Source organism: Balaenoptera ricei, chromosome 17, assembly GCF_028023285.1.
Source record: "Balaenoptera ricei isolate mBalRic1 chromosome 17, mBalRic1.hap2, whole genome shotgun sequence".
NCBI lineage: Eukaryota > Metazoa > Chordata > Mammalia > Artiodactyla > Balaenopteridae > Balaenoptera > Balaenoptera ricei.
This window is the reverse complement of record NC_082655.1, coordinates 8138478-8276040: the sequence shown is the minus strand read 5'-3', so window position 1 is coordinate 8276040 and position 137563 is coordinate 8138478. Positions and strand designations below refer to the sequence as shown.

Sequence of the window (137563 nt, the reverse complement as noted above, 5' to 3'; positions counted from 1 at the left end):
GGTGCTTGCTTTCGGTAACCTTGGCTGACATGTAAGAGGTCCAGCTCCCCTGAGGCCACCATAGTGTAAAGAAGCCCGGACCACGTGGAGGTGCCATGATGTTGGCTGTGGTCACCAGGCCCCAGCTGAGGCTGCACCAGCCACCAAACTGGCCAGTGCAGATGCCTTTGGATGCTACCTGCTGTCGAGACACCCCATTCGGCTGAGCCTTCCCAGCCGAGCCACCTGTCTGTGCCCCACCCCAATTTCCAACCCACAGAATTCATGAGCGTAATAAAATTGTGGTTTTCCAACAGTAGGTTTGGGGGTGCTTTGTTCTCCAGTAACAGAGCAATTGAAACATCCCTTCCCAGCTCTCCCAGAGGCAAAAAAAAGACTTTCCTCATTTTCTTAAGCATCCCATTAGCCACTTCTTTTGTTGTCCTAGTCTCTGCCCTCAGGGTCTCAGATTCCATCCCAAGTAGCTTATTAAGGTGTTTTCCTGAACAGAACTTCTCTCTGGGATGTGTCCTGATGCCAGCAATTAAGATAGCAAAGTGTTTTATTTCTGCCAATTTTTTGAGTGCTTGGCATCTAGAGATGCTGAATTCATGTTAGTTTTGAATTCCGTCTTCTTCTTTGAACTCCTGGGGAGCTGGAAGATGAATAGACGGCTGGGGTAAGGGAGCAACTTTAGAATTCCAGAAATAAGCCATCGGATCCTGCTGGACTCGGCATTTATATCAAGCAGGATCCAGCAACGAAAGAGTCCTTACTAGGAATTTTAATAGAGAACATTTAATACAGAAAGTTAGGTACAGTAGTGTAGGAAGAATTGAGAGGCCTTACGTGTAGGGCCGCCAGATAAAATACAGGACGGCCAGTTAAATTCGCATTTCAGGTAAGCAAGAATTTTTTTTTCACGTATGTCCCATGGAATATTTGGGAATACTTACTTATACTAAAAAAACGATGTCCTGTTTATCTGAAATGCAAATTTCACTGGGCTTCCTGTATTTTTATTTCTTAATTCTGGTAAACTCTACTCATGGGAAACTTTGAGGCAACCTAGAGTTTAGCAATAGCAGGAAGCATCTCTTCCTGGGGCTGGGGGACAAAAAAGGAGGGGCTATTACCAGGGTCCAGGGGCTGAGGCTGCTCCCTGGAGCTGGTACCGTGGCAGGGAATGCCTCATTCGGGCTGGGGCCCAAAGCTAGGAGAAGTTCCTCAGCCTCTAGGCTATTTTCCCAAACAACTAGATTCTGTGGCCCGAGGTTGGCCTGGCTGCTTCTGGGCAGTAGCTGCCACGGCGTTATTAGTGGAAGAAGCTAACAAGCTTACCTTCGGACAGCCACCGGAAGTCCAGACCCCTCAGCAAGTACAAGGGATTCTGGAAATTAAAGGCCACCATTGCCTAACTGGAGGCCGCCTTACTAAGTGCCAGGCTTTACTCCTTGACTCCCCAGAACTAACCCTTAAAACTTGACGCACCCTCAACCCGGCTACACTAATGCCTGCTGAGGCCCAGAACTAACACACTCCTGCCCTGAAACCCTTGACCAGGTTTATACCTGTGGGCCTGATCTAACAGATCAGGCCATAGAAAACCCTGAGGAAGAATGGTTTAGTGATGGCAGTAGTTTCGTTAAAAGATGGAGTCAGGAGGGCAGGGTATGCTACTGTGAGAGCTTACAGTGTTATATAGAAGCAAAACCTTTGCCACCTAACACTTCAGCCCAGAGGGCTGAGCTAAGAGCCCTAACTGGAGCCTTAACCTTAGGGGAAGTAAATTATAAATATATATACAGACTCAAAATATGTCTTCCTTGTGTTACATGCCCACGCAGCTATCTGGAAGGAAAGGGGACTTTTAAATGCAAAAAATTCCCCTGTAAATTACGGGCCTGAGATTTTATATCTTATAGAGGCCGCTCAAAAACCAAAACTAGTAGCAGCCATTCACTGCCGCGGGTACCAAAAGGAAATTCTCAAGTTACCCGAGGGAACAACAGGGCAGATCGGGAAGCAAAGAAAGCAGCCCTGATGCCCACATCAGGTAGAAACCAACACTGAGAAAATTCAACAACAAGCCACTTGGCTTCAGCAGACAATTAACCACCAATCCTTGCTATTTGATATGGGTGAGGAAATTGAAAACTGGTTCTCTAGTTTGTTCTCTTGGATCCCACAAGGTATAAAAAAACTTTCTGGGGACTTCCCTGGTGACACAATGGTTAAGAATCCGACTGCCAATGCAGGGGAAACGAGTTCGAGCCCTGGTCCGGGAAGATCCCTCATGCCGTGGAGCAACTAAGCCCGTGTGCCACTACTACTAAGCCTGAGCTCTAGAGCCTGCGAGCCACAACTACTGAAGCCCCGTGTGCCTAGAGCCCGTGCACCACAACGAAAAGTAGCCCTTGCTCGCCACAACTAGAGAAAGCCCGCACAGCAACAAAGACCCAACGCAGCCAAAAATAAAATAAAAATAAATTTAAAAAATAAACTTTCTGGCAGGAGGCTTTTATTTTCTTATAACCCTTTTCTTTTCAGTCATACTGATTTACGCTGTGTTTCGTCTAGCGCTCCATTGTCTTCCCTACTGTTGTAAACCTGTGACTAAGACTTTTCTGTCCAAGAAGGAGACCTGGGGCCAACGGGTCCAGACCTTCCATTCTAAGAATAGAGAAACACGTTAAACTTTAATCCTGAGATTAACAAAAATATATACCCAAGCAGAATGGCTTCTTGGCAGGGGTGACATCACCTCCCCTGTCTGGGCAACGGTTAAGGAAGCCCTCCCAAAGTTACCCTGGTTCCTTCCCTTTCCAGGCCCTTTAACGGCTGTTGTTGTTCTTCTCCTTTTTGGCCCTTGTTTATTTAACCTTTTGATTGAGTTTGTGTCTTCCAGGCTCCAACAGTTTGAAGTAAGGCTCATGATGACTCAAGAATTCAACCCATTCCAGCGGAGGGTGGCCCAGGTCCCTACAGGTCCTTGGAACAGTCAGCAAGGGTCTTCTACACCTCTAGGGGAGGCTAGGGTCTGCAGCCCCTGTCCAGCAGGAAGAATTTTCAGAAGAAGAGACCTCTGGCACCTTACCCCTTAAGAATAAGAGTGTAGAGTCTCTCAGGGGGAAATGAGACCAGCTGGGACCTGGGACCCTTTGCTGCAATGCTGCAGTGCTCACACCTGGACAAACCTCTCCTCCAGCAACAAAATACAAAGAAACTATAAGGGACTACAAATAGCTGCGTGCATGCGCAGTTGGGGTAAATTCTGGACAAAAGGTACAAAAGACCAAAAAACTCAACTGCCACTTCTGAAGAGCTGGGAGCAAAAACAGGGCGTTGGGAGCAAAAGCGGGGAACCGAGCATGCCCCCTGCACTCAACACCACCTAAGGGGTGGGCAAAGCACCTAAGCCACCCCTCCAGCCCGACCCCTGGACACACCCCTCCCCTCACCCCACATAAGGAACCATCTCACCCCGCAACCCGGGAGCCAGCAAGCAAGGGAAACTGTTGTTAGTTCTCACTCCCCACTGCTGCAGCAGGGGCCCCAATAAAGCCTTGCCTGAAAAAAAAAAAAAAAAAAAAAAAATATATATATATATATATATATATATATATATAAGACTTCTTTAACCATTTCTTGAGCCCTCACAATGTTTGTGGCATCATATTCAGCAATTCATAAGCACCATGTCCTTCAATCCTTAACCAAACTACGAGGAAGACATGATTCTTTTGCACATTTTACAGAGGAAGACATTGAGGCTCAGTGAGATTAAGAAATTTGCCCCAAATCCCACGTAAAGTACATGGCAGGGTCAGGTCTTTGCTACGCCAGCAGGAGGTACTTCAGCCCTGTGGGCAGGTTGGGGAAAGGATGGGAGTCAGAGAACCACAGCAACATCAATTCATCATAGACTGTTGGGTCTGGAAGGGACGCCATCTTGATCCGTGTCCATAGGCTTTGGCTAACACGGTACCTGAAATGCCTTCTCATTCTTGGTCTTCCTAAAGGCATTCAATCCATTAGTTCTTCCATTCCAACACCCCAGACTCACCTGTTGGCAGCCCAGTGTGGTAGAAAACAGCAGAGTATAATAGTTAAGAGCTTGAACTATGGAGTCAAAGGGCCGGTTCAAATCCTGGCTCTGTCATTTACTAGCTCTGTGACTTCGGGCAAATTCCTGAAGCTCTCTGTGCCTCTCACTCTTCATTTATAAAATGGGGCTGATGATGATGGTGACGATGGTGACAATGATAATGATGGTGTCTACATTACAGGTAGGGTCACCACGCACAGTCACTGCTGCAGGCTGCATATCGGTCGCTGCTCAAGGCTGTCTCTACAAGCAACAGGCCAGGAGCAACCCTGCCCATAGTCGTGCACCTTCAATGGGTTCATCTATGGGGGGAACCAGTACAGCGCCTGGCCCATAATCTGCACCCGATAAATGTCAGCTGTTATTATAGATATACTACAGAATTGATTAAGTGCGGGGCAATATGGGAAGCACTGAGGGTACAAAGCTAAAAGCCCCCGTGAACCGTGTGATGGGGGAGGGGAGAGGGGGGCGGGGAACCACACTGTTTTAGCAAGTTGTACTGCGTGCTAGTACAACTAGCACTGTCGTTAGCCCAGGGGGACAGAGGACAGAAGGGACCAGTTCTGGCTGGAAATAAACATCAGGACTGGAAAGGAGTTGGTCTTATAGAAAAGGACATCAGAGGCGGCAGTAGACAGGGTGTAGGCATGGAGGTGGGGTGTGATGAGATGTGGGGCATAGGAGGGCAGGTGTCCGAGAGAAGGAGGGGAGAAGGGGTGTGCAAGATGCAGAAGGCTGGAGAGGTTGGCAAGAGGCAGGGCCCTCACAAGGAACTCTGGCTGTCTTCAGTGACAGGGAAGTTTTCAAGTTGAGAAGTTGAAAAATCTCAACAGGAGGGCAGGAAGGAGCATGCTTGGTGTCAAGCCTGTCACTGTTTTCCTCGCCCCGCCAGCACCAATCGGCCATCACTTTGTTGCACTGAGGCTGGCATGCCAAGTAATTTACACAAAGGGTCCCGGGCATCTGGACTTACTGAGCGCTTTCTCTTGGGTCAGTTTTGCATGTGAACAGAGACCTTCAAAGCCTAATGAAGGATGGCAGTGCTATGTGTTGTGAGGTCTTGGATGAGCCACCGCTCCTCCCTAAACGTGGATCTGGTGGCCTCTGCTCCCGGCTGTATGCACGGGTGCAAGCAGCAAATATGATTGTGGACACGAATGTATAAGGGGAAAGTCAGAATTTGGAATACTACGTGATATTCCTGGGGACCCCTGACTCTTAGCACAAAGTACCCCCCGATCTGTCCACCCTCCATCCCTACCCCAGGTGGATCCTTCCAGGTGATGTATCTTGGTCCAAAACTGCTGCCCTGAGACTTCGGCCTTGGGAAAACCCCCTCCATGCCACCTAAGGCCCCAGGCTCCGAGTCTCGTAGAGGATCAGATCAGGAGAGGCCTTCTGGGATCGGGTTGCCCAAAGCCCTTACTTTATGGCCGAGAGAACCAGGGTCAGAGAAGGGACAGGGCAATCCTATGGCTTTCCAGTGAGTCTGGAATGACTCAGGGAGGACTCTCCGATCTTCACACTTCTCGCCCCCCATCCTTCACGTTCAGCTTCATCTCTTCCATTTACCTGTTCGCCTATCCAGCCAGCATTTTTAAAGGGATGCCTTTTCCCATTCAGCCAGCACTGCCCGAGCACCTGCCAGCTGCCAGGTACTGTGAGAACACAAGGAAGACTCCCCCAACCCTGACTAAGAGCTGCCCATGGGACAAGGTAGACAGGAAGGCAAAGGAACAATTTTTTTTTTTTAAATAACCATTTTATTTATTATTTTTTAGAATTTTTTGGCTGCACCACACGGTATGTGGGACTTCCCTGACCAGGGATCGAATCCGTGCCCCCTGCAGTGGAAGCGTGGAGTCTTAACCCCTGGACCACCAGGGAAGTCCGCAAAGAAACGATTTTGGTGTGGAATAAGCATGTTCTCCTGAGGATGGATGGCTGTCCTGGGAGTTCTGGAAGCACGATGAGACATGAGATGTGGGTGTCAGGAGAGAAGGGGTGATGCATCCTCCAGACAGAGCTGAGAGGGCAGTGGATGACTTTCCCGTGGCCCAGAAGGCTGCTCCTGGCCCCATCCAGCCAGTTGGCACCAAAGCAGGAAGGGAGGTGGTCCACGGCAGGCCAGCAAGGAGACGGCTGGCAGAGCTGCAGGTCGGGGACGGGGCTGGGACAGGGCTTTGGTCACCTGGGCTGGGACCTGGTTTCCCAGGGACTCGGACCCCCCGGGGAAGAATCTGACCGGAGACATCACCTGATCAGCTCTGCTCTTTCTAACCTTCCATTCTCAGCCGTGCCTACGTGCGTCAGGACGGAGAAACTTCCACTGTTTATGCAACTATGACCTGGAGAGGCTGCGCTGTTCATTTTCTACCTTTATTCGGAAAGTTCAACTGGTAAAGGGAAGACACGTGTTTGTAACAGGAAGTCGGATTTCCAGGACGTGCCTGAAGTCACAGCTCTATTTCTGGAACAATTCTCGGGCTCCAATTTCTTTAGAAAACTTAAATGAAACCCTGCAAGGCCAGCTTTTCTCTCTCGTTGTCTCTGGTCCTGACATGCCCTCTCCGCCTTCTCCCCGTCCCTCCTCTCCCTTCGCAGAGACCCGGCTGTGGGGAATGTGTAACCTGGACACCTTCCTTCGGGGCTTCGAAAAGAATCCCCTACCCATTGGACACAAGGCTGGACAGCTGCCCAGAGACTCCGCCCAGAGTGGGCTCCTATCTCCCTAACCTCTGGCCATGGGCCCAGTGATGCAAACACTGGCCCCTAGATTCTTCCCCAAAGCTGGACAGTCAGGGAATCTGGTCCAATCTTTCTCCTGCTGCTAAGACCCTGTTAGACTCTGAGCAAGCCTTTAACACCCTGGGCCCTGGTTTCCACGTCCATAAAAAGGGATTATTCATCCATATTCTGCCCCCCTCATAAGGCTCATCAAATGGGAGAGTATAGGAAAACAATTATTGATTACTTTTCTAATCTTTTAACTTATGTGAAATCTAGATAATATTTAAGTAAGCATTTTAAAGTATACTATCTAGTGGCATGTGGTACTTTCACAATGGTGTGCAATTACCGCTTCTATCTAGTTCCATGACATTTGCATCAACCCAGAATATACCTCTGTACCTGCTGAGCAGTTACTCCCAGCCCTCCCCCTGACCCCACCTCCAGCCCTTCCTGTCTCTGGATTGACAAAGTATGGGTAGTTCACAAGAATGGAATCATATCATATGTGACCTTTTGTGTCTGGCTTCATTTGCTTAGCATAATATTTTCGGGGTTCATCCACATTGCAGCGTGTATCAGTACTTCATTCCTTTTTATGGCTGAATAATATTCCATTGTGTGTGTACATCACAATCTACCCACTCTTCTGTTGACAGACACTTGGGTTGTTTCCACCTTTGGGCTATTTGAATAGCACTGCTACAAACATTAGTATGACAATAGCTGACTGATACAATCAAGTTTGGGTTTTAGTAGATTACTCTACATGCATGTGGATAATGAATTGGAGAGTGACAAGATGAGTAGCAGAGAGAGGGCTTTATAGCTAGTAGGTCCTTGATGTTATCTAATTGGAAGGTAATAAGGAAGGCTTAATGGGGGCTGAGGGAACGGAGCTGGGGAGAAGAGTAGATGTGAGCAATACGTGTTATAGAAGCAGAATGGACAGGGTTTGGGGCTGGGATAGCTGTGGTGGGTGAGAGAGAGGGAGCCCCAGGGATGCTACCTTGCACATCTGTTTTGCAGACCAGGGAGGCCAGTGGAGACACCAGGAGAAAGAGCAAGGGAGGAAGACGATGGATTTGGTTTGATTTGTGGAAGGTGAAGGGCTTTGGGACATAGAAAGGAAGATAAGCAGAAGACAGATGGATATGTGGGTCTGAGGGAGGAGAAAGGGAAAAAATAGAGAGTCGTGGCACCAGCAGTGAGGAGCAGTGTGACTGTAGTTTGTAAGAAGAGGACCAAAGATGGCGTCTTAGGAAGCCCAGATATATGAAGATGAAGTGGGAGATGGGGAACCTGCAAAGGGCCAAGAAGGAATCAGAGAAGAAGGAGGCATGCCACAGAAGCTGGCCCTTCAGCTGGGGAGGCCCTTTCCCTTATTTTCCCTTTTTGGTAAACTCCTATTTTACCCTCAGCGCCCAGCTGAGTGTGACCATCTTCTCTTTTTGGGGCTGCACCAGTATGGCTGCACCCTCCACCCCAGTCTGGTCAACACTCTTGGCCAAGGTGAAAATTAACCTTCTGGCATCCCTGGGCATTCCCCGGACTGGGCTGGCTTTTCTGTGATGAATCAGCCCACAGGGCTCACCTCCAAAATGCCTTGGTTTAGAGCAAAGCTGAGCTCCCTGTCCCCACGGCCTTGGTGGCGGGTGGAGCACACAGAATCCTTAGTCATGACTCATTTCATTCCTAGCATATTTTATCTCCAGGAGCTTGTCCTCTGTATGTCCCACAGCCTTAGGTGCCTCAAAGGTGTCTGACAGCTATTTTGGGAGACACTGCAAGGAGCTTAGGGGTTCCGAGCGCAGGCTCAGAGCCTGACTGCCTGGTTTGCATTCAGGGTCCGCTGCCGATGAGCTGTGTGCCCCTGGGCAAGGCGGTTTACCTCTCAGAGTTCTGGTGGGGTTTTTAACTCCGTGTATAGTTGATTAACAAACAATGTTGTGTTAGTTTCAGGTGTACAGCAAAGTGATTCAGTTATACATATACATGTATCTACTCTTTTTCAAATTCTTTTCCCATTTAGGTTGTTACATAATATTGAGCAGAGTTCCCTGTGCTATACAGTAGGTCCTTGTTGGTTATTCATTTTAAATATAGCAGTGTGTGCACATGTCCATCCCACACTCCCTCACTATCCCTCCCCCCTACCCTTCTCCCCAGCAACAAGTTCTCTGAGAGTCTGTTTCTGCCTTGTAAATAAGTTCATCTGTATCATTTTTTTTAAGATTCTGCATATAAGGTAAATCATATGATATTTGTCTTTCTTTGTCTGACTTACTTCACTCAGTATGACAATCTCTAGGTCCATCTAGGTTGCTGCAAATGGCATTATTTCATTCTTTTTAATGGCTGAGTAATATTCCACTGTATACATGTACCACTTCTTCTTTATCCATTCCTCTGTCGATGGGCATTTAGGTTGCTTCCATGTCTTGGCTATTGTAAATAGTGCTGCAATGAACACTGGGGTGCATGTGTCCTTTCGGACCATGTTTTTCTCCGGACATATGCCCAGGAGTAGGATTGCAGAATCATATGGTAGTTCTATTTTTAGTTGTTTAGGGAACCTCCATACTGTTCTGCACAGAGGCTGTTTTGGGTTTGTTTTAGCAGGTTTTTTTCTTCCCTTCCTCTCTTGTGGTTTGATGACCATTTTCAGTGTTGTGTTTGTGTTTCTCTTTCTTTTTTATCTGTAAAATGTGCATGCCAGGAAGAAGACTTGCCCCCGGAATTGCGTAGCAGGTAAGTGACATCCTGCAAACACTACAAACAGACTGGAACATGGGAGATACTTAATAAATGTTAGCATTCATTCTATTTAAATTGAATAAATTCCCAAAGGCCCACTTAGTCAAGCAACACAATTTTTGAATGCCTACCACATGCCTGCTACTGTGCTAGGAGCAGGGAATTCAGAAGGGAAGAAATAGACACCGTTCCTGGCCTCAGGGAACTTCTGTTTGTGACTTTGGGCAAGTAGGAGATTAGATGTCCTTCGGTATAAAGGCTTGAAACACATAGATTTTGTCCAGATCCTCCAGCGTACAGATCTGGAAACGGAGACCCCGGAGCCAGTGTGTGGTCCAGCTGCCATGCTGTCTGCAAGAATGGGAACGGCTTGGAGTCACTGGCAAAATCCACCCTCTCTTCCCAGTGTGTCTTTCCTGACGTCCAAATTGCTCTTAGCATCTACCAAAAGTGGTTCTCTGGCCTTTGCTCAGACAGCTACCAAAAGAGAGCTCACTTCCTTCCTGAGACAGCAGCTCATGCCATCACTGAGGGCGTCCACATTGGGAAGAACCATCTTGCGCAGAAGGAGCCGGATAAAGGTAATGCTAACAGCCGCCTGGACACACCAAGCTTCTCATCTGCACGACAGCCCTTCGGATAATAGAAGGCATTGATGAAGACTAGGCTGAACAGCCTTGATTCCACTACCCCTGTCTCTGGGGTCCTTCCCTAGGGTCCGAGCTGGCCTGTCTGCATTTTGCTGAGCCTGCAGAATGGAGGGCTCTGCCCAGGTACACTCAGGACTCACAGGGCAGAGCCAGGCCGCCTCTCACCAGCAGCTCTCTGATGTCTGTGACGTCAAGGAAAGACATGGGTGGAGATACTGCTCCTCTACTATCCTAGACACTCCACCGTATTCCCAGCCTCCCTTGCAGTTTTGTTTGGACCACATGGGTAGCTCTGGCCACTAGACCTTGAGTGGAAGTGGTGGGTGTGGACTCCAAGTTAAGATTTAGTGAGTCATCTCCATCCCCTTGTCCCCTTGCCAGTGACCTTGAAGGCCACGGATTGAAGTTGAAGCTGGTACTGTCACAAGATGAAAACAACAGGGGAGCCCGAGTCACCACATGGAGGGCCCATGTAGGGAAATTGCCAAACCCATCAGACTCTGACACAGCAAGAAATACACCTCTGTCCTCTGTTCTAAGTCACTGGGATTCTCGGGCTTATTTGTTGCTGCAGCACTAGGCTGTTGTATCCTGACTGATGGAGTATGTGGCCACAGGCAAGTAGCCAACAGTCTCTGAGCCTCAGATCGTCCGTGAAGGCGGTAGCACTATCGCATCCAAGGGGCTCTTGTGAGAACTGAATGAGAAAATGCCTGATGAATGCCTGGTACAGAGAAAGAACTCAGAAAATGTGATGCTGCCATCTTTGCTTTCCATATACTTTTTCATTTAATACTCATTCTACAGGTTAAGAAACTAAGTCCAAGAAACCAGGTTTACCCCATAGATTAGAATGAGTCGCAGAGAAAGGGTGGGAGTTTGAAGCTAGTGAAATTCTGAGGTCTGCAGGTACAGCAGGGGCCTGGGCCCAGCTACGCTGTGTGACGATGCGGCACCATGTAAAGCTTTTTAGCCAGTCCTCATTTGCTTGGGCTTTTGACCTTTTCCAACTGCGTCCAGACTTTTCCTCTTGACCCACTTCTCTTGGCTGAGTGACAAAGATCTCAATCTCCTTATCTGGAGGTTGTGGACTTGATAATAGCCAAGTCTTTTTAAGTTCTGACCTGGGTGTGTGAGTTTTTTCATGTGGTTTTCAAACCCTTTCTGTGTTGAAAATCCGGCTGAAGGCGATTCCATTGCACCCTCTGGTGGCCACTGTCTCTCGGTGTTCTGGTCAGGCTCTTGGCCAAGATCACAGTGAAAGTTTGGCAGCTCCCAGGGCAGGGCAACCACTCCGTGAGGGTTCATCTCCAAAGTGCTTCAGTTTGGAGCAAAGCAGACAGTCCCCTGTCCTCACACTCTTGTGGGGGAACTCAGCACCTTGCTGTTGAAGTCCTGGCTCTACCCCTCCCACCCTGGCAAGTTACTTCATCTCCTGGAATCTCAGTTTCCTTGTTAAATTCTCCTCTAGAAGGAACAGTGCCTCTTGGCAGGATTGCTGCAGGATTAAATGAGACTAACGTAGGCAAAGCACTTAGACAGCGTGTGAAAGGGAACTATGATCATTATTAATAATCTCCCACTTTTCCTGGTGTTACTGTTGTCCCCCCATAAGACTGTGACCTTCTGATGTCACAGAACCTGTCTTGCCCAGCCCCCAGTGGCTCTCGGTACATATTTATCAAATGAAGTGTATGTGCACATAACGTATGTTAGTTTCTCATACACTCGCGTGAGACAGGCAAATCAGGAATCATCGTTCCTACTTTACAGAAAAGGTCCGTGTTTGAATCCGGGTCTTTGACTCCCAGGACCTGTGTGTGCCCGTGACCCAGACAAGCGTCCTTCTTGGGGGACTTACAAAGGAAAGGGATCGTCCAGCGATCCGCAAATCTACACCACCTCTAGCTCCCTGTTTTGGATAAAGTTTCAGGAAAGCCAGTCCAAATGTTTTAAAACACGGAGGGGAAGGAGTTCTCAGAACTGGTCGGTCCCCATAGGAAGCTGAGCCTGGACGTACGTGGATCTGAAGGTGCCCTCAGGGCACTCAACTTACCACAGTAATAGGTTATACGTAAGCACCCCTTCCCCAGGGCTGGAGAAAGGATGTTCTGAATTGATAGCAATCAGGACCCTTTGCAGAGGTCTTGCGCAAGCCAGGAAGTGTGCTGGGCATGTGGCATCCAGGGGATGCCTGGCCCTGAAAAGAGGCTGGTAGCTCGTTGCCCTGTCTTGTGAGACGTGCCTGGAGGGTCCTGTGGACACGACTGCCACCCCAGCCTATGGCCACTCACGTCCAGCTCTCAGCAGCAGTGTCCAGGGTGAGGAGCATGTCTCCGCTGGCCGCACTGATGTTTCTGGACATCACACACACCCACTCCCCAAACCTTCCTTTGCAGCGTGTGCCACCTGGGTGCAACACTTTCCCTTTCCCTATCACTGGTACCCACCGTCTTGCTGCCTACTTTCCCTCAGTCGCGGCAGACTGCAAATTGGTGATGTGAGTTTCTACCAACTTGTGCCCTTGGCCTGCAGGCTTCCAGCCAGATCCACGGCCTCCAAGGTCCATAGCCTGACAAGGTCCAGGTCTCTGATTCCAAATGGCTGGGGCCTTAGGGCCTCAAGCCCACCTTACTGTCCTGAGCTCTGGGCTCATGGCGAGATTGCTTCAGGAGCCAGTCAAAATCAAATGCTAATTGTACTTCGGGTCAAGCTGAATTGGAGAGTGCGGCTTAGAACTGGAGCAAAATATTCAATTCCCTTTTGCTTATCTCATCCAATTGAACGGACTTTTCTATCCCTGATTGCAGCAGCCAGGACAGCCTGAGCAGTGAGCCACGTGGAGATCCGGAGATGGGGGAGAGATTGGGGGAGGGATGTGCTTCCCAGAGCCCAGCTGGGATCTGGTTTTGCTGAGCTGCCTTCTCACTATGTATCTTCTTATAAGGGCACTAATCCCATTATGGGGCCTCATCTAAACCTAATCATCTCCCAAAGGCTTCATTTCTAAATACCATCACACTGGGGGTGAAGGCTTCAACATATGGATTTTGGGGACACAATTCAGTCCATAGCAGTGGGACTGGAGTTGAGTGTAACCAGTCTCTGAATCCTTCCACGTGACCACAGATAAAAGGTGTGGCGAGGTGCCTAGCATCTCTGAGAAGCAGGTTACCTGGAATTTGCTGATTCCATGAGGACCTGATGCTTCAGCTGAAGATGACCAAAGAGCTGTGACTCTGACATGTGGAAGGGGCATCGTCTTGCTCTTCAGGGCTCCAGGGTTTGGACAGACCCAGCGGTGGGCATTGGGGGCGGGGCGGGGGGGAGAGGGGAAAAATGCATCACCATCATCGTCCCACAGATGGATATTGATGAAGTAGGGCTGGTTAGTACCTGAGCCCCAAAGGTGTTTGGTGGGTGCTGACTCAGTGAACGAAGCAGAAGCGAAGGAGAAGCTGGCCCTTCCCCAGTGGGTACAGAGGGACCCACGAATCAGTGGCGCTGTTTCTTCTCAGGCCCTTAGAAGCACAGCATCCTGGACCTCACATGACCTCCTTGCTTAGGAAGGGACAGACCTTTGGTGACATGACTTTAGTGAATCCTGGTGTAAATAAACCACCTTCCAAAGGCATTTGGAGGACGGGGTGTCAGAGGGCCTGGGGACACCCCCACTTGGTGGGTGACACTCAGGCGGATGGGACAGGCACGCTCCGAGAGACCTACTCACTCACGCACAGGGGCAAAGTGACATCTGAGGCAGCTCCCTAAACACAGCTGGATACAAAAAATGATGATGAAAAAGAAAGGAAAAGAAAAAATGAGGGGGCGTATGTGGAAAACACTGAGGATCATTGAATTTAACACCTGGGATCATCCACTCTCTCCTTTCAGTCTTTGTGTACGTGTAAAGATCCTTATGGTAGAAAGTAAAAAGAAATTAGAAATTTTTTTTGGTTGGTTTTTTATCTATTTTTTAAAATTTAACTAACTTATTTTTTTAATTTTAAAATAATTTTTATACAATTTTTAAAGGTTACTTTCCATTTACAGTTATCACAAAATATTGTCTATATTCCCCGTGTTGTACAGTACACCCTTGAGTCTATCTTACATCCAGTAGTTTGTACCTCCCTCCTCCCACCCCATGCCCTCCACATTTCTGCCCCCCATCCCAGCCCGTAACCACTGGTTTGTTCTCTGTATCTGTGAGTCTGTTTCTCTTTTGTTATTACTAGTTTGATGTATATTTTAGATTCCACGTATAAGTGATATCATGCAGTATTTGTTTTTCTGCCTGACTTATTTCACTTAGAGTCATGTCCTCCAAATCCATCCATGTTGTAGTAAATGACAAAATTTTGTTCTTTTTTTTTTTATTCCATTAGCTCTTTGTTGAACAATCAAGTGCGTGTTTGGAGCAGCCTGAGGGGTGCTGCTGGGTGGATTTCCCCAGGGTTCCCACAGCCAATCCTGGGGGACCTGCATTTGTGGGAAGGGTCGCGTGGTGCACAGCAGGCTGGCTTTGGCTTGTCTCTGGCGGGTGCCTGAAGGGTCGCAAAGAAGTGCCTTTAGATCCTCGGGGCTCCCCGTGGAGGCCCTGGCTGATCCCTTTCCCTGCTGGAGGCTCCGTGGAGTGATGTGTTCCTGCCTGGCCCAGCTCATCCAGTGGGGCTGGGGTCCAGGTGTCGGCACCTCGTGGCCACTTGTCCACATTGCAGCTCTAATGTGATACCAACTAGGAATAAATTCGGGGTAAGATGGGTCTCTGATGGAGTGAAGGGTCAGGAAGCCTGTTAACAATTGATGAGAGCAGGTCCCAGGTATGGTATAACTCACTTAACCCTCAACGCCTCTTTGTATGGGAGGCACTTCATCACCCCAACTTTATCCATAAGGAAACATGCAGAGAGGTTAAGTAACTCGCTCACACTCACACAGCTAATAAGTAGGAGCGCAGGCAGCTTGACTCCTGGGCGCCTGTGTCAATCTCTGCACCGTCCTGCCTCCGGGGGCTGCCTTCAGAAAGTCACCACAGACAAACTTCTCAAGTGACTCGGGAGGTGTCACCGCAGAGAACAGGGAGCCCCAGATCTGGAGAGGGAAGGCTTGGCTTGAACTTTACCTCTGGCCTCAACTGCCTGCACCCATTCACCAGCTCTGCAGAGCTGCTGAGAGAGTTCAAGATCGTGCCTAGGGAGGTGTTGTGCAAACTGTAAAGTGCCACGCAAATCGGGAAGTAGTGTTATTTACACCAACTTTACAGAGTCCTGGTAGTGGATGGTTGGATCTATTTTAAAAATTGGGCAGTTTGTGCCAACTCTGGATCAGACTTGCATCCATTCATGGACAAGCCTTCTTTGGGAAGGATGGACACAAACTCTGCCCACATTGGGCTATTTCATTCAGCAAACGCTTGGAGCAGCGGGCTTGTGTCTCCTCCAGCCTCCTACGATGCATCTATTCTTCATTTCACACTCCCTCTGCTGGCCCGTAGAGTGGTCCCCACTGGACAGATGAGGCACCTGAGGTTCAGAGAGGTTGGGCGACTTTACCACAGTCACACAGCAGGGAGAAGGCATGGCTGCATCTGAGGAGAGGCCATCTCTCCATGTCCTGAACATCTGGGCACTTGGTTCAGGGCAGACACTAACACAGGAGGCGTCTTTTTAGGACTGAAAACATCTCCTGAGTGGAAACCTCAAGAGACAGCACCAAGGTACAGCCCTCACAGAAAAACGACAGACACACCCAAACAATAAAATAGCTCTTTTTTATTCACTTTGATTCGGATCATTGGAAATGTTCAACAATAAATTAAAAGTAAGAAACAGAGCAGAGGCTGAGGAAGGCAGACTCTTGCCAACTTCATTCAAAAAGCATCCAGATGAACAAACACTTAGCTGCAAAACATCGGAGTGAGGCAAAGGGGGGCAAAGGAAGCAGATTTTAAAACACCACTAACCAACCCAACAAGATTGCAAAGAAGAAAAAGTGCTCAGGAAACTTTGGCTTTGACATGAATTCAGTTAAGTGCTAACGTGATGGTGCACCCATGTCCATCCTACCGGGGCCCAGTGAGGGCTCCCAGGTTAAAGCTGATGTCTGGACCAGGATGTTGGGCAGGAGGGCGACAATGGCAGTTCAGAAGCTGAGCAACGGGGTCAAGTTCAACACGAGTACGGACCTCTGATGGTCTGGGAGGGAAACAGGAGGCCAGAGGCTGGCTGCTTGTAGGAAATGCAGTGCTTTGGGTAAGGACAGACTATGTGATGCTGTTTTGCCTGGCCCGCTGTTCCTCCTACACCCTCTTCTTTTTTTTTGCAGAGGTGTCGTGGACTGCCCCCGAGGAGGGATCAAAACTTGTTAGCTCAGACCCCAGGAGAGGATGACCAGCCAGTGGCCTGAGGCCACGTCTGCTGCAAACCAGATGTCCATGATGGACACAGTGATATCTCTGAACTCTTTGGAGGAGCAAGGACAGTTGCCAGTCCCTGATGGCACGTGGCTGGAGTCCAGCCGTCTTTGGCTTCCCTGGAGAAAGCATTTCCGACCACAACCATGAGAGAGAGAGTGAGCTCTTTTCAGTTTTCCATTTTTCCTTTGGGTTCAGGCTGCCTTGAAGAGAACAGTTAAAGCAAACATCACAGTTCTAAATATTCTCTGTGATTCTGTTCCACCTTTGATCCAGAGGCCCAGATTGCGTCGAGGTAGGATTGGCCTCTTGCTGGCCCTTCTGGCCACGGCAGAGCCTGGGATGCCATCAGGTCCCTGAACCCACCCCCACTCCCCGTGACAAAAATCACCTGCCCCCTTCTTACCTGGCTTCTTTTAGGTCCTATTTCCTTGGATCTGGCTTCTCCCACTAAGCCCAGCCCACGTGGTTTGCTGGACGATGCCTGATGAAGCCAGGGTTTCAAAAGGCATCAATTCAAGAACTTTCTTCTCTTCCCCAGATTACTACAAACCCACGCTCCTTTGTTCCCCTACAGGTGGGTGAGAGCAGGGGCTCCAGGGGTCATGTGGCTGCAGGCACTGCTTTGCTCCAGCTGAGAAAGCAGCCGACTTACTCCCTGGGGGAGTCAGATGTCTGGGATGTTGGTGACATCTCTCTCCCTCATCAGTTCAGCCTTTCGGCTTCAGGCTCAGCATTGATGGTTGCAGGCAGAGACATCTCTGCTTCGTGCCCGGGGCTGGTCTCCAAGGAGCTCTCTGCCCGCGGAGTGGACAGAGCCCTGGGCTGGGATCCCGGAGCCCCGGGGAACCCGACTGCGTACACCGTTCATGCAGGAGCCTCCCCGTGTGGGTGCTTCTCGTCCTCCACTGATGGCCAAATCCCCGTGGGAAACACCCTTGTCCAGTTCTCGGCCACCTTCACCCCGGCGTGGGCCCCGCTGGTTTAAGGCAATGGTGCGTTGATCCCGGCCACAATGGCTGGCTGCATTCGGTTAGGTGGCCGTTGTGAAGCCATAAGATGATATCTGCCCCAGCTCTGGGAGAGCATGATGCTATCTCCTCCACCGGAAGGACGGTGTGAGAAGGCCGAGGTTACCGCTTGCCTCGGGCCACCGCGGGCAGCCTGACAACGAAGCCCGGTGGTGAGAGGCTTGTAGTCCGAAACCTACAGCGACTACAGTTCTTTGAGGGGCTGGATGAGCCTGGCTGGGAAAGCCCACCTCTAGATGTTATAGCGTGGAGCCAAGAACACCCTATTTTGGCTCAAAATCTGTTTCACAATTGGTTCACTTTTGCAATCACTTTCCTTCTCTGGCGTTGCTTTTCTCATCTGTAAAATGGGATCCAAGGGCTGAAAGGCATCTCACAGTGAACAGCCTGGTGGGAAGGAGAGGTGGAGTGGGGACCAGGCGGCCGACCCAGGTGGCGTGCAGCTCAGCTGTGGACACCTGTCTGCTCTGGGAACCTGACTCAGCACATCCAGGAAAGCTGAGTGCTCCCTCTGACCCCATCACCCTGAACAGACTTGGCTTTCAGGAGAAGGGGAGAGAGAGCTCAGGGGTCAGCCCGCACCGCTCCCTGCGCCAGTGTCCCTTTCTGCAAGGTTTGTCCCTGGGATTAATCAGCCGACCAACACGTTTGCTGAATTCTTCACGTCAAGTACTCCCATGAGCTCTAGCCTCTGAGGATTTATGTTCGGAATAATGACCTCACAGCAATTTACAAGCCTTTTCTCAGTCAAGAGGGTCTTCAATTTTGCAGAATTTTAAAGCTGGAACAGGTTTTTGTTTGTTAGCTTTTAAAAAACACTTTCTGGATCCTGAATCTTTGAGAATCGAATAAAAACTGGAACCTGTCCCCAGGAAAATACTCATATACGGAGACTCAGGGGAAAAACAAAACGTGGTGTGTGACTTCTACGGATGCTTGTGCATGCCCGTTGCCATCTGTGGTCCGTGACCTTCATAATTCCTCCCTCCCCATTTGCAGAGGGAGAAAGTGAGGCTGGGGAGGGCAGGGCTTATCCAGAGGGCTGCAGGGAGCAACGGAGGTGGCCCCCTGGCTTCCCAGACCAGGACATGGTCACAACTCCTCAAAGTATCCGTGGCCTTTTAGGAAATACTCTTGACAGAAAAAACGGGCTGGTTTTTTTTGTTTTGTTTTGTTTTGATTAAATGTCAGCAACTGGAGCCAAAAATCACTGTCCTTTTACGCCTGTGACTCTACTCCCCACCCGGCCCCAAGACAGTGCTGCTGGGTTTGGCGATTCCTAGCCTGAGACTGAATCTAAGCCCATAATGAGAAAGAAGAAAGGCAGGACTGGGAGAGAAGGAGGTACAGAGCATTCTACAAACCTACCAACCTGACACCCCAGGATCTGCCCACCAGCAAGCCCTCAAGCCCTAAACACTACGGTACCCCAAGTCTGAGGATTCCTACAAAACTGGCTTTGAGCGCCCATACCACAGCTGCCAGCTGAAGCGAGAGCAATTGAGTCACAAAGTGCAGATGTCAGCTGAATTTTAAAAACAGAACAATAAATAATCAGGAAGGCTGACAAGGAAGAAAGAGCAGCTGGGACGTGAAGGATGAGGTATGACTTCTCCCCTCTGATGGTCACGTTCCTAGGATGACCCTGCAACCCCCAGGACACCACACAGGTGGCCAGGAGGGATCTGGCCCAGAGCGTAGACCCCTGGGGGAAACTGCTGGCTGGCGGCGGCCTCCTGCACAGCTCTGGAAGGTTACGGGCACCAAATCCAGCAGTCTGTGAAAATAAGAATGGACAGTCCATGGCTGATGGGCCTCTGGATGGAGCCAAGTATCATCCGAGCTTTGTCCCAACTCAGACGCTGGCTCAGGGAACTAGAAAACTGTCCCCAGCTACAAAGTAAGGGGAGTGCACTGCTGCAGTCCCCTTTCCCGAGTTGGGGCTTTTGCCTCATTTCAGCCAAATGCATGCATCTCTCTCCCCAATACAAAGGCACATGGAAGGAGTCAGATCTGCTCTCAGCCATCATGATAACCACAAAGATTGATTACTCAAGGGAACAGCAGCTTGGGAAAGAGACATCTGGATATTTAGAGTCTCTGAAGACCTTTGGGGTGAGGAGCCCTTCCTGGCCATCATAAATGAGCTTTGGGCAGAAAGGGGAGGCGGGGTGGTCCTACCATGTGAGGGAGGCCCCACATGGCTGTCCTGGGGGTCATCCTCACCCAGGAACTTCCCAGCGAGAATCAGAGACTTTGGCCCCGGACCCCTCAGCAGAGGAGAGTCTCTGTGAGTCCTCCCCAGGAGACCATCCTCTTCTTCAGAATGTGGGAATCTTCGGATTGGACCTCTCCCCACCTTCCCCAGCCCGGAACAGCAGCGAGAGGGGTCTCCCCACCCCAGACTGGTTCTGAGACTTGCTCTGCAGCCCCGGCAGGGCTCGGCAACCTTGCTGAGTAGATGCTGCCAAATGTTGGGGTGCAAGAGGTTGCGAGGGGCACTTGGGCACACCCCTGAGGCTGGCCCTCCAAGTTCCCAGAGCGCAATGGCTCCGGCGAGAAGCTGGGGCTGGATGTGGAGAGGTGCGCTCTGGTGCATCTGCCCTTAGCCCTTCACAGCGTCATCTTCCCTTAAAGATCCGGATTTTGTGGATGGAGGCCAAGGTGGCCGTCACGTTGGACTCGAAGTCCCCGTCGTGCACCCCCGTCTTTCGAAAAGCCCCCGCCGACGGGTTGTTCTCCCAGTAGTGATGCCAGTTACCTTTGCCGTCCGCCCCGAAGCCGTACAAGTCCACCTGCCGGGGCAAAGCAAAGGTGAGAACCGGACAGCAGGGCTGCAGGTGGACCCGCTAACAGAGACAGCCTGCAGGCACCCTCAGACTCTGTAAACACCACTTCCAAGGATTCACATAAACCCCTCTCCAGGAGCCTGGAACTCCCAGAGGCTTGGGAAGCAAAGGCAAGTTGAGTAAAAGTCAAGTCCAATGCCAGAAGGCACAGTGGGAGGCTACTGCTTGTGGGTGGCCCTGAGGGTACTGGGTCCACCTCTGGGGAGGCACAACCTCTTCTCCAAGGCTTGAGGAGCAGGGCTTCGAAGCCCAGCGGCCTGCCCCAAATCCCAGCTCTACCTCTTGCTGATACACCGTGCAAGTGCCAAATCACTTCTCTCAGCCTCACTTTCCTCATAGGGAAAATGGGGCCAAGAGTGATGACCACAGTGAGGTGGGCGGTAGGAGCTGATCCTTGTCTTCCTTTGGGCTAACACCCATCTGGTCCAGGGGTCCTCACTGTTCGGTAGGTGGGGCACGGGGGGGGGTGCTTCTTACGCATGACAAACTTTTACTGAGCACTTATTCTGTGCCAGGAGTTACATTAAATCCATCAGAGTTCAGGAGGATGCTGGCGCAATCAGGGAGGCAGGAGTCAGGTCTCAGCCCTTGGCGCTCCTAAATTATAACAAGCACCAACCGAGCCCCCGTGGGGGACAGGGGCTAACGCCGGGGCTCCCTCAGCACTGGGGACAGAGGGGCAGGAAGCCGGAGAGAGCAGAGAGAGCTCTTTCAACCAAGTGACACTTGAACTGGGTCTTGAAAAATGAGTAGAAGGTGACCAGGAAGGGACGGGAGGAGGGGCTTCCAGGGAGAGGGAAAGCTATGTGGGCCGCAGAGTGGCAGACAGCTTTCAGGGGCGGGGACCCACCAGGGGCAGGAGACAGCTCCGTGGCAAGTGCAGCCTTTTCCGAAAATGCCAGCAGGGACACGGGCCTGCCCCAGAGCACGCGGTAAGGGATGGGAGGAGCATTTCTGAGGCAGAGGCCCACAGGCTCTGTGACCAGCCAGCTGGAGGTAGGGGCTTGGTGGGGAGATGAGAGGCAGGTATGGTTTCTGGGGTGAAGGGCGGGTGAAGATGGTGGCAGAACAACCGAGGCAGAGACGGTGGGTGGGCCTTGCTACCCCCTCGACCCCTCCTCCCTGCGGTGTCCAATGATGAGCCTGACGGGGCGAGGGCGGGGATGGGCCGTACGTGACAAGAAGGGACAGCGGAGTGCCCTGCCTGAACTCAGGGCCAGGGAAGAAGCGGGGGGCACTGTGGTCCCCGTCCTGCTTCACTGTCCAGGGGCAGCGAGCACCCCAGATCGTTGATGGAAACCCAGGCCCAGGCTGGCGGACGGAGAGGCGAGTCCACGATGGGAAACGCACGGTTGGCAAAATCACTGATTCTCAACCTCGGTGAACAGTGGAACCCCTGGGTGCCGGGTTCCCAATCTCAGGAATTCTGGTGGAAGTGGGCTGGGCTGTGGCCTGGGGGCTGGAATTTAGCTCCACAGATGATTCTGGTGAGCAACTGAGATCGAAACCACAACCCCAGACAGCTCCCCCGATTATAATATGCTCCTGGGGGCAAGATATGCTTATTTCGCCCCCAGACCAGATCTGAGCTTCCACCTACTGGGCCAGGCTCTGCCTGGGGACCTCACACACCAAGAGAACACGGCCACTCCCCAAAACATCCTGTGCGGGAGACAGTGCAAGCCTCACCGTAGAGACAGGATCGGAGCTTCTAGAAGAGACAGGCTATGCAGGGGCCGGGACGGGGGATGGAGGTCTGCCTGACTGCAGGCGCTCTCGCCGCCCCTCTTGAGAACACGGAATGAGGAGCCCTCAGTCCCCGACCCCCTGGGGGGCGCAGGCAGGCATGGGAGAGGGGGTCCTACCTCATCACAGATGTGCAGTGAGAAGATGACCGAGAGGATGCCAGTGGATGGGTACCGCCCGTGGCCCTGCAGCCAGCTGTCGAAGACGTACTTGATGAAGGCTGGGTGGTAAATCAGGATCTGCGGGAGGGGAGGACACGGTGAGGGGTCTGGAGAAGGATACCAGGCATGTGTTAGGTGCCACATGCTATTGTAACCTCAGGGGACCCTGTTGTGACTGGAACTCATAACCCTGCACTCGGGGTGGGGGGGTTACGTTCTAGTGGAAAAGATGGACCATGACCTAAATCACGGAGACACAGAGGATGCTAGAAAAGAATGATGAGACCATGGAGAGAAAACAAAGCAGAGAAGGTGATAAGGCACTGGGGTGTGAAGGCTTGCAGACGAGGTGACATCTGAAGTACAATCAAATGAGGCCAAGGAGTGGGACATGAGGCTGCAGGAGAAGGTTCCAGGGAAGAGCATGAGCTGGGGACAAGGACACTCCTGTCATGCTGCAGAAAGGCACCGAGCCACCCGTTCTGCCTAACATGGGCCTGAATGATCTCCAGTCCCTAAAATGACCCCACATGCCAGCTCTCCCTCTCCTCATGTTACAGATGAGGAAACCGAGGCTCAGAGAGGCTAAGTGACATGCTCAATGTCACACAGCCACCATCGGGAAGACATCAGCTCCAGCCATACAGTGAACTAGCTGTGTGTCTCTGGGCAAGTTACCTGACCTCTCTGAACCTGATCTCTCCATCTACACATGACAGTGTATGCAAAGCTCTGGTGCGGTGGACACTTCATTTCCTTCATCCGTCTGCCCCTTGCCCACGTCTTAGCCAACCCCATTCCAGGGCCCACTGGGGAAGATGCAGATATGGAGACAGGTGATGAGGTCTGGCTTTGAGATGCTCATGCTGTAGGGCAGTGGTTCTCGAACAGCACCAGCATCCCTTGGGGGCTTGAAAAAACCTAGCGTTTCTGATTCAGCAGATCTGGGGTGGCCTGAGGATTTGCATTGGTGACAAGCTCCCGGGTGGTGCTCCAGGTCCAGGGTCCAGGCTTAGGGAACCTCTCCAGGGTTCGTCTCTCCACTCTCTAAGTGGGGGTCCACCACCCCCACCAGCCCGGGGTCCCAGCGGCTCTCCGCCGCCAGATGCTGGCAGAGCAGGGAGACGGTGCTCTCTGTCCTCACGCAGAGCCTTGAAAGCGAGGCTGAGCTCAGAGGACGAGGCACCTGAGCCTTGACTCACCTTATTCTTTTTCACCTTGATCTTCGTGGGGACAGGAACGTAGGTGCTGCGGGAGGACAAGGCAGGTGGTTAATGTGGGAGGGGGCTGGCGGCCTGGGCATCAGCTGGTAGGGGCAGGGCTGGAGAGGCAGGTGGGGCAAGCGGGAAAGCACACTCATTCCCCAAGGGACCCCACCTCCTCGCAGTGGCCCATTATGGACACCAGAGGGCGATTGTGGCTAATTCGAGGACCTTCTGCTGCATTATGCCGCCTTCTCCAAGAAAGGTTAAGAAGGGAATTTGCTCCAAGCCGTGCACACAGCACAAGACACATGGAGCGGGGCCCACAACACCCATCCCCCGCTGCTGGGACGCTGGCTGATAGGCCCACAATGGCCCCCTTTTCATCTGCAAGATTTCACATGCCCCCAAGATGACGGTATAAGTGCCTGGCCACCTGGCCTCACGTTGCATCTACCTCGGGTACAAGTCACGTTCCAGCCTGTGGGACCAGGAGGAAGGAGCCGGCAGCTGAGCCCTGGCTGGTCCAGCTCCTCCCCTGCCTGAGCCCGCTTCCCTCACTGCCCTCCTCCTCCGAGCACAGCCCCCCGGTTTCCCGCACCCAAACCCCTCGGGTTTCCTAACCAGGCCTCAGACAAGGAGGCTTTTGGCCATCTGGGCACTAAGCCGCTTCTCTTCAGGCAGGTGCGAGCCTGGCTCTGCGTAGGGGCCAAGCCTCCGGGCCTCCCTGGAGGACGGGGGTCATGAGAAGGACTAGCGGGAATTCACTGAGTCCCGTGCCAAGTGCCCGGAACAAATCAGAAGATGTGAGCGCCTCGGTGCTCAAGGCCGCCGGAGCCGACGTGCTCCTCGCCCGGTCTCCCCGCCCGCGCCCCCCAGCCCAGCCGGCGCCATTCTGACGGTTTGCGAAGCGGGGGTGGGCGGAGGCTGTCATCAACGGGGAGCAGCCCAGAGATGAGGACGGGGTCAGAACTAACACGTGCTGTGTCCTTTCCAGCGGGGCTCCCTCTCCCGAAGGGCTTCCAGGGTGTCTGGGGAAGCAAACCTGGGAGGTCTATTCGGGGGAGCGGGAAGTCGCGAGGAACAGGAAGGCCGGAGCTCCGGGTGCATCGGGGTGATGGGAGGAGGGGTACCAAGAAGAGCCGGAGGGTCTGGAGGCGGCCGGGGGACTGGGGCTCTGCCCTCCAGGAGGAGGCCTGGGGAGGGGAGGTGTTCCGGGGGAGGAACAGCACGAGCATGGCTGTAGGGGGTGGAACAGCATGGCGGGGTCTCAGAGGCCCTCACACAGCAAGGGGCAGTAGCGGGACAAGCAGTGACCCTCATCCGGACGCCCCGAGGGGACTCACTGGGAGATGGTGCCCGTGGTGGTAGCGCTGATCACCCACTGCAGGTCGGTGGTCTTGAAGGGGACCAGGACCATGCTGACGTTCTCCGCCAGCTCCCGGAAGCTCTCGGGGTACACGAGGTGGTGGGTGGTCTTGCTGCCCACGTCGGCCTCAAACCCTGCCGTGGGGGCCTTGTTCATCCTGGGAGGGGGAGGGAGAAAGGACAGGCATCACACTGGGGCACCGATTCTGAGGGTCAGCTTCAGCTCCACGAGGCTGCGCTGTGCCCCTTTCGCTGGGCCCCAACTTCCTCATCTGTAAAATGGGGGCAACTGTGGCACAGCTCAGAGGCTTTTGCTACTTTTTTCTCATTTATGATCTCGAGTGAGCCTGACCATCGCCACCACCGATGGCCTACTCTGTCCTGGTGCAGTGACACACATCATTAACCCTTAACGATGATGGTGTCCAGTACGTACTTTATGGTCCTGTTTTTACGGCCAAAGAAATCTGAGCTCAAAGAATTTATCCCAGGACACAGAGTAACCCAGAGGCAGCCTTGAACTCAGGGCCTGTCTGACCCTGAACCTGACTCTTTCCCCCTCACCATGGACATTCCCACTGGACACCAGGTACACTGAGGCTGCCCGAGGCCAGGTGAGTGGTCTAAAGACATAAAGTCAGAGACCACAGAAACAGGGGATGGTTCTAGAAGGTGCCTGTGCTTCTCGTCTGAGTCACTGGTGCCCCTGGGTCGGGTGACTGGTGTGGGGATGACAAGAAACACGGGAGAGACGTGGGGCATCTTCCTGGAATATCCATTTTACTTGGTGACAGGGAAACATATTTTACATTAAAAGTATATAGTTATGTTATGGCCTAGATGGCAAAACAGAGATGGCTTTTATTTTATTTATTTTTTTGGCTGTGTGGCTTGCGGGATCTTAGTTCCCAGACCAGGGATCGAACCCCGGCCCCTGGCAGTGAGAGTGCCGAGTCCTAACCACTGGACCACCAGGGAATTCCCAGACAGGGATGGATTTTAAAGATTAAACAAGAGTCCTCAAGTTAGTCTTGCCCTCTGGCCAGGCCTCTCAAGGCCAAGCTCCCAGCCCCCTGGGTACCTCTGTGTATGGTTTTTCTCTCCGTCCAGAGAGGCCCTGTTGGTCCATCTGCAATGCAGATGGGGAAACTGAGGCCCAGAGGGGGCAGTGAGGGGCCCGGGGTCCCCAGGTAAGCCTGGGCACACCCGGACTGGGGTCTTGACCTCCTGACGCTGACCCATGATGCCCCCTGCAGCTCCAGGGGCCCGGGGGGGCAGCGGGGTGGCCTGGGGGGCGAGGGGCTGGCGCTCACCTGAGCACGAAGTCGTGACTGTCTATCTGAGGCCCGTACCAGGACTCCCTCAGGTTGCCAGAGTTGCCCACGACGGCACAGCGCCGGCAGCCCACCAAACTCTTCTCCAGCAGGGGGTCCACGTTCCCGGGCACCACCTGGAACAGCTCCTTGATGGTGTCGTTCAAGTTACTGGGCTGCTTCTCCCGCTGGAGCCTCTGTGGGCGGAGGACGCAGGACACAGTCAGCCGGGATGTGTTACCTCTGGCCCCCCGCTGCTGGGCCCCGAGCCCCCTGTGGTTGGTCACCCAGCCCCTCCCGAGTACCCTTCTCTCTGCTGGGCACCTGGAGGTGCAGGCGGCTCAGACAGCCACCTCCCCTGCCAGGAGCCCAAGGGCCACTCAGGGAGATGGGAAGGCAAGAGATCATTCACTCATTCTACAAAGGTTTATTGAGCACCTACTATGTGCGAGGTACAGCTCTGGCCTCGACGCAATGAGACTGGCTGGTATGAGTAAAGCATATGAGAGAGGGGTCGGGTGACCCTCCACGCCCGCCTCCCCTCCCTCTGCTCCCCTCACCCTCCCGCCTCTCAGCTCCCGCAGCCCCAGGACCACCAAGCTCCAGCCAGACCCAAGAATCAGCCCTTTGCCGGATGCATCAAGAATCAGCGCTTTACCGGATGCATCAAGGAGTCCAATGTCTGCTTAACAAATTGTTTTCACACCCACACCCAAGATCAGCTGCCCTGGGACCTCTCTGACCCACAGGCGGAGGCAAACACTGGGTTTATCCTGAGGGTGACCAGCCACCTGGTTGGCCCAGGGGTTTCCCTAGAAGCAGGACTCTCAGTGCTAAAAGTGGGACGAGTGGGTCGCCCTATTGAGCCCCTCTCTGTACACCCACGTCCGTCCACTGCCTCAGGGGGAGCTCGGCCACGCTGCATGGTGACCACTCGCTGATGCACATTACTCCCCCACTCAGAGCGAAACCTGGAGAGATTTCCTAAGAAGCATCGCATCTGCCCGTGTCACCAAGCCGCAGGGCTGTGTCACTTCAAAGGCAGACGAGAAAGGATGCTCTGGGGCCCAGGTCGGTTGAGCACGTGTCCCGAATCCAAAGCAGGATTTGAAGCCAGGCTTTTATAAACCCACCTTGAAGTCTCTCCCACAACATCACCCCTGCCTCAGAGCCCTGGAACCTTGACCTTTGGAAAGCCCAGTCCCTGAGCTTGGGGAGGGGGAGGTGGCTGTGGGGTGAGTCCCACCCGTCACTCCCAACCCCAGGGACAGGGGAGGGGCTGGGAGAGGAAGGTGAGGCTAGCAGCTGCTTTGGCCACTGTCTAGGAGATCAGTGACGGGGGGATTGTGTAGGGAGATCCCCAGGCATCTGGTCCCCACCTGGCATTGGAGGAATCAGCATCCCCAAGGAGAGGCACACCGGGAGACCTGGATGGTCCTCTAGATAAAACCACCTAGCATCTCCTCTAGCCTAAGACACTCACATGCTGCGGAAGCCGCAGGCAACGACATCAGGACCACAGACACACTTCTACTTAGAAACATCACTGGTTACAGTAAAAGAAAAAGGGAAAATAGCAAGCGTTGGTGAGGACGTGGAGGATCTGGAACACTCGTGCTTTGCTGGTGGGAATGTAAACTAGTGCAGCCACTGTGGAAAACTGTTTGGTGGTTTCTCAGCAATTCCATTCCTAAGTATTAAAAAGAACTGAAATCAGGGAATTCCCTGGCAGTCCAGTGGTTTGGACTCCGCGCTGAGGGCCCAGGTTTAATCCCTGGTCGGGGAACTAAGGTCCCACAAACTGCAAGGTGAGGCCAAAACAAAAGCAAAAACAAACAAACAAAAGAACTGAAACCAGGGTCATGAGCACATACTTGTTCACTCGTGTTCATTGCAGCATTACTCAAAATAGCCAAAAGGTGGAAACAACCCAAGTGTCCATCGACGGATGAATGTGAATAAACAAAATGTGGAACATCCAGACAATGGAATATCATTCAGTTATAAAAAAGGGACATTCTGATATATGCTCCCAATGGATGAATCTTGAAAACACTTATGCTAAGTGTTATTTCACTGGCTTATTTGCCGGACACAGAAGGACACACATTGTACGATTCCACTTACAGGAGATACTAGAATCGCCGAACTCTAGCATGTAGAATGATGGTTGCCTGAGGGATGAGAGGGGTGGTGAGGGGGGTGGTTATTAGTGGGTACAAGGGGCTTTTGTTGGAGGTGACGAAAGTGCCAGGTATGGGTAGTGGTGATGGTAAGCCAACATCGTGAATGCATTTAATGCCATGGAATTGCACACTTATAAACAGTTGATAAACATTATGTTATGTATATTTTACCACAATAAGACAAAAACTATATCCAGATTAAACACCTGCTCTGATAGGATCTCCTGGGGCAGCTCCGGGCTCCTGAATACACGATCACCTGGGCTAATGTGTGACATCTGGGCAATACAGCCATTTCTCACAGGCTCCCAGGTAATGCTGCTGCTATGTAGGGACCACACTCTGAGAACCCCTGGGATCGAGACCACAGCCAAGCTGCCCGCAGGGACCTCCTCGGAGGCCCCCACCCAGGAAGAGCCCTGACAACGTGAAGATGCGTTCAGAACCAGAGAGTGTCCTCCATCCATGTCATTACCTCGGGGAGCATGACACTGTATGCTGGGTTAAGGGAGCAACACGGCATTCTTGAATCCAGTGCTCAGCAATATTTACTGAGCACCTACTATGTGACACATGTGCCTGCTTTGCCTCGGGGGCCCCGGGGTTTGAAGGCTCACAGCCAGCAGGGTACCCATGCTGGGAGTGCAGCATCACGTCGTCCCGTCCACCTACTACTGAATTACCCCTCTTTAACGATTCACTTTAAAAAGTAAGTTTATTTTAAAAGGAAATCTCATATCTCTGCCACAAGCGGAAAGCAAGAGATACTTGGCAGAAGTAAAAAAATCTGTCCAAAAAAAAAGGAAAGTGTCCAATACAATGAAAACAGAACCACTTTATTCGATTCCAGCTCCATCCTGTTGCTTGCCCAGGCAAGCCGCCCTCCTTTGCTAGAACCAAGATGGGCAGGTGTTAAAGAGGCACATCATGAAACAAGGAGCGACATTTAATCCTTGCAACTTCAAAGATGGAAAGAGAATTAAAGTCGAATGACTTCCTCGCCCTGAGCGTGATGCGATGCTCTTTAAGGCCCTGCCCCTGTATCACCAGGAATCACGCTGCCCCACCGGCTCACACTTCAGGAACCTTGGCTCTGTTTCAGACCCTCATTGGCAGGAGCGGAGATTGAGGCCCAGAGAGGGAAAGATCTAGGCCACGGGGTGAGTACAGAGCTGAGTAGAAATCGGGGGCAGCGGGCTGGAATCGAGCTGTGTTTCTGGGGATTAGAGCCCTAAAGCATCCACTCACCAGCTGGGGTAGATGAGGCAGGTCAAGTACCGCTATGTCCCTGTCTTCCTTGGGAAGGAACTTTCTGACTTCTCTACCTTTTGTAAATGACAACGGAAGTCCCAGAGGGCTGCTGACATGCACGCAGGAGAGAAAGGGCAGAAGTTCAAAGACACCCTCTCCCCTCTCACTCTTCCTGACTAGTTTCCAAGCAGTGTATTTCTTTGTCTACGATCAGCGCTCAAGCAGTCGCTGCTGCTGGTTGTCAGAGGCTCCCTGAGGAAGCATCACGTCTTAAGGCAGAGCCTGGAGACAGAGGCTGAGACAGCCAGCATCACCCCACTGCTGCAGGACACGGGGGACCTTGCGATACCCAAGGCACCTGACCTGTCAGCCTCCAGCTCCTGAAGGCTTCTTCCTGATTCCCCCACGCCTGCCCTCCCTCCCATGTGGGTCTGGAGGAGCAGCGGTGGGCAAGAGGATGGGAAAACAAGGGTGCCTTGGGGCGGGCGGCCGGGTCCCAGGCCTGGCTCTGTATGGATGGCTGAGTGACCTCAGTCAAGTCCTTCCCCTCGTCCCGGAGACAAAGTAGGAGAAGAGGGAGCAGACACGAGGGGTCTGCTCCAAACCAGGGCTCCGAGTAGGTCTGGGGAAGAGCGTGTCTAGGGCCAGTCCCTCTGACACCTGGCATCAATCACCTTCTGCGGGCTCCCTGCCAGCCAAGTATCCTGCAGGGCATTTCCCACCAGGCTCGTCATACTTTAAAGGCAGGGGCTCTGTGTTTGGGGTCCTAAATCCGGATCTGTCAGAGACTGTCCTGGCTGTCTGGGGGCCTTTAGGCAGAGCTACGGTGCCTCCTGGAATTCCCAGGGTGGTTTTTATTTCAATATTCTCTATCTCCGTTTGGAGGGACAGGAGCGCTTGTCAGATGTGGTGTCCTGATTCTTTATTCAAAACATGTGGTCTGTGTGTTGTCAAGGAACCCAGAAGCTCTAAAGCCCTGCTCCTTTCTGTTGATTTCTATTCGTGAGGAACCTTCTCCCCTTCCTTCCTCCCCTGCAAAATCCCTTCCAAGAGGCTAAACTCCAGCAAAGAAGGACTGCACATAAGGGCTGGGGTGGGGACGTGAGAGGACAATTTGATGAAATGGTAAGAGCCACATGGGAAAACATTCAGCCTTCGTAAGTGCTGAAAGAATGCAGATTCATTTTTCCTTGCCCGTTAAACCAGCAAAAATAAATAAAAATGTTAAAACCTAATGTTTGCGGTGCTATAGAGAAACCTGGTGAGGTGACTATTATTACCTCAATCTGAGAATCTGAGATGAACAGGCTTCCTCAAAATCACTCTTGATAAAACATAGAAAGTCAGGAGCAAAACCCAGGGACCCTGAGTGCCTATCACCTATCACCCTGCCTTGTGATTGTCTGTTTTCCCTTCTCTCCCAACCATCCCTGCAAGCTAAAAAGGGAAGGCTGTTTTTTTCCATCTCAATATATTGGCATCTAATAGATGCTCAATAAGTCTTGAATGAATGGATATTTCTCACTCCCCTTCAATCCACTTTGCGTTCAACAACTAGATCAGATCATGGACCTCCCCTAATCAAAATTCTACAGTGGTTTCCTGTTGCACTTAGAACAAACCCCAGACTCCTCGCTGTGTGTCTTGCCCACTCCCAGACCTCCCAGGCTCACGGCCACACAGAGCTCCTCCTCCTCCAAGACACCAAGCTGATGCTGCCCCAGGGCTCTTGCACTCACTGTCGCTGTGACCGGCAGCACTTTCCCCAGATCCTCCCACAGCCGGTGCCCTCTCTGCCTTCGGGTCTCAGCTCAATTCCTGGCTCCTCAGAGACCTTCCCAATGACCCCATTTACAGAGGCCCCTGCCCCAAGTTTCTCCCTATCCCAAACCCCTTTGCTCCTCCTCCGAGCACATCTATCTGAGCCTATCTTGTTTATTTGTTTCTTATCTGTCTCTCTCTGCCAGAATATAATTCCGTGAGAATAAGGATCTGGTTTTTTCTTTGCTTCTCAATACCCAGAGTGGGTTAAATAGTGGCCTCTAAACAGATATGTCCAAGTCCTAATCCCTGGAACCTGTGAATGAGACTTTATTTGGAAAAGGGGTCTTTGCAGATGTAATTAAGGAATTCAAGATGAGGCACCTGGAGAAACCGACCCCGCTGACACCTTGAGCTCAGGCTTCTGCCTCTGGAATCGCGAGAGAATGCGTTTCCGTTGCCATAAGCCACCAAGAGTGCGGTCACCTGTTACGGCGGACACAGGGAACTGCTACAAGAACCCTCTGCTCTGATTTATAATATACACAGTAGATCCTCAATAACAGAGGCTGAATGCATGAACGAACGAACGTACGGATGACCAGTATTCTGAATCCTGCCAAGTGCCTGGCAGGGCCCCTGGTGCACACTTGGGCCTGAGCCTTTGGCAGCCGGGGGCCGCCCACATCTCACCCCCAGACCCACACTCAGCCCCGGCTCTCACCAGCCACCAGTTGTAGGTGTCTTCCTCCAGGAGCGCGTTCTTGGCCGTCAGCAGCGGCTGCAGGGACCGGTTGAACCTCTCATCGAACCAGGCGGACACCTCGCGCTGTCCGATGCAGCGGGCACAGGTGCAGGGCCTGTGGGGGTAATTCACGAGCCTCCTGAAGTTCTCCGAGAGCTCGAGGACCATCTGCTTGGGGAACCACGTGGTGGCCACCATGGTGTGGGAGTAGTTCAGGAAGAAGGAGGTGAGGAAGATGAAGAGGATGAGGAATGTGAGCGCTTTGAGAGTCCTTTTCCTCATGGTCGCCATGTCTGCTTGCCTGATGGGGGGCCTCCCAGGGATGGGCTGGAGGAAATCACGCCTAATTGAGGAGGAACTTCCAAGAAAGATCCCAGAGACAGAGGATCGACTGCAAGGCAAGGCGGGGACCCCCAGGGAGCCTCAAAGCCTCCTATGGCCACTGCTGCTGGGCAACGGCCACCTGGCTGTGCCCGACATCACCTGTGATACTCAAAGGCTAAGTGGACCACTTGTGGCGGGGTGCCTCTGCTGGCATATAATTTGTCTTTTCAGGAAATAAAGCGGCCTGCTTCGTCAGCAATCCTTAAACAGCCGATAATGTCTCCTGATGAAGCTTTAATCGAAGCTTGATAACAGTGATTTCCTTTCCCATCCAAGGGGGTTGAGGGGTAATTAATCCTTGTTGACAGTCCAGGGTCCCTCGGAGGTGAGGGCCTCGAAGGAAGGGTCGTGGTACAGGACAGGGGCAAGCTGTCTTTGTCACCGCCCTCCAGAGAAGATGGTGTGTGACAATCCTTAATTAGAACGTGGTCTTGCCCATGCTGTCACCAGAGATGGGGCGATGAAGCAGCCGGCTTGACAAAGGCACTGAGGGTTGTCTGTCATCTGCACAGAAAAGGAGGAAGAAAACAGGATGAACTTCTATTACTTTTTTATAAAAACCATTTCCCTCTCTCCCCTTCCTCCCATCATCTTCCGTTCTGTTGTCAAGCCAATGTGGCAGGTGGCTACGGACAATTTTTTACCCTTTTGAGCCTCAGCGTGTGCATGTGTACAGTGGGGTGGGATGTTAACGCCTATTCTTCAAGGTTGCTAAGAGACACGGAAGGTGGCCCACCCATCTTTCCTGCATCCAGAACCTAGTACGTTTAAGAATCAGACCTAAGTTTGTGAAATGAGTTAATAATGCACGTACAGTGCCAGGTACATAGAGATTGCCAAGTACATGCTATTTTCTCTCTCCTTCACTCTCTCTCTCTCAGATCCTAAAGTTGAACCACAACCAAAATGGTATGCTTAGGGGGTGGCCCTGGCTTCCACCTGGCCCAGGTTCAAGTACTGGTTTACCAGTTGTATGGCTTTGGGAAAGTTATTCAACCTTCGTGGCCCTCAGTTTTCCCTTCTGTAAAGTGGGATAATAATAGCTCCACTTACAGAATGGTTATGAAGATAAGACAAAACGCTATATGCTGGGACTTCCCTGGCGGCGCAGTGGATGAGAATCTGCCTGCCAGTGCAGGGGACACAGGTTCGAGCCCTGGTCCAGGAAGATCCCACATGCCGCAGAGCAACTAAGCCCGTGCGCCACAACTACTGAGCCTGCGCTCTAGAGCCCACATGCCACAACTACTGAGCCCACGTGCTACAACTACTGAAGCTCGCACGCCTAGAGCCCGTGCTCCACAGCAAGAGAAGCCACCGCAATGAGAATCACGTGCACCACAACGAAGAGTAGCCCCTGCTCGCCGCAACTAGAGAAAGCCCGCGTGCAGCAACGAAGACCCAACACAGCCGAAAATTAATTAATTAATTAATTAATTTTTTAAAATGCTATATGCTGAGTTTCTGGTATTCATTAAGTAACTGCTAAACTTTCATTTTCCATTTTCAATGTACGAATGAATATTCTTGGATGAGCCACTAAGAGGCAAACAGGATGGTGCATTCATACATATCTATTTCCTCAGATGATTGACAAAGTATACCGTCAGCTAGATAGGGGTTTCCCAGGTTGTCCTAAGAAGAAACGGAGATTCAAAGAGATTAAATGACTTTCCCAAGGTCATGGGGAAAGTAAAAAGCAGGATCTGAATCCAGATCCACAACCCTCTGACTCCATGCGCCTGGAGGGGCCAGGGTACCAGAAACAGGAGCAGGAGCTCTGCCCTGGACGGGACACCCTGTCTGTTAACTGGGCTCCAGATGACCATAGTTGGAGGGATACAGAGAAAGCTAGGAGTTCTTTCATCAAAGAAAGCCAACCAGGACTCCTCCAACGCTTGTAACGCACGTTCCCACACCTCACTGACTTTCCGGGCTTCTGCAGAGTGCAGCTGTGGTCACACCTCTGCACTTGAACATGATTCCCTTTGGTACTTGCCTGGAATGTGCTCTTATCTCTGTTTGTCTGATCAATTCCTTCCCCATCCTCAACGTGTAGACTATCAACAAGCAGGATATACTTTTTCCAGGAAAGTGACAGTGGAAGGGAGATTGATTACCTTTTTGGTAGAAAGAGGGGCAGCTCAAAAATCAGATTAAATCCACAGTGCCTTCCTGGAGACAGCCAGGGCTCAAGAGGTGCTGCTTCCACTGCTTCCTCAACACCTCAGCCCGGGTGGCAACGTCTCTCCACTTGCCTACCGCTCCACTTTCTACTTGTTGTGACAACGTGACTCGTATGTAGAACCTAACGGTGTCCAGAGCTGTCCCTTCCAGCTGTCCCCTGCTTCTCCATCAAGCACCAGCTCTGTCATCTGAGTTAGATTAACCTGCTTATCCTCAAGGGCGGGCTCTGATTTAACTTGGCAGGCAGAGGGTTCCCACCCCTCCTACCGCAGTAATTGGTCCAGGGATGGATATGTAGCCTAATTCATCTGGAGTGAAACTCCTGACTTTTTGCACTGGTGGGGAAAGAAACGTTCTTTTGCTCTGGACAGTTTGCTGTTTGGATGTGAGGTCAGGGTCATACTGGACATTTTGCTAGCTCACTGGAAGAGGCGAACAGTGTTGAATCCCCAGTCAATCCAGCCCTGCAGCCCACCCTGTGACTTTTCAGGGGCATGAGAGAATAAACCCCCTTTACTGTGCAAAGCAGATTGTAACTTGAAGCAACATGACTGGCCCACAGGTCACAGTTGCTCCTGCCTCTGGGCACCTACCCGGACTGTCCCCACCGTCCGGAAAATCCACCCCACCCCACCTGGCTCTGATTCATTCTTCGGGGCTCAGCTGGCGCTGATCCTGGAGGGACGCCTGCCCACTGCTGGCCTGAGTAGGGGCCTCTCCTGGCATCCACAGCATCCTGGCTCCGCTCTGCCTGTGCTGCGTACTTAATCTGTCTCCTCCCTGAGCTGGGCGCTCCAGGAGGCTAGAAACTCAGTCCCACTCATTGTCGTGGCCCTGAAACCGGGAACACACGTGGCACGAAGGAATACAGAGGTGAATGAAGGGAAAGAGCCACCAATTCAGAGTGGAGATCTGAGCAAGAAAGCACAGACTAAGAGTCGGAAGATTCTGATTCTCATCAGGTTGCACGACCCATTTGCTGTGTGACTGTGAAAAAGTTACCTACCCTCTCTGAACCATCCCTTCAACAGGAACATGGGGCTGACAACACAGATTCTGCCCACTTCTCGAGGCTACTAAGCAAGCAAGATCTGTCCATTCACATGATTCACTCGCTGCATATTTGCTGGGGGCCTGAGCTGTGCCAGGCTCTGGGCTGGGTGGTGGGGGACCCGTCATGAAAGACTCTAAGGTGGGAGCTTCCCAGGCATCTGCAAGGCCCCAGTGCCTTTGGGAGAAAGGAGGCTGGTGTCCTTGGATCGGAGAGGAGCATGTATGTGGGTGGGTTTGAGGGTGTGTGGGACTCAGAAGCCATGATCAAGACTAAGTTTCTCTGAGGGACACGGAGACCCACTGGAGGGTCTAAGCAGAGGACTCACGTGGTCTCATTACATTTGTCTTTGTCATGAGCAGGGCCCATGATGCTCTTATTGACACTGTATCCTGATGCCAAGGGCAGAGACAAGTTCACTGAAATAGATGATTACTGAACCATGTTGATCGAATAAAATTCTGAAGGAGAGGTTAGGTTCCCTACAACGTCCCAGCTCCACGAGAGGTATTAGTGCTCTACACTGACGCTGGCGGAGGCCGGGGGAAGGTGTGGTGAGAGTTGGGACAGAGGGCAAGGCTGAGCTGCCAAGGTACAGACCGTGAACCCCTCCTCCCATCCAGCCGGGACGTCCTGGTAGCTGCATCTCTGAGGCCAGGGTGCTTGTTCTGAACCCACCGACCAGCAGACACTTCCAGGCTGGTATCAATTAGCACTTTTGAAAGCCCTGGAAAAAAACTGCAGTGGAAAAGCAAGAACAGCCCTCCACCTTCCCCCCAGCCCCAGGGAAGAAAGGAGGAATGCGTGACTTTCTGTACGCTGTGATGTGCCTGCTAAACACGGGGAGCGCCAGCCCTGGCTCCCGGAGATGGAACTGAGGCCAGTACACCACAGGCCACAGATCTCCACGTGCCAAGAGTGCGGCCAGGGACGGAGGCTGGCCAAGCCTCCCAAAACATCGAGGACGCGGAGAGGGAGCGGGGAGGAGGACACAGCTGCCCGTCCTGTCTGCAGGGAGACAGTCATCTCACGGCCACAGACGGGAGTTCTGGGAGAGGCACAGAGGACGTGGATGTGACGGTCTAACGGGGTCCCTGAAAAAAGCTGACACGAGTTGGTGCCCTTTCAAGATCTCAGAAAGTAAGGATCCCCCGAAGGAGGGTCCCTAATGAAGATACCCGCCCCCCTACCCCGTCAATAAGGAGAGGGCAGCAATTACCAGCCACTGAGAGAAGAGTTGTTTCCAATACTTGGAAAACCAAATGAACGGACAGTATGGGTTTGTGAATATTTATTTAATGCCTGCTGAACTGCACAGTAGTTCTCACAAGGCTGGGATGCCCTCCTAGCTCTCTGCATAGTCTCCTGCCCTATGACTGTTGGTGAAATGACGGAGTGAACGCTAGGTTGTCGGTAATATCAGCACTTCTAATAAAGAGCTGCCGTGACCGTCCTCCATGGGATCCTCACGTCATCTGGGTGAAATGAGCCATCATGCTTATTTCCCTGAAAGGAGAAACTGAGGTTCAGAGAAGGCAAGTGACTTGTCCAAGGTCACACAGCGAGATGGTGGCAAAGCCAGCACTTTGCTCCAGGCTCCTGCCTCCTCCTGGGCTGTCCTCTGTAGACACAGCTAAGTGTTCTACTTCATCAGGACTTGCTCTCATTTTCATTTCCTTTCTTGTCATTTCTTTGGGTTTGTAACCTGTCATCTTTTCAGCTTCCTGAGATGGATACTACCTTGTCCATCCTCTCTTCTGCTGTGTCTAATCTGTTTAAATTATATACTATATTCATTTCAGGTGTATTTTTCAGTTCTCGAATTTCCATCTGAGTAATTTTTTTAAATAAGTTCTAGTTTTCAGGTGAAAATCTGCACCTTGTCATCTGTCTTCCTCCAATGATCCATCACAGTTATTTAAAGACCGTCTAACCCTCATGACATTTGGAGGAGATGTGGGTCTAGTTCTGTTGTCTATTTTCTCTCTTTATGTCTCTTTGGTCATTTGGCTCTGTCTCCTGGTATGCCTGGCAATGGTGGATGCTGCATGTGCTGGAAGTGTAGCAGTTAAGGACAAGGCTGTCCTTATTCAGGGAGGAATTTGTTTTCTCCTGGAGCTAGGTAGAGCACGGGCACATTACCTTGTTCCAACTGGTGACCAGGCTGATTGGGGCCGCACTTTGTCTTCACGATGACTAGTTGCTTCTGGCTTGCCCTTACTTACAGGGCATAGCCCTTCGTAAAGGAAAGCTAGGATGTCTACCAAGAGACCTCTTCCTTGCTCGTTCTCACTTCCAATTTCTGTCTCCCATACACTGTGAGATTGTCAAAAGCTCAGTCTAGCTTTTCAACCTCTCAGCTGCTGTTTCCAGCTTGTTTCCTTAGGCTCTGGTCCCACGCAACTTAAATTCCGGCAAATGCCTTGAAAGGAAAAAGAGGTGTGGAGTAATGGCTCTCTGCCTGTGGTTTCTGTTGCTCTAGGTTCTTGGCCCCTTAATTTTAGCTGACTTGGTAGTCCTGCACTACATTTTTATTTCATTCCTTTACTATTATTTTTTATTTCCAGCCTCGTGAGACTGCTCAACACTGAGTTGCTTCTCTCCGTCTGTCCTCTGGAGCTTCCCACGAGCCAGTGCATCCCTTGGGCAGGCAGGCGGCAGGAAGCATCAGGCTCACCCCCGACCATTTCTCTCCTTCCAGGGGTCTTCGTCCCTCAAGTCCTGGCTGCCTGGTTGCTCTCTAAAACCTTCGAAGAGCTGAATTTCTATCTTATCCAGCTCTTATAGTCCTTGGTGGGATAAGTGGTCTGACACAAGCTTCGGCCACAGCCAGAAGTGGAAGGCATGGAATCTTTTCTCTGCCGCTCTGTGTGCTTGGCGTGGCGTCCTGCCCATGATGAGGGCTTGGTGAACCTGGAGAAGGCGGACGGGCAGAGAGTCCCCAGAGGTGCCAGGGCAAAGCTCCTCGCACCAGCTGAGTGAGCAGACGGTGGGAGGGAAGGAAACAAACCAACAAGCAGAGGGTTGCAGCTGCAGCCTCTCATCTGCCACCACGTCCCTGTCCCCGAAGAGGCCCAGCCCCATCTGCTTTCACTTTGCTTCCTCATACACCAGCTTTGGGACACACAGCGAGGGTGACCTGCCGGCTCAACCGTCCTGAGAATACGAGGAGCGGCTGTGGGGAATTAGCGTCTGTGAACCTGTTGATCACTGAAAAATGGATCCCACCACGTCCTGGCCTTTGGGGTCCTGGCTGGCTTTACGTGGAGGCACAGGGGGGCGTGAAATCAGAACTGACTGGTGAAGGGCCCCCAAACCTTCCATCAGAGAAGAACAACTCTGGGGGAGTGGCCAAGATGGTGGAGTAGGAAGACCTTATGTTCACCTCCTCCCGTGGGCTGCATAAAATTACAACTATTTACAGAATAACTGTTGATGAGAAAGACCAGAATCTAGCAGAAAAGATCTTCTACAACTAAAGACATAAAGAAGGAACCACAATGAGATGGGTAGGTGGGGCAGACTTATGTTATATTCAGGACCTCAGGTGGGCAACCCACAAACGGGAGGGTTATTACAGCTGCAAAGATCCTCCCCAAGGAGCGAGGGGTCTGAGCCCACACTGGCCTCCCCAGCCTGGGGATCCTGAACCAGGAAGACAAGCCCTCAAAATGTCTGGCTTTGAAGGCCAGCAGGGCTTGCTTTGGGGAGAGCCAGAGGACTGTGGAAAATAGAGCCTCCGCTCTCGAAGGGCACATACAAAACCTCATACACTCCGGGACCCAGGGCAGAAGCAGTAACTTGAAAGGAGCCTGAGTCAGACCCTAATGCTGAGCTTGGAGAGGCTCCCGGAGAGGCAGGAGGCAACTGGAGCTCACCCTAGGGACACAGACACTAGAGACAGCCTTTTTGGGAAGCTCGTTCTACCACGAGGACGCTGGTGCTGGCAGCGCCATTTTGGAATCCTCTCTATAGCTTATTAGCACCAGGACCCAGCCCTGCTCAACAGTCTTTGGGCACCAGTACTGGGATGCCTCCGGCCAAACAACTAACGGGGCAAGGTCACAGCCCCACCCACCAGCAGGCCAACACACTAACTCTGAGACCCCCAGGGCCCTGCAGCCAGAGACCCTGGAACTCAGCTCTGCCCATCAGCAGACTGACACTAGCCCCAGGAGGCCTTGGGCCCCAGCCCAGCCCACCAGCAGGCCAACACCAGACCCAGGAACCTTCCTCCCACCCACCACCGGGCCCCAGCCCTGCCCACCAGTAGGCAGGCCAACACCAGCTCCAAGACACTTTAGACACCTCAGCTAGCTGCCCTGGGATCCAGCCCCACTTACCAGCTGGCTGACACCAGCTTTGGGACACCCTGGACCCTGCAGCTAGCCATGTCAGGATCTGACCCTGGCCACAGTAGGATAACACTAGATCCAGGAACCTCGGACCTGTAACCACTCACCCTGGAACCCAGCTCCATCTACCAGTGGGCCAGCACTAGCCCTGGGGTCCCCTAGGGACCCACGGCTAGGTGCCTCATTACCCAACCACCCCCACCAGCGGCTGGCACACTCCATACAAAGCAGGGCCTGGCAATCCCCAGACTGGGGGCCGGCCACCCCTACCAGGCCACCCACAGTAGTCAGCCTGCCACAGTAGAAAGACCCACACGGCCCACATAGGGGGCACTCCTAGAACATACAGCTCTGGTGATGAGAGGGGAGTGTGCTGCTGGGACCCATAGGATGTCTCCTACAAATGGCCACTTTTCCAAGGTCAGGAAGAACAACCAACCTACCAAATAGATAGAAATAAAATTAGCACATTAGGCAAAATGAGGCAGCAGAGGAATATATTCCAAACAAAGGAACAAGACAAAACCCCAGAAGAAGAACTAAGTGAAGCAGAGATGAACAATCTACCTGATAAAAAGTTCTGGGTAATGATCATAAAGATGGTCAAAGAACTTGAGAGAAGATTGGATGTACAAAGCGAGCCTTTAGAAGTTTTTAACAAAGAGAAAGAAAATATAAAGAAGAACCAAACAGAGATGAAGATACAATAACTGATTAAAAAAAAAAACACTAGAAGGAATCAACTGTAGATTAGATTATACAGAGGAAAGGATCAGCACGCTGGAAGACGGAGTTGTGGAAATCACTGAAGCCGAACAGGAATAATAACAAATATATATGCTGCCTACAAGAGACTCACTTCAGATCTAAAGGCACACACACTGAAAGTGAGGGGATGAAAGAAGGTATTCCATGCAAGTGGAAATGAAAAGAAAGCCAGGTTCGCAATACTTATATCAGACAAACTAATCTTTAAAATAAAGAATGTAATGAGACAAAGAAGGACATTACATAATGATCAATCAATCAATCCAAGAAGAAGATATATCAATTGTAAATATATATGCGCCAAAATAGGCATACCTAAATACACAAAACAAATATTAACAAAAATAAAGGAAGAAATTGTAATAGTAATAGAAATCTAATCAATAAAATCAGAAATGAAAAAGAAGTTACAACCAACACAACAAAAATACAAGGGATCGTAAGAGATTACTATGTATAATTATACACCAATAAAACAGACAACCTAGAAGAATTGGATAAATTCTTAGAAATGTTCCATCTCCCAAGACTAAATCAGGAATAAATATAAAATATGAAGAGACCAATTACCAGTAATGAAGTTGAATCAGTAATAAAACAAACAAACAAACAAAAACCTCCCAACAATCAAAAGTCCAGGATCAGATTGCTTCACAGATAAACTCTACCAAACATTTTGAAAAGAGTTAACACCCTTCCTTCTCAAACTATACCAAAATATTGCACAGGAAGGAACACTTCTGAGCTCATTCTATGAGGCCAGCACGATACCAAAACCAGACAAAGATATCACACACAAAGATATTACAGGCCAAATATCACTGATGAACATAGATGTAAAAATCCTCGGGACTTCCCTGGTGGCCCAGTGGTTAAGAATCCACCTCCAATGCAGGGGACACGGGTTCAAGCCCTGGTCTGGGGAGATCCCACATGCCGCGGAGCAACTAAGCCCGTGCGCCACAACTACTGAGCCTGCGCTCTAGAGCCCGTGAGCCACAACTACTGAAGCCCGTGCGCCACAACTACTGAAGCCCATGCACCTAGAGCCCAAGCTCCACAGCAAGAGCAGCCACCGCAATGAGAAGCCCACGCACCGCAATGAAGAATAGCCCCCGCTCACTGCAACTAGAGAAAGCCCACACACAGCAACAAAGACCCAACACAGCCGAAAATAAATAAATAAACAAATTTTAAAAATCCTCAACAAAATATTAGTAAACAATTCAACAATACATTAAAAACATATACCATGATCAAGTGAGATTTCTCCCAAAAATGGAAGGATAGTTCAATATCCACAAATCAATCAATATAATACATGACATTAGCAAATTGAAGAATACAAATCACATGATCATCTCAATAGATGCAGAAAAAGCTTTTGACAAAATTGAACATCCATTTATGATAAAAACTCTCAACAAAGTGGGTATAGAGAGAACATATCTCAATATAATAAACACCATATATGACAAGCCCACAGCTAACACCATACTCAATGGTGAAAAGATAAAAGCATTTCCTCTAAGATCAGGAAAAATACAAGGATGCCCACTATCACCACTTTTATTCAACATAGTACTGGAAGTCTTAGCCACAGCACTCAGACAAGAAAAAGATAAAAAATAATAAAAGGAATAAAAATTCCTTTATTAGGAAGGAAGAAGTAAAACTGTCACTGTTTGCAGAGGACATGATACTATACATAGAAAATTCTAAAGACACCTCCAAAAACCTAAATCAATTCATCAATGAATTCAGTAAAGTTGCAGGATACAAAATTAATGTACAGAAATCTGTTCCATTTCTATACACTAACAGCAAACTATCAGAAATAGAAATTAAGAAAACAATCTCACTTACAATTACTTCAAAAAGAATAAAATACCTACGTATAAATCTAACTAAGGAGGTAAAAGACCCATACTTGAAATTATCAACGAAACAAAAAGACTGCCTACTGAATGAGAGAAGATATTTACAAATGATACAGCTGATAAGGGATTAATATCCAAAACACACAAAGAACTCATACAACTCAACATCAAAAACATATAACCCAATTAAAAAATGGGCAGAAACCTGAATATACGTTCTTCCAACAAAGACATACAGATGGCTGACAGGCACATGAAAAAATGCCTAACATCACTAGTCATCAGGGAAATGCAAATCAAAACCACAATGTTATCACCTCATGCTTGTCAGAGAAGCTATTATCAAAAAAGTATCACAGGGCTTCCTTGGTGGCACAGTGGTTGGGAATCCGCCTGCCAATGCAGGGGACACGGGTTCGAGCCCTGGTCCGGGAGGATCCCACATGCCACGGAGCAACTAAGCCCGTGTGCCACAACTACTGAGCCTGCGCTCTAGAGCCCGTGCGCCACAACTACTGAGCCCACACGCCGCAACTATTGAAGCCTGCGCGCCTAGAGCCCGTGCTCCGCAACAAGAGAAGCCACTGCAGTAAGAAGCCCGCGCACCACAACGAAGAGTAGCCTCCGCTCACCGCAACTAGAGAAAGCCCACGCAGCAACGAAAACCAATGCATCCAAAAATAAATAACTAAAATAAATAAATTTTTTTAAAAAAGTATCACAAATAACAAGTGTTGGTGAGGATGTGGAGAAAAGGGAACCATTGTGCATTGTCAGTGAGAATGTAAACTGGTGCAATCACTATCGAAAATAATATGGAGATTCCTAAAAAAACTTAAAATAGAACTACCGTACCATCCAGCAATTCCACTTCTGGGTATTTATCCAAAGAAAACAAAAACATTAATTATAAAATATATACGCACCCCTATGTTCACTGCAGCATTATTTACAACAGCCAAGATACGGAAGCAATCTGAGTGCCCATCAATAGATGAGTGGATAAAGAAGATGTGTGTAAATAACTCTGCCATAAAGCAGCTTTGCAATAGCATGGATGGACATAGAGGGTATCATGCTTAGTGAAGTTAGAGAAAGACAAATACTGTATGGTATCGATTACATGTGGAATCTAAAAAACAACAAATGAACAAACATAAAACAGAAATAGTCACAGACACAGAGAGCAAACAGGTGGTTGCCAGAGGGTAGGGGAGTGAGGGAAGAAAGAAATAGGGAAAGCAGATTAAGAGGTACAAACTTCCAGTTGCAAAATAAATGAGTCAGGGGAAAGAAAATATACAGTGTGGGGAATACAGTCAATAACTTTGTAATATCTTTGTACGGTGACATATCATAACTAGAATTATTATGGTGATCCCTTTGAAATGTATAGAAATATGGAATCTCTATGTTGTGTAATAGGAACTAACATACTGTTGTAGGTCAATTATAGTTCAAAGACAAACAAACAAACCAACTCACAGAAAAAGAGATCAGATTTGTGGTTACCAGTTCCCACTCCTCCCACCCTCTCTGGTAAGAGGAGTGGGAACAGGATGAAGGCAGTCAAAAGGTACAAACTTCCAGTTATAAGATAAAGAAGTGCTAGGGATGTGATGTACCACACGATAAAGATAATGAACACTGTTGTGTGTTACATAGGAAAGTTGTGAAGAGAGCAAACCCTAAGCGTTTTCACCACAAGAAACTTTTTTTCTACTTCTTTTATTTTGTATCTATATGAGATGTTGGATGTTCACTAAACCTACTGTGGTCATCATTTCATGATGTATGTTAAGTCTAATCATTACGCTGTACACCTTAAACAGTGCTGTATGTCAATTATATCTCAATAAAACTGGAAGAAAAAAACTCCAAAGAGCTCCAAATGACCAATAAAACATAAATTAAAAAAAGAAGAACAATCTTTCCTGCACTGTTCTGCAGCCCCTGGTCACTGGACACTAGGAATCCATCTATTCTGGTTCTGTGCCAGTGGATCATGGCCAATGGTTGTTGGAATAAAAGATGGCCCAGACATACCTGGGTTCAAATCCCAACTCTTCCCATTCCCAGTTTTGTCCTCATGGGCAAGGCACTGCGTCTCTCTAATACTCGGTTTCTGAATCCACAAAGTGGGACTAATAATGCCCAAATGGAGGGTTGCTGTAGGATAAAAATTATTTGCACAAAAGTGACCAGCTTGGTTTCGGGACACAGAGAGGGTACATTATAAATGTCAGTCCTCTTCCCTCCCTAAGTTTCAGGCTCCTCATTTGTAAAAAGCCCAACAGAGTCCCTGGCTTGCCCTACTGACAGGGTTATATAAAAGACCAAACAAAATCAGGCATGAAAGAACAAACCAGGGGAATTATGAAAATTATGATTCCGACTCGCTTCATTAGTTGCTTCCGTTCCTCAAGGGATGGGACAACCAGCGCTTCATTGCTCTCTGCTCTACCTCTGAGAACCTGCAGGGAAGGGGGTCGCAAAGTAGTCAATGGGCTAGAGGCATAAGGGTTTTCTGTAATTCACATGGCCCAGATTCTCTCTTCAAAGGGTTAATTCTCAGTGCGTCAACCCGTGTGCCTGTGAGGGCTTTTGGGGCATCCTGATTCCTTCTGCTTGCAGGGTCCCCCTGCTGGTTAGTGTCTATGGGACTGGGGATTCTTTCTTCCCTCTGTGCTCTCGGCCCTGTGCCGCAGGGGCTGGATGTCTAGAAACTACATTTCCCAGCTTCCGCTGACTGGAGGGCTCTGGATGCAGTTGAGAATCGGCCAATAAGAGAAGGAAAACCACTGCGGGTTGTCCTCCCTCCCACAGGGGCGGAGGCAGCTGTGTGGCCTGAGCATTGGACCCAGGCCCTCTGCCTCCCTCTACCCGCTAGTCTGCAGGGCAGCCTCAGATTCTGTGCTGGCTTCCTGGCCTCTGGGCCCCAGCCTGCAGCATCAGGACCAATATGCACCCCCATCACCTTTCCAACAACTTTGTAAGCACCAGATCCCCTGAACCAAATCCTTTTGCATGAAGCCTCTGCCTCAGTGAAGCGTCATCCATCACGTGGGGATAAGGTGGTGTCCACCTCACAGGGCTGGGCCGAGAAAAGACTCGAGTCAGTGCAGGTAAAGCTCATAGGCCTGTGCCTGGCACACAGCGAGTGCTCCCTGAATATTAGGTTTGATTACTGGCATTCCTCCTGTGGTTTCCTGCAGGGAATGTCAACTAACACTCCCACCTGCCCCCTCTCATTTCTGCCCCACTTCACTTAACAGATGTGGAGGCTGAGCTCAGAAAGGGGAAGTGACTCATCCAGTGACACACAGCAAAGTCCAGAGCTCAGAGGGGAACCAGGCTCCCAACTCCAAGACGGGCTTGGCCCCTTATAAGGAACCGGCTGTTTTCACGCAGCTGCCCTAGCGTGGCTGTTTCTACACCTCCCAGGGCAGGAGCTCAGAGGGCGTCATGGGCCCAGATGGAGCCATCAGGGGTTGAGGTGGAGATGTCAGAGGTCAGGAGTTGGTCTGGCTGCTGCAGCCAGGGGTGGGACCCTGCAGGAAAATCCTAAAAGCACGGAGCCCTTTGCGGTGTAACCCAGGGGCATTACAGGAGCTGCCTGAGCTTCAAGTGCCTATTGTATAAAATGGGGTTAAAAACCATCCCTGCCTCTGAGGGGGCCGCACGGGGTACGAATTAATCTATTATCAGGGGCCACCTTCCATTCATGGAGGGTCTCTCCTTGCAGACCCTGTTTCAACCACGGTACGGGACAGTCACACGGCACTGGTACCAGCTCCATCTTTCAGAGGTGGGAACAGAGGCCCACAGCTGTCAATCGACTTGCCCAGGGAGCTGGGATTCTGGGCAAGGGAAAGCCCAGCGCGTGGTGGCCCAGCCCTGAGCCCTGCGACGTCTGAGCTGAGAGACACGGACAGCGACAATCTCCCCTCCATGGTGGCAGCCGGAGCACTGAACAGGGTTTGCGTGCGGCCAGTTCAGGGCCTGGCAGGCGGCGGACGCGACCCTCCCTTCCCGGTTTTGTTTTCTCCCTGGTCAGCTCCTCCGGCCCATCCCCACCCTCTGAGTCACACGCGCAATTGGCAGCCAGGCTCCCCTGGCCCGTCCTGGACCAGCTCCTGTGCCGCCTCCCGCCCCCGCTCAGGAAGGACCAGTCTTGGCTGCAGCCAGACCCAGGTCCCTCCAGAAAACAGGATCCAAGAGAAGCCCGGCCTGGTGCGGTGAGGCCTGAGACACGGCCCCAGCCAGGGAGAGGCAAACAGGCCATGACAGAAAGTAACACAGAAATCCTGCCTGACTTTCCAGCCCACCGGCTTGCCCTACGGATTTCACACACTGAAGGCCGAGACGTCAGCTCTTGCCTAATCTCCGGCCTGCAGGTCTGCCATCCAGATTTTGACTTTGCAAGCCCCACCAGTGCCTGAGCCGATTCCTAAAAATTCATCTCTGCATATACACATACAGCTATTGTACTGGTTCTGTTTCCCCTGGAGAACCAAATGATACGGCCTCCTTCAGTGCGACAGAGGATCGAGCATGGGATGAGCCAGAGAGCATCCCGAGAAAGTGGTAGTGGCCGGAGGACTGCAGGATGGGCCGGCAACTAGGCAGAGAGGGCAAGGGCCCCCAGGCAAAGGAAGCTGCAGGTGCAAAGGCCTGTCAGGAGAGCAGGTGAGTCCGAAGGAACTGAAAGAGAGAAGGTCAAGTCAAGCAGAAACCCAGAGAGGAAGATGCAGGATGGGGCTGGGGGCGGGCAGGCAAGGTCGGGCAGCCCCCTAGGGGCTGGAGCCACATCCCCGGCACCACGGGAAGCCCCTGCAGGGTTTGAAGCCGTGGGGTCTCCTGATCAGGCTGAGGGAGGTGCAGACTGGCCTAAGTCACACCAGCTGGAGGAAAACCAGGAGTGACAGCACAGCACCTCCCGCAGTGCCACCCCTGTCCCTGCCCTGCCAGGGGGGGCCGGATGTGTGCAGCCAGGCCTTCCGGGGTCTCGGCAGGTGAGCCGGGCACCTTGGCTTCCCTTGCAGATGGTCCCTCCACCTCTCGCACCCTGCTCTGTGCCCAGGGGCTGCACGCACGGGTTCCCACACTGGCTGGCTCCCTGTGGGCTTTGGGCCATGGGGACGCAGAAAGGAGACAGGAGGAAGAAAGGGGGCTGAGGTCAGGTGCTTAGGGCCCTGGCCCCCTCCCTGGGGGGCAGCCAGGACCTGATGGCCTCTGACTCCTGTCAAGCGGCCCTCTCCACGCAATGGCTCTGTTTGGGGGTCTTTGTCCTTGTCCTCTTGCCTCTTTAGCCCCAAGGTTAGAAACTTGTTTTCACTCCCAGGGACCACACTGTCCTGGTGTTTCCCTATCCCAGACCACGCCCTTGAGAATCACCCTGGCATTAACCTGCCCTCGGGGGCCCACTCTGAGTGCCCCACCTGCATCCTGCAAGCAGTACCGCCTGGAGGTTTGGCCCACAGGGAGCCCCGCCTCCCCACCACTCCTCTCCCCAGAGAAACAAGCTGCTCTAAGAACAGCCCTGGCAGCTCAGAGGATGTGCAGGAAGAGCTGGCACAGGCCAGCTGGATCCCCCTGTGCCCCGGCTCCCCTCCCTCCTCCTGCGCTTTCTGGAATCCTCCCAACCCTGCTGCTCCCAACGCTGCCCGGGACTCACCCATCGGGAGGCCTCCTTGTCCTCCTCATGCCATTGAGACAGCCCAGGGCAGGGACAGAACTGGGGGCGGGGAGGCTCCCTGTGGGCACCACTCAAGTTCCAGGCTCACCACATTCCAGTTCCCACTAGTGGGTGTGCTAACAAGCCCCACCTCCAGGCTCCCTGGGCACACCCACCAGCCACCTCCCAACACTGCCTCCCACTGGATCGCAGGGGAATCACAGGGCAAGGCCCCGTTAGCCCTTGGCCACTCTGGGCAGTGACTGGAGCTTGAACCCCACCCACTCCTGAGCCCCGTTCTGTGACCGTTTCACCTGCTCTCTCCCACTTGTCAACTCTCTGACTTCTGCTGGACTTAAATATCCAGATATCAGAGAGAATCCTCATTGTTTTTCCTGCGGACTAAGGCCCCTAGAACATCTCTAACCAGGTCTGGTGGCCACTGGTAGTGTCTCCTTCGTCCTGTCTCTGGATTGATTAGGCAGCTGCCACCGTCTCCCCATTTATCCATGCAATCTGCCCATCTGGCAGTGTCAGTATCTGACTCTTTATGTGCCAGACACCTGGCAAGTCACCCAGAGGATCTCCGGGGCAGGTACCCTTCAAAGCTATGTAGCTTCTTAGGGACCAGCCAGGATGGGAACGAGACAGTTGCAGGTCGTGTGGGGAAGGTAGTGTTACCTTACAGAGAGGGAGCTGGGGTCACCCGACTACCGAGGGCTGGGGTGGATTCCCAGGCCTGCTCTTCAGTGCCAGCCTGCCTGGCTTCTCACCTGGGCACGCGAGAACCCCTGTAACACCTCACTGAGCACACCGGCCGTGCCTCTCATCACCGCTAGATGGTGAAGCCAGCCTGGGCCGCTCCAGGATCGTGGGCATGGCAGTTCGTACATGTAACTCTCTGCTCGTGAGGGACCAGCATTTCCAAGGACGGAATGCCAAGGGCCCCAGGGATGCGGAAGTGGCGTGCTGGTGATAACCGAAGGGAGAAGGGAGACAACCTCTGTGGACGAGGCGGCCATGGAGCCGGGCTTTGAACACAGGGGGCCTCTGGCACTGATGGAGGAGAACGGAGAGGGTGGGGTAAATCAGGCAGCTCCCAAAAAGTGCACAGTGCAGGCAGCGGTGATGGGGGCACTGGGCACAGTTATGGAAAACAGGGTGCCTTTAGGAATGACTTTGGTGGGCAGGGGCCTGGTCATGGAAGTCTTAAGAAATATGGACTTTGGGATGAAGGCAATGGGGAGCCAATGATGGTTTGTGAGCAGCAGACAGTAGTGACACAATTAGCATATGGAGTCTGGACTGGAGAGGGTGCACACAGCACCCCCTAGAGCCTGGAGAGCAGCGCTGCCTCCGTCTTGGCGCCTTGGGAAGCCTGTTTGGAGCTGTTTCCCCACTCCTGCACTAACTTGACCGTTTGCCCATTTCCCCCACACCCAAGAAGTGCGGCAGGTTGGGAGAACCCTCTCCAGGGCTTGCAAATCCTCCTCTCCTCACCCTAGTACCTCTTGCCTGCTCCTTTGCTGGGGAGCTGGAGGAGAAAGCAGAGGTTCCCGGAAGCACAAGCAGTGCTTCAGAGCAGGTGCTTTGGAGAAGCGCCCCCGAGAAACATGATTAACCAGGATTAGGGTCATATGAGAAGGAGCTGGATAAATTTTCATATTGTGAGCTGCACAAAAGGAATTTAAATCCACAAATCTTCTTATGTGTGTAGACTGAAGGGTGCTCAATCCGGAGTCCAAAGACACCCGCACAACATCCGAAGCGTGTAACGTGGTCAGGAATTTGAGGAGTTGCCCCGTATAGGCAGCACATCCTGGAGGACATTGGTCCCCAGAAGAAAGAGGGAGTTCCCTGATTTGGGTGGCAGAGAAGTCATGACAAAGGAAAGATGATTGGGAACTCTGAATCCCCACCCCAGGCCCCACCTCGGGGGTTGGCCCCTGACTCCAAAGAGCTTTGCAGAAGTAAGTGGCTGGAGTCCTGACTGGTCTTAAAGAGATAACTTCCTCCCAGGCCCCCTAACTTCAGGGGAAGATTTGCACTCTAATGATTAACAAGGGGCTTCCAGAAGGCTCCTGAAGGGGTTGGGGGTCGATCTCTGGTGATGCCCAGAACGGGGATTCGGACTGCCCGATAAACCCAGCAGCCAAAGTGGTGAGGAGCCCGGCACCTCCCGCCCCCCGTGTTCTGGGATGGGCGGGGACCCCAGACAAGCACGTGTCTGGCACAAACCATCCCTGGAAAACAAGGGTGAGAGGGGTATCATGGTATCCAGTGGGGCTGCTGGGATAAAACTGCCCTGGCCCAGGGGACCTCCCTGGCGGTCCAGTGGTTATGACTTTGCCTCAGTGCAGGGGGTGCGGGTTCGATCCCTGGTCAGGGAGCTAAGATCCCACATGCCCCGTGGGCAAAAACCACATAAAACAGAAGCAATATTGTAACAAATTCAATAAAGACTTTTAAAATGGTCCACATCAAAAAAAAAAATCTTAAAAAAAAACAAAAACTGCCCGGGCCCAGCTTCCCTCCCCATCCCCCCAGCCAAGCCCCACTCGGGAGGAAAGGAAGAGCAGCTCAGCCCATTCAACCCCACAGCACTCGGAGTCCAAGCCACCTGCGTGCGGCCCCCTCCCGAGCCCAGAACTTGGGAGGCCAAAGGAGGGAGACCTTGCCCCCTTGACAAGGGATGATGCAGCAGTCCAGTGGGAGGACCGAGAAGAAGGGTGCCTGGAACAGATGCACGAGGATGGTGTCATGGGGGCCGGGAGCTTCCAGGGCAGCTGAGACCAGGAAGCTCCGGAAAGCCTGGGGCAGGAAGTTTGAGAGAACACGGGCCAGCCTGGGGCAGCAGAACCCCAGCGAGCAGGGCAAGAGCAGAGGCCAGGGATGACCTGGCACACAGTGGGAGGATGTGGCAGATGTCCCCAGAGCCCGGCGTAGCTGAGGGGGGCAGGAGGTCTCGGAGCCACAGACGAGAGGGAGATCCCCGGGTTGCTGTCTCTCCGTTTGCACCCACAGCTGGAGAGTCTTGGAGAAATCTGTGCTAATGTGTGTCGGGGATCTGTCCCTAACATCTACGACCGTGCGCTGGGCGCTTCTCCCAGGGCATAAGGGGGTGAGGCTGCCTCTGTCATAGCCAAGGCTGAGGGCACTTGTGCAAGGGCACGCGGCCAGGGATGGACCTGAGATTCAACCCAGAGTCAAAGCTGCACTGCAGCCGCTGTGCCTACTGGGAGGCCCTGCCCTGCAGGTATTTGTACCTTATTCCCAGTTGGGAGATGTTAGGGACTGGGCAACACCCAGCTGACCCTCTCCCGCTGCTGGAGCTTCGGCCCCTCGGTCTCCCTTCTCACATCTGTAACTAACGAATATCATCTCATAAGTGCTCATAAGTGCTCATCATCCAAGCACTTATTTGACCAAAGGGGCTCAGGCAGGTTAAAGGACCTGCTCACGGTCACCCATCGGGGCAAGCAGTGGATGGAGACAGACAACTCAGGCCAGCATCCGTTTCCTGTGGGGGAAGTGGAAAGAGGACCGGGGGTGGGGGTGGGGCTGCAGTTCCAAAGCCTGATTAGCTGTGTGACCTTGGACGAGCCACCTGACCACACTGAGCCATACCCAGCCCTTGTGTGCAAAACTGAAACAGTAAAAATCCATGCCTTAGGAGTCCTAAAGGAACGGAATGAGACAAGGACAAGTTTTGGCCTCCATACAGGCCAGTAGCCTATCTGATCCCTCCTCTATATTAATCTGATTAAGAGCAGACTTATCCTGTGCCCTGACTGTGGGCTGAGTGCAGCTCTTAGAGCTGGCCTAAGAGCTTTATTCCTGCGAACTTGTTGAATCTATTAATACACCCATTTTACAGATGAAAAAATGGAGGCTCAGGGAGGTTAAGCCATTTGGCCCAGGGCTGTACACTTTGTAAGAGCGACACTAAAAGGTGATCCAAGCCATCTGGACCCAAGTGCCTGGGCTCTGCATCAAAGTGCCCTGCAGCCTGACCTGCTGTCACAGCTGGAGTCCTGGCTGGAGCCCAACGCCTCCCCTGCGGGCGCATCCATGCCAACTGGACCCCACTCAGGACTATTCCCACCCCCACCCCTCCCCGCAAAGTGTTCACAGCCGCTACTTATCCTCTATGCAATGGAAGAGGCAAGTCAAGCAGGAGAGAGGGAAAGAGCGAGCTACGCTGACCCCCAGATGGCGAATGCCCCCCTTGTGGTCAGGTGTGCCCCGGGGAAGGAGCCGTTTTGCCCCAGTTCCCGAGGGCTGTGGGCGAGAGACTGCAGGGTTTGTCCCCTGCTGCCCATCAAAGGGCCTCCCACTTGGGGAACACAGCACTTTCAAAACCTCTCATTCTGCCTAATTTGCTTTAAAACACACAGGCGTCCTTTCATCTTCTCCTAAAAATGCCGTGGTGAGTGGCAGGCTTTGAAGAGGCTGGCTGCTTTCTCGGGGTCTCAGAGGCTGGTCAGGGTGGCAAGTCCAGGCGTGTCTCAGGGTCTGGCGGAGCACACCTGACACCAGTCAGGGTCTCCACCTGAGAGTCTCAGCGCTTCTATTTTGCCAGCTAGGTGACCTCGCCCAGCCACGGGGCGGTATCCCGGGTTGACACAGGGACCGCTGGAGTTTGTGGGAGGGACATGGGTGGGGGTAACTACAGCTCTCTCCAGATGTACAGCACGGGGTGGGAGTGAGGGACGATGAAATCAAATTCATATTTTATGGCAACTCAAGAAAAATTTAAACACAAGTTTCCTTTGCCCATTTGGACCTCCTCCTTCCCTTTAGTGTGTGCTGTGCATCTGCATCCAGATCTCCTTAGAAGATAACATTCCTCCTTAATCTCACAGAGGGTCACAATTCCTTAGGAGATAACCTTTCCTCTTAATCTGGTAAGGGGTCACGATGACCCATGACCCATTACTTGCTTTGGACGTGTAGATCTGGATTGTGTAAACTGCCCATAATACGTCATTTGATGTCCAACCCTTTGTCTCAAAAACTTGTATAACTGTGCTCTGACCTTTAATGGGAGGAATAGTCCTCAGAGCTTTCTGAAAGACTGTCTCCTGGGTTATAATCCTCAGGTTAGCTCGAATAAGATTTTCCATTTCTTTCTTAGATGGACTATTGATTAGTTTTTTTCATCCATAGGAACAAGATCTGAAGAGGGGCTGCCCCAGCTGTTTTCTCTGGCTCTATTCTTTTGCCCTCTGGGAACCTGACCCTTTTCACCTTCACATCCTTCCCTCTCCCAGTGAATGACCAACATCTTTATCAAGGAACATACTGGCAGGTGAATTCTACATGGGTGTCTGCGTGTGTGCTGTGAACTAGAGCTGCACATCAAACAGTTTCCATCTCAGTAAAGAAAACGAATAATCTGAAACCTAGAAGGCTGAATTATTAGAATGAGTTTGCGTCCTCATATTAATGCAAATAATAAGTACATGGTCTTCAGATTCAACTTATGTTCATGAGGCCTCCACAATACGCCCAGATGCTAATTTCCTTCCTATTTTATGGGCAGATAAGCAGGCTTAGGGAATAAGTGCCTTCTGATAAGCCATGACCTGGAATTGGTCCCAAGAACCTTTACTCCCTTTTGTTTCCTGAGCTCAGCCTCTGAAAGCACTGACTGAGCTAAACTCATCCCTAAAATTTAGAAGAATTTACCCTGAGCTCAGGCTCCAGGCATGAAAGGAGTGGGGTCTCTCCCACCTTACACCAGTCTCTCATCTCTGACCCAGGACTCTCCTGTCTTCTGCCAGCATCCCTGAAACACTAATAAGCTAGCTTATTGGCTTGTTAGTGGAATAAAATCAAACCCCAGACCTTACACCCATGCTTTTCTACTTTCCATATCTTAAAGTATTTTGTTATCAACCAAACGTCCTTGTTGATGGAGTGGCTTTCTGTCTCCTGTCCCCTCCCAGCTGGTGAATTTCACGTCTCCAGCATCACCTTCCCCCGAATTTCCCTGGTTCCCTCTCTTCCCCTTTTCCCCAGAATTCATACGAGACTGGGATGTATTGGATGGAACGGACCAGAAGAAAATTTGATTTGATTAAAGCAAAGAGAGACATTAGCTTTAGTTAGTAATCACAGAACGTGTTTCGCCAATGAATTTGGAGCAGACATTGTGGAAAACAGAAAACGTAGAGAAGTGAAAGTTTCTGAACATTTATATTTTTGTGACTTTGAGAGCGAGCTCAGTCATGGAGTCTCTAGAGTTTGACCAAATGTAGAAAACGGTCAGGTTGAGCCTGAACTGCCCTTGAGAGCACAGACTGTGTCTTATTTAGTTCTGTGTCTCTGGTGCTGTGTCCTTGGCCCTGGCCCCTCATGGGGGCCTGTTAATGGGCAGATGGACAGGTGGATAGCCCAATGATGCCGATGGGCTTGCTGGTCGACCACCAGGCTCCCTGCTCCTTGGGGAGGAAGCAGGGAGGGCTGACCCTCATGGTACATGAGCTTTCTGACCCTTTCTCATGGGAAACTTTCAAGGAACTCACGGTAACCAGGCAGAACTGCTTTCTGATTATTATTTTTCCAGTTGAATGAGATTAAGTTCACGGAAGACTTAATAAGTCCTTTTGGGCCCTGAGGAAAGATACATATTCCTTTGCTCCCGGAAATGAGTTTCTGGCTCTGCAGACCCAGGTCTCAGATCAGGGGGAGGTGAGGACTATTTGAAGCCCTTACATGAATGCCTGAGGCAGGACGGCCAAGGTCGTGCCCCCTTCATTGGGCCCCTCCCTGCTGAGAGCCCCATGTCTACAGAATCAAAGGGAAGCTGCTGAAACTCTCTGTCCCTGGGCCTGACTGCTGCCTGCTTTCAGGCAGAGGCTTGTGGCATTTCAGGATCGCAGAGGGTCGTAGGGAGCATCACACATTTCTGCTTTTTTTTTTTTTTCCAGGTGCAGAAACTAAGGCTCCGGGGCAGGGAGGGGAGAAGACGTGACTTGTCCAAGGTTGTAAACGAGAATGTGGTGGCAGCAAGATTCGAAGCTGGGGTCCCTCACTCCCAAAGCACATCCCTTCTGGCACACCTGGCCCATGAGCTGCTCCAGCAAGAGCTAGACAAGCATCAGTACCAACACAGATGCAGAGCAAACGGAGTCCCAGATGGGACGGGCCTGCCTGAGATCACAGCCTGCTAATGGCCATGCCCCCGTCCCCACCCCAGGCTCTGTGGGCTTCAGCCCCCTCTCCTGCGCTCAGCTTGAGGTCAGCAGTACAGCTCCAACCTACTTTCTTGCTCTGTTTCTGTGATTTTGGAATCCAGATTCCTGCCCTGCTTGGAAGCATGGGCCTGAAATAGTACATTACAGTGCACGGAAAACCCCCAGTCTTGGTTTAAACACACATTTTGAGAATAAATGCAAAGCAAGAATGTGAAACTATTTCAAATGTCACCCAAGAGTGAACTGTGCAAAGAGGATGAAGGAATGAGACAAGCGGTTTCCTGTTAGAGATACACCTTCTCTCTGCCCCGTTCAGTTCTGTTTGATTTTTCTTGCTACGCAACTGCTACTCCCTGCCACATCCCTAGACACTTGGAGGTGACAGACGGAGGGAACAATGGAGATGGTTAGGAACTGTGTTGCTGGAAGGTGGGGAGGCAAGCACATAGAGAATCAGAATCCAAGGGTGCAAAGGTACAATAAGCACATGCCCTGCCCCAGGGCCTTTGCACGTGCCCCTCCCTCTACCTAGAACGTGTTCTTAAGGTGGAACCCACAGGGCTTGCTCCTTCACTGCATTCATTCTTCTGCCCAGCTGCCCTCCTAGGAGAGGCCTTCCCTGATCACCCCAAGACAGCCTCGCTGTCACTATCCCTTTGCTCAGCTGCATTTTCCTTCATAGCCTTAATCAGAAAAATGACACTCCATTGTATGCTGAATTCCTTCTTTGTCTGTCTCCTCCCCACCAGGAGGGCAGGAACTTCACCTGTGTCCCTCACTGCTGTGTTCCCCCCTGCTGAGAACAGCGTTAGGGTCTCAACAAATATGTATGGACTGACGGCAGAGTGAAAAGTGCTCCAAGCTCAGGGAGCAGAGGTTCATTCTGGTGTGGGCACAGTGAAGATGAGGGAACTTGGTCATTTCCGGGCCTCAGTGTCCTCATATGGTGAATGGGATGATTCCAATGACAACCTCAACCAGCCTGGACCATGAACGGCCGGCCACAGTACCCTGCTCAGAGCAGGTGCCCTCCGAACTCTGGACCTTGCGTCTCGAGGTTTCCTCTCCTAGCTGAGCTCTGCTTGTCCCCGCCCGAGCAGATCAGCCATCCTCAGGGAGAGGAAGTCAGGGCCCAGCCTACAGATTTCCTTTGGCTTTTGCAAAAACAGCGAAACCAAAAATACTACAAAACGACACTGTGTATCTGCACAGGGCTCAGAGCTGTGGCCACAGGTGTGAGTCCTGCCTGCTGGGCTCCTCTGCGGCAGGAACAGGATGTAGAGCACATAGCTCGTAAGCAGGCATCTGGCCCCGCTGTGGGGTCCACGGGTCTAGTTCCTGAGATCCTGGAGCCTCCGTCTGACCTCCCTGGAACAGTAGGATGGCCTCTGTCGGCCATGGGAGGCTCATTCCTGAACCCACGTGTGCATCTGGCTCTGGGTTTGTCCTGAGCAGGGTATGCATGGAGGATGGGTTGGTTTTTATCAAATGCCACCCCCTTCTCAGCCCTCTGCCCCCATGGCTCTTCCCTTTCAACCAGGAATCTGCGTGAGCATCATCAAGGCTCACTGATGCCCCAGCTGGGAAACCACAGCCGAGGGTCAGCGTTGGCTGCACTTGGTCCATAACCCACTGTACAGATGGGCAAACTGAGGCCCCGTGAAGAGGAGGGCCTTGGCAGAGTCCACACAGTGTGATGTGGCGGAACCAGACCTAGAACCAGCTTTCCAGACTCCTGGACAAGGACAATGGCCGTTAGATTGTGGTTTTCATGTTTTCTTTAAACTGAATCTCACCCAGGCAGAAAGTAGCTACTGAAACTCAGCTTTTCCGGTTGATGCAAGGGCGGGGACCCCTGGCCCAGCTGCTGGGCCTCCTCACCACCCCTAAGGGGGTTTTAAAACCAAAGCCCTTAATAGACCACACCCACTGTCCACTCTAGTAGCCTGTGAATGACACACCCACTTCCACCCCAACTCCAGGGTTTTCTTTGAGGACTTTGGAGACCAAATCAGGTAGTTTATTTGTGGTCATGTTACTAAATGGGGCTTGTTCATTCTCAAAGGTTTTTCAAAAATGAGTTCTAGGAAATCTTCTGAAAAGGAAGAGAGTAGGTTTCAAGGATGAGAAAGAAGAGATGGAAGAAAGGGGATGTAAGACGCAGCAGGACCAGGAGAAAGTGGATATGGTCAGAGCCACAGTGAGGATGCAGGAGAGAGGCTGGCGGAGAGCGTTAGCACCCAGCGGGTGCCTATCCGGATGTGGGGTGGAGGTGCTGGGGGCCTCCAGGCTGGACCCACCTCCACACCTGCCCTGCCTCCCTTCCCACCACGAAGTCAAGGGTCCTGCTTTTGGAATCACAAAGAAAGATCCATTCACCTTCAAAATAGTCTATAGATACAGTCTGTGCATAGAGTATCTGCTCTTTATAACGGGGTTATAAAGCATTTCTTACTTGCATGTGTTGGCTACTTGCTGATGCATTTGAATGTGGCAAAAAGGGGAAACAGTTAACCAAGACTTTTCTTATGATTAGACACACATCCCTATCCCTGAACATTTCACGACTGCGTGAGATTAGAAAGGACTGCCTTCTAAACACCCTGTAGGTACGGAGAGCCTACTGTGTTCTGGATGCTGTAGAAGGCATCGGAAGAAATATGATAATAACCAAGTCACAGGCCTCCCACGCTTGGGTGGAGGAGGACGGTCATTTCAGCATGGTTTAAGGCACAGAAATCAAGGCGATTAAGAGTACAGATTCTGCTGTCAAAGAGAGCTGGGTTCAAATCCCAGCTCTGCAACTTACCAGCTGTGTGACCTCTGGGGAGTTCCTTAACCTCTCTGAGCCTCAGTTTCTGCATCTGAAAAATATAAGAAAATACTCAGTCTTAAGGAGAGGGAGTGAGGATCTAAAGAGAGTGCCTGCCTCCTACTCAGCTCAGACACAGAGTAAATATTGACTGCTGATGAGAAGAGGCATGCCGCGGTGTGGGGAGGGAACAGCAGTCACATACAGAGCCCTGCGGGGAGTCAGGAGACCTGAATGTGGAGGCTTTCTGTTCCGAACTGTAAATGAAAGCTCCGTGCTGCCTGATCACCATGACCGCTTCCTGCTCTAGACAGAAGACAGAGGAGGGCGTATTCTGATCCTGAGACCGCTGTGCGCACAACACTGAGCTAAGATTCTTCACATGTGGTCTAACCTCCCAGCCTCCGATAGGACAGAGGAGGAAACTGAAGGCTCATCAGGCGGAGCCCAGTGGGGTCAGAGGGGGGTTGGAAACCTGTCGAGTCGAAGCCCTTCTCTACCCAGAGGACAGAGGACAGACATGAGCACGTGGCACCTGCAACTGAATTCGTGGCAAGTCCCAGATCACATGTGGGGTGGGGGGTGGGGGGTCTGACTCAGGAATATTCTAACTGGCAGCAAACAGCTGAGAGTTTTGCATTTGCGAAGGGAGAGAGAACTTGAATCTGAGAATTAGGAGGTGTCATTGCTACTTTAGCACTTTTTCCTAAATGTGGAGTAGGGGAAGGGCCCTCCCTAAACAACAAGGGCGACATGCTACGGTATTATTACTATTAATAAGCCTGCGGGCTTGCAGCTGCTTCAGCCACGTGCTGTCTTAGCGCTTGTCCCCTGTGAGGTGTGCAAAATGCCTTTGCTCCCGGGGGTGGCGATGAAAACAACTTTCTGAATGGTCAAGACCTCCGGGTCCCCTTTCTCTCCCCCTCATCTGAGCACACCCGCGACCATGGACCTGAGCTGGCTGACCTCTGCCCGTCAATAATGGATGACCTGTGGACATTAGTATCACATAGCACCCACCCCGGCCAGCAGGAGGGAGTCGCTGCCCAGGATGGGCCCAACTTGCCTCTGACTCTCCATGGAAACAACAGGAAAGAAGGATTTTTTTTTTGTTTTTTTATTGAAGTATATCTGATTTACAATGTTGTGTTAGTTTCAGGTGTACAGCACAGTGATTCAGTTATATATACATATTCTTTTTCAGATTCTTTTCCCTTACAGGTTATTACAAAATACTGAGTATAGTCCCCTGTGCTATATAGTAGGTCCTTGTTGGATATCTATTTTATATATATTAGTGTATATATGTTAATCCCAAACTCCTAATTTATCCCTCCCCCCTTCCCTTTTGGTAACCATAAGTTTGCTTTCTAGGTCTGTGGGTGTATTTCTGTTTTGCAAATAAGTTCATTTGTATCTTTTTTTTTTTAGATTCCACATGTAAGTGATATCATATGATATCTGTCTTTCTCTTTCTGACTTACTTCACTTAGTATGATGATAATCTCTAAGTCCATCCATGTTGCTGCAAATGACATTATTTCATTCTTTTTCGTGGCTGAGTAATATTCCACTGTGTGTGTGTGTGTGTGTGTGTGTGTGTGTGTGTGTGTGCGCGCGCACGCGTGTGTGTGTGTGTGTAAAAATAACATATAAAAATAACATCTTCTTTATCCATTCATCTGTCGATGGACATTTAGGTTGCTTCCGTGTCTTGGCTATTGTCAGTAGTGCTGCTATGAACTTTGGGGTACATGTAACTTTTCAAATTACAATTTTCTCTGGATATACATCCAGAAAGGAGGAATTTTTAAAAATCATCAAAAGTTTAATTAAAAGTAATCACTTTCCAGAACAAGCAGCACATATTGCTTGTACCCCTTCTCCCACCACATGCAGGGAGCTATGGGAGACACAGTCCATAATTAATGTCAGGTGAGCCTCAAGGCCATATATGCAGTGGCAAGGGGCACGGGCTGTGAAGCCAGACTGCCAGCTCCGTCACTGCTGGCTGTGCCTCCTTCAATGAGTTACTGACCCTCAGTTTCCTCATCTGTAAACTAGGAATATTGAGACTGCCTACCTCCTATTGTTGCTGAGAAGATTAAGAAGGTCAATGTATATAAAGTGACATGGAGAAAGTGCTCTCTAAGGACCAACCTATCATCATCATCACCATGATGTCGTCATCACCATCATCATCACCATCATCACCATCATCATCATCATCATCCCATCACCATCATCATCCCATCATCATCATCATCATCATCCGATCATCATCATCATCATCACCATCATCATCATCATCATCATCCCATCACCATCATCATCACCATCATCATCATCATCATCATCTCATCATCATCGTCTGCTCTTGGCCAGGTGCTGCACATCACATGAGAAGTGTCACTGCTCCCATTTCCCAGATGAGGAAACTGAGACTGAGATAGGTAGCACACACTGAATTATTCATCATGCCAATAATTAATTAGCAATGAGCTGGGAGGAGGCCCAGAACTTTCACATGGTACTCTCTTCTCCATGACACTGCTGGCCTGAGCACATCAGGCAGAGGGCTTGGAAAGGCCAGCTGTCCCCATGTCCTTTAACCTTTTCATCCCCAGGCAATAGCGCCATCTGCTAAATAAACATCCTCAGACACAGCCCTTCCTAAGCAAGGCCAGAAGTGGGAAAGGTAACATGAATGAGGAAAGAGAAACGAACACAGGGTTTTTGAGTGTTGCCATGGAACCCCAAGAGGTCATTCCAAGCTTGTGGTTCTGTGTCAGAAACTTCCCCGGACCCAAAGCAGCGAGAATACGTTCTCCTGATGCCCATTCATGCCCAGCCCTGTCACATTATGGTGCTTTGCTGGTGGGGGACAGTATCTGTGAGAGGGAGTTTAGAGAATTATGGCCACCTTCGAGTTTATAACAACATCGTCATAAAAAAGGATCTCCCTGAGTCTACCCTGGCTCTGAACATTGCCTCACGACCTTGGTATAAGCACAAAGGCCACGAGAAATCTGCTGAGATTTTGCTGACAAACCCTCTCTGTCTAACGTGATGGATCCTGGTTGGCCTGAGACCATCACTTGTCCACACAGCAGGCTCACAACACAGCCAGGAGCACAGCCCAGGGCCTCCTAACCCTGGGTGGCTCCTGTCAACTGCCTCTGGCTTCACCATAGGATCCCAAAAATATGTTTTCTGAGCACCTAGTGTGTGCCAGGAATTGGGACAGAGGCCAAGGATATAAAGATAAATGGAATGAGAGATCATCTACACGGGGGAACACCCAAAATGTAGGACAAACTACCACCAAGTACTCGCAACAACCTTGCACCTATTCAGTGCTCCCAAGCCAGACGCCCTAAGTGCCTGGCCCATCACATTCACAACAGCCCTACAGAATAAGGCACTAAGTGGTATCTCCCCACCAAATACATATGCTAAAGCCCTGACCTCCAATGTGACTGCATTTGGAGACGGGGCCTTTAGAGAGGGAATTAAGGTTAAGTGAGGTCATAAAGGTGGGGCCCTAATCTGATAGGACTGCTGTCCTTATAAGACGTGCACACACAGAAGGAAGGCTGTGTGAGAACACCATGAGAAGGTGGCCAGGAAGAGAGGCCTCGCCAGAAACCAACCCTGGCAGCACCTTGATCTTGGACTTTGAGCCTCCAAAACTTGAAAAAAAAAATACATTTCTGTCATCTAAGCCATCCGGTTTGTGATACTCTGTTACGGCAGCCCTTGGAGGCTAATACAGGGCTATAATTGTCATCCCCATTTTGCAGATGAGGAAGCTGAGGCACAAGGAGGTGATGGACCATACTGAAGGCCACACAACTACTAAGAGGTACAGCCAGGAGTCAGACCCACGCATCCGGCTGCAGAGCCCAATGGTTTACGGCCCATTGTATTATGCAAACATTGTTCCCCTCTCTTTGCCCCCAACCCCTCACCGTAGGGGACTCTAAGTCCCTGCTCCACCGACGCTGGGTCTGGCCATGTCCCTTGCTTTGGCCAATAGAGTGTGAGCAGACGTGCTCTGTGTGCCACCCTAAGCAGAAGGTTTAAATTTGATTGTGTGGCTCGCTCAGTTCTGGTGTGAGCACAGCGTGGCCTAGATGGCGACTACCTTCAGCCTGGGCCTCTGACCGAGAAAACTCAAGGAACATGGCTGGGCCGCAGTCACCCTGCCGTTGATCACAGTCTGCCTGTGATGGGAACAGGAAATAAGCATGTGTTGTACGTCACTGAGATTCGGGGACTCTTTGTTACGCAGCACCATACACGGTTCCTTTTGCAATTATCCAGTCTCCTTCCAACAAACATTCCATTTGGAAGACAGGCAGAGGGAGGCCTCTTCTCTGCCCACCCAAGCTCATGGAGGCAGTGCGGGAGGGGAAAGATCACAGGCTTTGGTCTAGAAGACATGGCTGGGGTTCTGACACTGTCCCTCTCGAGCTGTGAGGCCCTGGGCAAGTATTTTATCTCAAGAGCCGTGGCTTTCACCTTGCAGATGCTGGCATTGTAAGCCCCACCTCGTGGGGTTGGTGGGAGAGGTAAAGGAGATAATACACTTAAAGCTTCTAGAACAGTTCCTGGCACATAGTAGGTACACTGAGAAAGGAAAATCCATTACTTTCTTCTCTGGGCTGGCCTAGAGGACAGGCAGGAAACCTGAGTGGCCTGGAGGGGTAGGGGTTGGTAACCAGGAGCTGCTGGCCTTTCCTCGGGTAGCAGATTACTCCCAGTGACCCTCGGAGACACCTCACCTGGAAAGGCAGGTCTCAGGTTTGAATTCCCTCGGCTGAGCTCAGGCTACGTGGAAGGGGCCGCCAGGTCCCTGGAGAGGGGCCGCTCTTGGCGCCCGTCCAGAGAGCCTTTTCTGAGCCACTAACACTCCTCAGCTGTTGTGTCTCTTGGCTGCTAGCAGTTGCCCCTTCCTCCAGAGGACTGCCCTGGCCAGACAGGAGCTGCCTCGCCCAGGAGGTGACCACCTCTGGCCCCTGCCACCCTGGGCTGCCCCCAGACTATGACTGAGGGAATCGGGGCTGCACGAAGCTGACCCCCCCCCCCTTTGCCTCCACGTGGAACCAGCCCTGTGGTGGGTGCCCTGTATGGTCCGGGGTCCCGTGGGGTCAGGCTGAAGGTTGGCTCCAGCCGAGACACCTCCTTACCCAGCCTCTCTCTTCCCCCTGCCCTGTCCAGCCTCCCTCACCGCCTTCTAGAATCCACAGGCACCAAATCCCTGCCTCGGGCTCTGCTGGGAGGGAACTGGGCCCCCTGCCTGAGGCTGGTCTGAGCAGTGACCGTCAGGAAGAGAAAGCCTCAAAGTGAAGTGCTGGCTCTCAAGTTGAGAGAGCTTCTTCCAGAGTAGGGAGGCTCCCCGCCAACCGTCTGGTCCAAACTCTTGGCTTTATACCAAGCAGCAGAAGCCATCGGTCACTTAGCAAAGACTGACTGGGGCCCAGAATGTGCTGGGCTCTGTTCTGGATGCTGGTGACACCACGGTGAACAAGGAAACAGCCTTCTCCTCTGGAAGCTTAGGCATCAAATCAAACAGAGATCACGGGAAACACTTAAGCAGCGAAGTCGAGGGGGCGGCGTGACAGTGGATGACAAGGAAGGTGCCACTGGGGTAAACTCCAAGCTGAGCTCCTGAATGAGTCGGCTGTGCAAAGGCAGGGGCGAGGAGACCAGAGTTCAGGCGGAGGGGAGAGTCCATGCAAGATCGTAAGGTAGAAACGAGCTATGCATATTCAGGCCAAACAAAGGCCAGTGCGGTGCAAGCACACTGAGCTAAGGGATAATTTTACAGGATGGGGTCAGAGAGGGAAGCAGGGCCTGATCATGTGGCCCCGGGAGGGCAGTGGCTTGGCACCCAGCAAATTAGCAAAGGCAAGAGACTCTTCACGACCCCCTTCCTAGTCACCCCCACTGGGTGAGCTCTGTCCTTGGAAACCAGCGGCACACCAGTCCCACTGGGGTTTCCAGGCCGAGCCTGTCTCTCACGTCGAATATTCCAAAACCAGAGATTAAGGCTCATGAGTAAACCAATTAGTGGCCTTTGGAACATCACCTCCACTTTCCAAAGTGTTTCTCTGGGCTTTCATGTGAAGGCGCCCGGCAGACACGAGACCGATAAATATTTCATCGTCCTTCATTTCATGTCACATCAAATGAAGGGGCGGCGGAAGGCATGGGGAGGACCTGCTGGAGAGATGAGTCAGGGCAGAGCATGGGCTTTTGGAGGGGGGGCAGCTGCAGGTCCTGCTGCTTGCTTGCCGGGCGACCTGCAGCCAGTGCTGAAAGCATCTGGGGCCTCAGGGTCCTCTTCTGGAAAATGGGAGTGCTAGCAACCGTGAGAGAGCGGACTGAAGGCGGCTCACGTGCTGGGCACACGCTGAGGACAGGTGACCGGTCTTCATCACTGACAGAGTCACGTGACTGGACTCAGGTCCTCCTCTGCCCAGGGCGCCCACCTCAGCTGGGAGCAGCGTGGGGACACGGGGCAAAGTCCATCATGGGGAAAGGACAGGGCACGGAGTAGAAATCTGAGGACGCCTGTCTCCAGTGCATCCTACCTGAGCCCTCACACTGTGTGATTCACGCAAATAACCGCTGACCTTTTCAAACAGGATTTTAAGTGATAAACGGAAGTGCTTGTTGCCACAGCAGATAGAGGGCAAAGAAAGGAAAACCTTGTCATTTCCCTCTTTACATCTCCAGCCTTATTATCCGACGCCTGAATTAAATCCTTTTGATATACTTGTACATTTTGGCAGTAAATACTCATCTCAGGGGTTTTAAAAGATCGACAAACAACATTTTGAAAATTCTCATCAAGCCGAAGCTCGCTAAGGACGGAAAAGCAAGGTTATCTGGGCTTGGAACGTTCATTAACAGTGTGTGGGGAAGTAGATACGCATGAAATCTGCAGTCCCTGTGCAAGATTAACATATGGAATTGTTCTGGAGCGTGTAATAACACAGAAGGGTGACTGTCTTTAATGAGCACCTACTATCTGCCCGGCACTTTACATACAATAGAACATTCACTAACTACTTGGATGTGCACTGTTTCAAATACTTTATGTGGATAGAGCCATTCAATCTTCCAAACAGCCTAGTATTAGGTACCTTATTGTCACCCCATATTTAGGCTAGCACAGAGAGGTGAAGTCACTCATCCAAAGTCACACAGCAAGTAGATGGTAGAGTCAGTACCAGAATCCAGATTGCGGGGCTCCGGAGCTGACGCCAACAGTGACAAACTATCCTAAGGTATCTCCCCTCCTCTTAGCTACAGACCTTGACAGTGACATATCATTTCCATTCTTAAGGAAAGTCCATCAGGTTGCAGAAGGAGAAGGGCTTTTCCCAGGTCACAGGCCAGATATGAGTCAACTCAGGCACAGTCCAGGTCCCAAGCCTCATTTCTGCAGTGTGTCCCGAGGCTAACCAAGACAGGGGTGGGTGGGAAGTGAGCTGGGAGGAAAGGAAGACAAAGCCATTGGCCTCTTCAAATTCAGAGAACCAAATGCATCTCCCTATTTGCCCTTTGCCAAACCAGTTTGGGTTTTCAAATGAATAATTAAGATTCTTAACAGGAAATCTGTACCTTAGGCACAGCACTGGGTATGAGGACATCTTCGAAATAGGACCAGAAGAAAAGGGTGGAGGAGGCTCCTTTCACTTGGTATAAAAGTCGCACGTGATTCTTTAAGATCAGGCTGACAACCCAGTCCATGGAAGGGTCCAGACTGGGGGGAAGGGACTGGTGGCTTCTGTGGAAGTAGGGGGTCCTCACTTGGGGTCCTATTGCCAAGGACTGGCTGGTGGACTGGACAGGTCTCTCAGGACATGACGGGCCCAGTAACCCCTGAGAACACAGTTTTCAAGGTCAGGGAGAAGCACAGAACGAGGACAGCATTGTCCCCACTTCAGCCACCCCTGCTCGGAGGTCCCACCAGGCCCCCAGGCTCTGGCTTTGCCTCTGCCTGCATCAGTGCCCCGCCCACTTCTCCTACTGGGGACCTAAGACTGACCAAGATGCAGGTCGATGCCAGCACGTCCAGGATGCCTCACCCAGAACCACCCGTTTATACCACTTTTGAATACTTTTTTCTTGGTTTTTTTGTTTGTTTTGTTTTTGCATTTTATCTTGGAATGGAGAAGGTCCATGCTTAGTGTGAAACTCCATATTTACATCAAGGAAAAGGCTGAACACACAAGAAATGTAAACTTCTCTAAGGCAAGGGTTGGTAAACTACAGGCTGCAGCCTGGCCACCTGCTTTTATAAATAAAGTTTTATTGGAACACCATTGTGCACATTCATTTCCATATTGTCGGTGGCTGCTTTTGTGCTCCAAGGGCAGAGAGTTGAGTAGTTGTAACAGAGACTGTATGGCTCTCAAAGCCTAAAATGTTTACTACCTGTCCTTTTATATAAAAAGATGACTTTTTTTTTGATCCCTGACCTATGGGACCAAATGCCTTGAACTAATTTTTTTTTTTTTTTAAAGGGGAAAGGACATAAAAGGCAAATCAACACAAAAGGAAGGCAGGTGACCCATCAACTATCAAGAACATTTCAACTTCACTACTCACCGAAGTCATTCAAACAGCAAAGAGACGTCATTTCTTACATATCAGAATCTCAAGGATGCCCATCAGAATCTCAAGGATGCCCATCAGAATCTCAAGGATGCCGACCCCTGACCCCTGGTTCCCTCTGTGCATGACCCCTCCTGCCCTGCACAGCACACTCCCAGGCAACCCACAGTTGACTCACTGTGGTTTCGGGCTCACAGCCACGCTCAGAGTGGACCCGCGCTGCACACACTGGCCCAGCATCACCCTGGGAGCATGACACACCGAGTGGATGCGCCCTCCGTGCTGTGGGAGAGGAATGAATGGGCGGGATCAGGAGGAGTAAGAGCCACCTGGTCGCTCACTGCTGCCCAGTGTCCTTCTGGTGAGTCCCTCTCCTCCTCCGCGTGCCCTCCATGGGATGGTAAATACCACAACATGAGCACAGGGGTCCCTGGAGACTCCTCAGACGTCTGCATTCTCGGGCAGTGAGATTCGCTCCTGGGGCCCCGACCTCTGAGCACATGAGCGAGGCTGGAAGGAATTGGGGGGGGCAAGGTTCTGAATTCCTGGGGCACTAGGTGGAGACGTGGGGTCCAGACATCACATGGGTTTGCCTGCTAAGACCCTGCTTTTCTAGTCCAGGGCTCAGGGCCTTCTTTTCAATCCTGCGGCTCGCCCACAGTTTCATAGAGAGAGGGAGGCCACGCTGCTCATTTCCACACTGGCCGCTCCGCCAATCCGAAGCCCTACTGGCAAAATCCATCCCCCCTCACTGTCCAGCCAACCCTACTCACACCTCACAGCCTGGAAGACCTACCCTCCCCCTTCCTTGATGTTTCTTGGGGTGATCCAGCCTCCTCCTCCCCACCGTCCCCTTCATTTTCTGGACCTCTCGTTCCCCCACCCACAGTCCTGGCCTCGCTAGAAGGGCCTGTCTCAGAGGGTGAGTTCCTTGCCACCATCTTGGGGGAGAGCACCTATCATGAAAGGCCAGGCAGCTCGCCCTCCCTCCAGAGACCCACACCCACTCCTGGCGTCCTCAGCCACCTCTCTCTGCTTCACCCTCACATGTGCTCCCCTGCCCTCTCTGTTCCCATCCTGCTAACCTCATACCTGTGCTTGAACGCTCCAGGTTCATTCTGCCTCAGGGCCTTTGCACTTGCTGACCGTACTGACTCCTTCTCCTCCTTCCTTTCCCAGCTCAAACGCCACCCTCTGGGGAGAAGGAATAGAAGGGCAAAAGTAGTTCACGTTTCTCTAGCCTTTTCGTTGGCAATTTAGATCCATCCACTTGATTACACTCTCATAATAGCTCTGTGATAGCGGCAGGGCCACAATGATGAACACGGGCAGCCCAGTGTCAGAGCTGGGACATCATGAACTGGACGGCTATTCACTCTCAACTCCAAGCTCAGGTTCATTTCCCTAAGCCATGTGTCTGACCACAAATGAGATGAGACATCCCCCCACTCCGCCTGAGACTTCACAGGCAGACTCTAAGGATGCCAGTTCAAGGGCAATCAGACTCCAGGCATTCAGTCCAAGAGACCCTTTACAAAGAGGCCAGAGCTGATCTCTGCACCCTCACAGCTGAAAGTGTTAGTTCAGCAAATGCACAAACAGCTCTCCTGCCAGCAGGAGCGCCCTGGCATTCCTGCCCCACTGCGTGCCAACCGTTTCCTGCCAAATGACAAGTCAGAATTTGCCCTGTGCCACACTCGTGGTCAGGCTTTTACCGAAACCATTCCAGGGTTGTTTTTGGCAACAAGGTCGCTGGACAACCCCATGGAGGAGGGCCCAGAAGCCCGGCCCTACCCCAGACTCTGCCATTACCAGCTGTGTGACTTAGAGCTGGTCCCTTTCCTTCCCTGGGCTTCAGTTCCTGCCTTGGAAAAAGGTGGGGTTAGGAGCCCACTGGGATGTTGGACTATGCTTTACGTCCCTCAGGGTCACTACCTCCCCAGAAACCTCTGGCAAGCTCCCAAATTCTGAACCTCAGTTTCCCAATCAGTCAAATGTTGTACTAAATCAGAAGATACGGCAACTGCTGCTTTACAAACCGATTCTGTCTGTGCCATACAGCCATTGACAAAACTTTGAATTAGCTATAATTTTCAAAAATCAGAAAGCTTTACATAAAATTCTGGATCTCAAGCTTCTTTTGATAAAGAAGGGGAAGGCTTCCCTGGTGGCGCAGTGGTTGAGAATCTGCCTGCCAATGCAGGGGACACGGGTTCGAGCCCTGGTCTGGGAAGATCCCACATGCCGCGGAGCGACTAGGCCCGTGAGCCACAATTGCTGAGCCTGCGCGTCTGGAGCCTGTGCTCCTCAACGGGAGAGGCCGCGACAGTGAGAAGCCCGTGCACCACGAAGAAGAGTGGCCCCCACTTGCCGCAGCTGGAGAAAGCCCTCGCACAGAAACGAAGACCCAACGCAGCCATAAATAAATAAATAAATAAATATTTAAAAAAAAAAAAAAAAGAAGGGGAAGATCCAGGAACCCTGGGCTCACATTCCCCAATCCCCACGGCTGAGCAGCAGCCGTCTCCTTTGGTCAGAACCTGGTCGATTTTCCAGTTTGCTGCAGGCCCCACTCTTCCCTATTGTCTTACTAGGTCTCTTTATCTGTTCATATCACCCACCTGGTCCCTATGAACCGGGGGGACTATGACTCCTGGCCTGGAGGTCCTAAAGGTCTCCGCTGCTCCTGCTTTCTGTGACTTTCCTGCTATTATTCATGCACACTAGCGCTACCCTGCCATCCCCTGGGGTAGAGAGTGGAGGGCCGCCCAGCTTGAGGCTGAGACCTCCAGGGCTTCCTCCCACTGCCTGGCTGAAGGGAGAGGCCCTGCCCCTGCCAGGATTCCGATCCCCTGGTCAGCGGAAAGATGATAGCCTCCGGAACGCACCTGCCAGCCATCAGGCCATGGGGAGCTCCCTGCGGCCACTGCGGCCTCCTATAATTACCTGCAGTGTGTAATAAAGCCCCGTTTAGAAACCTTAGGAAGGACCCCACAAGGAGAACTGCTTCCTGGGTAATTTCCTGATCACAGAATTTCAGGGTTGGAAGGGACTTTAAAAAAGCATCTAGACCCATCATCTGATGCTTAAATCTCCTCCAGAGAGGCTGACAAGATTCATTCCAGGTCTTACTATTTGCCCGGCACCGTCAGGAGCTGAAAATATAAAAAAGCAGCAAATGCAGCCTCAACTGCGAGTCCTCCCAGGCTGTGGAGGCCAGTCTGGCAAATAGACGATGAGGATGCAGGATGGCACAGGCTTTCACACCCAACGGCTACCAGGAACTCGGCCGCACTATTTGTCAAACACTCCGCATAAATAATCTCAGCTACTTCTCAAGAAAACTCTCCCAGGAGGTGCTATTCTTTTTTTATTTCCTCAACTTTTTGTATTATTCACAATATAACTACAACATGCACCACACATTAACATTTTCTCCATCACGTTCTGAAGCCTAGACAATCAACAAAACAAAAATCAAACTATGATTCGCGTAGGTTTGTCAGTTTCCATATGAAAATATTCCCATTATGGCCGATTTCAAGCTACAGGGAATTGGGAAGAGATATACAGTAGGCAATGTTATATAGCGCTTACACAGACAGTAAAACAGACCTAAGTAACCCAGTAGTATAGATATCACTCATATGTACTAAAGCAGTGACAAAGTGATGAATTTCAAGTATTTATTCAGGAGGTGGTATCCTTAACCTCTCGTTTGCAGGTGAGGAGTCCGAGGCTCAGAGAGGTTAAGGCCCTTGGTCAAGGTTGCACAGCCTATAGGTGTTGGAGCAGGCTTTGATCCCAGCGATTTGAGACTCCAGAACTGGGTTTGTAAACACAACCTTAGTCTGTTATTCTGAAGGGCAGCCTGGGGAGCAGAAAGAAGAGACTGGCGAGCAGAGCCCGCTGAGGGGACGAAAGTCTGTCCTGAATCCTGAAGGACACGCAGGAGACAGAGTAAGCCCGAGGTGGATGAAGGGCCAGGCTGAGGGCTGGGCCGGTGCAGAGGTCTGGGGCCTCATTAGTAATCAGAGAAATGCCAATAAAAACAGGATGAGACATCGCTTGACACCTATTAGCTTGGCAAAAATCATCAGGCACTGCGATGCCAACTGTCAGCGGGTGACCGCAGACGTGGGAACTCGTGCCCTGCTGATAGGAAGGTGGACTCGGCAGCCGTCCTAGGACACCACCTGGCAGTACCGGGGCAGGTTACCATAGGCATCCTCTATGCCCCAGCAATTCCACTCCCACCTATCCAAAGTGTTAAGGAATCTATCAAACAAATTTTGGAATGTTCTTATGTATGTTAAAGGAAGATAAATTCTGGTTCACAAAGAATTTTTAAAAACATGCGGAAATGTTTCTGTTGTAAGGCCAAGGAGGCAGGAGGCGGGAAATATATGCGCTGAGAACAGAGTCACCTTGTAGGGTAACCCGGGAAGTGTCCAGGATTACATGCCAGGCATATTCAATTCAATAAATCAATGTGCTCAGGTCCTGTTATCTCTGACAATCATGTTCTGGGGAGCTTTGATCTGATCTTTACACTTTCCCCCATTCATTCATTCATCCACTCATTAGTTCAATACATATTTACTGAACACCTGTTAAATGTCAGGTCATGTGTCAGGAGGGAACAAAATAGATGGAGGGAGCTTAAGTTCTAGGCGCAAGAGAGAATAGACAAAGAAGTAAATGCATTAACAGGTCAGATGTCCAGAGACCAGTGATGGAGAATAAAGGACGGGGCACGGGCAGAGAGTGCAGGGAGTGGGAGTGGGCACACGCAGCTGGACGGTTTTGTGGATACTCTGCAGCGAACCCCGTCTCGCTAGAGGCAGCCTCCTATGCCAGCAGCACCAAAGCTTCTGCGTCCTGCCACGCCTGCTCTCCTAGGGCTCCTAGTCGTACCAGCTTCAGGTGAAACTTCATTTAGCTCCTGAGGACTCGAGCTGCTTCGAAGTCATCGAGAAGAGACACTGAGTCTGGTCCGTCTGGTATCTTTCCTTTGAGTCAGGAACACATGGTTTCAGATCCTTTTTCAGCAGAAGCATGAGCCCCCTGCAGCAGAGGCACTGCCCCTGCCAGCTGTGTTCACCACCGTCTCCAACAAGAGGACATTCGTGTTCGGCATCAAAAGCCTCAACAAGTACTCAGCTTCCACCCTGGAGTCCCCTTCTAGGGATCTATTCCCGGAAATGGCTCAACGTGTGGACAGAGTTTTGTGCCCAAAGAGGTTTATCATCGTGTTATTTTTTTTCTTCCAGTCTTACTGAGATGGAATTGACATACCGCACTGTGTAAGTGTAAGGTGCACAGCCATGGTTTGACTTGCATCCATCATGAAATGATGATAAGTTTAGTGAACATCCTCTCATGCAGATACAAAAGTAAAGAAATAGAAAACATTTTGTGATGAGAACTCAGGATTTAGTCTCTTAACAATTTTTATATATAACATACAGCAGTGTTAATTATATTTACCGTGTTGTATGTTACATCCCTAGTACTTATTTATGTTATAACCGGAAGTTTGTACCTTTTGACCACCTACATCCAATTCTCCCTCCCTCACCTTCCCCTCTGGTAACCACAAATCTCATCTCTTTTTTATGGGTTTGTTTGTATGTTTGATTATTTTTGAACTGTAATTGACCTACGGCACTATGCTAGTTCCTGGTGCACAACCTAGCGATTTTTTTCCATATATTTCAAAATGATCACCACGATAAGTCTAGTTATGATATGTCACCACGCAAAGATATCGTTACTGACTATATTCCCCACACTGTATATTTCATACCTGTGACTCATTTATTTTGCAGCTGGAAGTTTGTACCTCTTACTCTCCCTCACCTATTTCTTTCCTCCCTTCCCCTCCTTCTCCTCTGGCAACCACCTGTTCGGTCTCTGTATCTATAACTCTGTTTCTGTTTTGCTATATTTGTTTGTTTGTTTTGTTTTTTAGATTCCACATATAAGTGAAATCATACAGTATTTGTCTTTCTCTGTCTGACTCATTTCACTTAAATAATACCCTCTAGGTCCACCCACATTATTGTAAATGGCAAGATTTCATTCTTTTGTTATGGCCGAGTAATATTCCATTGTATATATCTATATACCACATCTTCTTTATCCATCATCATGTTATTTTTTTTTTTTAATAAAAATCCCATGAGGCTACTTTTTTTTTTTTTTTTTAAAGATTTATTGATTGATTGATTGATTACTATGTTGGGTCTTCGTTTCTGTGCTAGGGCTTCCTGTAGTTGCGGCAAGCGGGGGCTACTCTTCATCGCAGTGCACGGGCCTCTCACTATTGTGGCCTCTTTTTGTTGCGGAGCACAGGCTCCAGACGCGCAGGCTCAGTAGTTGTGGCTCACGGGCCTAGTTGCTCCGTGGCATGTGGGATCTTCCCAGACCAGGGCGCGAACCCGTGTCCCCTGCATTAGCAGGCAGATTCTCAACCACTGCGCCACCAGGGAAGCCCCCATGATGTTATTTTTAATAGCAAAATGCCACAGAGCTCCAACATGCTCCACCGTAAGGAAATTACTAAAGTGCATCATGGTACGAGCGAATATCTGTTGTACCATGGAAAAGTCTGCATCTTTAATAATGCTCATGAAGAATTTAAACAGGAGAAAACATCTGTTATACTGTTAAATTGTTAAAAGACAAAGGAAACAGTATCAGAATCAGAATGACAGTTTTAACAATAGAGGAACCGAAAAACATACAGTGAAAGGAAATTCTCAGAAATGCTAAGATAGGTACTTTCTGGGAGAAGTGGTTCTGTAAGATTTTTTATCTTCACACTTTTCTCTCTTTTCAGGATTTTCTTCAGTGATCACGGCTACTTTTATGACCGTGAAATAAAACTACCAACAGTCCCCAACCCTAAAAAATGGTGGCACTTTCAAAACGTTCTCCAGCCACCCAACGCTCGGCTCCAGGACCCTGACCTAGCAATCTCCCAAGGCTATATTTAATGAGAAAGCCTCCTAGGATTTGGGATTTCATTTCCAGAAGCTCAGATGCAAAGAAGAGAAGGAAAAATAGAAAGCAATATAGGATGTCAGCAAGGCTGTGTCAGAATGCAGACCCAGCCAGGGTGGACCTGGCTCCCAGGAAAGAGGGCTTGGGAACACTGTCCCTGGATTCTGAGGCTCCCTAGGGCCCCACCCAGCCCCCATTCCCCTCTTCAACCCCAGCTAAAAGCCTGTGGGGACTGCGTCACTTTCACCCAGGAGCGCAGAGAGGTCCTTCCTTGCCTTTCAAAGCACCATCCCTGGCTCAATATGGGCGAAGCTCCTTGTACTATCCTTGTGGGAATGTATTACAGTGTCATGTATTATACGCCACAGCAGAAGGTCTGAGGCTCAGAGAGGTCAACCGACTTGCCCGAGGGCACACAGCTGGTAAGAGACAGAGCAAGGCATGGGACTCAGGCTTCTGCTCTGACCCCCGGAGGACTTTACCCCACACCACAGCTGGCCCAGGAGCCCAGCAATGGCATCTGGAAGCCTGGGTTCAACTCCCAGCAGAGTCGCTCAGCCTCTGTGGGAGTCTTGCTAGTTAACCCCTAGGAGCCCAGGTTCCATCCATGAACGGGAGGCAAACCTAATACTGACCCTAGGGGTCAAATGTTAAGCCGCTGGTACCCTGTAAGCACATAATCAATACTATTATTGTTGTTGTTTGTCACTTTTGTCCTCCCTGGAGTGAGGTCCCTCTCCGGCCTCCTGGTGTGCCCCAGCGCACTGCCCCCCTCCTTCCACCCTCCCAGGCCGAGGAAAGGGCCTCCCCAGCTCCATCCACAGACCAGCGTGGAGAACGTGCTGGGCAAACGAGCAATGGAGTAAAGAGACCGGGACAGAATCACAAGAGGAGGGTCAGCTCTGCTGAGACATTTGCGGAGCATTTCCAAACTCTGCTTTTTGGCTTCATGCGGCTGCTTCCTGGCCAACTGTGCTCAATTCGTGTCTAATTCCAAACAGATGGGTCTGTGCCCCGCCCTCACCCTGCTCAGTCTCTCCCCACGTCCTCCACGGGCCTCCCGCCTCCGGACCAGACCAGAGGGGTGCTGCCCGGCCTCCGGGGTGGGGGGGAGTGGGGCGCAGCCCTTCCTGGGGGTGTTGCTCAGTCCTCCGAACACCACAGGGGCGGAGACTGAGAGGTCCAGGCCCACATAAGCCAAAGGACAGACAGGCCCGCCCTGCCCCTGTGCGCGCCTCTGTCACGGCGCATGTCACACGCCTGTGCGCAGCTGTTGCTCCCTCCACGCTGAGAGGCAGGAAAGCCTAGCGGTTAAGCACACAGACTCTGGGGCCAAGTGGCCTGAGTCTGAATCTGGCTCTGCCAAATCTTTGCTGGGCACCCCTGGGCAAGTCTCTTAACCTCTCTGTGCCTTTTCCTCCTTTCTCTGTAAAGCAGGAATTGTGATGTTAAAACTAGCACCTACCTCAGCGGGGCCCTGCAAGGATGGATCGGGAGTTTATGTAAAGACTGAGAAGAGTCATGCCATAGACGGAGACCAGCCATGTTTCCCGCTCTGTGTCAAATGCACAGTCAACTCTCATGGGATTCCCAGGAATTCCCTAAGGTCTGCACTGGGGTCAGTGCTCTTCCAGGGTAATATTTATGACCGGTAAAAAAAATATATATCTGTTTTTAATGAAGGTTGAGCAAGTTATTATCACCCTTAATTTTCAGATGAAAATCTGAAACACAGAGAGGTTAAGAACTTGTCCAAGGTCACCCAGCCTGTAAGTGGTAGAACCAGGACACAAACCCAGGCAGTGTTCCCAGGACAGAGCTTTAACCACCAGGCAACACTGCCGCCTCCAGCTGACGTCACCGTTTTGCAGGTAAGTGGACCCTGCCACTTCCTTTAGTTCTCCCAAAGGTAGCCTTGCATTGGAAGGCAGGCCTGGACCCTAGGCAGCCTGCATTTTGACAAGCTCCTAAGCTGAAGATTCTCCCACCTTTGCAGACCTGACAACTCCCCAGCCCTGGGCACCAGAGACCCTCACCTTCTGCCGTTCCCTCTTCCATCACTCATTTCCCAGCCAGCATCCAGGGTCTGGGTTCCTACAGATTGTTCTAGATCAAGAGGAAGGAAGCTAGAAAGAGTTGATGAAGACTTCAAGGCTCCCCAAGCATTCAGAGCCAGCAAATCCATGCAGAGGCTTCAATAAAGGGTTGTCTAATCACCGTTTGCTTCAACCAGCTAATATCTTTCTTTTCATCCAGACATCTGTCTCCATAGAAAAAAGGCATCCACCGAGGGGCCAGGGGCCTAATTGCTGCGGGTTCCTGAGATACAATTACATGTCAGAGAGAAACAGAGCGAATACTGGGACTTTCGGGCAACAGAGAAACCACTGTAAAACCCTGCAATTACAGGGCAAAAACAAAAAAGTGAGCTGCCACGGCCCATGGGGTAGAAATAGCCCAGCGTGGTTTCCTGGATTTGCAATACTGCCCAAGATGAGGTCAGGGCGTCCACTCACAAGAGGAATCATGGGACGAAGTTCTGCAGCTGAGTGCAATGGGAGGGGTGCTTGCAGTTCCCTGGTGCAGAAGGGGTGAGGGAGCTGCAGGGAGCGAATGAGGAAGGGGGGACTGGAGGCCATACTTGCTGCAGGCTGAGGGCTCTGTGATGGCTGGACACTCAGATACATCAGTGTACTTGGTTCTCAGAACAACTCAGCCAAGTGGGGCCTGTAGCCCCAGTTGCCAGATGAGAAACCAGAGAGGGTCAGAGATTTGCCCCAGCCCATCACAGTACTGATTCTTGAGCCCAGACCTGGCTGATTCCAGGCCCAGAAACCCATCCATGTTAACGAAGGTGTGCGTCTGTATTGCCACCTCCTGGAGAAGGGGCTGCTTTTTAACAAAGGGTAAGGTGAGAGGCTATATTACTCTGAGTGGGAGGAGAGAGCTCGCCTCTGTTTTTCTGCAGGTCCCAGGCCAAAGGAGGGGTTTGGGCTTGTGGATAAAAAACACTGGATTGGAAACCGAAACCGTGCTTCAAATCTTGCCTCTACTACCAATGCTGTGTGATCTTGGGCAGATTACTTCAGTTCTCTGTGCAACGGTGTCCCAGCTGGAGAAAGGGGGTTGGGGTGGTGGGCGAGTCTGATCCACTCTGGTTCCCTCAAGTTCTCTGTCCTTCCTACTGTCTGTCAGCTTGGCATAGAGGTTATGAGCTAAGGCTCTGTGGCAGATTGCTGGGTTCAAATCCCAGCTTCGCCCCCATGTGGTGTAACCCCTGTGACACATCAGGATCATAACATCCCCAGCATAGGCGGTTATGACAATTAAATAACGTGTGTGAATCGTACTTGGCGCATACAAGGCGCTGCCTAAGTGCATGTCGGGACTCAAGCCAAGGCCACGCAGAGCCAGGGACCATCGCAATGCAGGAAGGGAACAGCTTGCCTCCAGATGGGTCTCGCACCTCAATGCCTCCTTTTCAGGGACTAACAGCAGACAGGAAGTTCCAGGTGCCCCCAGCCCGCTCTCAGCTCTGTGGTTAAGGCCGGGTGGCTTAGAAGTCTGTGGGCTATGGCCAGGAAGGAGGCATTCCTAGGATGTCGGGAGTCTGGAGGGCTGAGCTGAATCCTCCCAGGGCCACCTCGAGCAGATGGCACCCATCCTCACCCCATTAAAATCAGTGCAGAAACGGTGCACCTGGAGGAGGGGATTTGCTTTCCTGCCCAGGGGCCCCAGAGCCCACGGCCAGCCCCTCCTCAGCATTTGGTGCTGGCAGGGAAGAAGCAGGGTCCAGCCCGGATTGCTAGTCTCAGGACCTGCAGGAATGGCATTCCCTCACTCACTGACTGGTCCCACGTCCCGGCGGCCAGCCCTGTGTCAGGCACGTGCCAGTCCCTGAGGGTGCGATGCTGAGTGCAAACACTCTCTGCTCAGGGAGAGCCCCTGCCCAGCGACGGGGACCCAAGGCATTAGCAAACAAATGCATACGTGTGCTACTCAAGCTGTTTTCCTCTACAGCCAAGGCTAAGACCAGGATTCAGCGAATGACCACCCGTGGGCCCAATCTGGCCGGCCGCCTGTTTGGGCAAATGCAGTTTTCTTGGAACACAACAACGCCTGTTCATTTATGTATTGCCTGTGGCTGCTTTTGCGCTGCCATGGGAGATCTGAGCAGACACAACACAGACGATCTGGCCCACAAAAACGCAAATATTTACTATCTCCGGCCGTTTACAGAAAGAGTTCACTGCCTCTGTTCTAGACCGCAAGGGCTCTGACGGCAGGGCCACGTGAATCCTTCTGGCACATCAGAGCCTCTTCGTCCATTGTGGGGAGATGAAAACAGCCACCAAGATGGGGAGGGGCCGGCGCTAAAGGGGAGGGGTCAACGGGGACAGTTTCCCGAGGAGGTGGCCCTTTCGTTGAGTTAGTAATGGCCGGCAGGTGACCTGCTGGGTGGAGAAATAGGGCAAGGGCACTCCTGGAAGAGGGATGGCCTTGCAAGGACGCATGGGCACTGTAGGTACTGAGCTGGTAGATGGGCGCATGCGGGGTAACGGTGCGCAAATGCACCGCACAGCCCGGCGTTGAAGGCTTTGGGGGCAAACCCTGTAGCGGTGGGTACGCAGCCCCAGCTCTCTCCAGCCGCAGCGAAGATGACACACACAGAGTTCAGACTGCCGTTCCTTGCCTTGTGGAATTTAGCATCTAGTGGGGGAATGTGACCGGCAAATGCCAGGCAGAATGTGCTGAGTGCCTGGGAGGGGCACGAGAGAATTTGAGTGGGTTCTGATGAAGGACAGAGGTCAGTCCGCTTGGGGACAAGATGAAAAGGGTCCTACAGGAGAGCTGGAATTTGAGAAAGGCCCTCGGGTCTCTTACAGGTTGGGGGTGGTGCTCCTGAACAAGGGTTAGAGGTCATGAAACCCAGGACCCGCTGCCGCCCACTTGGCAGATAGAAAATTGAAAGACCCAGCTAATGGGTCTTAACCTGGCAGGCAGATTAATTTCCGTCTGAGGTTGGGGACGCGAGGCTAGGGGCCAACCGTGGGCTGTCACGGGAGACCGGAGGAGGGGCTCCAGGCCCAGGCAGGGGTTCGGGGCTGGTTTCCCAGAGGAGGGGAACCTGAATAATTGGAGGAGCATAGGGAATTAGCCACAGGAAGTCACTGAAGTCCATCCAGACACACAGGGTCACCCTTGGAGACAAGTGTCACCCAAAGGCCAAGGCGGCCCCTACGATCGGCCCTCCCCTTTCCCCCCTGACCATCTACCGGCCCCTCACTCACTCTGCCAGTCGGATTCTCCAGGCACACTCCTCCCAGTCTAGGGCTTGGCCACGGCTGTCCCCCCAGCTGCCCACCTGGATCAGGTCCTCACTGCCTCTAGGTCTCTGCTCACCTTTCTGCTCTCAGTGTGGCCAGCCCATCACCTCCACCGGCAGCACTCCCAAGTCCTCTCCTAGCTTCTCGCTCTCTCTCACAGCACTTCCCATCTTCCTACAGACCCCTGAATCTATCTGCTAACTTGGTCATTTATCAGAAGTCATCCCCACCGAGATGTACATTTCACAAAGGATTGCTGTCAAGTCAGTTGACCGAGGCAGCCTCAGCTTTCTACACCCTGCCTGGCACAAGGGGGCATCCAATCGATATTTGTCAGTAGAATCAACGAATAAAGCAGGCGGAAGAGAAGGAGCCAGTGCTTTATTAAGAGACCCCCCCCCTCCCCCGGCCCTGTCCATTCCTTCTTCACGTGCTCAAAAGCTATGGCTGGATAATCCACGCCGACCTTTTATCTTTGTTTTCTTTTTTGAACCGATGTGTATTTTCCAAGCCTAAGGGAACGCATATGCCGTTGTAAAGCTCACGCTGAGAGCTGCCAGACAAAAAGCATTTCAGGAAAACACTCCCAGTGTGAGCCAGCGCGCCGCTGACACAGCATCCCGTGAGCCGTCAGGAGCAGCCTGGGGTTTCTGGGGAACCCCTGGGGCCAGGCACCGGGGCTCCTGCTTTGATTTCTGCCCCAGCGGCAGGATGTCCTCAATCAGGTGGCCAAATGAAGACAGTCACTTCACCAGCAAAGGGAGGAAGGGAAAATGAGGAGGACAGTTGGGAGCTGTCACCAAGCCCTTCATGGGGGGGGGGGCCCCAGGGGGCACGAGCTGGGACAGACACGCGGCCCCCGCGCCCCACAGCTGAGCTCTCGTCCGGGTCCCGCCTTGCTGGTCGTGCTCCACGAGGCAGACCCTGAACACAATGTGACTGTCCCCTCAGTGCCCCACCGGCGTGAGGGGACAGAAATGCTGCCCTAAGATACGGCTCTGTTTAAGATTCAGATTCTTAGAAATGAAGTGAAATGGGTAACTTTTGCTGTAGAGACTTAAAATTGTTTTTTATTGGCTTCTTTATGTATAGAGTATGATATGTATACATACACATATGCACATATATAGTGTATATACAGTATAACATGTATACATATACATACATGTAGCGTACGTATAGAACATATGTATGCATATACACATATGCATACACATATACCATGTATGTCCATATGTATGGATACATAGCATTTAATAAGTACCAGGCACTGTTCTCTAAGAGCGTCATACCTATCAGCTCATTTAATTCTCATAATAACCCGGAGAAATAGGTACTATTATCCCATTTTATAGAGGATGGAAGTGAAGCACAGAAAAGCTACATATCTTGCCTAAGGTCACCCAACTGGATGCAGATGAGCCTGAGATGTGACCTCTCCTCACCCCACAGCAGCCTGCTTGCAAAGCCATACTTTTAACCTTGTACTTGTGCTTTGTAAATTATGTACGAGGGACCCCAGGGGGTCAATAAGCCCTTCCAGGGAGTCCATGACACCAAAACCATTTTCATAGTGATAATAAGACATCATTAGCTTTTTCAGTCTCACTCTCTTGGGCTTTTGCTCAAGGGCACCGAACCAATAAAAGGGTGAAAAACTGTGGTAGAGATTAATGATTAAATTGGAACAGAGCACAAGATTGACACTGGAATGGCAAACATTTTGTTTAGAAACTAGTTAATTATTGAGTTTACCTGCCTTCTTTTTGTGGGTTTTTCCCCAAAATAATGAGAAATTAGAAGGCTTAGAGCTGTTGCCTTAGTAACAGTACTGGACAATACTGACATCTTAAAAAAATGATGTTGGTACCACTGTCCAGTAAATGAATATTCACATTGTTTGTGGAATTTTGCATTAACTCATTGTGTGAGAATGGCCAAGTTTATTTAGCAGGATGTGGGTGAATACACGTGACTCTATTCCTAGGATATGGACATGGCTCTGCCTGAGACGTGACCTCCCCTCCTCCCACAGCAGCCTGCTTGCAAAGCCATATTCTTAACCTTCTACTTGTGCTTTGTAAATTATGTTCCAGGGACCCCAGGGGGTCAATAAGCCCTTCCAGGGAGTCCATGATACCAAATCGATTTTCATAGTGATAATAAGACATCATTTGCTTTTTCAGTCTCAGGGGTTTCCCAGAGGCAAGTGGCGTGGGATTTCAGCGCAGGCCGAGGCAACAGCCGACTGAGGACCCAGCTGACTTCCTTTCAGACAGACATGGAGGAGATCTGTAAGACAATACTACTTTTCTCACTAATTTTCTTTTTTGTTTGGGAAAGTAGCTCGTTTTCATCACACTTATGTTACCATGTGATGGACTTATTATCTTTTTTTTGTTGTTTTTTTATATGTATTTAGATTTATTACAACTTCTGGATAATTTGAACCTTTTTCATCATGTACCAACCCTCTCTATTGTGTTTTTTTTTTTTGGCTGCGTTGGGTCTTTGTTGCTGTGTGCAGGCTTTCTCTAGTTGCGGCAAGCAGGGGCTACTCTTCGTTGCGGTGCGCTGGCTTCTCATTGCAGTGGCTTCTCTTGTTGTGGAGCACGGGCTCTAGGCGCGCGGGCTTCAGTATTTGTGGCACGCGGGCTCAGTAGTTGTGGCTCGCGGGCTCTAGAGCGCAGGCTCAGTAGTTGTGGCGCACGGGCTTAGCTGCTCCGCGGCATGTGGGATCTTCCCAGACCAGGGCTCGAACCTGTGTCCCCTGCACTGGCAGGCGGATTCTTAACCACTGCACCAGCAGGGAAGTCCCTATCATTATTTTTAAAGTAATAAATATGTAAAGAATTTCTCAATTTTAATAACTAACACAATACACGTTAAAAGATATAAGACACAAAAGCTACTTGGGACCATCAGTAATGTTTAAGAGTGTAAAGAGGCCTTGAAAACAAAAAAGTTTAAGAACTGCTGCTATGCTACTCGATACCAAATCTCCCTTGGGTTTTTTTTTTTTTTTTTTTGGCTGTGCCGCGCAGGCGTGATCCTAGTTCCCCAATCAGGGATTGAACCTGCGCCCCCTGCAGTGGAAGCGCAGAGCCCTAACCACTGGACCGCCAGGGAAGTCCTCCCTCGGGGTTTTTGAAGAGGGCATCTTGGTAATTTGGAGAAGACTATTCTTCCTGCCCAGGGAAGGACTGGCCATGTTGCAAGATGTATAGCATCCCTGACTGCTATCTACATAATGCCAGAAGACTCCACAGGTGCTATGACAGCCAACATGCCTCTCCCTATGTGTGTGAGTGCGGGTGAATGTGTGTGTGTGCGTGTATTGGGGGGTGGGTGGACGCTGGACCCAGCTGAGAGCACATGCGCTCGCCCTCACAAGATCCCACTGCTGCTGCCTCTGGCCTTTGCACTGGTTCTTCCCCCAGTCCCAGCAGAAAGTCTCTTCTAGCTCCTGTCCCCCGTCTGCCTTCCCCTCTTGGTTCCATGACAAAGTCACAATTGGTAATAGGTGGCAAGGACCTCTTTCCTGGGAATTTATCCCAAGGACACAGTCCAAATGAAGGAAAACGCTACAAGCAGGAAGATGTTCAGTGCAGCGTTGTTTACAATAACGATGATGATGATGATGATCTACACGGACACGTATCACACAGAAACATGCAGTCACAGAGACGGCTAAGTCATATGGTACTGCCACTTGATGGATCACTACACAGCCACACGATATGACAGTTGTTCAGGACAACTCCAGAAACACTCACTGAGTGCCACCTCCTTGGCTGGGGTACCGGGGACTCAGTGGGGAAGGAGGTGGCCCCTGCCCTCAAGGAGGTCCCAGTTAAGCGACTGTCTGCCTGCTGTGGCTCCCTGTGGTTGGTACAGGGAGCCAATTCCATACATCCAACCACCAGAGGGAAGAAATCCATCTCCCCTGCCCCCAAAGGCCTTCCCGTCCGTCCTTCTCTTTTTCTGATGGCCAATCCCCCAGCAATGAGGATATTTTTAGCGCCTGTGAGAAAGTGTTTACATGAAGGCCATTGAGCCACATGCTGACGTGTCTCTCTCTTCCCTGCGCAGTGCACAGGACATGCTGGCCAAATGCATTTCAGACTGGCTGGCTTTGGGTCCCTCCCATGTCCTTCTTCCTCTTTCTCATGGTCCAGACCCAAAAGGGCAGTGGGCTATCCTGGCAGGACATGCTTGCTTAACTTAGGCGGAGGCAGGCAGATCTATAAATAGTAGGTGTTCTGCAAGCAGGCAGGCCGAGCTGTGAGCAACACAGAGATGGTGGCCAGTCCCAACGTTAAAGAGCCATGAGCCTCCAGACGTGGGATCCCCCATCTCCAGTTCTCCAAAAGTTGGAGGCAGAGGAAGTGTGGCAGGCTGAGTGAGGCCCGAGGGGGGCCGAAGGAGAGAGAAATGATCCCCAAAGAGGCGCAGGCCTGTGTCCAGCTCAGCAGAGAGGTCAGCTAGCTGGACATCGTGTTGATCAAACCAACAGCCGGGGCTGGCTCTCTGTGGCTGAGACAAGTGGACAAACCATGCCCGCGTTCAAATGCCCATTCTCGGCCCTCAAGATGCAGAGATGCACCCGGCCCAGGTGGCTTCTCAGTAAGTCCCCACAAAGGATGAATCTCACATTCCTGTTCCCCGTGGAGCTCCCCGGCCAACAGGGAAAACAGACACGCACACGGGCCATGCACCACAAGCAGTGGGGTCAGTGGGATGAAAGCCAGCCACACACACACACACACACACACACACACACACACACACACACACACACGGTGTTTTGGGGCACGTAGAGGGCAGAGCGGGGAAGGACTCCTGGAAGAGACAATGCTGGAATTGAGTTCTGAAGGAGAGAAGATTGAAGCAGGAAAGTAAAAGAAGGGTGTTCTAAGTGGAGGAGCAGAGCAGATGCAGACCGCAGAGTCCAAGTCCTGGAGACGGGAAAGTTACTTCATTAAGGGTGAACGTTATTTAGGGTGATGAGAACATAGGATGCATCTGCATCTAAGTCTGCATCTATAGCCACACCATTATCTATGCATCTGTAGTGTAAATGCTTGGCAGTTAGCTTTTTTGATTGTAATGTAAGTGCCTGACATTAAGCTTTTAATTGCCGAGGTATCTGATATTTGAAAGGCACCCATCTCGAATAAACATACTGCCACAGCTACACAACTACATAAAGAGCCAGGTGGCCTTACCCGTGAAGTTCCTCTTTCTAGAAAGCCCTGGGTAGCCTAGATAACTGACCTTTTGAGGGGCCTTGCTTCTCCCTTCCCACGCTTTAATTCTCGCTCTTCTGTTTTAAATCTGCCAGTAAAGAGTGACCCTGCAAAACACCAGGCCCCCAACCTTGGCCCCAGTAAATGCAGAACCCCAGGTCTGTGCACACCTCCACCTCCCTGTGCGGCTCCGGCCAATAACCCTTGGGTTTCTTTCGAAGTTCCCTGATGGCCTTTGCCGAGGTGCATCTTGCAATCATAATAAGAACCACAAGAACCAGAGAGCAGTGAGAAGGCCAGGGACCTGGGCGGGGTCTCCGGTGGTAGTGGCCTTTTCCGTCCTGCTATGGAATTTGGACTAGGTCCCGAGGCTGTAAGGGAAATGGTCACTGCAAGCTGGAAAGGCACAATTGGATACCCTTCAGGAACAAAGGCTATTGTAAATGCCCAAATGCTTATCAGCTGGGCCTGATTAGAATATAAATTAATCTTTTGAGGATGACTCCGTCTGTGGGTTTGGCTCCTAAAAGGACGTAGTAAACTTCCTTGCGTTGGGTGGATGCCCTCTTCCTGTGACACTGGTGTTGTCAAGGCCTCCGGGCCCGTTCGCAGCAGCTACCCCTGGGATGTCTGTCCTTTCACGGAAGAGATGTCTTTGCTGTAGCTGGACAGCTTTCCCTCCTACCCTCACAGCTCACACATGTCGCACCAGTGCGGCTCAGCTCTAATGTAATAGTAATAATAACACGGCTATAACTTATCCAGCATTGGCTATGGGCCAGGCACCATGCCCAGCTCTTACAATCATCGTCTCATTTAATTCTCACAACCCCTCGTAGGTGGGGTACTGTGATTGCCTCCTGTCTTATAGACCGGGAATCTGAGCCCCCGAGAAGCAAAATGCCTGCCCAAGAGCTGGAGAGGGACAGACGCCGGTGCCTGCCAGGCGGACCCCACTCCAGGGCCTTGAACTTGCTACAGCTTGCATGTCCCCGTGGGGTCCATCTCCCCTGGTGGGTGGGACTCGCCCCCTTTATCAAGAGAACAAAGCTCAGCAGGTTAAGGACGCACAGCTGGCAACCGGAGAGCTGTCCTGAAGCTTTTTCTTTGGAATCTAGGGCCCTTGCTTCCTCCCTTCCAGCCCGGCTGTCCACCGAGGCTGGATCTTTGAACATCCAGGGAGGAGGGCACTCCCTGCAGCTGTCGGGAGCCTGACCTTTTCTAGAAGATGGTAATGATGTGAGGTATGCCCGCTGACAACTGTGAAGAGCCACTCTGAAGTCCAGGAGGTCTGTGGGTCCCTGGTTCATTTTACAAATGAGGCAACAGGTGTTGGGCGGGGCTGGATCTGGGGCCGGGGACCCATCAGGGCCTCGGGAAGGTACACGTAGGGCAACAAAGAGGGAGAAAGCACAGACAGACTGTGCAACCAGAAGCCGGGCAATAAGTAATCAACAGGGGAGCAGAAACCATGCTTGAGTTTGTCACCGCCGTGTTCCCAGTACCAGGCGCGTAACAGGGTCTCAGTTAAAACCTACTGAATGGATGCGTGAACGAAACAAGCCGTTATAACCGCCATCCAGGAGAGGGTACAAAGGCTGAGAGGGGGGTCAAGCACTGCTAACGCTGTTGACAGTGTTATTTCTTATGTATCCCACCTTCGCACCTAATCAAAGCATTTCAGCGTGCTGGTAAGAACTCTTTGTATGGATCAAACGCTTATTAGCCCATTCTACGGATGTACTGTAGCCACTCTCCCATGCTGGCCCCTCCGGATGTTTCCAGAGTGTTGCTAGAAAAGAGTTAAGCAGCGAGGACCCTGGAGAGGCAATGTAGCAAGGGCACGGAGCCCTGGAGGCAGGCTATGTAGCTTGAAAGCCCGGCTCCTCCACTTACTAGCTGTGCATCTGTGAGTGAGGTACCTAACCACTCCGTGCCTTGGTCCCATCATCAGTAAAACAGGGAGAATGTCAGCAGCTGGCATGCAGGGTGGCTTCAGGGTTAAAGGTGTCAATATTGGGGGCTGTCAGGAGAGTGTATGAGCCCCGGTGCGCCCTCCGTAAGTGCTCACAGCCACTCCACCAGCACTTATGCTCCTGAAGGCCAGGCGATTCCACAGAACACTGTCCCGGAAGTGGGATCACAAGGTCGGCCTGCAGAACTTTAAGGAAAGCACCTTTGAAAATCTCAGCAGGGCTTCCCTGGTGGCGCAGTGGTTGAGAATCTGCCTGCTAATGCAGGGGACACGGGTTCGCGCCCTGGTTCTGGGAAGATCCCACATGCCGCGGAGCAACTAGACCCGTGAGCCACAACTACTGAGCCTGCGCGTCTGGAGCCTGTGCTCCGCAACAAGAGAGGCCGCGATAGTGAGAGGCCCGCGCACCGCGATGAAGAGTGGCCCCCGCTCGCCGCAACTAGAGAAAGCCCTCGCACAGAAACGAAGACCCAACATAGCAATCAAGCAATCAATCAATAAATTAAAAAAACTTAAAAAAAAAAAAAAAAAAAAAGAAAATCTCAGCAGTGCTAAGAGAAAAAGGGTCTTTAGCCCAAGAACAAGGGTTCGGGGGACCGAGAAGATGAGGCTGCCCTACCACCAGAATTCCAGAATTCCCACTGCCAGCCTTTCTGCCAAGTGTTCATCCAGCCTCCTGCAGGAAACAAACCCTCGTGCCCTCCCACCTCTCCCAGAGGAGGCCTGGGCCAGGCCAAGGAAGGGTAAGCACCAGGGGCCCTCAGTGGCTCCCCATTAGTCTAGTGCTTGCATTTTAAACTCCTAACCTTGTATTCTTCTTCTTAAAGAGAACTCCCAAATTGTATTAGCTTCAGGCGTCACAGAACTCAGAAGTGCATCTCGACATATCACTGATATGTTAATCCGTCTGTTTCTCCCACTAAATTATTAACATCTTGAAGACACAGCCCTTATCTTATTCTGTCACACCTCCAGTGTCGGCACAGTGCCGGGCACCTAGGTGTGTTTGCTGAATGAATGAATGAATGAATGAATGAGGGGATGAGAGGGAAAACACTCCGTGAACTGAAATCTGTTAATTTCACTCATTCCACTTGGATTCCCTCCTCAAAATCGCCCAGAACAAGTTAATCCTTTTCCACCTGACAGCCTCTCAGATATTCAAAAATGGCTCCTCTCTTTCAGGAAAACAACCCTCATTCCTGTAACGAGTGCTCTTTTCTTAAAGGTTATCAGCAACAGAAATTCCACCAGGCTTTCCACTGCTGTCCATTTTCATATCTAAAGACTGCCAGGCTGTGCTCTTAGCTACGCAGAATGCCTTGGCCTGCAGTCTGTCTGTGGCCCAGCTGATAACATTTATTTTGGGGGAGGAAATGCTTGAGTTCTGAGGGAGAGAGCCCACGCATGTGACTCTTCAGGCCTGAAAGGATGCACTGGAGAAGACAGGCCTGGCTCTGCAGGGGGCAGGCCACAGCCCCTGGAGGAGAGTAAATGAGTCCCCTGCCTGTCCTTTGATCGGCAGCCCCTGCTCTCCCCACCCTCACCGTTTGTTCTCTCCTATCAGCAGTGGGACGTGGTTCCATAAACATCTCCTCAGAGTGACCTTCCTGGACCACCACACTTACACTGTGATCTCCCCTGGGGTCCCCCCTGCCGGCCCCCCCATCCTGCTATTTTTTCCTGCTCACGGCCAATCCCTTCCTTTCCCCACTGTTTGCTAGGATGTGAACTCCCTAGGTCTTTGTCTGCCTAGAACAGTGTCTGGCACATAACAGATCTCAGAGATATTTGTTGATGCACAAATGACACTAGCATTTACCCACCGCACATTCTGCATATACTCTGCTGGGTGCTGGGGGTACAAATGTGTTCACGTTAACGCCTCTGTGTGTAAGTCGCTCGCCCGGGGAAAACTCCACTGCAAGAGAGGAAATGCCCTCTCCCCAGTTCCATAATCACACCTTCAACCTGATCAAGGTCTCTGCAAGCATTGGACAGCGGCCACATGCCACCCCCTACGGAAACACACACACACCGGCCATCACACACAGATGCACATTTCCACCACACGCATCTCTGCACACCCTGTTGTACGTTACGTGACTCCATCAGTGACACACACCGTAAGCACAGCTCCCTGGGTGTGAAGGAGGTAGCCGTCCACCCACGTATTTTGCCTTTCTTGCTGCTGGAGGGCCAGAGACCCCAGGTCCAGGTCCGTGGGGACAAACGCTCCCCCACCTTTTGCTCTTTTTTTTGTTCTGGGACAGTACTGTCTCCCACGGCCATCTGATCAAATGTCAACCAGCAGACAGGTACTCTCTGCAAGCTTGCCCTGTTCAGTAGCTGCATCACTTTGTACCAGTTAATGAGCTTTTCAGATTCTTGCTTCCTCCTCTGAACTTGGGCCAGTGGCATTTTGTGAGCAGTAACGGCAAGGAAAGTGTCTGAAATAGGACCCCATCCACGGTTAAATAAATGTGGTGGGCGGTGGAATTGACAATGGGGGCAGGATGACTCTTCAGCATCACTTAGATATGAATTTCAAGAACATTCTAGCATCACTGTGTGCCTCGTCTGGCTAAATCTCCTTCTGCATGCAGGAAAAGACACCTTGATCACTCCTCACGACTGGAAGAAGGCAGGACGGTTAGGACCCCCCAAGTGGGTGCCTTGTTTTCCTCTCTTCCTCCTTCCATCAACCACACAACTGGGGAGGTGCCCCGGCTCCGTCTGTGGGTTGCTCCCCAGGGTCCCCCGTGCACTGGCTCTCCCACCCCCACTGCTACTGTCAGCAGCTCCCACCCATCTTCCAGCTTGAAGACCATCTGTTCTCTGGGGCTTTCCCCAACCCTCTCCTGCTTGATTTATCTCAACTCTCAGCCAGAAAGATGGGTGGTGGTGTCCCCAGGGCACTAGTGGGGAAACTGACATGGCTTGGACACAGAGGGCAATTGCCCCAGACCTAACAAACAGTGGACCTGACCTCCCCCTGGTCCTTGCTGACCTCTCTGCCCCCTTGGCCTCCGGGTGAGAGGTGCCCTCGTGGCCTTCCTGTTGGCTACACTGACTTTGCCTTCAGAGGAGGGAGATGCTGACAGGCTGGGCAGCCTCCCCCGGGGCCTCCTGATGGGCACTGTTCTGTGTCCGCCAGAACTGGGAAGAATCGTGAAATACGCATGTGTTTGTCTTCTAGGCAACCACGGCCTAATTAAGGAGGCTTAACTATGTACTTTGGGACAAGATTTTGTGGATGAGGGGACAGAAGGAAGGAAGAAAAAGAAAGAAGGGAGAGTGAGAGGGAGGGAAGGAAGGAAGGCAGGGAGGGAGGGAGGGAAGAAGGAAGGAAGGAAGGGAGGGAAGAATCCTGTGCTGACCGTGAAAACCCTGGGCTGCAGGACATGCTGGCATCACACGGATTCTGTCCCTGGTGGATGTGACCCGAGTGCCACCATTGTGTCCTGTTTATAGCCCCCGAAATAGGGTTTAGTGAAGGAGGGACTTCATTCTTTTCAGCCTCTTATGTGATTCTCAGAACAATGTGAAGGGAGGGGGGGAGGAACGTGGATGGCGTGAGGTCAGACACTGGCAGGGCGGGGGTGGCTGGGAGGGGACCGGTCCCCACCCGGAGGGACACTTCCATGAGCCTCAGTGTTCTCAACTGTCGAAATACTGTTAACAAGAAGGACCGAAAAGCCCTGTTTAGAAGGTTAAACGAGTCCAGAATGTCCACTATTTCCTGGGCAGAAACTCGGGGAGGATAAAAGGGCAGAGAGATGGCAGAATTCACAAAAGCCAACCCTGACTTGCTCAGAGGGAGGTCTCAGGGAGACTGGGGGTCAGGGGGTGGTCTGGGAGGCAGAGGTGTAGACACGATGGGGGTCCCTAGAGGAGGGGGCCCGCCCAGTGGGGTCATCTAGGAGTCCTGGCACCCGGGTTCGTGCCTGCTGCCGTGTCCCCTGCTCTGGCGTGCAGATGGGCACCAGAAGCTCTAGGACACCCTGAGCTGCCCAAGTCAGGCGGAAAAGCCAGCGGTGAAAGTCGGCCATGGCAGCCTTGAACGAAGGGCTGGCTTCTCGCCCTGGCTCTACCTGCTAATGGGCTGAGGAATCACACGGGTCAGGCCTCCGTCTGAGCTGTCTTAGCAGTGAAATACAGGGCAGGGAATGGCTAAAATGTCATGTCCAAAGTCTCAGGTGGACCTCGTCTACCACTAGTGTCCAGGGGCCACACCATAGCTCCTTAAGCCAGCCAACTTTCCCAGCCTTAAATTTAGACAACTCCGGAGACCCCCACCCTACCACCTCCTCCAGGAAGTCCTCATGGTTGGAAGCTCTGTATGAGGAAGAGCTTTCTAATCCACAGAGGTGTCCAGAGGTCAGAGGGCCACTGTGTGGGGCAGAGATCTGGCTATCACTGGCAGCATTCAAGCAGAGGAGGAATAACCACACTGTAGAGTTGAAGTGAGGAAACTTCAGTGGGAAGCTGAGCAAGGGATTTCCTAACTCGAAAGATGATGATGATCGTAGCAGGTACTCAGCAGGCACTTTAAAGCAGGCACGCTGCAGGGCCCTGTTCTAAACACTTTCCAAGTATTAACTAATTTAGTACCCACCAGGAGGTAGGTACTATTATCATCCATATTTTATAGATGAGGCAATGGAGGCACAGAGAGGTTATGAAACACACTGAAGGCCACACAGCAAGGAAGTGGCAGAGCCAGTACTTCTATTGAGTGAATCAGTGAATGACTCTGTCGATAAATAATTGAAGTCTGGGAGAGGAAGGTTGAACAAGGGCGCTGCTAAGGATCTTTGCAAATGCTTGGATTTTACAATTCCTTCTGATTTCACGCTCTTTAAATGTGCAACCTTTGTAACTTGCTGTCATTTAATCGACTCACACACAACTTCCTCCCAGCCTCTCCCATAACGGTTACAGCTTATGTTCAGAGAAAAAGGGAAAACCCCTTTACTCCATCCCAGAGGCAGGTTCCCTCCCAATGATGCAGGGGTATTCTGATATTCCAAACTGTCCCCAGGGCCAGTACATTTTTTCTCCTTGTTTGGATGTTTGGCATTGTAGAGACATCAGTTTAATTTCTATAATCCTGTAGTTCACGAATGATTTTCACTTAGCTCAGTTTGTTCCCTTTCATAGGTTACAGACAGAAAAATAGAAGGGGCCCTTATGTTGGAACCAATTCTTCAAACCATTCTGAAAGGTGTGTTTTTCATTTGAAATTTCCCTCAGGTGGTGGTGCACAGCGCACTACCTTCTAATCTCTCCTTTTCGTTTTAATTTCCTTTTTTGCCAAAAGACTGAAGTTTAAAATTTAAGGACATGCTTCAGAAACACCCAGGAAACTCCCCACTAAGACATTCTTGTTGGTGGCAACTAACATGTTTCCCAAGCAACAGTTTTTATTCATCAAACTCTCCACCAGGTGGTAGGATTAACAGCGTTTTCAAGTAACAGGAACAACAAACACTTCTCTCCACTGTGAAGATGTTATTAAAAGGCAAGTTTTCAGTGTTGCAACAGCAACTTTTACTGTTCATTTTTCTTGAAGCAGATTGCCCGAGAGACACCTGTCTAGGGATCTGGGTAGGTTTCCACTCCCTGATGACAAACTTTATACCAAGCCTTCCTGCTCAGTCCTTCCTCAATCCCCAGGCACCATGGGGCTCTCTGAATTCAACTTATGCAGACAAGTCAAAGGATGAGTGCTTGCAATCAGCAATGCAGGGATCCACACGGAGATCTGAGAATCCAGCCAGACTATCGAGGGCTAAATAAACCCATCCAACCAGCCCCAAATGGTGAATCAGGGAAAAGGCTTGGAGCCCCAGGCCTCGGCAAATAGCATGTGGAGAAAAATTAGAACCTCCTTCCAAAAAGGATGTTACAGAACTTGGGTCCATTTGTCATGCCTGTCGGGTGGGATGGCACATGTCTTAGGCTACGGTTGGGAACAGATACCTGGTATGATGTGTTTCATAGCTGCACCTCTTGGGGCAGCTGCCCCCCTTCCTGGTTCCCCTGATCTAGAGACACAGGATGATCCTGGCAATCGCACAGCATGCTGCCGGAGATCTTGGGCTTCGGGCAGATATGGAACAATCATGAATTCTGGCTCTGCCGCTTTCTAGCTATGTGGCCTTGGGCAAGTGGCTTCACTTCTGTGAGCCTGTTTCCACATCAGTAAAATGGGTTAGGAAAAAAGTACAAAACAGTGATTTACAGGGCTGTTATAAAGACGAGGGATCTAATATTAAAGAAATGATCAGCTCTAACTGAGGAGGGAATGTGTACATCTTAGCTCAGTGGAGGTAGAAGTACTGATGGCAGGCCCTGAGCACAGGGGAACCCAGAGACCACCTATCACTAGGCTCCAAGGTTGAACTCTCGGGGTTTTCTAGAAAATCCAACAAGTGAAACTGTAGTCTTTGAAATCCTACTCAAGGACAGAACACACACAGTGACCTCTTTGCTCACTGACAGTTCATCACTTCACCCCCAAAAATGTGCAGGCAAGCTTCCCTGTTCCCAGACTGCCTGCAGGTTTCTTCTCTCCTCTTTCCTTTCTCCTAAACTCTATTCATGCAGTTGTTCTATGACTTTAACTCCATGTACTAGCTGACTCCCTCCCCTGGGAGAAAATCATTTACAGGCAAAATAATTAAATAGCAGGGAAATTATCTAGCAAAATGTCTGAGTTATTGGTTGACAGCTCCTTTCTGGAGGTTCCACTGTTATCTGCCTACCTGAGTCTCACCAGCAGAACCCCACCTTGATCCTCTAAGCCTCCCCTGGGGGTGGTACTCTCTGGCTTCCTAACAATGCTAAAGCTGGTTCTTGGCCAAGTCTGTTTCTGGTCCGGTTCATCCATACTTACTTTGCATGAACTGTAAATGGCAGTTGTGGTTGTTATGTGCTGCTGTGTTGTGTTATGTTGTGCTGTGTTGTATTGTGTTGTTATGATGATAAAATTTTGGTTCCCTAAGTTGACTCTAGGATCTAATGGGGATGCTGAGACTCAGTTTATGGGATTTTTTGCCACTGTTCTCAGACTCAGCCGAGTGGACGGAGGGAGAAGGGGGCGAGGTAGAGACAGCAAGGCCCTGAGGGGCCAAGATGAAGGGAGGTGGCTCCACCAAGGTCAGAGGCCATATCCTAAGCCCACGTGGACCTGCTCACCTGACTGACCTTCAGCTTCCTCACCTGTACCGTTCAAGGTGGGAAGGGTGGGTGGTGGGCGCTCCAAAGGGTGAGCGGAGGAAGATGTGTGATGGGGCTTCGAGGCGGCTGGAAGTGTGGGCTTATTCCTTCCCCAGGAGTCACCTACTTCCCATGAGGGTAATTCCAGGCACGCAGAAGATCTGGGTGTGGGCAACACCATGTGACCTTGGGTAAGTCTACAAAATGGGGAGGGCCCTGATCCCAGTGGAGCACACAGAAGAGACGAACGGAGGTCCAAAGAGGGTCAGATGCCAACGGCTGTGAGTGCGGAGGTGACCTGTCTTCATCTTGTCATGTCCTCGAGAGGCTCCAACAAGGAAGCCCTTGGCGTCTGGCTACTGGGAGCGCTCGCCTCTTGGTGACACAGGGATTGTGGGGGGCAGGCAGGACAGAGCCAGGTGGCAGAGTGTATCCTCCTGCCCCCTCCCTGCCAGGGGGAAGGGGGAGGCTCTTCCACAAGCTTCTATCAGCTCCTACTGCCGTGCTCTCCTGGTTCCTCTCGCCCATCCCTCCCTTTGCCTCCTCTGGGGGGGATGGGAATGGTGGGGCGTGGTCACTGGGCCCAGGTACTGCTACATCCCTTGCTGATTTCCCTAAATACTGCTCCCAGCTCTGTAAACACTCTTTACTAAACTCTCCACTCAATCTGAGTGTACATCTTTTCTACCGGAACACAAAATGATCTGAAGTTTAGAATACTTGCCACTGCACTGGGCACACACTAAACATTTAATAAGAAGTAGATGTTACTTAGTTTATAATCAAGAAGGCCTGTTCATCAGCCTCATCCTGTCTTGGGGGATTTATATTACCCTCTACTAGTTGAGGAAATGGAGATTCAGAGCTTAAGCGTGTGAATGAGAAATGCTGCCTGCCATATCAGCAAATAAAGGATGCTGCAGCCATCAAGCCACCACAGCCACCCCTGAGGGAACTCAGGATGGCAACAAACCCTCAGACCCTGCAGCCAGCCCTAAAGGTACATCCTGAGGGGGACTCAGGATGGGAAAGAACAGGATACCGGCCCTAGATAGCTGAGGTGCACATCAAAGGAATGATTTCAATGAGCCCAGACTCTTGCATCTTCCCATACACAGAAAAGTGCCAAATTCATTCACTTGAGATGTCTGGTTTTCTTTCATTAATGGTAATCTTTTGATGTTCGAACTACCTGGTCTTTGTGGCAAAAACCCCTCTATAGGGCTTCCCTGGTGGCGCAGTGGTTGAGAATCTGCCTGCCAATGCAGGGGACGCGGGTTCGAGCCCTGGTCTGGGAAGATCCCACATGCCGCAGAACAACTAGGCCCGTGAGCCACAACTACTGAGCCTGCGCGTCTGGAGCCTGTGCTCCGCAACAAGAGAGGCCGCGATAGTGAGAGGCCCGTGCACCGTGATGAAGAGCGGCCCCCGCTCGCCGCAACTAGAGAAAGCCCTCGCACAGAAACGAAGACCCAACACAGCCATAAATAAATAAATAAATAAATAATTAAATAATTAAAAAAAAAAAAATCCCTCTATATCCTGCTTCCCCCCTGACCTACTTGAAGCAGCCCCTCAGAGCTATCTGAGAAGCTGTCTCCCCGGCTTGAAGTCCTCAGGAAGTCCACCAAAAAAACCATAATTATCAACCTCGACTTTTAGGTTATGCCTTTTTTTTCCATCGACAAATGATGTCCCCAAGGTCACGGGCAGGAGGTGGAATAGGCTCAGGACTAGGGTGGAGCTCTTCTGAATCCTGGGCCAGGGGTCCCCCTAACGGGAGGAAATATCCTGACACCGGGGCCATCTCTCTGACACTTGTCCCTGGGTTGACCACTACAGAGTCCACTCCAGGTGCCTTCAACTTCGACACATGCCACACGGCCTGCTGACCTGCCACGCCACCTGAGCCAGGATAGGCTCTGGGCACAGGGTATCCCTCTCCCCCAACCCAGGTGCCACCGCTCCTGGGAACTCTCCGGGTCATGCCCGAGGGAAAAAGAAAACTTTAAAAGCTTACGCAACCTGCAGGAATGAGAAAATAATGCTACTACCCCAACCCAGCCATTCTGCCTTGCTGCTTCCAGGGTAGGTTTTTTTACCCACCATTGAACATTAAAGGCAGCCTAGGATTTCAAGTGTTTTTCCATGAGCTTTCCAAAACGTTCCACCTCCAGTCACCTCTTCTATTCCCACATGCTCTGTCCCGAGGCAGTATCTCCAGCCAGCAGCACTTCTTCTTAGAACCCTCTGGAACCAGACTGTTAACTGGGTCCCGGGAGGCTCTGGGAGCCCAGCCCCACAGGCAATAACCTCTCACGCATGACCTCGCTTCATCCTCATAGTGGCCCACTTCCTGGGGGGATAATCGCCCACCGGCATCTCAGATTTGGCCAACGGAGGTGCAGGGCTTGCCCGAGCTCACCCAGCTCGACCTGGGCGGCGTGATCCTGAAAACCTGGGCGCTTTCCCCCCACGCTGCCTGCTGTGCCATTTCACTGCACTCTCCCAAATCAGCTCCTCCAACCTGATACTCGTCTAAGGACGAGCAATAGAGAGAAAGCATCGAATTTTATTTTTTAAAGCCAAAGCAGCCACTGGCATTCTTACACGCCATCACTCTGAAGCCCAGAGCCTTTGGAGGATCGCCGAGTCCAGGGACCTGCACTCTGGCTGAGTAGCAACGGTGAATCCCACAGAAGCAAACCGGAGATCAGCGCAGGATTCGGGGGCCAAAGCACCGAACCCCTAAAATCCCCAGTTCCCTCCCCTCTGCTGAACCATGCACAAGAAACCTCTGGCCATTCTGTTATTTTACTTTATTTTTCTTGCGCACACAGGGCACACGCCACTTTGATTCGATACCAGTTCTATGCATTCAAGAAAATACTCTTGCTCTCCTGCAGTCTGACTTATGCCTGGAAGAATTCCCTAAGGTACCCATGGGTTGTCTCCTCAATGAATCCTTCCATGGGTCCTCCAGGTAGAGGAATCCCTTCTCTTCTCTGTTGAAACCCTGCTTCGGCCAGTGCATATTTCTGCTCTAGTGCAAACCCCACTGTAGAGTAACTCTTCATGTCCCCATGCACCTCCCCAGGACACTGTGACCTCTGGCGGGGTGGGGATGGAGGGGACAAGGACTGACCACATGTCCTTCCATCTCTATAGTTCTAGCACCTTGCATGGTGCCTGGGACACAATAAGTTCCTAATAAATGTTGGTTCAACCGAGACAGTCCAACCAGGTGGAACCAGAAGGTTGATAATGCTGACTCCCACGTACCTCCCCACCAACCAGTCAGAAGAGTGTCCGCCAGCTGATCACGCCCTCTTTGAACCATTACCATAAAACTTCTCACTACCCCCTCCAGGTTGGGACACATAGTTTTGAGGGCATTAGCCCGCTGTGACCCCCTTTGCCTGGCAAGGCAATAAAGCTATTCTTTTCTACTTCACCCAAAGCTCTGTCTCCGAGAGTTAATTCAGTGTCAGGGTACAGAGACCGGATTTAGCTTCATCTCCAAGGATATATTTGTCTCCAACAATGAAAAAGAGACATAAGTGTATGGAAATGAGTGGGCTTGGAGAAGGGGGAGCCCAGACAGCTAATCTATTTAAAGTTTGAGACCAGCCAGCGGTCTAGATCAGCTCTGTCACTGCAGGTCCCTGTGACCTCCCCACGGGGCCTCAGTATTTTTGCAAAAAATGAAAGAGTTAGTTGAACAAAATGATTTCTAAGAACATCTCAGCTCTTACAGTGGGAACCACCTAGGTCCCTGTGGTTCCTATTTGCAATATGCATCATTGGAGAGTCCGTACAGATGTCACCCCAGAGCCTGAAACTTCTGGGCCCTGTCTCCATACCCAATGCTGGAGAATTGCTGGAGAATAACTTTGCCAAGTGAGGGTGGGCTTCTCAAAGCTCCAGGAGTGAAAGGGGGTACACAATTGGCATGGGGTGGGCTAGGGTTGTCTGTGATGCCAGAGATGCCTGGAGCATTCTGAGGATGGAGCTGGAGGCAAAAGCACATGGGAGGGGGGCACTGTCTTCACAAAGAAAGGCTCTAATGGCCCCGAGGTGATGTCAGCAGAGCTCCACACCTCTCATTGCCCAGCGTGACACAGACCCAGAGCCTCAAACAGTCTGGGTGTCAAGTGGTCACATAACTGAGCGCTGGCCCTGGGGCTAGAACGCAGGCTCTTGCTGGGGCCCAAGGCTGGGCTCCTGGGGCCAAATTGAGCAGGAGAGAGCGCCCAGATCCTCCGCTCTGCAAGGGGGTTGGCAGTGCTGGAGGTTCCACAGGGTTCCATAACTGACCAAAGTGTATAGAAGCCTTATTCTAGAGTAATTCTTTGTGACCAGGCCAGCTCTTCCACCGGCCTGTGGCGTGTGTGTGCAGGTGCATACGGAGAACTCGCTGGGAATCCGTGTACGGACAAGGTAACTGGTCGATTTTATTTTTTGCTTTCTTGGCTGCTTTTTGTGGTATGGGAGGGGACCTAGGAGAGGATTAAGGTTTAGATCCTTCAAAGCAAAAGCCCTGTCCAAATATAATGCCTTTGAGTCAGCAACGGATTCAGACAGAGTTAACTGACCAGAAGATTAAGGGACCCCTTCCTATGGGGCTGCGGAGAGCTTGTCTCCAGGTGATGTTCCTGGGGCTGGTGGTGGAGAGAGGAGAGGGACACCCACCTGGCACAGAGTCCCACGCACCCGCGAGGCCCCAGGACCTCCGAGGAACCCTTAACCACTCGGCCCACCGATGGATCCAGCCCACCAAAGCTGGGGCACCGAAGGCTCCGACGACCAGTACTAGGCAGGTCCCCGACTTCAGGACTTCAGGTGCTGGTGAGCCCAGCCGGGGAGCGCCCGGCCTGTACCTCCAAAGTGGAAACAGTCCTGAAGTCAGCAGGAGGCTGCTTAAGAGCCAGCTTCCGTCTGCTGATAGAGCTTGCAGGAGCATAACCTTCAGCCCTTAAAGAAATTCCTCCGCCATCACTTCTGGCAACACTTCTTGTTTTCTTCTCTAACCCCAGTGCTCCAGGGGGGTGGTAAACCCCCAGCCAGCGGAGGGAAGTGAAGGTAAGACTCTGCTGGGGCCCAGGCCCTGGCCTTGCCCCAGCGCAGACCTAGACAGCAAATGCAGGCCTAGCACAACACAGGGACAGCATATTCCCACGCGTGTGGGATCGTTCAAAGGTCGGGAAAGGACCCCCTACTTATTCGGTCATGGAGTCAGCAAAATAAATTTCTCTTATCATGAAATTCCTTTCCCCCAGACTTGAAATCAAAGCATGCGAATATATACATACACATATGTAGTATGTGAACATACATATGTATATCTACTTATACACATACACTCACTCAATTACATATAATATTTATCTTGGGTAACATATTGGTAAGGTAAGAGCAATGACCCCATTTTACCCCCACTCCGCCCCCAGATCGGGGCATGTTATGGTGAACTCTCGGGTCGGTCTTTTCAGCTAACCGCAGGATTTCAGAAAAAGGCCGGGCCATGGTGTTTTGGGGGTAGGAACCGGAGGTGCAGGGAGCGACCCCAGGCACCCTGCCGCCGCACCCCTTCCAGCCTCGGAGCCAAGAGGCAATCTCCAGAGTAGTCGGCAGGGGGCAGTGCACCTTGCCTTTTCCGAACGTCGGGAACGCTCTCCCGCAGCTCCCGGGAAAGAAAACCTGGCGGCTTCGCCCCAGCGTCTAAGAAGAGCCCATCTTTGAGCCCAGCACGTAGTAGGTGCGCAAGGTACGTCTAGAAGCCAAAAGCGCTGGGCTGGGTAGATGGATGCGAAATGAATAGTAAACGTGGGGTGAAAGAGGCAAGGGACGTCCCGGCCTCTGCCAGCGCCTTCCCTCGAAGAGGTCTTTTCAGACAGCCTTCGTACCTACTGTGTGCCAGGCGCGACGGCTGTACAACCTCGTTCCCCGCCGACCTCATTTTCCCCGCTGGCGAGTACCGCCCCCCGCCACCTCAACACACACACACACACACACACGCGCACACACGCGCACACAGGCACACACACAGCCGCAGAGCGGGAGCGGGTGCTCGCTGTCTCCTTGGGGAACTATCTCTGCACAAATCCGCGTGGCGTGGGACCCGGGAAGGGGATGAGCCGGAAGAGGCGAGGAGTCCCCGGACGTGGGCGCGTGAAAACCCGGCGGATGCCTGATGCAGCGACGACGCCGCGAGCAGGTCACTGCCCTCAGGGTCAAAGCTGTCTCCCTCTGCGGAACACGCAGAACCCGCCCAGCCCCCAACCACACGCAGACTTCTGAGCGGGCACGTGTCCGCCAGCCCAGCGACCCCACCAAGCCCCGCGCGTGGAAGGTGCGGTTTGGGACCCTCGCGTGGGAGGGAGGAGAGACTCAGATCTCCGGCGGAAGAACAGAGCCCAGATGATCCCAACACCCTTCCCAGGAGACCAGGCCGCGGGATACAGGGAAGGCGCCCAGCTGGGGAGCAGCCTCAATCCCCACGTCAAGTTCAGCCGCGCTTCCTCCCGCAAGGTCAAGTTCAAACACACTCTCGCTTAGTGAAAAGAGGAGCTGGAAGTTGCGCCCCTGTCCCGATTCTGAATCAGGTTGTACCCCCATCAGGGCGCTCTGCCCGGTGGCACCGCTCCCTGCTCCTGCGCTCTCCCCAGGAGCGGCCCCTGCGCCGCGCGGGTCACACACCCGAGACGCAAACAAGTTGCTAACTTTTGTGAGATTATTTCGCAGCAGCTGCGGCGCCTACCGGGACTGGGGCGGACCCAGAGTTTCGAGTCGCCACGGGCACCACCCCCGCCACGCTCCCTTTCGCCCACCCTGCCCACCACGCCACGTCCAGCCGTCCTGTCCCGGGTGCCAACCTCCCCACCGTATCCAGAGCAATGCGGGCCTGCGGTGTCCCCGGGGGCGATGGCCACCTCCTCGATCTGCGCCTGCTCGCAGCGGATTTGGAAGCACGATCCGGATACCATCCCTCGGCCGCCCGACCGGATCACTGGGCGGCCTCCGCGCGCCCCAGCACCCCTGGTTCCGCTCTAAAGCGCCGGAGGGCGACCCCGCTGGCCACTCCGCCTTCTGGCGGCCCCCACCGGGGAGATGCCAGCCCGGCGCCGAGTGCAATGTCACTGGGGCCACCCCGGGGACCGCTGCCCCAGACCCGGTGTAGGCTCCCCGTTGAGCACCCAGCAGCTGCTTTTGAAACGGCTGTAAACCCCTGAGCCCGACCCTCTTCTGCGACCTCCTTCCTCTCCCAAAGACCCTGGCGACACCGCTGCTAAGGAAGGGGTCTGCCTACATCTGCCTTCCCCTCTCCCGGCACCTGAGGTCCTCAACCCACTTCCACCCTCCTGTCACACCCTCCTGGATCCTTCCCCACCACTTCTGTCCCCAGGCGCGGACAATCGCCCCTCCACTCGGAGAACACAAGCGAAACTGCCGGAGCCCCAACTCCGGTGGATGCAGCCCCCCGCGCACCCCCGGCTCCGCGCGCTCACTCACCGCGGCCGGAGACACGCGAAAGTTTCCTGGGCTTCGGGGGATGAGGGGATTCGGAGGAGAATCAAAAGGGGGTGTCCCGAACACTCGCCCCCTTCCCAGTTCACATCGCCCCTTTCTCCTCTCCTCCTCCTCTTCCTCTTCGTCCTCCTCTTCCTCCTCCCTCTGGTCTTTGTCTTTGCAAAGTGTCGAAACTGTCTGGCATAGTGGAGCTCCGCCGGCGGAGGCTGGAGCCGGGGAAGCGGGGAGGCGGGGTGAGGATGGGAGCGGTCTCGGGAACACCTTCCCCCGGGTGTAACGGGAGGGGGAGGCGGGCGGGCCGGGGAGGGGCCGGCCGCGGCCAGGAGCCGGGGCGCGCGCCGGAGCCGGGCGGGCGCCTCTCCTGCGCGTGGCCCTCCCCTTCCTCCGCCCAGCGCCCGCCCCTCGCGGCCCGGCGCTCTTCCCGCGTCACTCCCTCCTCCCGGACTCGGTCGGCTTTCCCCTAGCTCTGGGCTGCCTGCGAGCCGAATATAGAGCTCCGAGCCACGTGGACCGCTGTCGGCTCGGGCGCGGGGACCGGATCGCCGCCCCGAGAGGGGCTCTGCGGGGACGGCTCGGCGACACTTCGCGCCGGGGCCGCCGCCTTCAGGGTGGGAAGGCTGGGGAAGAGAGGCCAGGGGGCCCGGGGGATCAGCTCCGCGGAGGAGGTGACGGCGCCCTGCGAGAGGACGTGGCGGTGCTCTGAAGAGCCCGAGTCGGGTGCATGGTAGCGAGAAGGGGCCGATCCCCCCTGCTGGCGGCTGGGCAAAGCCACCCCCTTCCTCTAAGAGCGCGGGACTCGCGGTGGGATTTAGGGAGAGGGAGGGGAGGAGCGGGGCTAGGGAGCCGGTGAGGCTCGGGCGGGGGCCCAGATAAGAGCCGCGGAGACGCCACCGCGGCCCGGCCCCCGCCCTGGCCCTCGGGCCCGCCGCTGTTTTTTTCCTCCCAAATGCGGAGGCTGCAGCGTGATCCAGAGCTGGTCAAGCTCTCGGCAGCCGGACCCCAGGCAGGAGCCAGCCCCAAAGCGGCCTGGGGCTGGGGCTTCGAGGACCGGGCCCCCTTTCGGGGTCAGGTTTGCGCGGTTTTTGCCCTTCCTTCTTTACAGGGAAGTGTGGGCGCTGGAGGCGTCTTGCTCAATAGCAGAATGCTAGTCCTAGGGCTACGTGCAGGACACACGATTTAAGAGGCGTTACCAAAAAATCTGGTTTTACAGTTCTTATCCTCTTATTGGGATTTGTCCTCTTTCACAATTTTCCTGAGGAATGCTAAGAGGAAAAAGGCACAGTTTGGCCTAGGGGTCAGTTAATTCTTTCAGCTTCCCTTGCCCCAGTCGGAGAGGTCAGCCTTCTGCAGTGGAGTCGGAGAGAGCTCCTTCGCTTTTCATCAGAGGGATGTGTAGTGTGTGCTTCAGACAAGGACCAGCTGGACCCGACTTCTTGGTTCGAACCTGCCACTCCCTGGATGTGTGAAATTGTTAGGGGAAACACTGACTGAAAGCACCAGCCCTGGCCAGGCAAAGACAGTAACAGTTTGCATGAGTTATTCTACCACAGGAGGTCCTGGTAAGCAACACAGAACTAACAAGCCACCAACAACCAGAATCGGGGAAAGGTCTAAAGGAGATGCCAGTCCACACGGCCTACCAGCCTCCCAGAATTCTCCTCGCTGGAATCCATCTTGGCTGAGCGAAGCCCGCTCCACCAGAAAGGACCCTGAATCAGAATGATTGGCCAGAGACAACCCGGAAACTAACCCGGTCACCATAAAACCCAAGACTGCGAGCCACGTGGCAGAGCCGTCCTCCTGGGATCCTTTACCCTCCTGCTCTCCACCCGGGTTCCTCTTCCCAATAAAGTCGCTTGCTTAGTCAGCACGTGTGTCTCCTCGGACAGTTTATTTCCGAGTGTTAGACTAAGAGCCCACTCTCGGGCCCTGGAAGGGGTCCCCCTTCCTGCAACAAAATTAGGCTAGTTTCAGAATCCCTAAGCCTACTAGCTCTGTGCCTCAGTTTCTTCATCTGTGCAAATGGGCTTAATACTGTCCGTCTCACAAGGTTGCTGTGATGACTAAGCGAATTCATATATGTCCAACACTAAAAACTCTACTTAGCATACAGTAAGTGCTCAATAAAAGTGTGTTGTGTGAATGGTGGATTTCTCCAGCACCAGGTCCCTGCCCACAGCTGGGGGAGGCCTGCCCTAGAGAATGGGGTGGTGGTATGCAGAAGACTTCTGGGAGTTGAAGGAGAAAAAAAGAGAGATTCAGGGCAGTATAAGAGATAACGATTAAAGGGGCAGGGGAGAGAGAGAAAATTCCCTACTAGAAGGGGAAGGAAAAGGGGAATAGAGAGAATAGGGCAAGAAGGGGGATGGTGGGGAAGCCGAAACAAAAAGCATGCAGATCTGCAAGAGTTCTTCAAGGAGCAGGAGCCCTGCCAAGCTGCACCCGGGCCCTGCTGCCTGGCTAAGTTTCCTGCCCTCCATGAGTTTGCGAGAAAAGTTTTGGGTATTTCGTGACCTGAGACCTCTTGCCTGAACCTATTGGTTTTTGTTTCAGTTCTAGAGCGGGGTGGAGGTGAACCTTCTGGCCTGCTTGGAAGCACCGTGTGGCTTTTGCTCTTTCTGAGATGCGAGTCAGGGCGTCCACGGCACTTGGCATTCCCCAGAATGCTTTAGTGTATGGGACGAGGGGAGCAGAGAGGGTTCCTAGGAGCGTCAACTCCTGTTCTCCGCAGCGGCAACATCTTCCAGCCATGGGAACCTTCTGACATGGACCTCTCAGACTCAGCACCTGAGGGCCTGGCTTGGACCATCAACCAGGTCCAAGTATCCAAAATGTAAGAGTGGTCATCTTGCTGTCTTCACAGGGACAACTGCCTGCAGTGCCCTGTTGATTTTCCTGATTATATAATTGGCGGCGTTTGCCTTCTGATTTGATTTCAGCTTGCTGGGGGCAGGGAATGCGTTGTGTTTTGCCCCCTGCTGACTGCAGTGCCCATCTCATACCAGTTACATGCTAGATGCTCAATAAAGACTTCCTGGATGAATTAATAAAGAACTGTTGTTTATTGCAAGGATCAAATAGTATAATGCACAGAAAAGCACTTTGCAAAATAGAAAATGCTTCCGTCATTAAGACTATCCTATTATATCCTGGCAGGAGAGAGGTCAGATTGGGCAAGTAAGTGGCCCCAGATCATCCAGCTGTTCTGCTTTGCAGCCAAGAATCAAAGTCGGCTCTCAGTTTTACCTCTGGGTTCTTGGCAGTTCTCCTAGATGACTGTACAGTGAGGTGGAAATTTCTTATTAAGCAACTCTGGTGAAACATGCATAAATCATCAACTTATCGATATAAAAAGATGTACATCAGACACACCTTTTCCCAGTCTCTGATGGGTTAACCTGGCAAGGCTTTTTCTAGCCCCACTTCCTTTATTTTTGCAATGTATTTCTTATCAGGTAGCACAGAAGGCCTCTTTCCTAGAGTTGTGACATTTTATGAAAGCACTTCTGATACCCTGGCCAGTTTCCAGGAGCCCAGATCTGGGGCTACGTGTCAGGACTGTGTGTCTGTGAACGTTCCTACTTCTCACCCCCAGTGTGTCTCCCAACATGGCCGGCCGGTAACAGTCATGACTGGAGTGTCTGCACAATGAGTTCCCTGGGAGCCCTGACGTTGATTTAATGCTCACCATCACCCCACCCAGCCCCACAATGTCTTCAGAGCAACAGCAAAGCTCTTAGTAATGATGGTTAAGGAAATTGATTTCATCCTTTCCCCATCCCCTTTCTTGGTGCATCAGAGTGGAAAGATCCTAATGGGTTCTGATGCCATCTGGGTGATTATGCAGAAAAGGAAAGAGCTGCCTTGCTTGTCAAAGGTGAGTTCAGAGCTGCTGGGTACTTGGTGTTTGGTTTGGGGCAGTGTTTTACTTTGGGTTCTTGAGGCTGTGACGACCTGGGCCAACTTTCCTTAGATTAAAAAAAAAAGTGATCTAGGGATGTACAGACTGACTAAAAGTGGGGACCCGGAAGGAGAATGACAGCCTGTCTCTGTGGCCCTCTCTGTCTTTCTCTTCCTCTCCCTTCCCTGCCTCTCTGCTCTCTCCTCGCCTATAGGCATTCCCTGTTAAGTCCTGGTGTCGCCCTAAAAGTTTTCTGTATGCTTATGGCCCCAGCCTCTCTACATCGTGGCAACTGTTCATCCACTCCAAGTTTTAGTTTTTCCAGGAGAGGAATCTGATTGACAGTCTCATTCCATTATAGGTCAACAATCCAACTGTGAATACGCTGCTCAGGCAGTATGTGCCCACCTCAAAAGTAAATATGTGGATGGAGACCTGTACAGGAGATTTTGCATTACAGGGAACGTAGGACCCATGACTCTTCAGTCCCCTTCCAACCCTGAAAATCTCTAGGCATTTGAGTCAGCGGTAGTAAACAGAGCCATACACTACACTGCTCACGTATATTAGATCCAACAGCTAAGGCAGCTCATTAGTCTTGTCCAATCATGACTCCCTTAATCTCTTTGCCAGAAATTGGCTCAGGAATAAGTAGCTTTAATCCCTGTTTGGATCAACAAGATAGAAATATACTTGGGTCTTCTAGGAAAGAAGTTCTTAAAAGTATGCCTTGGGAAGCTACTCTTTTTTTCCAGCTGGATATGAACAAAGAAGTATTTTTATTTCAGTTTCTCTGGAAGACATCTTATGCCCCTGCGGGAAGCCAAATTGAAGCTAAGTAGATCCAGAGCCCAGATCACACTGTACCTGAAGCCTACATTCTAGCCTTTCTTCTGTATGAGTCAATACAGTTATTTTGTTTAAGCCACTTTAGGTCATGGTTCTGTTACTTGCAGCCAGACACTTGATAACCTGTATACAACTACAGCCAGAGTGATTTTCCTGAAGTCCCCCTTCAAGAAAGTCATTCCCCCACGTCACTTCCAAGCTTTCAACCCTTAAAACTTCAATGGCTCCCATTGCCTTGGGAAGTAAATCCAAACTTCTGAGCCTAACAATTAAGGCCTTCCTTGATATGGTCCCCATGTATGTTTCTCACTTGTTTCCTTCCACTCTTCCTCTTTGTGAACCCTGTATAGCAAACATGACTCAGCCCAGAAGCTCTGGTTAAATTTACACGTTTTTGTGTCCTTGAAATCAACATAGATCTCCCTGTTGCTGGGCTGGTAAAGATTTCCCTAATATCCATCACAGGACTCTTCAACCCCTGAGGTGTGCAAAGGTCCAGAGTTCTAACACAGGGCCTGGTACGAGGGAAACTCTGCTTCTCAGCAGCATTCACTGTATCGGCACAGCCTCCTGCTGGCCTAGGCTGCCCGACCCATAAAGGACCATGGCTCCTAAACATCCCTGCCATGCGGTCCAGGCTTCCTGGATGTGTTAGTCTCCTAGGGCTGCCAGTACAAATTGCCGCAAACCGGGTGGCCAAAAACAGCAGAAATTTATTTTCTCACGGTTCAGGAGGCCAGAAGTCTGAAATCAAGGTGTCAGCAGGATTGGTTCCTTTTGGAAGCTCTGAGAGAATCTGTCTCCTGTCTCTCTCTCAGCTTCTGGTGGCTTCTGGCAGTCCTTGGCCTTCCTTGGCTTGTGGAAGCATCACTTTGATCTCTGCGTCTATCTTCCTTTGGCTATGTGTGTGTGTCTGTGTGTGTCTGTCTGTGTGTGTCTGTCTGTGTGTCTGTATGTATCTTCTCCTCTTGTAGGGACACCAGGATTCAGGGGGCCCACCCTAATCCAGTATAACCACATCTTAATTTATTTAATTAATTACATGGGCAAAGACCCTATTTCCAAATAAGATCACATTCTGAGGTTCCCAGGGGAACATGAATTTTAGAGGACACTATTCAACCCCACAATTCCAGGGACACTTGACCTTCCTGCTCACCCCTCTTTAGGGTGCTGCCCTTGAGTGGTGGCCCCCCTCTGCAGACCTCCAGCTGACCTCCAGCCTCAGAGATCCTTTATGTCACTTTCCCTCCTGGTGTTCTCAGAAGTAGCTCCTCTCTACTTTTCCTTTGTAAATGGATTGAAACAGGATTTCAAAGAATTCCTACTTCTAATTTTCCCTTTGGCAAAAGTCTTTGAGGCAAAGAAACATCCAAGGCCTGGTTTGAAATGGGGAAAATAGGAACACAAAGGGGACCAAACCCACTAATAGGTAAATAGAGTGTCCTGCCATGCCTGTCATACCTGTGGTCTCACACATCACCAGTCCTAGAAAACCCACCACCAGGCTCTGCATATGGACAGTTGGTGCCCTTGAAGGCTCTCCATTAGCCTGACCCTTGCTGTCTCACTGTCCCCACATGAAACTGTTACTGTCATCCCCTGTGTAGCTTTTGTCTCTTCCCTTTATGAAATCCTGTGTCTTTCTTAGAATCTGTTATTCCTTGTAGCTTTGTAGTTAATTTGCGTATTAAGCTACATTTCCAATAAGATGGAAAAGTCCTGGAGAAAAGGTGCAATCCTTCATTCACCCAACACAAATTTATTGAGCACCTACTAAGTGTCAGATACTGTGCCAAGTGCTGGGGACGAGGAGGTGGGCACGACATAGTTCCAGCCCCCAAGGAGCCCACACTTTGCGGGGGACTGATGGTGGCTGGTTATTTCACCACATTTGGGTAGCACCGTGATAAGCTAACAAGTGGGTATCGTGAGGTCACAAACAGGTTGTTGGTTTGCAACTTCAGGAACTTGTTGGGTGAAATATGAAACCAGCCCCGTAGGTGGAGGCAAGAAGAGACCAAAGAGAGAGGCAGACACACCAGACTGGTAGGTGGCAGGTTTAATGAGTATGGAAACTTACGAAGTTTGTTTCGGGCAACAAGACCAGTAGATTTCTGCACTTGCCGGTCAGAATCTTATGAGTTTACAGAGAGGCCTTAAAGGGGCTCAGTGACATACACCATCCAGAGGGTCTCAACCACACATGCTCTCTCAAGGCTACGGCCTTGAAAACAGCTCCCACTGTGGGCGTGACGGGCAGAGTTCATCCCAAGGACAGTGGAGGGGGAGGAGCCTCCAATTGCCTGGGTCCAGCTGACGGGTCAACCCGAGGTCATGTCCTCTTGATGAACTCCTCCAACATTTTCTTTTCTGTGACGGGTTTTTACAATTTTATATGTTTCCTTTTTTTTTTTTTTGTAATATGCCATGAGCGGTCAGCAATGAGCTTTGCTGGCATGAAAGTGGACTGTTCGGTGGCTGCTTGGCTGTATTGGAAGCAGATACTACAGCAGTAATAAAGGTACGTGTAAAAAAAAGCACAGTTAAGATAATGATTTTTAAAATAAGTAACAGTTTTTTTTTTTTTAATGAAGTGCCCCATGATCCGAACCATTTTTTTTTTAGGCTGGGGATAGGATCATTGAGGGCATTTATTTGTGTTTCTCTGTGATTTAATAAAGATGGTATATTAGTAGACTTATCAGGTATGAACATATATTATTTTGTTTGGATAATGGCCTAGGTGTCTCTTTGTGAGGCGATGATAATGTTTAAGGCCATTTTATTTGGGAGGACTGCTTTTTTTATTAGAGAGATTTTAATGTTTGGTAAGGGCAGGCTTTGTTGGCTATAACTTAAGGCTTTTGAGTGAATTTAGTAAGAGGTTTCGTATGTGTGATAATGTTTTCCAGACCAGTGGCGGGAACAAAGATGGCGGCCAGGCCAACTGATTGCACGAGTGGAAAACAGAATGTGTCCACCTGGTCTCGAGGAGGGGGAGGTTGGCTGCTTTAGGAACTTGACCTGGTTGTGGATACCATACATGCTAGCATCAGTGGGAATTTAAAACAAATTTTTTTAGGATGTAGGGGCCACCATGGGAATAGGCGCGGGGCATTTGGAGGATCTACATATTTTATAGGGCCTAGTAGCACCCGCATATTTAGAGATAGCGGTGCCGGTGGGCAGGGTGTTCCTTTGTTGTAAATGCACTGATGCCACTTCATCAGAGGTGGATCAGTGGAACATATCTTCAACCCACCCCTTGATAAGAAGGGAAGTGCTTACGGCATGTTGTTTCTGGGGGAGCGTTGTGTATGTTATTAGGAGCTGTTGCTCTAAGGGGGTATATCAGGTTTCTGTTCCCTTTTAGCATTTAAGGGGTATTTTTTGGTATCCAAATCCTACGGGTATTTTTTCTTTTGTTGTCTTTGCCACAGGGTCCAATTTTTTACCCCCTGGGTTCTGAGAGGGATCATCCCAGGAGAACCAGGTAGAAGCCGCATGCCTTTTATGACCTAGCTTCTGAAATAACATAGCATCATTCTTCGTGCTCTATTCTCTGAGCCTTGAAGCGGTCGCAAGCCTGTCCAGACGGTAGAGAGGGGTTCTAGACCCTGCCCCTTGATGGGAGGAGTGACAGAGCTTGCAGTCCTGTTTTAGAAAGGCACACAGCCTCAGGCAGCTGCGTTTTTAGGACTGGATTGCCAATTTCACAGGCGACAGTGGGTGGCAGAGACCAGGTCTGGCTGAGATCACTTAGGGCCGTTGTGGAGAATGAGAAGAGGGATAAGCACGGAGGCCTAACAACATGGTGATGGTCAGTAAATGATTCCGGAATGAATAATTTGTTCAAGAGCATGACTCTCTATAGATAACCCCCAGGTCTGCGGTTCTTCAATCTGGCCCCAAGCAGGACCACAGTTACCTGAGTATCCAGTTATCTCATGAGCCAAACAAGGAACTCTTAGAGTCTGCTTCTCAGACTTCAGTGGGCACGAGGATAGCTCCAGGAGGCTTGTTCTAAACAAAGCTTCTGGGATTCCATTCCCAGAGGTCTGGAATTCAGCAGACCTACAGTAGGGTGCAGAAATCTGCCTTTTTAAACAACTTCCATCTGTAATATGGCTACAAGGCCTGGGAGGGCATTATGGTACTCAGCCATAAACCCAGGGGGGCCATGGGCAATCTTTTTTTTTTTTTTTACATCTTTACTGGAGTATAATTGCTTTACAATGGTGTGTTAGTTTCTGCTGTATAACAAAGTGAATCAGCTATACATATACATATATCCCTATATCCCCTCCCTCTTGCCTCTCCCTCCCACCCTCCTATCCCACCCCTCTAGGTGGTCACAAAGCACCGAGCTGATCTCCCTGTGCTATGCGGCTGCTTCCCTCTAGCTATCTGTTTTACGTTTGGTAGTGTATATATGTCCATGCCACTCTCTCACTTCGTCCCAGCTTACCCTTCCCCCTCCCCGTGTCCTCAAGTCCATTCTCTACATCTGCGTCTTTATTCCTGTCCTGCCCCTAGGTTCTTCAGAACCACTTTTTTTTCTTTAGAGTCCATATATATGTGTTAGCATACGGTATTTGTTTTTCTCTTTCTGACTTACTTCACTCTGTATGACAGACTCTAGGTCCATCCACGGACAATCTTTTTGATAAGATGTCCTCGTTCCAAGTCCTGGCTCTGCTACTGTGTAGCCACCTGACTTCTGACAGTTTCCTTCTTCTTTTTTTTTTTTAATTTTTAAAATTTTTTCTTTATTTTCATTTTTTGAAAATTAGCTTTTTATTTTGGAATTGTTTTCGATTTACAGAAGAGTTTCAAAAATGGTAAGAAATTTCCCATATGTCTCATGCCCAGTTCCTCCTATTAATAACATCTCTCATGTTAATAATCAGTATGGTACACTTGAAAAAATTAATGCACTAATATCAATACATTATTTTTTTTTGAATTTTTGAATTTTATTTTATTTATTTTTTTATACAGCAGGTTCTTATTAGTCATCCATTTTATACACATCAGTGTATATATGTCAATCCCAATCTCCCAATTCATCACACCACCACCCCCCGCCGCTTTCCCCCTCTTGGTGTCCATAAGTTTGTTCTCTACATCTGTATCTCTATTTCTGCCCTGCAAACCAGTTCATCTGTACCATTTTTCTAGGTTCCACATACATGCGTTAATATACGATATTTGTTTTTCTCTTTCTGACTTACTTCACTCTGTATGACAGTCTCTAGATCCATCAGTTTCCTTCTTCTGATATCAGTTTTCTCATCTGTACAAGTAGGAGGCTGATTTAAAGCAATGTTCTCAAACTGTGCTGTAGGGGACCTAAGGGGTTCCACGCTGGGTCTCCGTCTCCGTTAATCCGTTTCGCGAATGTTTGCTGTAGGCTGGGCCCTGGGCTAGATACTGGGGATATGACCCAATCAGTGACTGATTACCATTATGAAAGGTACTTCAAAAGAGAAGCCCAAGAAGGGGTAAGAGAGGGAGTCGACAAAGGTGGTTTAAACTGTCGTACGTGTGCTTCCCATGGGGTTGCCGTTTGGGCAAACCCTTCCCAGGATTGAAACCACTGGCTTAGGCGATCTCTAAGGGTCCATGCAACCAGAAACCTTTGTTCTATGATACTTTTCAATGATTTAACTTCGGAGTAAAGTCAAAACAGGCAGAATGCAATTCCTGGATTTGAAGGCTGTCCAAGACCCCAAGGTTAACACGTTCATTCTTGAAAAGAAATTGTGGGGCTCTTTAGGGATCAAAAATGTTCTGTATCATGGTTTTATGACATTTAAAAACCAGCACCTTACCCTGGGAAATTGAGTGAAAGAACAGACCGAGAAGGGTGAAACGTAGCCCTGCTTGCTAAAGGAAGCAGCCGAGCATAGAGCTGCAGGGCGGGGCTCTGGACTCCGATGTGTGTGCTGAAGCTGCTTGTCAGATGATTCACGCTTGCTGAGCCTTCTAGTTCCCATCTGCAGAATGGGCACGTGGTACTTGCCTCTCAGAGACCTTTTAAGGAGAAAGATTATATATAAAAAATTACTGTTTCACTGCCAGATACTTAGTAAGTATTCAATAAACGATGACCATTATTAATTTAAGTATCTTTCTAATGCATACGATACTTGTCAACGTTCCTGCAGATGTTTTATAAATGAGAATAGAAAGTCACACAGTTTAAGAGTTGCCCAGTATCTGGGCTCTGCCAGGCCAGCAGCATCTCTCTGAGGGAAGAAAGCCTTGTAATTCTTCCTTTTTTAAAATACATGCCCATGGTGGTGGCCTTCAAAATTTGAGTTTGCCTATTTTTGCCCCCAAAGGAGAGTGAGTTATTTTTCCCAGTTGAAACCAAGCCTAAATATTCAAATTTGGGATATAAGTGTTCCATGTTTTAAAAGAATGAAGATGGCATCAATATATGTTATTGAGAAATAAAAAAAGAGGCCCTGAAATTATTTCTCTGTATTTTTTGTAGTTTAATAGGTTAACTTTCCTTGAGACTAAATCTGCAAACGTCTTTTTTTCCCCCTTCTTTTGGTAATTAAAACAATACAGAGAATGTACAAGGGCTGGAGTACCTCTATAAGTCAGTGGTTTATGGGGTGGAGCTGCATGTACGAACTTGGGCAAAACATTTAGCTTCAGCGTGCTTGTGTCTAAAACAAGGATAATGATAGGATCAACGCTCTTGGATTGTTGGGAAGGTTAAAGAAGATAATTATTAAATACACCATGCACATAGAAAGTGTATAGTAAGTTAGCTATTGCTATTTTTATGTGTATCAGTGTACTAAGTATTTTGATGTTGACATATATTTTGAACTGCAAACTCATAAAATATAAATTAATATTAGCTTCTTGCACTTAATAATCTGCATTTAATGATTCTGGAGGCAGCTATATCTACCTTGAGATTGTGTTGGGAGCTATGACATCAGTTTTAAGAGACGTGACATCTGCTACTAATTTGGGCTGCCAATTTGGTAAAATTATTTAAGTCATTAGGGTGCCTTAGGACTGTGGTCCATAGCCAGACATGGGAGAGGGTGGAATTCCATCAGGCAGTAAAATAGCTGACTGGTGAATAATCTTGTTGATGGAGGAAAGATTCAGAATCTTTTTTTTTTTTTTTTTTAAAGTTTCATTTTATTTATTTTATTTATGGCTGTGTTGGGTCTTCGTTTCTGTGCGAGGGCTTTCTCTAGTTGCGGCAAGTGGGGGCCACTCTTCATCGCGGTGCGCGGGCCTCTCACTATCGCGGCCTCTCTTGTTGCGGAGCACAGGCTCCAGACGCGCAGGCTCAGTAGTTGTGGCTCACGGGCCCAGTTGCTCCACGGCATGTGGGATCTTCCCAGACCAGGGCTCGAACCCGTGTCCCCTGCATTGGCAGGCGGATTCTCAACCACTGCGCCACCAGGGAAGCCCAAGATTCAGAATCTTATTTATGCAAATCAGATGATAGTATCTGTAGCGGTTAGGATGAGGTTGGGCTGAAGAAAACCTGGAATAACAGTGGCTGAATCAGATAGAAGTTAATTTCTCTCTTTTACAAGTCCTGGTAGGAAGGCTGATATGGCATTCTATTGTTTCAGGGACGCAGGCTTCATCTATCTTGTTCCTCAAGAGTGCCTACCATCCATCCATAAGCTTACTTCCTAGTTCAAATTGGCTGCTGCAGCTCCAGCCATCAAATCTTTATTCCAGGCATTTAGAAAGAGATAAGAGCATGTCCTTTACCTTTCAGGACATCTCCAACAGATTGCCCACACCAATATCTGCTTACATCTCATCCCCCAGGCCACTCCCAGCTGCCTAGCTACAAGGGATGCTGGTAATGTAGTCTTTATCCTGGGAATGTATGCTGAAAGAAGTGGCTATGTGGGGACAATTAGCAGTCTGTGCTGCAGGGTTAAAAGGGGTTAGATCACTCAATTTTGACCGGGGCCAAGAGTGCAGAACCTAATCCCATGTGCAAAGCATGGACTTGGAGTTGCTTGTTGCCATAGTAACCAGAAAAGACTGAACATGCCAATTGTCATGAAGAAAAAAATTGTCCTTGCATCTCTGATCCTGGGTTCTGGCCAGAAAACTCTGGCTGATAAGCTCCTAAGTTTAGGATGGCACTTACTAATGATGTTAAAACAACTTGTTTATTCTCCTAGTGCTAAACATTTTTTCACCCTGGGAAAGTGTAGAAATACACTGAGTGATGGGAAAGTAAATCACAGAAATAATACTTGTGGGAAAATCAGCACATGTTTGGTATTTGAAGCATGTGGTGTAATAAAAAATATTTTTGACATATTAGAGACAGATTAGCTTGATGATGCCACTTTAAAATGTAACCAAGCAGCAGTTTAATTTAGACTTGTAAATTTTTATTGGAAAATTTAAAGGAAGAAAATTTGCCATGTTTGATTGTTTAGAAGAATCTAAGAGTCTTTAAACTTGGTTTTAAGTTTATTGCTTCACTAGATGTTTTGAATACTTAAGGAAGGCTTTTTTAAAAAATTAATTAATTAATTTATTTATTTATTTTTGGCTGTGTTGGGTCTTTGTTACTGCGCGTGGGCTTTCTTTAGGTGCCGCGAGCAGGGACTACTCTTCGTTGTGGTGCGTGGGCTTCTCATTGCAGTGGCTTCTCTTGTTGTGGAGCACGGGCTCTAGGCACGTGGGCTTCAGTAGTTGTGGAGCACAGGCTCAGTAGTTGTGGCTCGCAGGCTGTAGAGCGCAGGCTCAGTAGTTGTGGTGCACGGGCTTAGTTGCTCTGCAGCATGTGGGATCTTCCCGGACCAGGGCTCGAACCCGTGTCCCCTGCATTGGCAGGTGGATTCTTAACCACTGTGCCACCAGGGAGGTCCCTGAATACTTAAGGAAGGCTTTTGCTTATCATATCGGTATAAATATTGGAGGAGATTTAATGGATTGAGTTGTTTTATCTGGGTCCATTGTTTAAAGTTATTTAGGTTTCTTTAAACATTGAATAAGCAACTCCCTGATAGTAACTGTTAAAATATAGTCTATGTTAAAAGAGAATTGTAAGTTGAATTCAAAGGCCTAAGGAAAAAAATGGATTTCTAAATATTTTTCATATTAATACATTTAAAAAATCAACCTTAAATATTTTTCTATGTGCAAAAGCTGCCTAATAATGATAATAATAATTATAATAATAATAAACACTGACAGCTTCAACTTTTAAAACTTTTTATTTATTCACATACAAATAAGAGGTCTCTGGTAATAATTTCTTTTTTCTTTTATTAGTGGAGCTCTTTTTTGTTTGTTTCTTTGTTTGTTGCTTCAAATTAAATCTTATGTGGAATCCAGTGTTGGGCTTGTTTTGAGAAATGACTCTCCCTTATTCCAAGTAGTCTGGGGAGGCTTTCAGATAAGGGACCCTCTCCTTCCTCAGTTACAAGATGGCAGTCATCCCAAGCTAGGCCTGTCACATGTGACACTTCTCTGAAGACATCAATCATTCTTTATTTCCTTCTACCTAGAACACTCAGTTTTACCTTCCTACTTCCTGTTTTTTAGCACAGGCATGAAAAGCACTGATTCAGAAACCAGATATTGTGTGTTCAAATCATGGCTCTGATGCTGCCTCGCTGTGTGACTTTGGGTTCATTACTTAACCTCTCCGAGTCTCCATTTCCTAATGTATAAAATTAGCATCATACTAATGTCCTCTTTAGTACTGAGTATTGTTGTAAAGATTAAGTGAATTAATACATGTAAAGCTCTTGAATGGTGACTGACATATAGTAGGTGCTCAATATATGTTTATTATTATTATTACCTAGTTGCTGAGCTTTCCTTTCAATTATATGAATGAACCCACGGTTTTCCATTGGATTCCTTTTGTCCTCCTTACTTTTTAACTATGGACTATTTCTGTTCCTTGCAAGCAACATTTTCTGGCTGGAAAAACCCCAGTGTAAAAACAGATATCCTCAGTGGATGAGGGGGATCACCCTTTGGGCCCCTGTACCTGCTACAGTTGCGTAAGATCACCTCTGTGCCACATGGCCTGAAACCCACTGGATCCAGTCGTGTTAAGGGCTCCTCCTTGGTTTGTGTGCTCTGATTCCCTTCTCCGGTCCCACCTGTCACCTTGGCCATAAGGATCATGTACTGAATAGTGACCTCAACTTCTGGACAAATATCCAAGGAGGGTCTATGATGACAAGAGTCTCGTTAAGACAGAGGAATAAACTCGTAATTGTACAATATATTCAACAAGAGTCAACTTTAGAAGGAGAGGAGGAGGAGGAAAAGAAGAATGAGATGGAGAAGGGGAAGAAGAAAACCACCACCACAGTCTCAGGGCTTCCTGGATGTTCCACCGAACCATTCAATGTGTTCTTCTATGAGCCCCCCGCATCTACGGGATAAAGGTGCCAACTCCACAGCATGGCATGCGGACTGCCCAGGACTGCCTTTGGCTGCCTGTCCACTCCCAGTTCTGCCCCTTCTCTTCTCTTCCAGTCATATTTTGTGTTTCATAAGTACCAGACTCCCGCTACATCTTATTTATTCCATGCTCTCTCATGCCTCCACATCTTTGTGTATTTCCTTCCTTCCTTGCTGTCTTGTCCAGCTGGCACGGACCACTCATCTTCAAGCCTCAGATCACACTCTGTCTTCCCTGAAACAGTCCCTGACTTCCCCAAGCATGCCGCTGAATCTCTGTCCCTACTGCTCTATGCACCTTATATGTAAGCCCATTTTGCACTCATCAGATGCGACCTCCTTGTGGGCAGGGTGTGTGTGTCTCTCCATCATGTTGTGCCCACTGCGGCCTAGTCCCTGACCCAGAGCTGGTGGTCCTGAATATTTACTGAGCAGGGTCTTCCCCAGACCACGCTGTCCTTCTCTGATATGCTTTCCTTCCTTGTGCCCGGCTGTTAGGGCATCACCCCTGCTGGAAATCGGTTGTTGGGGGAAGCAGTGGTTCAGTTTCTGAATCTCCTTTTAAACGATGCTCTCTGAGAATACAGACTATCATCCTTTTTCCCTGCTGGGTCTCCAGTGCTTAAAATTGTACTCAAATAACCATGCATTAAATAGAATAATAAATCCATCCACTGCTCATTCTGCATATCTGAGTCCAAGCCCACCCTGCCCTTAAATAAAGTAATCTCTGCCAAACAGATGGTCTGTCATGTCCTGGTCGCCCCAACGCAAGGACCTGTCTGAGCCTCCTCGAGAAGCAGAGGCTTGTTTCTTGGAATCTGTAGATGCCAGGGTTTGGTGTCAAGATGAAATGATTCTGATACCCGTGAGCAATGAATCTGGTCCTGTGATACCAAGGCAAAAAGAAAAGAAAGCCTGTCAATGCCACTCTCTGGGGACAGTTGTGACAATATCAAAATAAACTCACAGCAAATGCTATTAGCTTGGACTGAAGGGAAGTGTTTGGGCTTCTGCAGAAATGAGACCCAAAGCGGGGAGATGCTATTACTGGTGCATGTCTCTCTTCCTCACTCCCCCGACCCCTCCATCCTCCAATGACCCCTCAGCCTTGTCCCCCTTCAAATCTAGAGAGAAAGTCTGGGGCTCTGAATTTCTGCCACTGCCGTTCTTCTAAGAAAGTGACAAAAGAAACCATGTCTTATTTTTTTTATGCAATCGTTCCTTTAATAAAATATGAAGTGTTTCATAGTAACATAGAGACATCTTGCCAAAAAAAAAACAAAACTTTAAGAAACCCAAACCATTCATCTATCCAAATTTGTTGGGAAAGCTGAAGTAGTCCCACGGAAACCTGTGCTGGGGCATCATCCACCATGGGCCAGATTCAACATGGGATCTGGCAGACAGAGAAATAAGTGAATTCTAACCCAAATGGTATTTTCCCTTCAAAATGTGTGCTTCATTCCTTATCTGGACCCTTATATTCCAGCCCACAGATCAATCCATCTCATCTCACGCTCCGACCCCAGACCATTGGGCAACTGTCCCCCTTTTTCTCATTAGCCATCAAGTATGCAGAAGGACACCCAGTCAGTAATCTACAAATTGCGAAGATGCAACCAGCCCACTCTTCACATGTTTAACACCAGAACTTAGATCTATACAGTCATAGTTTGTCAGCCCTAGAACAGGATATCACTTGGTAGGGCTTTTGAGTCAATCAGATCCAAGTTTGCATTCTCCCCCCACAGCTCACTGTGTAACCACGCATGAGTTACTTAACCTCTCTGAGCCTTTTCTTTCTCATCTGTAAAATGCAGGGAACTCACTGCAACCTCATAGACCTCTTGTGAGGATTAATTATGGCAAAATTTACATAAAACTTAAGACCACTTATACAAGATCATTAAGACCATCCCTGCTGGATTTGCATTAGTACCTGGGTTCTCTTTAAAATATCCAGGATCAGAACTGGTCAGATACTCGACTGTAACTCAAGCCTTTTATTTTATTGCTAAAGAAACTGTGGCCCAGAGAAACTCACTAACTTCCTTAGAGTCCTGCATACCAGTTCAAGGGAGAGGCATTTGTTGATTTGCATGTTTAATAAACACATAATGCTTACACTGTTTCAGACACTGTTCTAGGTGTTTTACAAATATCAGAACATTTAATATTTACAGAAACCCTATGAGGCAGAAATTATTATCATCTACACTTTACAGATGAGGAAACGGAAGGGTCAGTAACTTGCCCAATTACAGGCTTGTAATTAACGAAAGAAGGATGTAGCCCAGGCAGTTGGCTGTAGAGTCTGTGCACTGAACCTGAACCACTGTACTGGTCTCAACTCCTGTAATACTCATCATGCTTCTTCAATATTCATCTACAGTCAGTGCCACCTCTTCTCTCCATCTCTCCCCCCTCCTCTCTCTCCCTCCTTCCCTCCAGCCTTTTATCTATCCTAATTAATAATAAAGAGAGTGAAATTACTTTCTCTGAGAATCCCACTGAGCGGAGGCTGAGCAAAAGCCTATGTGTTACTACTTGACTAGAGAGAATTCTAAAGAAGCTGGAGAGAGAGAGAAAAGGGGAGGTGGGGGGCAGGGAAGGAGGGGGATGCATCACAAGGTGGATCACTGAGCTGGCCTCCATTTGGTATTGTTTATTCATGAGGGACTGTCTCTAAGAGGCCTATGAAGTACCGCACCAGGAAACAGACAGTTGGGGAGGGGAGGGGGTAGGGGGAAGAACGCGTCCACCGGCTCCCACGTCCCATAGGTCAAAGGTTTGCTCCCTGGGGCATTCACTCTCCTACACTCCCCGGCTACTGATGCGGTCTTGGCCAGGCTCCAGGCGTCTCTCACCTCTGCAGCAGCAGAGACCCCTGGAGAAGGTTGTCATGAAGGGAGGGGCTGCAGCCCTGCAGAGTTGGGGTGGGAAATTGGCCCAGGGTGCACAGAGGGGTCCATGGGGAGCTGGTCTGGGTCCTGGGGGTGGAGGGCGTCTGACACCCCTGCCTTGTGGAGCTGTTAGATTCTCCTGACAGCCAAATCTAGCCAGGAGTTCCCAGTTTCTGGTTCTCATTCCTATTTCATCCTTAGTCTAATTGTCTCTGTAATTTGAGGCAGGTCTCTTCATTTCTCTCACTTTCCCATTTATTAAATGGGATACTATGAAGATCAAATAAGCAAATGAACAGGAAAGGGACGCCTCCAGGATGACACAATGGGTTGGCGGTACAGCCAAAGGAAAAGTATCTAGATTTTGCAGTAAAATTGGGGTACTTCTCAAGCAGCACTCTAAAATAAGAAACTTTTAACCAGCTCCAAGCCAGCCAGCCGCGGAAAAGACCCCCCTGTTACAAACATGAGCGATCTGTGAATGGCTGTGCAACCCCTCACATCACGGCCACACAGCGGGACACAGAAACTCATCTCGAGTCAAGAAAGTGCGTTCTCGTAGGTCCCTAACTTCTGAGTTGCCCAAAAAGGTTTATTCTCAATGAATAAACGATGCCCCTGTCTCCAGATGGCATCAGTAGCTGACCAATACTTCCTTCTTTACCTTATTGTGCTACAGATCAATTAAGCATTGTAGATATTTGATAATTCTGGTAAAACACAAGATAAGAAAAATGATCATTTATTAAATACCACTTAGGTACCAGAGACTGTGCTAGGTGCTGTATATTCATTAGAATTGTTAACATACATTATGTACTTCTCTGTTCTGGGCACTGCTTCTCACAGGATAATGTGACACTCATTCACTCCTCTCAGCAGCCCTGGGAGAGCGGAAGTGGTGTGACTATCTCTATTTTGCAGATGAGGAAAATGAGGCTCAGAGTAGCTGAGTCACCCGCCCCACATGGCACAGCTGGTGTGAGGTGGAATTGACATTACCCACCAGGCATCTGGCTCTAGACTTCATGCTCTACACTTCCACTCGCTGCTATTTGACAATTACCACAACCCAAATCTGGCCCCTGAGCTGCCAAGCAGCAGAGCTGTCTGTAGGATAAAGTGCAGACTCTTTGCGGGATGGGCTACCCAGCCAGCCTCCCAACCCACCAACCCTTTCCATTCTACGCCCCTCAATGGTGCCAGGAAAATTACCCTTCAAACTCTGATGGGCTACATTCTAGTTCTCTGACCTTGAACAGGTCATCTTAACCTCTCTAAAACTCTTGTGTCCTTAGCGGCAAAATGAGGGGAAAACCCTTTCCTTTGCAAGGGTCTTACAAAGTGCAACCAGACAAACTATGTAAAAACCCCTAGTTCAAAGCCAGGAACACGATGGAATTTAGCCAATGCCCATTTTCTTCCCTTTGCTTTTCTGAACTTAAACAGAGATAAGTTTGCAACTTATCTGCATGCCTCCAACGTGCCCCCAGCTAAAACGCCCCTCCTGCAGATTTCAGGAGCCTTGGGAATGAACACACTGTGTTACATTTATCACAGAATGTGTCCTCTTCCTGAGTTATTTGAGGGTGAAGGGTTTACCTCTTTGTAACTACCCCAGCGCCCAGCACAGTTTCTGACACATGCAGGAGCTCAACAGATAAATGTCTGTTGAATAAACAAATGAATAACTGAATACAACCTCTTCTGGTCCATCATAGGAGAGTAATAATGACTCGGTGACTTGAGATTTGACTTGGTTGTACCTGTGCGTGCCTGGATTGATCTCCAGGGAAACATAGTCGAGAGGGATTATTTTTCAGCTTCTCTCTGCTCAGTTCAATTCAACGAACACTTCATTTACATCCACCATGAGCCTGAAGTGGGAAGAGGCAGAGCCTGATGCTCTTGGAGAACGCCCAGCCTTGTCCTAATTTCTGGGATCATCACGCCAGCTCTTCCAAACCCCTGCACAGATTAGCCACGTGAGAAGCATTTTTAATGAGTACACGTTTGTCCATGTCCTTTGCCCAGACTAACAGCTCAGCGGAAAAAGGAAGCGCACAGGCTCCAAGATAAAAGGGAATTTGGGGTGCTTGCCTACCGTGTTCTTGTTCTCTCTCCCTCACACACTCACTTACATACGCGCTATATTTTCCAGGATTAAGAGGAAGCAATCTCATTTCAAGTAGCATGGAAATAGTGGGTCTGCCCTGTCCTTCCAGCTGGGGTTTTTAAATAGTTTTATGACTGCTTAATCGAGGTTTGCCATGGAACACTTCACACAATCAGGAGGGACATGCCCTGCTTACCCTTCTAAGTGCTCAAGTTATTTCGGGGAAACGCAGCCGCACAGGGAGAAGACAGTGTAATAGGGAAGAACAAATCCGACTCCACATGGGATCTGTTTCTTTTCCTTTAACCTTTGTATTCTCTTGCCTTGGCTACAAGTTAAGAATGTTGCCTACAGCCTGAAATATACAGGATCACCCATTTTCAAGCCTCTGACCTTTAAGGGTATACCACTTTTCCATTCATATAGAGATAAAAAGTTGCAGAACAGAGAATAACATTTGTCCTGTTGGAGGTTTATAGGAACATTGTGACCTGACCTAGGTGGACAGCCTCAAGAACAAAGGATTCTGGCACCAAGAAGTTTGCAACAACCAACCACACCCCCTTCTCTTTCAGTATGAAAGAAGCCTGCATTCTACCTTGGGTAAGATGGTTGTTTGGGACACCATCTTCTCTGTCTGCTGGCCTTCCGAATAAAGTCGCTGTTCCTTGCCCTAATGCCTGGTCTCTCGACTAACTGGCCTGTGGTGGGGCAAGCAGTACGAGCTTTGACTTGCTAACTGTGGAACACGAGCGCTGTCCAGATGGGATCCACCCTAATGTCCCAACAGCCTACCTGCGGTTCAGTGCATCAGCGCACAGTGGCATCCGCCTCGATTAGGGTGATGTGCAGACAAAGCAGGGCTGGAGTGGTGACCAAGGGTTTACAGACAACCCCCTATAATCTAATTTATCAGGAACCACTTTCAGATAAAGAAGCGGCTTTTCCGGGAGAGTGTCTGAGCTTGCAGTGGTGAGTGGCAGAGCTGAGCTTCCCCCTCTGTAAACCCATCAACAATTCTACGCAGCTGTGCAGTGAAGATGAAATCAGACAAGACATGTGAACTGCCTATGGTGGAAAGACACGTCGAAGGGACGTTTGCCCTTTCTGTATGGTACACTTTATATAGAGTGCGTGAGTCTTCAGTGTAAAGCTCAATGCATTTTACATGTGTCTGCACCTATGTACAGAAATGCCACCTCCATCAGACTATATGACATTCCCAGCATCCCAGCACACTCCATTCTAAGGATCCTTGATGGAAATACCGCTCTTCTGATTCCTCTTCACCCAGTATACGTTACCCCTGGCTTCTATAAAAAAGACCTTTGAAATGTAGCACTATATTCGAAAAATAGAAGTTGACTAGAAAATTACCCCAATTTATTGCTGCTTTTGCTGCTATTATTATTTTCACTGGGCATGTACTCATTATAGTTATCAATGATATGATGCCATTTATGAAGAATTTGAGAGACTCCTGACTACAGGGAATTTGAGTTTCCAAGAGTAATGAAGACATGGCACCATCCTGCAGCCCAATCACGGTTTGTGAAGCTGGGGAAAGACCCCCGACCCCCTACTTTCCTTGTCCTCTTTCCTGCATTTTGAGAGACACTCTCAGAGATTGCAGGGCTTAGAGGGAAGCCTGCCAAACATAGGGGTCAGTTTTACTCTGAATTGTGCCGCTAACAAATCATGTGGCCCTTGGGGTCCCATCCTGGGTCCTAACCCACCAGCTACACTCCTCCCCTGCCATCCTGGAGAGCGGAGGAAAAGTCTGCTTGACATGACCTACACTTACGCTGAGACAGGTGGGTCTACTCACCTAGCAGTCTCTACTCCCAGCAAAGCTGGCAAAGAAGGTCTGAAAAGGACCTCGGTCAAGTCCAGAAAATTCTCAAAGAATTGAAGGCAGTAAGGACTCAGCCAATGTTGGATCCCAATTCGCCCAGAGAATTGCAGGTGGGACACAGCTGTCTTATCTGCAGGGCAAGGGCAGGAGGCAAGGCCACTGTGGGAACACAGGGGACTTCCAAAGAGAAACACTGGGTTGTTGCGTAAGCATCAATGTGCTCTAGGGCCAAGCTAAGTCAGAAATTCAGATAAAGCAGAGATAGCTGAAAGAAGAGGGGCAGTTTTACATAACATCTGTCAGAAATGCTAGCTAGATAAATATACCACCAGAAGCGTACTATTGATCTCATTGGGAGAGCAGAACATCTTGTCTTGCCAAAGGCTTTGAGGTCAGCTGTTGGCTGATAAGCAAAACAGATTATGATCTTTTCTGGTTAAATGATATTTCCAAGTTTGGGAGGTCTGTGGTTGACTCAGGATGCTAAGCTTAAATATGATGATTACTTTTATTATTATCTTTATTTCTAATGGTAAAAATTCTTCTTGAAAGTCTGAAATGATACGGCATTGACAAATGTTTCCCAAACTGTTATACAAACCTCTCAGGGCTCTTGTTAAAAATGCAGATTCGGATTCAGCAGTTCTGAGAGTCTGCATTTCTAACCAGCTCTCAGGGGATACAGAAGCTGGTGGTCCACGGACCACACTTTGAGTAGCAAGCATCTCCACCCCACACCTGTGTGCACAGCGCTCTGCATCCGAATGGCCTCTAGGATTTACTTAGCATCACTGTGGATTTGACTGTAGCTGGGTGATAGCAGAAAGAGCCCGAGGCTAGGGATCAGGATATCAGAGTCCAAATCTTGGTCTGTCCCTTGTCGGTAACGTGACGTTTGGCAAGTTATTTTGGCTCTCAGCATCTTAGTTTCCTTACTTGTAAAGTAGAGAAGATAAATACTTACTCCATAGAGCTAGCGGGAAGATTCAATGAGCTAACGTGTGTAAAGACACGACACGTTTGTACATGTATCTGGGTCTGAAATTATTCTCAAAGGCAAGCCCTCACTCCAAGCCCCCTCGGGGCACCCCTGGCGGCCACAGGCTGGAGCCCGAGGTCCCCTGTTTCGCTAATTGTCCCAGGTGGAATGCGGACCTGGTGCTTGAGAGTTTGGCAAAGCACTTTCTTTCTTTTCCCACACCTGTTCTTGTCCCTTCCCCAGCCCGGATGTTCCCCTTCTTCTTCCTCTCTCCTGTCCTTTCTCCCCTCTCCTCTGCTGTCGCCACCTCCCCCCGCGTGGTTTCATGGCTGCCCCTAGTTCCCTGCCCCCAAGGTTCTGTTCAGAGATTTGCCCTCCTGTCTGGGCAGGGCCCTTCCAAGGCCCTCCTGCTGCACAGCTCCCTCCAGCATCTGCAACTGGGACCCCTCCTCAGCCCAACAGAGAGGGCAGAAGCTGCTCAGGGAGCCCTCCACTCACCTCAGTCTTTCTGTTCACACAGCTTTTCCCACGGGCAGCCCCTTACTCCCTCAGGACCAGGCTAATTTCACGTCCAATGTGAGTTCCTCTCACCGCCCCTCCAAAGGCTGCTGTGTTGTACAGAAGGGACCTCAATTTTTTGCAAGAGGACCCAGGTTTAAATATCAGCCCTGATGACACAACAAGCATGAGCAACGGAAGAAAACAGAGAACTTGGACTTCATCACAATGAAAAACTATTGTGCATCAAAGGACATTATCACCAGAGTGAAAGTACAACCTCCAGAATGGGGGAAAATATTTGCAAAGCATATATCTGATAAGGGTCTAGTATCCAAAATATAGAAAAGACTTTTATGATGTAACACACACAAAGACAAACAACTCAATTAGAAAATGGGCAAGGGATTGGAATAGATATTTCTCCAAAGAAGGTAGACACATGGCAAACCAGCACAGGAAAATATGCTCCATGTCGTTAGGCATTAGGGAAATGCAAATCAAAAGCACAACGAGCTACCACTTTACACCTGCTAGGATGAATGTAAAAACTGTCAAAAAGGAAAGTAGCAAGAGTTGTCATGAATGTGGAAAAATTGGAACCCTCATATACTGCTGATGAGAATGTAAAATGGTTCTGCCACTGTGGAAGACAGTTTGGGGGTTCCTCAAAAAGTTAAACATGGAATTAGCATGTCACCCAGAAATTCTACTCCTAGATACATACCCAAAAGAACTGAACAAATTCTTGTACACAAATGTTTATAGCAGTATTATTTACAATAGTCAAAATGTGGAAACAACCTAAATGTCCATCAACGGATGAATGGATCAACAAATTGTGGTCTATACATGCAATGAGATATATTATTCAGTCATAAAGAGGGATGAAGTTCTGATACATGCTACAAGTTGGATGAAACTGGGCACAATTAGCTAACTGAAACGAGCCAGTCACAGAAGGACAAATATTGTATGATTACATTTATATAAAATATCTCGAATTGGTAAATCAGACCAATAGAACACAGAATGGTGGTTGCCAGGGACTAGAGGAGGAAGAAATAGGGAATAAATGCTTCATATGTAAGAGGTTTTATTTTGAGGTGATGAAGATGCTTTGGAACTACCTAGATATGGAATTTGTACAACATAGTGAATGTAGCAAATGCCACTGAATTGTACACTTTAAATAAAATGATTAATTTCACCTCAAGGGAAAAAAAGTATCAGAAGAACTAAAGAATACCAATAAACGTTCTTTTTTCATTAAAAACCGTCCTGAGTATGTCTAATTGTGTGACTTTGGGCAAGTCGCTTGGCTTCTCCGAGCCCATGTCCTCTATTCTGTAAAATGGGAATGACTGCCTGCCTTGCTGAACTGCTTTGACATTTTGATGAAAATGCATCTAATATCAGGTGATTACAAGAGATATTTCTAATAAGAAATGAAATGATGTCAAATGTACATTTTATGTCAGTCTGAGGTCAACCCTATGCATTTCCTCCTCTCTTATAAGCTCTGTGTTACTCACTGCCTCATACAAAGTCACTTAATTACACCCTCCCTGACCTTTGCCTTTAAGTATTCATCCCCAACTCTAAATCTTAGTTCTTTATCATAAGTCCCATGAAGGGAGAGATCATTCACCTGCCCCAAGCTTCTCAGTGCCAGGCCAGCACCAAAAACATATAATAATGGTAGCAGCTGTTATTTTGGGGTGCTTCCAGTGAGCGGGGTTCTAGACCAAGCACTTTATCCGCAGAGTATTTATTAAATTCTTGCAACAATTCTCTGAGGTAGGTTGGTATCACCATGCCCATTTTACAGATGAGAGGACAGGTGCAGAAGGTGAGTGGCTTCTCCAAGATCACACAACGTGAGTGATAAGAGCTGGAATCTGTGTGCAGATTTATTCCGATCCACACCAGAGAGCTCAGTCCCTAGACCACATCCTAAGGACTTTTAGATGCCTTGCTGGATTGAGTTTGACTTGTTTCCACCTTTGAGTGAAACTTGGCAGAAAAAGAAGGCGTGTTGACATGGCAGGCTGACACGAAAAGACACCCATTTGACAGTCGAGAGACTTGTACCCTTGACCCAGCTCTGCCATTTTTCTCCCTGGGCCTCAGTTTTCCCATCTGTTCAATGGGAGGGCTGGATTGGTCCTCCGGTTGCTGTAATGCTACGAGTGCCTGTGACAGACTCGTTTTTGAAGACTGAGAACTTCAAGCTTCCCTGATTTTTCTTGGAGATCTTTTTTTTTTTTTTTTTTCCCAAGGTGGAGCCAGAGAGACTCATTTCACTCTCTGAGAAATGGCCCCACTCCCATGAGGTCCTCACCCCCTCAGGACCATGCAGCCCAGAGCCCGGAAGCCTTCACTGTGACCGCATCACCGTCCAGCTCCTCCCGCGGCCCCTCCCACTTTCTTCCTCCCCGCGGGATGGATGGGGCCGCTCCCTAACGCCCCGCCGGCGCCTAAATCTCTTCCTCAGAGTTTGCTTCCCAGGGAGCCCAAGCCAGGACAGGGGTGTCATGGTTATTTCTGTTTTTCAGATGAGAAACAGAGGGGCTAAGTAGTGGTGTGACTTGCCACACGTCACAGCTTGTAAGTCCTCGGTCCCCAAGGGGCAGGCCTGCCTCCGTAGTTTTGGGGGACATGGATGCGAGTTCTCTGGGGACAAGAATGACCTACGACATGGGACGAAGTGTCACTTCTGTGTTTTCCTAAAGCCTCGTTCTTGATGCATTCTTTCATGTGTTTGTTGGCAATCTGTATATCTTCTTTGGAGAAATGTCTATTTAGGTCTTCTGCCCATTTTTGGATTGGGTTGTTTGTTTTTTTGATAGTGAGCTGCAGGAGCTGCTTGTAAATCTTGGAGATTAATCCTTTGTCAGTTGCTTCATTTGCAAATATTTTCTCCCATTCTGAGGGTTGTCTTTTGATCTTGTTTATGGTTTCCATTGCTGTGCAAAATAATTCAAAAAGAGTCATGTACCAAAATGTTCATTGCAGCTCTATTTACAATAGCCAGGACATGGAAGCGACCTAAGTGTCCATCAACAGATGAATGGATAAAGAAGATGTGGCACATATATACAATGGAATATTACTCAGCCATAAAAAGAAACGAAATTGAGTTATTTGTAGTGAGGTGGATGGACCTAGGGACCATCATACAGAGTGAAGTAAGTCAGAAAGAGAAAAACAAGTACTTGCTAACACATATATAGGGAAGCTAAGAAAAAAAAAATGGTCATGAAGAACCTAGGGGCAAGATGGGAATAAAGACACAGACCTACTAGAGAATGGACTTGAGGATATGGGGAGGGGGAAGGGTAAGCTGTGACAAAGTGAGAGAGTGGCATAGACATATATACACTACCAAATGTAAAATAGATAGCTAGTGGGAAGCAGCCGCATAGCACAGGGAGATCAGCTTGGTGCTTTGTGACCACCTGGAGGGGTGGGATAGGGAGGGCGGGAGGGAGGGTGAACAGACAACTGTCCCCAACATGATGACTGCCGTGGTGGGAGCAGGCATGGGCGCTGGGAAAACATAAAGGTGACACTTCACCCCATGGTGCAGGTCATTCCTGCCCTCGTAGAACTCGCACTCCAGAGGTAGGGCCACCCATAAACAAGTGGGTTAAATAAAATGATCAGAGAATACACCAAAAGTACAGAGAATACACCAGAAGGCAGGCAGGGCAGGAGGAGGATGCTGAGATGGTGACCTCGAGCCCAGTTCGCAGCACTCTCTCCAGCCGCCATGCTTTTGCATATGCTGTTCCTTCCACCTGTAATATTCTTTGCCCTTAGCCTGGTGAACTCCTACTTACCTCTCAAGACCCAGTCAAAGTCCTCTCCTCTGTCAGTCCTTCTCTGTGCCTCCCAGGAAGTGCCTACCTCGCTTCCTTTATCTTATTCAAAGGACCTTCTGTGTTAGAAGCACAGCACGCTGCATTTGCCTATTTCATTCTCTGTGAACTTCTCCAGGGGAACTGATCATCTCTGCTTCCCCAGTACCTAGTGGTCCCAGTGCAGGGGTGACCCGTGGGCCAAACCTGGCCCTCCACCTGTTTTTGTATGTAAAGTTTCATTGCACACAGCGGCCTCACTTATTTATTTACAGGTTGTCTGTGTAGCTCCTTCCCTGCTGCCGTGGCAGAGCTGAGTAATTGTGACAGTGACCCTGTAAACGGCAAAACCTAAAATATTTACTGTCCGGCCCTTGGTGAAAATAGTTTGCCAACCCTACCCAAGTACATAGTAAATGCTCAACCAACACTCACTTAAATAAAGGAATAGGGATGAAAGGATGAATGGCAGAGAGTCTTTTCCAGAATCAGATCAGCATTTTAAACTGAAGAAGTGGAGTTGGTTATGCAGTGGCTGGAGATTCAGACTCGATCCTACCCAAGCAAGAAGAAAACAAAAACTATAGTTTATTGAAGTATAGTTGATTTATAATGTGTTAGTTTCAGGTGTACAGCAAAGTGACTCAGATATATATATATTATATATATAAATATAAATTATATAATTATATAATATATATAAAATGTGAATTATATATATATATATATAAATTCTTTTTCAGAATCTTTTCCATTGTAGGTTATTATAAGATATTGAGTAGAGTTCCCTGTGCTATACAGTAGGTCCTTGCTGGTTATCTATTTTATATATAGCAGCATGTATCTGTTAATCTCAAACTCCTAATTTATCCCTCCCCCACTTTCCCCTTTGGTAACCTTAAATTTGTTTTCTATGTCTGTGAGTCTATTTCTGTTTTGTAAATAAGTTCACCTGTAACATTTTTTTTTAAGATTCCACATATAAGTGATATCATGATATTTGTCTTTCTCTGTCTGACTTACTTCACTTAGTATGACGATAATCTCTAGGTCCATCCGTGTTGCTGCAAATGGCCTTATTTCATTGTTTCTTATCGCTGAGTAATATTCCATTGTATATATGTACCACATCTTCTTTATCCATTCCTCTGTCAGTGGACACTTAGGTTGCTTCCATGTCTTGGCTATTGTCAATAGTGCTGTTGTGAACATTGAGGTTCTAATATTCTTGACTATCTTCTTTCCGTTTTTTTTTTTTTTTTTTTCATCTTCTGCTCTGCTTTGTAGAAGCAATATCAGTTCCAATGCATGGGTTGTGATTTTAATCCATAAGGTTGATCCAGCTTGGCTTTAAATTTCTCCAAATCACCTCTTACTCCCTCGGCCCTAAGCCAGGAGGCTGATACTGAGGGGTTGCTGTCTGCTGCTATTATAACTGAGAATGGGCAAGGGGAGGATGCTGGCATTTCCTGAGCCCCTGCCACACACCAGACACATCACACATGTCATGACACAAGGGCTCCACAGTGGTCCCAGGTGACAGAAACTACAGCTTCACACACACACAGACACTCATGCAGACACACTGAATGGGATTTATTAATGCCCCTGTCTTGAGGGTAAACAATGTAAGTATTGAAAAATAAAAATATTCATTGCCCAGGGTGCTGCTTGAGATTCCTGGAATGTTAGGAAATGTGTTTACAGTTTAGTCCTAGGTCCTGGATATGACCCAGAAATAGGATCGAGCATAGAACCTGGCTTGTGATGGGTGTCAACATTCATCCATCAAACATTTACTGAGCACCTAACCTTCACTAGGTGTTGAGCTGGGTGCCGGGTGTATGAAGATTAACAAGACATAGTCCTGGTCTCCACGGAGATTTGGAAAGACACACATCAATACAGGGGCAGACCATTCCCTGTGAGAAGTGCTCTGACTGTGTACACGAAAAGTAGAAACTCCATGAGGGCAGAGGCCCTTGACTTTCCTGTTCACCACTGTGTCCCTTGTACCTGGTGTGGTCCCAGGCACATAGCAGGCCCTCATAAACCTGCTGTATGGTGAGCATGAGGGCGGCACCGACTTTACTTAGGGAATCAGGGAGGTAGAGGAAGTTGACTAATATAAGAAACTGGGTTCTCATGCATTTAGTCATTGGTCCATTCATTCGTTCATGCATCCTTCATTCTTTATACCTTTAGGTGTTAATTGAACCATTTGCTTTTGTGATCAGAGGGGAGATGAGGAACAACTAAATAGCAACAAAACTTGGAACATGCTTCACCAGGACCAGAGTCAGATGGGCCCCAGAGGAAGAAGGGCCAAACAGCAAAGGGAGGGTGTGAGGCTTCCCAGAGATGGTGGCACTGGAGCTGGCCTTTAAGGGCAAATGGAAGTTTCCAGAGCCTCAGAGGGGCTGGTGTGAGGGTGTCAGTGAGAAGGTGGGGCCATTAAAATGGAGCTTCCCAAACCCTGAAACCACAGTCTTGGTAAAACTGGCAACACATCACAATACGACCATGCACATGAATGTGCTTTACAAACTGTGAAGCACCCTGTGGATGACCAATGAGATGACTAAGCAGAGTAATAGTAACTTGCACGTTGGTACATTTGGGCTCTACAAATCCGTGGGAGGTGTTGGCTTTGGGTGGAGACATTACCACTCTTGACACCACAGTCATGCGGAGAGCTTGCCATTGGTCAGTAAAACACCCGGCTGTTGAACTTGAGAGAGATGGGGCCATAGAGACTTTGTAATCGTCCGGCTTTGTGTGTATTCATTCTTTTTTTTTAAATTAATTAATTTATTTATTTATTTTTGGCTGTGTTGGGTCTTCGTTTCTGTGCGAGGGCTTTCTCCAGTTGTGGCGAGCGGGGGCCACTCTTCATCGCGGTGCGCGGGCCTCTCACTGTCACGGCCTCTCCCGTTGCGGAGCACAGGCTCCAGACGCGCAGGCTCAGTAGTTGTGGCTCACGGGCTTAGTTGCTCCGCGGCATGTGGGATCTTCCCGGACCGGGGCACGAACCCGTGTCCCCTGCATTGGCAGGCAGATTCTCAACCGCTGCGCCACCAGGGAAGCCCTTGTATTCATTCTTTTTCTCACTTCTACACTCATTCATGTGTAGCCGTGGATCTTTCTTCCTAAGAACTCTTACATGTAATCGCCATATGTAAACCATCCAAAGTGGAGTCAGGACCTCACCTCTTGGCCAGGACCCCACCCCCTTCAACTACCTTGAGCCCCAGTACAGCCTCCGTGGTGCTTCAGGACTTCCTAGGAACATCGTCAGAAAACTTCACCTGGAAGGTGGAAAGTGAGGGCAAGTGACCTGCCATAACCTGAGCAGAAAACCCCAAGCTCCTGTTCCCTAGAACAAGGCTCTTTTCCTGAAAGCACCCAGGAAATCCAGCCTCACAGCTGGCAAGGGAAGAAACTGTGGTCCAGAGAGGTGGCCCGAGGGCCCTGGCTCCAAGGTTAGGACCGTGCGCCCTGCTCTAGACCCTTGTTCCCTGACGCCCATCCCAGCTCAGATATGATCGGTGGAAAGCTCACAGGCATGAGGCCTTAAGCAACCAACCTTTAACCCTGCTGCTGTTAGGTAACAACCATACCGTCTTGGGCAACGTGTTTTCCTCTCTGAGACTCAGTTTCCTCATGCCTGAAATGGGAGCATTTGAGAGGATTCAGTGAAACACTGTGTGTCAAACACAGAACCCACGGCCAGCACAGAGTGGGTCTTTGATAAATGCTTGTTTCTTTTTCCTCATGGCACCAAAAGTTTTGCCAGAGATATTTTCCACTTGACCTTGCCGTTTCAGACTTGTCAAAAGACAATTAGTCACAGGCATCTCTGTGGCCACAGAGCAGCATTCTCCTTCCTCAACTCATCAACTCTCTAAAAAGAGTCACCCTTTTAAAGTTACCCAAAGGCCCTGTGGTTGCTGTCCTTCCGTCGGCCTCTTGATTCTATGAGGGGAGGGTTTGTGGGCATTGGAACCTCCTGGAACAACAAGAATAACAAGAAATACCAGGCACGAACAGCAGAAAGTCTCCCAACACACTCTCTGCCCCTTCAACGGGAACTGTGTACTGGAAGGAGAAAACTGGGCCTGAGGAATGACACGCAGTTTTCTTTTTTAATGGCAAAGAACTGGTACAGCGGAAGTGCAAAGTAGTAGGGGCCCCAAGAGACTCTGATTTAACGCTTTGATTCAGTCCTATTCACGACTCATCGCTGAGAACCTACTTTCAGCCAAACCCTGGTCTAAACCAGGGAAGGCGAAGCGAGGTTAGAACAATGCTTTCCCGAGGCGACAAGGATCACTTGCCAAAATCACAGACTCCGGGGCTCCACCCCAGAAGCCTTCGTGGCAATGCTGAGTTCAAAGTCACTGCGGGTGCCAAGCCAGGCAGACACACGGGCATCATCATTGGGTAGGAGCCTTACCTGCGGTCCTCAGGTCCTCACCACCTACAGCGGAGGTGCCCCCCCACCCAGGGCTCAGAGAAGTCTCCCGGGCAGGGTGATGCCGAGCTGAGTCTGAAGGTCAAGGAGGAGCTGGCAGCTGAAGAAGTGTGAGCATGTGACCAGGGTGGACAGAGAGTTCTGGGAAGTGTAAGCACAGGGGTGGCAGCGGGAAGCCCCAGGGCCTGCAGAGAGGGGCAGCCCAGCATCGCCCTGCGTGGGGTGGGTGGTGGGACGAGGCTGGAGATGGAGGGGGCAGTGGATCATGGCGGGTCCTGGAAGCTCTCTTGGGAGCTGGCCCCCTACTCTGCGGCTTTGGGGAGCAGTCGGAGGGCTTCTGCGGGGGCACAGTAATATCCAATGCACATTTCTGAATGAATACCTTGGAGACTTGGAGACGGTGGCAGGGGGGAGCATGTGTTTATAGGGGCAAACCAGGGGCAGGGCAGTTGCTGAGGGAACACCAGTAAGATCCCGTGAGAGCGGAGGTGGGGAGCTGGGTCCTCCCAGGGGCAGTGGGAAAGAGTCGGGGGCTCATTGGATCTGGGGGGAATGAGGGAGGCATGGGGCAGACCTCGGGTCTCTGATTGGGTAGGCGGGGGATCGGGGGGCCGTGCTCTGAGAGGGAGAGAAGGTGGGAGCAGGGGCGTGGTGGCGTGCCCTCGCTGGCCTCCCAAACTCCTCTTGACTTGGATGGAAACACTGAAATTAAATTCCCAGAAGGTTAGCGTGATGCTTGTCTTGGAAGGCAGAAGAAAGTGTGTCCAGCGTTGCAGAGACTGTGATTCAAGCTTGGCTGAGAAACACCAGCTAGTATGTCCGAGTTGACGCTCAGAGATGGTCCTAATCAAAGAACCAGGAGGAGGTGGTTAAGTGTTCGGACATTGGACCCTGTCGGATCAGCCCCCCCCGGGTGGTCTCCACCACTTCATTCCCTGTGATGGTGGGCTTGCTATTTCATCTCCCTGCTGGTTTCTTTGTCTGTAAAATAGGGCAGCTCGTGAAGTCTGTAGGGTGGTCGTGAAGATCAGAGGAGATGGTGAATGCTACATGTTTAAGACCACGATGGGCTCCTCTGAGCCCAGCAAGTATTTCCCCTTCTAATTAATTACTGTGGTGGAGAGATTTCTAACCCAAGTCTTCCACTCACTGAGGAAACCCAAAGGGAAGAGAAAGTGGCTTTTGAAAGCCAAACAGCCACTTACTGAAAGAGGGAGTTTTCTGTCTCCCCTGGTCCCGAGCTCCCAGCACTCAGCTTGGGGTGCCTTTGGGTCCCCTTCCTAGCAGCAGTGCACTGGGAAGTGGAAAATCCTCAGGTGGCTTCTGGGATCGATGCCATGGAGCTTCTTTATGGATTTCAAAGCAGGAGATACAAGCCAACAGCATACACGTTCCCCCTGCCCCAGGGGCTGCTGAGGCCACTGCAAAGTTTGGTTTTACGAGGCCCCTCTGAAAACGTGGATGGCCAAGGACAGAAAAAAATACGTTTAACTGCTTCTCTTATCTATCCAGTGATAACGGCCACTTTGATACGTGTTCCCTCATGAGCTAACGTTACATCCAGACACAACCGGTGTATTTAACGAGTGTTTAGTGAACATACACTACGAGCAAATGGAACGCTAGGTGCTTTCCCCTGTTTGTCCTCGCTGAGGCCTCACGACGTCCGTCCGGGTGGGTGATGGCCATTTTACAGTTGAGGAAGCAGGGGTCCAGTTACTTGGGCAAACAAGTATTATGGCCAGGGTGGGAGCCAGATGCCCCGGCTCTGTGTCCTGTGTCCTTTTCACCCCAGTAAAGTCCCCCGCCCTGACAGAACGGACTGGTTGTTCAAACCATTGTTGATTTTACCCTAACTTGGCTGTTCACACAGCCCTTCAGCTGTCATTTCCTTGATTGACCACTGGACCCATTTAGCTGCCCTGTGGTCAGACTGGTTGTGCGTGTGCAGGTGTAGAAATCCTGATGACCTCATCTCTCCCAGGATCGTTCAGGTTCTGGGGGTCCTGGTGGGAGTCAAGGAGCAGCAGTGGAAGTCGGGGGCCAGAATTCCCCCTGCACCGCCCCAGTGGAACCTTCAGGGATGTACCCATTGGGTTTTCTCGGAGGGGAAGAGAAGAAAGGTCAGGATGAATCGAGAGGTACCGTGATGAACCTTTAGCAGGAGACAAGTCCTGTGGAGGCACACAGTTTCAGTGGATTGACTGGGGCCGAGCTGGGCTCAGATCCCACTTCTGGCACCTCCTAAGTGAGGAAGCCCAGACATCAGGGTTGGCTTGGCATCTCCAAGTCTCCATGTCCACATCTGAGAATAGGGCTATGACAAAAGCTTTCAGGGATTGCACTGAGGATTAAAAATAATCTTCTACTGTAAAACCATATTCACACTCAACCCTCCTTGACCTCAGATGCCAGGCACAGAGCTGGGTGCTTAAGTGTGGCTTCCTGAACCAGGCTGCCTGGGGTCAAGTCTAGGCAGTGACCTTGAAGCACTTCATTTAACCTAAGTCTCAGTGTCCTAATCTGAACATAGGGATAGTAACAGGACTTACTTTGTAGGCTATGCTGAGAATTAAGTGTATGCAAAATACAGCTCTTAGCCCAAGAGTGGAAGCTGAGAAAGCCGGTAGAAGGAGGTACTTTATGGGGTGGTCCAGAATTTTAAGACAAGGACTAAATCCTAGCCACCAAAACACCGAAGTCGTATAGATCTGGCTTAATTCCTGCTGCACAGCGTTGCTGTGAGTGCAAGAAGGATTAGTACGTGAGACGAGCACAAAGGTAAGGTCAGAGCTCGTGGTTGTACTCGTCGTCATGGTCGTCTGGGTCCATGTCTTCTGGCTTCTAAGACCATCCTGGCACATAAGAGAAGCCAGGTCACCCCCAAGCTTGGTTCAGCATGTGGCACATTGATGGGGTTCCCTGTGTGCTTGCTGAGCTGCATAAGTGTCTTCCAGGTGGGACTGATTTCCTAAGACTCTAGGCCTCCACACTCGATGTGGAGTGAAACTCCACATTACATTTTCGCTGTAGCTGCTGTGCTCATGATGTGCACATGTGGACAGTGCTTTGCCAATTTTCGAGCTTCACCCGTGTTCGCTAATATTATCGTCTGCTAAGGGCATCCCAAATGTCATCTCTCCTTTCCCAGGAAGGAAAAGAAATGGTTGTTTGCAACCTCCTTTATCTGACATTTTTAATAGGCAGTTTGCTGTATTTTTAAAAAGAAATGGAAATTAAACCATCTCCAGGAAACATTCTTTTTCCCTCTCTCAGTCTCCGCATTTGCACAATGCCCTTCAATTAAACCTGAAATCAAATCCCGTTCCCCTTGAGTGGTCATTGTAATATCTGCAAGTTTCCCGGGAGGAAGATTAGGAGGAGTGATTGATTCTGTGAGGCTTCTACTGTCTCCATAGAGATATTCTTGAACACCCACACCGTCCAGTTTTGGGCCTGGAGCACAGCCTGGACCACCCTAGGTCCCTCTCCTGTGCCTTCTTCGTGGTAGCTCTGACCCAGATGTAGTCTCTTTCTCCGAATAGTCTAGCCTACACAGCAGCTGGTGCCTTTTATGTCTGTCCTTGCTCCGTGCCATTCTGCCTCTCAGGGCTGGTCCATCCCCCGGGTCCACTCACACTCCATCCCGGACTCTGAGTAGGGAGTCTCTGGTCCTCTTCGCCTGGGATCCCTCCTCAGCTCTCTGATCAACGGGGTCCCGATCTTCCTTTGCGGCACCACCTGGGGCGCGTGCTCTACTCCTGCCGCTCCTGCTGCCCTCGACACAGAAGCCAAGGTCCTAACCGAGGTTCCTCAGGTCTCGCTAGCTCTCACGTCCCGCCCTCCTCTGACGGGCTCTCCTCCCCATCACTCAATAGGGTCAAGCCGGGGGACAGGTGCTGTCCTTCAAAGCTGTCAAGTCCATCCCTGCCCAGGGCCTCGGGGAGGCTCTTCCCACCGCTGCGTTCCCTCTGACCTGAGAGAGTCGCTCGGCTTAGTCCTCAGCAACTTCGGCTTCTGTACAACGTTGTCTCTTTCTTGAAGGGGGGGGAATCTCCCCAGACAACCTTTTTAATGTAGCAGCCGCTGCCCCTCCCCGAGGCACCACATCCCCATTCCTTGGTTTATTTTGCTCTCCAGCATTTGCACTTATGCATCTGC

General features: G+C 50.3%; 1 protein-coding gene across 4 annotated transcripts; it reads right to left on the bottom strand.

Moving 5' to 3' along the window:
- Positions 1-15981: 15981 nt before the first annotated feature.
- Positions 15982-101788, bottom strand: ST3GAL1 (ST3 beta-galactoside alpha-2,3-sialyltransferase 1). Of its 4 annotated transcripts, none has more exons than XM_059901427.1 (9): positions 101498-101788; positions 68295-68396; positions 58569-58623; positions 32235-33143; positions 26313-26509; positions 24978-25157; positions 23632-23677; positions 22388-22507; positions 15982-20468 (listed from the first exon to the last, which is right to left on the bottom strand). In XM_059901427.1, the coding sequence occupies exons 4-9, from the start codon at positions 32544-32546 to the stop codon at positions 20295-20297; spliced, it is 1029 nt and encodes a 342-aa protein (XP_059757410.1). In that variant the 5' UTR covers positions 32547-33143; positions 58569-58623; positions 68295-68396; positions 101498-101788; the 3' UTR covers positions 15982-20294. The 4 variants fall into 4 exon arrangements, with proteins under 4 accessions (XP_059757410.1, XP_059757413.1, XP_059757409.1 ...); XM_059901430.1 differs by lacking the exon at positions 68295-68396 and having other exon boundaries at positions 15982-19450; positions 20435-20468; XM_059901426.1 differs by lacking the exon at positions 68295-68396.
- Positions 101789-137563: the final 35775 nt, after the last annotated feature.

Coding starts and splice junctions, on each gene's coding strand:
- ST3GAL1 (XM_059901427.1), bottom strand. CDS start 32,546: ATGGCGACCATGAGGAAAAGGACTCTCAAAGCGCTCACATTCCTCATC. Junction 26,510..32,234: donor ACACCTACAACTGGTGGCTG/GTGAGAGCCGGG, acceptor CTCCGCCCACAG/AGGCTCCAGCGGGAGAAGCA. Junction 22,508..23,631: donor TCAAGGTGAAAAAGAATAAG/GTGAGTCAAGGC, acceptor CCCCTCCCGCAG/ATCCTGATTTACCACCCAGC.